The sequence below is a fragment of the Bos taurus genome, chromosome 1, assembly GCF_002263795.3.
Source record: "Bos taurus isolate L1 Dominette 01449 registration number 42190680 breed Hereford chromosome 1, ARS-UCD2.0, whole genome shotgun sequence".
Taxonomy (NCBI): domain Eukaryota; kingdom Metazoa; phylum Chordata; class Mammalia; order Artiodactyla; family Bovidae; genus Bos; species Bos taurus.
This window is the reverse complement of record NC_037328.1, coordinates 112291642-112435820: the sequence shown is the minus strand read 5'-3', so window position 1 is coordinate 112435820 and position 144179 is coordinate 112291642. Positions and strand designations below refer to the sequence as shown.

Below are 144179 nucleotides of genomic sequence, written 5' to 3'. Positions count from 1 at the left end.
AACATCCAGGGTAGAGCAGATGGTAAGTCAATGTTTATTTAATTAGTCACTAGGTAATTAAATATTGGATTGTCTGGTCTCTTTAGATGGCTTTGCATACTCAATCATTCAGTCGTATCTGACTCTTTGAGACTCTAGATTGTAGCCCTCCAGGCTCTTCTGTCCATGGGATTTCCCAGGCAAGAATACTGATAAGACCAGATCAGATCAGTTGCTCAGTCATGTCCGACTCTTTGCAACCCATGAATCCCAGCACGCCAGGCCTCTCCGTCCATCACCAACTCCCGGAGTTCACTGAGACTCACGTCCATCCAGTCAGTGATGCAATCCAGCCATCTCATCCTCTGTCATCCCCTTCTCCTCCTGCCCCCAATCCCTCCCAGCATCAGAGTCTTTTCCAATGAGTCATCTCTTTGCATGAGGTGGCCAAAGTACTGGAGTTTCACCTTTAGCATCATTCCTTCCAAAGAAATCCCAGAAACTCCTTCAGAATGGACTGGTTGGATCTCCTTGCAGTCCAGGGGACTCTCAAGAGTCTTCTCCAACACCACAGTTCAAAAGCATCAATTCTTCGGCACTCAGCCTTCTTCACAGTCCAACTCTCACATCCATACATGACCACAGGAAAAACCATAGCCTTGACTAGACGAACCTTTGTTGGCAAAGTAATGTCTCTGCTTTTGAATATGCTATCTAGGTTGGTCATAACTTTCCTTCCAAGGAGTAAGCATCTTTTAATTTCATGGCTGCAGTCACCATCTGTAGTGATCTTGGAGCCCAGAAAAATAAAGTCTGACACTGTTTCCACTGTTTCCCCATCTATTTCCCATGAAGTGGTGGGACCGGATGCCATGATCTTCTTTTTTCTGAATGTTGAGCTTTAAGCCAACTTTTTCACTCTCCTCTTTCACTTTCATCAAGAGGCTTTTGAGTTCCTCTTCACTTTCTGCCATAAGGGTGGTGTCATCTGCATATCTGAAGTTATGGATATTTTTCCCGGCAATCTTGATTCCAGCTTGTGTTTCTTCCAGTCCCGCATTTCTCATGATGCATAGAAGTTAAATAAACAAGGTGACAATATACAGCCTTGACAAACTCCTTTTCCTATTTGGAACCAGTCTGTTGTTCCATGTCCAGTTCTAACTGTTGCTTCCTGACCTGCATACAAATTTCTCAAGAGGCAGATCAGGTGGTCTGGTATTCCCATCTCTTTCAGAATTTCCCAGTTTATTGTGATCCACCCAGTCAAAGGCTTTGGCATACTCAATAAAGCAGAAATAGATGTTTTTCTGGAACTCTTTTGCTTTTTCCATGATCCAGCGGATATTGGCAATTTGATCTCTGGTTCCTCTACCTTTTCTAAAACCAGCTTGAACATCAGGAAGTTCACGGTTCACACACTGCTGAAGCCTGGCTTGGAGAATTTTGAGCATTACTTTACTAGCCTGTGAGATGAGTGCAATTGTGTGGTAGTTTGAGCATTCTTTGGCGTTGCCTTTCTTTGGGGTTGGAATGAAAACTGACCTTTTCCAGTCCTGTGGCCACTGCTGAGTTTTCCAAATTTGCTGGCATATTGAGTGCAGCACTTTCACAGCATCATCTTTCAGGATTTGGAATAGCTCAACTGGAATTCCATTACCTCCACTAGCTTTGTTCGTAGTGATGCTTTCTAAGGCCCACTTGACTTCACATTCCAGGATGTCTGGCTCTAGGTCAGTGATCACACCATTGTGATTATCTGGGTCGTGAAGATCTTTTTTGTACAGTTCTTCTGTGTATTCTTGCCATCTCTTCTTAATATCTTCTGCTTCTGTTAGGTCCATACCATTTCTGTCCTCTATCGAGCTCATCTTTGCATGAAATGTTCCTTTGGTATCTCTGATTTTCTTGAAGAGATCCCTAGTCTTTCCCATTCTATTGTTTTCCTCTATTTCTTTGCATTGATCACTGAAGAAGGCTTTCTTATCTCTTCTTGCTATTCTTTGGAACTCTGCATTCAGATGTTTATATCTTTCCTTTTCTCCTTTGCTTTTCACTTCTCTTCTTTTCACAGCTATTTGTAAGGCCTCCCCAGACAGCCATTTTGCTTTTTTGCATTTATTTTCTTTGGGAATGGTTTTGATCCCTGTCTCCTGTACAGTGTCATGAACCTCATTCCATAGTTCATCAGGCACTCTATCTATCAGATCTAGGCCCTTAAATCTATTTCTCACTTCCACTGTATAATCATAAGGGATTTGATTTAGGTCATACCTGAATGGTCTATTGGTTTTCCCTACTTTCTTCAATTTTAGTCTGAATTTGGCAATAAGGAGTTCATGGTCTGAGCCACAGTCAGCTCCTGGTCTTGTTTTTTGCTGACTGTATAGAGCTTCTCCGTCTTTGGCTGCAAAGAATATAATCAATCTGATTTCGGTGTTGACCATCTGGTGATGTCCATGTATAGAGTCTTTTCTTGTGTTGTTGGAAGAGGGTGTTTGTTATGACCAGTGCATTTTCTTGGCAAAACTCTATTAGTCTTTGCCCTGCTTCATTCCATCTTCCAAGGCCAAATTTGCCTGTTACTCCAGGTGTCTCTTGACTTCCTACTTTTGCATTCCAGTCCCCTATAATGAAAAGGACATCTTTTTTGGGTGTTAGTTCTAAAAGGTCTTGTAGGTCTTCAGAGAACCATTCAACTTCAGCTTCTTCAGCATTACTGGTTGGGGCATAAACTTGGATTACTGTGATATTGAATGGTTTGCCTTGGAAATGAACAGAGATCATTCTGTAGTTTTTGAGATTGCATCCAAGTACTGCATTTCGGATTCTTCTGTTGACCATGATGGCCACTCCATTTCTTCTGAGGGATTCCTGCCCGCAGTAGTAGATATAATGGTCATCTGAGTTAAATTCACCCATTCCAGTCCATTTCAGTTCGCTGATTCCTAGAATGTCAACATTCAGTCTTGCCGTCTCTTGTTTGACCACTTCCAATTTGCCTTGATTCATGGACCTGACATTCCAGGTTCCTATGCAATATTGCTCTTTACAGCATCAGACCTTGCTTCTATCACCAGTCACATCCACAGCTGGGTATTCTTTTTGCTTTGGCTCCATCCCTTCATTCTTTCTGGAGTTATTTCTCCACTGATCTCCAGTAGCATATTGGGCACCTACTGACCTGGGGAACTTTTAATACTGTTCATGGGGTTCTCAAGACAAGAATACTGAAGTGGTTTGCCATTCCCTTCTCCAGTGGACCACATTCTGTCAAATCTCTCCACCATGACCCCCCCGTCTTGGGTTGCCCCACGGGCATGGCTTAGTTTCATTGAGTTAGACAAGGCTGTGATCCTAGAGTGATTAGACTGACTAGTTTTCTGTGAGTATGGTTTCAATGTGTTTGCCCTCTGATGCCCTCTTGCAACATTTACTGTCTTACTTGGGTTTCTCTTACCTTGGGCGTGGGGTATCTCGGCTGTGCGGGCGCAGGAGGGCCTAGAGGAGCTATCCCACGTTGAAGGTCAGGAAGGGCGGCGGTGAGGAGATACCCCTTGTCCAAGGTAAGGAGCAATGGCTGCACTTTGCTGGAGCAGCCGTGAAGAGATACCCCATGCCCAAGGTAAGAATACTGAAGTGGGTTGCTATTTCCTCTGCCAGGGGATCTTCCTGACCTAGGGATCAAACCCTCATTTCCTGTATTGCAGGTGGATTCTTTACCTGCTGAGCCATCAGGGAAGCCCCCTTAGATGGCTCTGCTGCTGCTGCTGCTGCTAAGTCACTTCAGTCGTGTCCGACTCTGTGCAACCCCATAGATGGCAGCCCATCAAGCTCCCCTGTCCCTGGGATTCTCTAGGCAAGAACACTGGAGTGGGTTGCCATTTCCTTCTCCAATGCATGAAAGGGAAAAGTGAAAGTGAAGTCGCTCAGTCATGTCTGACTCTTTGCAACCCCATGGACTGCAGCCAACCAGGCTCCTCCGTCCATGGGATTTTCCAGGCAAGAGTACTGGAGTGGGGTGCCATTGCCTTCTCCATTAGATGGCTCTACTCTCTGATAAAAACCCTCTGACCTCAAAGGAAATCCACAACAGTTCTTATCCCTGAAAAAAGTTACAGCTCTTTTCATCCTAACTTAAGCCTTTAATATTGGTCTCTACCCAAAGCGTTTCTGTAGAAAACTCTGATTGATCTCCCTGATGTCAAGGTTTAGATCAAGACATGATCTAGCTTTTCTCTGTTCTCATGTTTTCCTTTGTCATCCCTCAGTAATTTGTCTTATCTTTTTTCCCCCCTTTTAGCTCTTATAGGGTTTTTTTTTAATGTATATTAAGCTTAAAAATGTGCATAGTTTAAGAAGTCAAATAGTTTAAAAAAAACCTTTTTATGAGAAACAGCAGTCCTCTAGCTTCCCAACCTATTCCCCACTCTCCAGAAGGAACCATTTCCAAAATGTTTAGCTTTCTAAATAGCACACTTGAACTGTTACTTTTTGATGTTTTATTTCTAACCATTATGTCTTATTCTCCCACTGTAGGAAAAGAAGAGCAACTCTTTCACAACCAACCCACCATTGCACACCTGTACACTTTCTTTTCCTTTCCCCCTGATATTCAGTGTTTATATAAACTCTTTTTCACAGCTAAAGCTCTGATAACATTTCCTTCTTGAATAGTTTTTGTATCCATGGAATTAGTTTATTTTTTAAATTTCTTTTGTTTCCTATATTCCTATCACTAACTACACCAAAACTTTATATCAGTTGTCCAAATTTGCTTCCTATACCTTGCTATAGATATTGTTTCTATTTTATCCATTTGAAGGAATTTCTCATGGGGTTTTCTGATAGGTTGCACTCTTTTCTTGGTGTAAAACTTTTGTTCCAGAATCCCTTCTCTTTTACCATGGGGATTTCCCTTCCTGTCTCTTCTTTCATCCATATCCACTTTGGATGTTCATAAAAATCATCTGAGGGAAATTTACAAGGCCCAGGCCCCATCCAGACCAATTGCTTCAGAACTTTTGGAGATGGCCCCCCGCCCCCGCCAGTAATTCTTAAAGCATCCTGGTTGACTCCAGTGGGCAGCTGTGAACGAGAACCACTATTCTATCTGTATCTTTCTTTGTTTACTTTCTAATTTTGGTGAAGCTCTGAGAAGGAGTATTTAAAAGATAAAATTTTGAGATGTTTCTTATTGGTGATGCTTTCATTCTGCTCTCCATTTGACTTATTTGTCTAATGTAGAATTCATACTCAGAAATAATTTTTTCTCTAAATGTTTGAAGACATTGCTACGCTATCTCTCAATGTTGGTTTTGATAATTCTGAAGGTGTTCTGATTCCTACCATTTTGTATACAACCTGTATTTTTCCCTCTAGATTTCTATAGGATCTTCCCTCTGTCCCCATATTTTTAATTTTTTTAAAATAATTGCCTTGGTGTGGATCTGTCTTCATCTATTTTCTTGCATATTCCTAGAAACTTTTAATCTTGAAATTTGAGTATTATAATTCTGAGAAATTGTCTTAATTTTTTTTTATTAAAGGCTTTATTCTTCTCTGATTTTCCTCTGCTTTTATTCCAGAGTTCAAGGTGTTGGATTTTCTTGACCCATCCTCCACTATTCCTTACTCTTCTTTCCAGTTTTCTGTTTCTAAGTCTTTTTGGTCTATGTAACAGGCTGAATTGCATTCCCCCACATTCATAAGTTAAAGTCCTATCTGCCAGTACCTTAGAGTGTATTTGAAGATAAGGTCTTTACAGAAATAATCAAGTTAAAATGAGGTCATTAGGGTGGGACCTAATCCAATATGACTGGTGCCCTTATAAAAAGAGGAAGATAGAATACACACACACACACACACACACACACGGAGAATGCCATGTGAACATGAAGGTGGCCACTAACAAGTTGAAGAGAGAGGCCTCAGAAGAAACCAAATCTGCTTATACTTTGATCTTCAACTTCTAGCCTTTAGAACTAAGAAAATAAATTTCTGTTGTTTAAGACACTGGCAACCCACCCCAGTACTCTTGCCTGGAAGATCCCATGGACGGAGGAGCCTGGTAGGCTACAGTCCATGGGGTCACTAAGAGTCAGACACAACTGAGCCACTTTACTTTCACTTTAAGACACCCAGTCTGTGATACTTTGTTATGGCAGCCCTAACAAATTTATAGTCTGCCATTCTCTACTTTATAATATTAATTTTATACTTTTCTTATATCTGTTATCACTTTTTTTTGTTTCTGAGTTTTTTTGTTTTTGACAGGAAAGTAGGATTTATTGGTGGACATGAGTAAGGAGAGGACAGAGCCAAGGCTCTCATGAGTGCAGGGCCCACCATTTGTGCAGGGGCCACGATTAAGGATTAATTTGACACCAGAGCCATCTGAGATGAACTGCTTTGCTGCCATCATATTTTCAAATTCATTCACATTAAACTTAGTAAATCCCTACTTCTTGGAGTTGTGGATCTTCTGGTGGCCAGAAGACTTGAACTTGGCCTTGCAGAGGTCCTTGATCACATGCTCCTTGTTCTGCAGCTTGGTACGGATGGACATGATGACTTGGCCAATGTGGACCGTGGCCACTGTACCCTAGGGCTTTCCAAAGACACATACTTGTCTGGAGCCTAGATTTGGGACAGCATGCAATCAGGCATGAATGTCCACTGGAAAGGCTTGTTCCCAAGGTCCCATAAGGAAACTGATACAGGCAATAGGCTGCATACACCACTGAGGAGGCTGCTGTTTGAGGCCATTGCATAATGGGCCCCCCCCAAAGGAAAAGAGCACAGTTGGATTAGTTGGCTGCAAATATTTCTGAGGGTTTTTTTTTTAATGGTCCTTTAATAATAGCATCTTGCTCACATTTCAAGGACATAATATCCTCTCTTATCTCTCTAAGAATATCAATGGTAATTTTCCTTTCTATGTTCTCACATTTATGCATAGTTTTGGTTTCCTCAAGTTGTCTATTTGTGTGTGTGTGTTTTAGCCTTTATCTTTTTTGTTAAGATTCCTCAGGTATCTAATTATCTGCTCATCTTTTAAGAAAAAGGTAAAAAAAAAAAAAAAAAAAAAAGCAGTGAGTGATAGAAAGGTTTGTTGACGGTGGTCTTATACCTTTTGATCTTTAACCCAAGTGTTGAAAACTAATTGACTGCAGACTGAAAAAAATGCAGCTGCATTTTTTTTCTCCAATTACAATTGTGCACCTTTAGCTGGGAACAAAACCTTTACATGCAAATCCCTCCTTTTTGATTTAAGCTACTTGGAAGCTTGAAATTCTTACCTAATATTTTTTCTACTATTCACATTCTTGCTTACTGTTTAACCCAAGCTCAGATGTCTCTTTCTCTGTGATATCTTCTCTGATACCCTCAGGCTGATGTAAACTTTACCTACACTGGATTTCATCACATTTCATTTCTCCATTAAAGCCCTTGCTATGGCTCTCCTTCATGTGATAGATACTTGATGTGTAGTTGGACACTCCATGTGACTGTCCTGTGGAGGCAAGGACTCTCTTTCAGGTGTGTTAGCATTTCATATAGAAACTTTGGTAGAAACTCAGGAAAAAGTTACTTGAAAATCTTTAAGCTCAATGGGGAGGGATGGAAAGGGGGAAAGGAGAATGGGAGAGCATAATTTGATGTTCTTTCTAGATCAGATTTGATATTCATCTCTGAGTATTTGATTATTAAAACCATGAACTACAATTCCCCCCAGCCCCACCCTCAAAGTAAGCAACATGCCATACCAGGCTGAAATGTGGCTTTAATATTCTTCCAGATGCTTGCACAGAGCCAATTCTGTTTCACATGATAGAACATTGCTCAAGCTGTAACAACAGAAAGAGGGAAAAAACACAAACTCCAACATATCTAAATGAAAATGAGAATATTTCTGCCTGTGAAGAGGTAATTTATCCTCATTTGTGATCATGTGCCCTTTCAGAATTCAAATCGGATAAAGCATAAATTTTGACATATCTTCAAAAATGCCTATGTACAATAAATCATAGTTTGTGGCAATATTTCGAAAGCAGTGTTCAGGTATCTGAGGCCTTAGCATTTTGACTGCTATTATTTCACGGTGGCCTCAGTTGTAAAGTGTCCTCAGAGTTCCTAAGGGGTATGAATTTTTGCTGTGCTTTCCATTCATTTCTACTTCAGGCTTTGGGAACACAATCTCCCCTTTCATCCTAGTCGCAACCCATCTGTAACTTAACTTGTCTTTTTCATTTCTTACTCAGCTCCTCACACTGGCCTAATTAGGCATCATTGGCTAACACTTTGTTCCTATTAATCTTTCCCTCCCAGGACAGTTTGAACATTTTAGCTTTTAAATTATTGAGAGAGCCCTGGGAGTTACCAAATACAGACTCATTCATGTGAACAGTAAACAAAATAAGTTTGTATTCACACAAATTTATGACTCTGCAAAGACCTTGAAGCCCTGATGGGTTTTAAGAACCGTATCTCCAAGTACTCTTAAACGGGACATGGTGGTTAAGAGTAGAGTATGGTCCAGACAACCTGAGTTCCCATCAAGCCACCACTCATATTATAAAGACTGCGTGACCTCAGGAACTATTCAGCTCTCTATAAGCCCCAGTCCCCATCTGTGAAATGGGCAAAATAATTGTACCTATTTCAGAAGACATTTGTTGAGATAAAATGAAATAATGTGTTTGGCACACACTCCGTAAGTATCTGTTGCTGCGTTTTTTTTTAAATTAATGAGAACATCTCAGCTAAAATAGTGTCATACAAATAAACTACAAGAACAATTGTCCATAGTTGAGAAACTGGCTAGACCCCTATACCTGCCAAGTCCAAACTGGAATAAATTAGTTGAATGAAGTCAGACATATTCAGAGTTAAATGTTTAGACAAATTTTAATGTAACATTTGGGAACTAGAATGATAAAGGAAAGAGAAGCATATGGCTTCTAATTTTTTTAATATTATAAAGAAAACTTCAGAAAGCAACAGACTTCCAGGTTAAAACTAGTGTTTTAAGAATATTTTGCTCTTATCAGAAACCTAAATTAAAAAAAAAAATTTTATATAGGAGTATAGCTGATTAACAATGTTGTGATAGTTTCAGGAGGACAGCAAAGGGATTTGGTCATACATTACACGTATTCATTCTCCTCCAAATTCCCTCCCATCCAGATTGCCACCTAACACTGAGCAGAGTTCCCAGACAACTGAGTTTTATGGGCCCTACTATTCAGTTCCTTCCTCCTTCCCAACAGTGTATATTGTGGCCCATATGCAGAAACCATAACACTTTCAGGAAGGAGGGTCTATTTGGCAATGACAAAGACCATTGGCAAGCCAAACTGAACAAAAGAATAAACCATTGCCTAAGAGACAATTGGACTTCCTGGTGGCTCAGTGGTAAAGAATCCGCCAGCCAATACAGGAGACATGGATGTGATCCCTGGGTTGGGAAGATCCCCTGGAGAAGGAAATGGTAACCCATTCCAGTATTCTTGCTTGGCAAATCCCATGGACAGAGGAGCCTGGCAGGCTACAGTCCATCGGGTCACAAAAGAGTTGGACACAACTTAGTGACTAAACTACAACAAATAATTAGCTTAACCACTTTTATTTGCCTTTCTGGGTCAGAAAACACAAAGCAATAGTTTTAAGGCAGGAGTTTGTTATAAAATGTATTTTTCTTTGCTTTCCATTTGTTCATTATGTTTGGTCTAAGACCCTGGTAAGTTGACATACACAATATACAATGGTTAATGTTGTTTTCCCTGAGTATTTAGATAAATCGATTGATTTAAAATTAATCTAAATTAGCCTTTCCCTAACTATCAACCACAGAACACTGTTCCTAAAATGCTAATACATATGCTAGGAGAGAAATGCACTAGCACAAAATAAGTTTGAAATAGAGGGTTTCATTACATACATTTATCAGCATGTCAAAAGCACATTAGCATAGAAAAGACTAAGTTGTTCTGTGGTGAAGAAACCTATTTTGTCCTTTAATCTATATTTTTCCAAAATTACTTGAGTTTGGAATCCAGTTTTCCCAGCTCTCTGTTAGCATCATACAGAATACAGTTTGCCAGATTCCAGTTTGGGGACACAGTAAGTACATTTTGGCAGGGTTCATCTTGTAATTAATAGAAAGGCTATCAAACTAAAAATTGTCAGTGTTTCATGTATCAATAATAATAGATACCACTTATGGAACAGTTAGTAAATCTTAGGAAAATGCTTCTTCCCCACTCCTTGAGCAGAATTTCCCCTCAATACCCCTAACTTTCTGTCTCACTCTCTGAACTCTTCTTGGAGGTGGAGAGCTATCGGTGGCTATCATAATAGCCATTGGTCAACATTTCTCAGTTAGACGAAGCTAACATGTCAAAAGTGGGAAGGAACAAAGACACTAAGCCTGTTGTCTTTCCTCTGCATCTGGACCAGGGGCAGTTAGTACCCTGGGTTCTGTCTTCTGTTCAGAGTTAGTACCCCTGCTCCCGTGAAATACAACTTCCCTCAGATAGATTCTTCCAAGGTCAAGAATGGGAAGAAGTTAGCAAGCCCATTTTGTTGGTCCAACCAAGTTGCGTCTAGCAACTTAGTCCTCATCTTTGTTAATGCTGATATCTTAGTTCTTCGTGGACTAACTTTATTATATTTTAACTAGCTCAGAACCTGGGCAGTGAAGAGAGGTGCTGTTTTGAGTCCTGCTCATAACCTCAACAGAAGGTATCATGAATTCTTCATGATATTTTACATACATGATCTCATTTAAGCTTCAACAACCTTTCAAGGTGGATACTTGTGTATCCCCATTTTACAGACTAGGAAATTGAAACAGAGAAGTTAAATAGCTTACCAAAGGTTACATAGTAAGTGACTGGATCTCAACATTTTAATGAATGTAACAGTGCACACTATTTAATTGTACTATTGTAACTATTACTAGTGAATCTCATAAGATGGTATTTATGTTTGGATCCCTTTATTATTTATCTCTCACTCCTTTTCTATGATGGAGGAGGAAATGGGTACCCATTCCAGTAACCTTGCAGGGAAAATGCCATGGATGGAGTAGCCTGGAGGGCTACAGTCCATGGGATCACAAAGAGCTGGACATGACTGAGCAACTGGGTACACCTCTTCTATGATGCAACATGCATATTTTTATGTTTTTTTAAATGCATTTATTTTCAATTCGAAGATAATTGCTTTACAATATTGTGCAACATGCATATTGATCTATGAGAAACATATGGAAGAAACATTAAAAAAAAAAACACATAATCTTCATCAGTGAGTAAGATGCTTGGGGAAGTTGAAAGTGAGAAAGGTTTAAATCTGAAATTTCAAACTTTCAGCCAGCCCACAGACTTATTTTGTTTGACTCTCAAAATGCTAAAGAGTTGAGTTAGTTATTAGGATAAGAACATAAATTTCTGGCTTCTCTGAAACATGTGAACATCTGGGAAGCCATGAACCTGAGTTGATGCATTCTTTGGATGGAGCATGTGCGGCACAGTTCACCTTGGTCCCCACTGTGTCACTTCATTTTAATGCTTTGTCTGCATGTGCTGCTGTAAATGCTTTAGTTTGCCACCCTGGTGTGAGATAGGATGGCTCCACCCTCTCCCCATCCTCCCCTGGGAACATCACAGCCACTGCAAGAATCCTGAGGCTGACTGTCAATGTCTGTGATCAGGGCACTAAGTGGACAGTAGGTGCCTTGATGTGAAACAGTCAAGCTGGAAGCAGCAGATTTTCAGAAGGGAGACCACTTAGTGCAGATGCTTATCTCAGTCCCTCTAGAAAAAATGTGCCAGGTACACCCTAGAAAGACTTCAGAGAGTGAGGAGAGCAGCTGGAATAAGGGGCATGAGTCTACCACACATGCTCGCCAGACAGCATCTGCTTTAGGTGTGGGATATCTGTGCAAATGTTATTAAAGTATCAGTTTCTTTCACCTCTAAAAACATTGTAAAATAATTTGCCTGAGCCCTCTATCATCTAATCTTCAGTACTAACCTTTCTTTCTACACCATTGTCTGTTACGTAACAGTTGCTCGATAAGTCTTTTAAATGAGTAAATGAATAGACAGACTTTGTAAATTCTAAGCAGATAATTGTCCTTCCCTTAAGAAGTATGTGTTTAAATGAGTGAAGAATGCCCATCAAGGCCTCTTTCCACCTTTTTGATGTCTCTCTTCTTGAATCTCACCCTCACGCCATTACCATGAGGACCAAGGCTTTTTCTCGTTAAGGTTAGGTATTAACTCTTCCAAAGGAATCAACATTTAAACAACTTTCTAAAGATGACATGAGAAAGCTGTCCCTTCTAGTAGGGAGTTCAAGAGTCAGAAATCAGGTAAATATTGGGGTTGGACACCTTATTACTCCAAAAACGGGTCTTGAACTTAAGATTAAATGAAATCCAACAAACTAAATTTCAATAAATCATAGGTCATATTCAAAAATGAAAAACCATAGAATCACAAAACATTAGCTGGAACTGGAAGGAAGTGTTGCAAGAAACCATCAAACCCAAAATTCCATCATGGTAATCATGACATTAAAATGCCACCTGCACCAGATTACTATAAATTTCAATTTGCTGAATGGTTGTGCAATGTTAAGTGTTGTATATTTCTTGAAAAAGCTGGTCATCAAAGAGTGATCAACATAGAATTTTAATAGGGGAAATATTTATATTGTGCTTTAATGCATTATAGGCTTCCCTTGTGGCTCAGTGGTAAAGAATCCGCCTGCAATGCAGGAGACCTGGGTTTGATCCCTGGGTTAAGAAGATCCCCTGGAGAAGGGAGAGGCTATCCATGAGATTGCAAAGGGTTGGACACAACTGAGCAACTTTCACTTTCACTTTAGTGCATTATAAATCAGTTGGAGATAAGGGCATGTTCTGTGTGTAATGGCAGATAGACACATTATTAAAATTGTGTTTTGATATTTGGCAAAACTAATACAATTATGTAAGGTTTAAAAATAAAATAAAATTAATTTAAAAAAAAATAAAAGAAAAAAAATAAATAAAAATAAAAAAATAAAAAATAAACACACACACACACACACACACAAATTGTGTTTCCCAATTAAAAGTATTCTCTTCCACTTTACAAGACTTGGCTTACTAATTATTTCATAGGACTGAAAGGTCATATGAAAATCTTTAATTGTCAAGTGATCAGAACTGCCTTACAAACTACCAAATGTACTGAAATAGTCTAAGTAACCCAAGCCAGACAGGCTTGTTAGGAGATTGCTTTTCTTTTAATATGTATTTATTTGACTGCAGTGGGTCTTAGTTGTGGCATGCGGGATCTTTAGTTACAGCATGTGGGATCTAGTTCCCTGACCCAGGATTGGACAAGGTCCCCATACATTGGGAGTGCAGAGTCTCAGCCCCCGGACCAGGGAAGTCCCAGGAGATTTCTTAAAGAATGTGTCATTTGACCATTAGAGCATTCAGTGAAGAGATTTTCTCAGGTTTGTGAAGAGCTTACTTATAACCATTTTTAAAGTTTACAATATAATAGTAACTAATATGAGCATGGGGGTTGAATACTATTCCTGTAAGGGGCACTGAAGGGAATGGCAACCCATTCCAGTATTCTTGCCTGGAGAATCCCATGGACAGAGGAGGCTGGTGGGCTACAGTGCATGGGATCACAAAGAGTCAGACATGACTGAAACGATAGCATGCATGCAGCATGAGGGGCACTACATTTTACAGAGGCACAGACAGCTAGGCAATTCCTGAAAGATAGAAAAGTCCAGGAAATTCAAAGAAATCTTTTGTTTCACCCTCTTTTTTTTTTTTTGAGAGTTTTTTTTTTTAATTATTTTATTTTATTTTTAAACTTTACAATATTGTATTGGTTTTGCCAAACATCGAAATGAATCTGCCACAGGTATACATGTGTTCCCCATTCTGAACCCTCCTCCCTCCTCCCTCCCCATACCATCCCTCTGGGTCATCCCAGTGTACCAGCCCCAAGCATCCAGTATCGTGCATCGAACCTGGACTGGCGACTCGTTCCATATATGATATTATACGTATTTCAATGCCATTCTCCCAAATCATCCCACCTTCTCCCTCTCCCACAGAGTCCAAAAGACTGTTCTATACATCAGTGTCTCTTTTGCTGTCTTGTATACAGGGTTATTATTATCATCTTTCTAAATTCCATATATATGCGTTAGTATACTGTATTGGTGTTTTTCTTTCTGGCTTTCTTCACTCTGTATAATAGGCTCCAGTTTCATCCATCTCATTAGAACTGATTCAAATGTATTCTTTTTAATGGCTGAGTAATACTCCATTGTGTATATGTACCACTGCTTTTTTATCCATTCATCTGCTGATGGACATCTAGGTTGCTTCCATGTCCTGGCTATTATAAACAGTGCTGCGATGAACATTGGGGTACATGTGTCTCTTTCAATTCTGGTTTCCTCAGTGTGTATGCCCAGCAGTGGGATTGCTGGATCATAAGGCAGTTCTATTTCAAGTTTTTTAAGGAATCTCCACACTGTTCTCCATAGTGGCTGTACTAGTTTGCATTCCCACCAACAGTGTTAGAGGGTTCCCTTTTCTCCACACCCTCTCCAGCATTTATTGCTTATAGACTTTTGGATCACAGCCATTCTGACTGGCGTGAAATGGTACCTCATAGTGGTTTTTATTTGCATTTCTCTGATAATGAGTGATGTTGAGCATCTTTTCATGTGTTTGTTAGCCATCTGTATGTCTTCTTTGGAGAAATGTCTATTTAGTTCTTTGGCCCATTTTTTGATTGGGTCATTTATTTTTCTGGAATTGAGCTGTAGGAGTTGCTTGTATATTTTTGAGATTAGTTGTTTGTCAGTTGCTTCATTTGCTATTATTTTCTCCCATTCTGAAGGCTGTCTTTTCACCTTGCTTATAGTTTCCTTTGTTGTGCAGAAGCTTTTAAGTTTAATTAGGTCCCATTTGTTTATTTTTGCTTTTATTTCCAATATTCTGGGAGGTGGGTCATAGAGGATCCTGCTGTGATGTATGTCGGAGAGTGTTTTGCCTATGTTCTCCTCTAGGAGTTTTAAAGTTTCTGGTCTTACATGTAGATCTTTAATCCATTTTGAGTTTATTTTTGTGTATGGTGTTAGAAAGTGTTCTAGTTTCATTCTTTTACAAGTGGTTGACCAGTTTTCCCAGCACCACTTGTTAAAGAGATTGTCTTTTCTCCATTGTATATTCTTGCCTCCTTTGTCAAAGATAAGGTGTCCATATGTGCGTGGATTTATCTCTGGACTTTCTATTTTGTTCCATTGATCTATATTTCTGTCTTTGTGTTTCACCCTCTTTTAATGTGAGCTTTCCTGATGGCACAGTGGTAGAGAATCTACCTGCCAATGCAGGAATGCAGATTTGATACCTGAGTCAGGAAGATCCCCTAGAGAAGGGAAGGGCTACCCACTCCAGTATTCGTGCCTGGGAAATCCTATGGATAGAGGAGCCTAGTGGGCTACAGTCCAAGGGGTCACAGAGAGTCGGACACAACGCAGTGACCGCCAGGTGGTCTGTCCTTCACAGTTAATTGGATGTTATTTGTTAGGTAAGCCAGCCCTCAATGTCTGCTCTTCACCGTTTTTGCTCCTGCCATGAAAGCTGGCAAACTAAATACCTACTTTTCCACCCCCACCCCCTTGCATTTAGGAATGGCTGTGTGACACAGTTAAGCCAACAAGGCAAGAAAGAACTATGTCGGGGTATTTAGGCAAAGTTTTTTTTTTCCTTGTACAAACAGTGGCTGGCATTCATTGCCTCCTTTTTATCCCCCTTGAAGGGGCTTACGTTTATATCTGTTCACGTCTGGGGCTTTGGAAGCAATTTTGAGTCTTTACTGAGTCTCTGAAGCAATGTCAGAGGCCTGCTTCCTCCTGGTTATGGGACTGTGAGGCTTTTTGTTACTTGCAGCCAAAGTACACAGGTGAGGACTAGTAACATCTCTTTGTGGTTTTGAGTCTTTTTGTAATAACATTACACTGAATGAATTTCTCTCTCTCTCAGGAAAGAAAATCTTGCACCACTCATGGTTCATGTCTGGTCCACTCTCACTTTGGAAAAATATAGCTGGAGTTTCCTGTTTACTACACAATTTGCTTGGCAAGTTTTCCTCTTGTGTTTGGTGTTGGACAGTCTGTAGTTTCCTCACTTCAGTTTGAGCAAAATGTTATTTTTATTTAAAACACTAATTATCCATAGGAAATCTGCATATTCTTTCTTTTTCATAGAGGCTTTAAAATTTTATTTTATTTTTTAGATAGGTAATACAGTCATCTGTTCATAAAACAAAATTGTATACAAAGGATTACAATGAAAAGTCTATTCCATCATTAGAACCAGATTTAAAAACTAAAGACTTGGGCTTTCACTGCCATTGGCCCAAGTTGGATCCCTGATTGGGGAAATGAGGTCCCACAAGCTACGCAGCAAGGCCAAAAAAAAAAAAAAACAAATTTAAAAACTATTGTTAGATATCTTTCTTTCAAATAAACTGTTAGTCACATGGTGATTGCAAAACAAACAAATGAAAAACCCACCCATGCCCGAATCCAGTTTGCTCCCACATCCTCAATCATTTTATTAGTTTCTCATTTATTTCAAAGGTTTTTCATTCAAATACAAGGTCATAGGGATGTGTACTTTTTTTCCCCCTCTTTCCTACAGAAAAGTGAGCCTAGACACACTGCTCTGGGCCTTGCCGTCTTTGTGGAACCACATATCTTGGAGGATTTCCACTTCTGTGAATGGCATCGCATGTTTATAGTGGCAAAATATTCCATTGTTTGAATGTACATGAGATGTTTAACTATCCTCCCTTGTTGGATGTTTGACCTGTTTCAGCACACAGTGGTGGAACCAAAAACTTCAAACATATATCATCTTGCAAGGGAAAAAATTTCTATTAAGACAAATACCCAAAGGTGGGCTTGCCAAATCAAAGGGTAAATGCAGTTGTAATTTTGATCGTTAGTGTTGAATTATTCTCCAAGAAGTTGTACCAGTTTACATTCCCACTAGCAACATACGCATGTACCTGAAGGCAAACTTAAGATTTTTATCAATCCGATAGGTGACAAATGGTATCTTAATACAGTTTTAACTTGTATTTCTTTGATTATGAGGGATTTTGAACATCTCTTCATAAGTTTTAGGGACCATTTATATTTCTCTTTCTATATTTTTAAAAAATTAGTTATGACTTGTCATTTAAAGGAGTCCTCTCTATATTTGGGATGTTCTCATTTGTACTATGAGCTGAAGAGCTCTTTCCTTGTTTGTTGTTTTGTGTTTTCATATATTTCTGGTGAATTGTTTTTCCATGAAGAATTTTTGATTTTTACTTTAATCTTTTAGGGAGTCTGAAATTTGAATCATAGAAAAGAGCTTCCCCATTCAAATATTGTAAAGAAATTTATTATTGTGGTTTTTTTTAGTAATAGTATGATTTTGTTGTTTTACATTTAAACTTCTGGTCCATTTGAAATTTATAGCAGTGAACAGTGTGAGGTAGAGATTCAGCTTTTTCCCCTGGTGTTATTTATCCAATTGTATTAATGGTAGTTACTAAAAGTTCATGTTTCTAGTGTCCTTAAATATGAATTTTAAATGTCTGGCTAAATGTAGTAAGGTTTTGTTACTTTCAAAGCTAATATTCATAAAAGTGTCTAGAAAAGTATTCACTGAGGATGGCAGCAAAAAATGTGAATTTGTTCTTGGGAGTCTGTCTTTAGATAAACAGTAAACAGATGAACACAAATGTGGAAAGTTTTATAGGAAAAATGTTAGGTTATGTTAAGAAAGTATCACTGTGGCTTTTTATTGTTTTCCTTTGACAGATGTAAAGCAATGATTACACAGGGGACTTGGAGGAAATAGCTATTTTCATTATAAGTGAATGAATAGCCTAAAACAAAATTCGATACAAAGTGACTCAGTGAGATTTCCAGACCCCACACCCTAATCTACGGAATTAAAATATCTAGACCTGAGACCAGGGGATCTGTTCTTACAAGTTCCCACATAGTCATAATGCAGATGGGCCTGCAAAAGTCGGTGAACTTATATCTAGGGACCTCTGATTTCTGCCAAAGTAAAGGCAGAAGCCAAGTAAGCCAAGTTTAGAACCCCAGAGCTGGAAAGAATGAGATGGCATGACTGAGCCCAGCCCATTGTCTCTATTCTAATTAAAGGATACGAAAGTGCTGGTCCCTTCAAACTCTCAGAAACCCACAAGTGCCATCAAAAGCTCAATTTCAAAGTCTCCACCCCAACAATCAAGAATTCTTGTCTTTCCACAAATGATCTGTATGGCTTTAGTTTGAATCACTTTCTTTTGGATAAACTCTACCCCCAAAAAAGAGAAAGGAACAACTATTCCTTGAGGTCTGAGAGTATGCCAAGCAGTTCACATACCTTAATGTTTTAATTTGGTCTTTCCACAAACCTCGTGAAGTAGATACTATGGTCTCATATTACAGTTAAGAAAGCCAAGGCTAGGAGAGATCATGTAACTAGTCCAAGGGCACTCAGTAAGTGCTAGAATAAGTATTTGGGATTCGATTTGTTATCTTGCCATAGAGAAGAAAATAATTGATCAGCACCTCTCCTTCAAACAATACCTGTGATCATTTGAAGATAAAGTAATAGAGAAAATTTTAGCCTTATGTATTTAATACTTGTAAATACTGTTTTAGACCGTAAAAGCCTGTTTTTAAAAAGCACCCCTCCTACCTTATCCCTCTCCATCTCTTCACCTGCTTGGAGTTTCCTCAACGTACACCTCAGTGCCTGACTGTAGTGCTCTAATCTATGGGTGTATTGCCTCCCTCTGCAGCCAAGATAGAAGTTTCTCCAGGGCATGTGCTTGGTCTGTCCTCTCCACTATATCCCCAGGGCTGGGAACACTGAAAGTGCTCAGTTGATATTTGCTGAAGGAATAACTGAAACCGAATTTTTTTTTTTAATGGTTGCACTGGGTCTTCATTGCAGTGCTTGAGGGCTTTCTCTAGTTTTGAAGAGCAGGGGTTATTCCTCATTGTGGTGTGCAGGCCTTTGATTGTGCTTCTCTTGTTGTGGAGTACATGCTGTAGGTGTGCAGGCTTCAGGAGGTGCAGCATGTGGGCTCAGTAGTTGTGGCTTGAATGCCCTAGAGCCTGCAGGCTTCAGTAGGCACAGGTTTAGTTTCTCAGTGGCATGTGGAATCTTCCAGGACCTGTGTTCCCTACATTGGCAGGTGGATTTCCATCCACTGTGTCACCAGGGAAGTCCTGGGACTGAATTCTTTACTAGTACTGACCTGCTTTCTTTACAACTGCCCAGGTTGGAGCTTTTGTTTTGTTTTCAGATCTTGGGCATATAGCTAGATGTTTGGTTTAGTAGCTGATTTATTAACCTGCTAACTGGAATCTCCTTGCTCTGCTCCACGGGAGGATGAAGATCTGCAGGAAGCAGAGTTTTGAAAATCATTTTCATATTTCAGCCTTCTTCTCTTGATGCATGACACTGATATCCCTCTGCTCTTACTTTTTTTCTGTCTATATTAGTCTCCTTTCTCTCCATTACACACAGTCTAGAACACTGTCATCCACTGCAGACTGTTCTGTCAGGGAGTATAATTTGTGTTTTATAAGGTATCTCATTAAATCATTCCCCAAATCTCAATGAAGTGCCTTATCCCAGTTTTTATATAGGAACACTGAAGTTTGAAGAGATTACTATCACCTGTTCAAGCAGTTGGCACTGGGCTAGGACTCAAACCCAGAATTTATTCAACCTAAACTCCATTTAAATCCCAAGCTTTCCTCACAGCATCTATGTAGGAGAAACCTAATTGGCTATAACATCTCTATAGGTTCTTATGCTACTATTTTCCAGAGACCTGGTACTAAATGACCTCCTTTGTGGAAAAAAGTAGGGGAACGTAACATTACTTTCCTCAATCATGTTCAATATGGTTCATTCTATAACTCACTAAGGTCTGTGGGAATTATAACCTCAGATATTCTGTGGGATGTTTCAGTTAGGAAAAGCCTCCAGCTGCCCATTAACTGGGACTTAAAGTGGCTGAAAGACATATAAAAGTTACTTCATCAAGTGAGAAAAATCTGAAAGTAAGAAATCCAAATGTGGAGTCTCCACCGGGTCTTCTAATTCCCTAAAGTCTTCCCGTTTTCTGCTCTGCCATTTTTAGGGCACAAGTTTCATTCATGAAATTGTCTCAGGGTCCTGGGTGGCTTACAGGAGCTCCACTTGGTGCATTTAAATTCCAGACAGGCGGCAAGGAGAAAAGGTGAGGGGACATGTCTTGTTAAAGAACTTTTCTGAAGATTCGCTCTATCTAATTCCTCTCCTTCTGTACCAAATGTGGCCACAGAAACCTCCATGACTCCTAATCCCTGGCACTCAGTGCTCAGTTTCCCAATAACCATGCAGCATCCTTGAATATGAGGTTCTGTTACTTCTAGGATACATTGAAGAAAGTTCATTGTTGAGTTAGAACAAGATGCAAGTCTCAGCCACCATGTTACCTACCACCAATTCCTTATTCCCAGTCTTAGGCATACTACCTGTTTCACTCATCTTTTCCAGCATAACAAGTAACCCCTAAATTGAATAGCTTAAAACACCACCAGATATTTGCTCATGATTTTCAATCTGGGCAGACCTTAGTGGGAAAATCTCATCTTCCTTCCATGGGGTGTTGACTGGGAACATTCATGCAGTCAATTTCAGCTGGGAGCACTAAAGTCCAAGATGGTCTTCTCTCTTCCTTCAGGGACTCTCTGCATGGCCTCTGATCCAGTGGTCCAGTTTTGCTTCTTCCACGGTAGCTGGAACCAAAGAGGGAGGCTTCCAAGAAGGAGTAATAAGAAGCTGACAGTCCTGAAAGGAGCTGGGTCAGAAACTGACAAGATATGTGTTCCTCCATGTTCTATCCGCCAAGATAATCCATAAGGCCAGCCCAAATTCAAGGGAAGAACCTCTACCTCTTGAAGGAATGTGGCTAGTGTAATCCACCATTCTATGGCCTGCCTTGGATGTTAGACCACTCTTCTTCCTTTAAACATCAGCTTCCTTATACTGCATCCTTTCAGGAAAAACCCATGATAATTCCATAATAGACCTAACTTCTCAAAGCAAAGATTTCTAGGCATGAAACACAAAAAATTGCTAACACAATCCACCTGCCTCCTTCTAGGCAAGGGAACTAATAACATTAGGCTTCTTATGAAAAAGAATCGTTCTTTTCTTTCTTTTTGGAAATGAAAAAATGGCAGCAAAGTGTCAAGAAATTTATTATTTCAATAACTTATTCAGTTTTGGTCACACTCATTTTTAAAAATATAATGAGCTTCTAATTCTCTGTTGTAGTTTGGTATAGATATAAGAAAACAAAGCCTAATGATATTTATAAAGATTTATTTTGACGGCTTCAACCTCAGTTTTATTCAAACGTAGTGATCATACCCCTTCAAAGGAGTAGAAAAATCAGGACAAGAGTTGGCTCTCATATCCTTCTCCTCATTGTTTAAGAAAAAATATGGGGAAGTGTTAGTATAGAAAATCAGTTCAAAGTAGCTCAAGCAAAAAGAGAACCTATTGGTTCCTAAGCCTGGGAAATTACGTGAGTCTGATTTGAAGTGTAGCTGGATAGGTGTTCAAGTATTATCATCACTGCCCTTTTTTTGCCCTGTCCTTGGCTGCAGTTCTCAGTTACTTGGCTGCTTTCCCTCCTGCTGCCAATGAACTTCCTCCATGCAATCATAAAGATAGTAGCCTGCAGCCACATGTAATTTTTGAAAGATTAGCCACTCCCTAGAAAAATAACTTCTCCTCCCAATCTGATAAGAATCCCTGGGAAGGCCTTAATTTTCCTGTTGAGGTCACACGTCCACCTTTGGCTGGATTACTTTTCCAAACGGTGGTGCATTATACAGAGAAATGACCCTGTCCACAAAGATATTCATATTCTAATGTCTTTCACCTGTGAATTCGTTACTTTACATGGCCACAGGGATGTTGCAGAAGTGGGTAATTTAAGGATCTTGTGAGAGGAGCGTAGTCAGGATTATACAGGTGGACCCAATGATGTAATCACAAGGACTCTTAGATGAGGAAAGCAGTAAGAGTCAGAGTCAGAGTGAGTGATGCTGGAAGCGGAGATCGAGTTTTGCTTTGAAAATGGCGGGAGCTGCAGGCCGTGGAATAGAAGTTGTGTATAGAAGCTGAAAAAGCCAAGGAAACAGATTGTCCTCTAGAATATCCAATGGAATCAGACCATCTTGGACTCTCACATCTAAAACTGTAAGAGTACAAGTTTAATTTTTTTTTTTAAACCACTAAGTTTCCGGTAACTTGTTATAGCAGCAGTAGAAACTATTGCAAGTGTATTTCCTGATGTGACTCCATTTGGTTAACAATTTTTGACCTGTGGTCAAGCATGAAGGTGGAAGATGCCAGGGGGTAAGGTGGGTGAGAGTACATGACTGATGGTATAATCAAGACCACATTAAATCAGGGATAATTTACCCCCAGATAAAATTCCTTTGTTACAGACCAAGTGGATAGAAAAGGAGGCTTATATAAATTAAATAGAATTAACAAGCAAACAACAACTCTATAAGCAATAGCTACTGTAATCTAGTACTAGCGAGAAGAATGGAGAAGGCGATGGCACCCCACTCCAGTACTCTTGCCTGGAAAATCCATGGACGGAGGAGCCTGGTAGGCTGCAGTCCATGGGGTCGCTAAAAGTCGGACACGACTGAGCAACTTCACTTTCACTTTTCACTTTCATGCATTAGAGAAGGAAATGGCAACCCACTCCAGTGTTCTTGCCTGGAGTATCCCAGGGACGGCGGAGCCTGGTGGGCTGCCGTCTATGGAGTCACACAGAGTCGGACACGACTGAAGCGACTTAGCAGCAGCAGCGAGAAGAAAAAGTGCTGAGTCAGGCAGCAGGAGAGACCTAAGGGAGGCAAACAGCTATAGGGCTTACAGCTGGGCCTGGGTAATCAAGACTCCACAGAAGTAACAGTCATTGTTTTCCTGCTCTAATACCCTGAAAATCAGAGAATTATAAAGAATAAAACACATGTCTGAAGATCAGTGATAACTAAACTCAAATGTGCCACTAAAAGCTGACATTATAATCTTGGTTTTCAATGGTAAAATGAGAGAGCTGGTGCTTCAGAAACTCTTCCATGTGGAATGCCCAGTATCCTAGAAGAGGAAACCGAACAAGAATGCTGTAGGCCTGGGAACCTCACCAGGGACCCTATGCGAGTAAAAATTTCCCTGAGTGTTGGTTTTATTATTTTAAATCGAGGTTATTTACTTTAATATAAAACTCATTTTTAAAGTTCTGTGAGTGATTTTCTCGTCTTAAATATTTATTGATTGATGCTCCAGGAAGGTTTACCACTTTTAATCTAGCTCCAAATACTCTCTGATTTGAATGATGTATACGGCATGGATAGTCCAACTATGAAACTAGGAACTGGTCCCTCCTAAACACTACTTCTAAGGCCATAACCATAGCTCTGCTGTCTCCACTGTCTGCCCCCTGAGACCTGAGCTAGGAGGATGGCATTGTCAGCAGTACTGAGAATTTAATTGTGATGCTGAAGAAGCTGCTGCCAAGTTCCCTTCAGAAAACACTTCACAGGTACAAAGAGAGATCTGAAGTAGTGGTTTTTTTTTTTTGTTTTTTTTTATTGATGTATAGTTGATTTACAATGTTGTGTTAGTTTCAGAGGTACAGCGAAGTGCTTTAGTTATACTTATATCTATATAATGGAGAAGGCAATGGCACCCCACTCCAGTACTCTTGCCTGGAAATCCCATGGACAGAGGAGCCTGGTGGGCTGCAGTCCATGGGGTCGATAAGAGTTGGACACAACTGAGCGACCTCACTTTCACGCATTGGAGAAGGAAATGGCAACCCACTCCAGTGTTCTTGCCTGGAGAATCCCAGGGACAGGGGAGCCTGGTAGGCTGCCATCTATGGGGTCGCACAGAGTTGGACACTGAAGCGACTTAGCAGCAGCAGCAGTAGCAAATCTATATAAAATACAGATCTTTTCAAATTCTTTTCCATTATAAGTATTAAGATATTGACTTTAGTTCCCTGAGCTATACAATAGGTCCTTGCTGTTTATCTATTTTATATATAGCAGTATGTCTGCTAATCCCAAACTCCTAATTTATCTCATACCTGCCCCTTTAACTTTTGGTAATAGTAAGTTGTTTTTGTTTTTTTTTTTAATGTGTATGAGTCTATTTCTGCTTTGTAAATAAGTTCACTTGAATGATGTTTTTTTAGATTTCACACATAAGTGATATCATATGGTATTTGTCTTTGATTTACTTCACTTAGTATACTAAACTATAGATCTATACATGTTGCTGCAAATAGCTTTATTTCATTCCTTTTTATGGCTGATGAATATTCCATTGTGTGTGTATCTATATATATATGACATTTTTTTGCTTTTGATTTATTTTTAATTGGAGGATAATTGCTTTACAATATTGTGTTGGTTTCTGCCATACAAAAACATGAATCAACCATAGGTATACATATGTCCCTTCTCTCTTGAACCTCCTTCCCCTCCCATTCCACCCCTCTAAGTTGTCACAGAACACCAGATTTGAGCTCCCTGCATCATATAGCAAATTCCCACTGGCTATATAAATGTACATATAGTAATGTATATGTTTCAATGCTAGTCTCTCAGCTACCACATTTTCTTTATAAATTTTTATTTATTTATTGGCCATGCTGGGTCTTCATTGCATGAGGGCTTTTTCTAGTTGCAGTGAGCAGGGGCTGCTCTTCATTGCAGTGAGCTTCTCCTTGTGGCTTCTCTTAGGCTCTAGGCACTTAAGCTTCAGTAGTTGCGGCTCACAGGCTCTAGAGCTCTGCCTCAGTTGTTGTGGAGTGTGAGCTTAGCTGCTTTGCAGCATGTGGGATCTTACCAGACTAGGGATTGAACCTTTGTCCCCTGCATTGGCAGGTGGATTCTTAACCACTGGACTACCTGGGAAGTCCATATCATGTATTCTTTACCCATTCATCTTTCTGTTTACATTTAGGTTGCTTCCTTGTCTTAGCTATTGTAAGTAGTGTTGCTTCCAGATATGTGCCCAGGAGAGAAATTGCTAGATCATGTGGCAACTCTATTTTTAAAGAACCTCCATGCTATTCTCCACAGTGGCTGCACCAATTTACATTCCTGCCAGCAATGTAAGAAGGTTCTCTTTTCTCCAAACCCTCCCCAGCATTGGCTATTTTTTGATGATGGCCATTCTGACTGGTGTGAGGTGATACCCCATTGATTTTCATTTCTCTAACAATTAGTCACTCAGTTGTGTCCAACTCTTTGTGATTTCATGAAGTGTAGCATGCCAGGCTCCTCAGTCCATGGGAGTTCTCCAGGCAAGAATACTGGAGTGGGTTGCCATGCCCTCCTCCAGGGGATTTTCCCAACCCAGGGATTGAACTCATGTCTCCTGAATTGCAGGCAGATTCTTTACCATCTGAGCCACCAGGGAAGCCCAATAAGTAGCAATCAGTTCAGTTCAGTCACTCAGTCATGTCCGACTCTTTGCAACCCCATGAATCACAGCACGCCAGGCCTCCCTGTCCATCACCAACTCCCGGAGTTCACTCAAACTCACATCCATCTAGTCGGTGATGCCATCCAGCCATCTCGGCCTCTGTCGTCCCCTTCTCCTCCTGCCCTTAATCCCTCCCAGCATCAGAGTCTTTTCCAATGAGTCAGCTCTTCGCATGAGGTGGCCAAAGTATTGGAGTTTCAGCTTCAGCATCAGTCCTTCCAATGAACACCCAGGACTGATCTCCTTTAAGATGGACTGGTTGGATCTCCTTGCAGTCCAAGGGACTCTCAAGAGTCTTCTCCAACACCACAGTTCAAAAGCAATAAGTAGCAATATTGAGCATCTTTCTGCATGCCTATTGGCCATCTGTATGTCTTTGGAGAAATGTCTGTTTAGAAATACTGCCCATTTTTTTATTGGGTTGTTTGTTTTTTGATATTGAGCTTTTTGAGCTGCTTTTATAACTTGGAAATTAACCCCTTGTTGGTTGCATCATTTGCAAATATTTTCTCCCATTCCAGAGGTTGTATTTTCATTTTGTTTATGGTATTCTTTGCTGGACAAAAGCTTATAAGTTTAATTAGGTCCCACTTTTTTTTTTTTTCTTTTCCTTTTTCTTTTGCCTTGGGAGACTAACCTAAGAAAACTTTGCTATCATGTATGTCAGAGAACGTTTTGCTGATGTTCTCTTCAAGGAATTTTATGGTTTCATGTCATATTTGAATCTTTAAGCCATTTTGAGTTTGTGTGTGTGTGTTCTAACTTCATTGACTTACCTGTGGCTGTCCAGCTTTCCCAACACTACTTGCTGAAGAGTCTCTTCTCCATTGTATATTCTTGCCTCCTCTGTTGAAGATTAACTGACCACAGATGTGTTGGGTCTATTTCTGGGCTCTCTATTCTGTTCCATTGGTCCATGTGTCTGTTTTTGTATCAGTACCACAGTTTTGCTTACCATATGTTCCATTGTTGTATTGTCTGAAATCCGGGGGTCTATGCCTCTAGCTTTTTTGTTGTTGTTTTTTCCCTCAAGATTGATTTGGCAATTCTGGGTCTTTGTGGCTCCATATAAATTTTAGGATTATTTCTCCTAGTTCTGTGAAAAATGTCATGGGTGATTTGATAGGGATTGCACTAAATCTGTAGATTGCTTTGGGTAGTATGGCTGCTTTAACTATATTAATTTGTCTTATCCAAGAACATGGGATATCCTTCCCTTTTGTTTTGAATCAGTTTCCTATATCAATGTTTTATAGTTCTCAACATATAAGTCATCTCCTTGGTCAGGTTTATCCCTAAGTTTTTTAAAAGGAGATTGTTCTTTTTGCTTTCTCTTTCTGGTATTTCATTGTCAGCATAAAGAAATGCAACTGATTTCTCTATGTTAGTCTGTTTCCTGCTACCTTGCTGAATTTGTTGTTGATAAAAATATTATGTATACCTGTGGCAGATTCATTTTGATATATGGCAAAACCAATACAATATTGTAAAGTTAAATAAAATAAAATTTTTAAAAAAATGTGTTTTAATTGAAGGGTAATTGCTTTACAGAATTGTATTGGTTCCTGCCAATACAATTTCTTGTCAATTTTGTTTATCAGTTCTAGCAGTTTTTGTGTGGAGTCTTTACAGTTTTCTATATATGGTAACATGTCATCTGCATATAATGACAATTCTACCACTTCCCTTGTAACTCAGACACCTTTTATTTCTTTGTCTTCTGATTGCTGTGTCTAGGACTTCCAATACTATGTTGAATAGAAGCAGTGAGAGTGGGCATTCTGATCTTGTTCCAGATTTTAGCAGGAATACGTTTAGCTTTTCACTGAGTACTACGTTGACTGTGGGCTTTTCATAAATTGATTTTATTATGCTGAGACATGTTCCCTGTATACCCACTTTGGCAAGAGTTATCATGAATGGAATGTTGAATTTTATCAAATACTTTTTCTGCCTTTATTGAGATGACTGTGTGTCTTTTGTCTTTCATTTTTTGTGGCGTTTGTCTTTCCTTTTGCTGATGTGGTGTATCACATTAATTTTGCATATGTTGAATCACTTTTTGACCCTGGGATAAATGCCATTATACACCTATGGTGTATAATTCTTTCTATGTGTTGTTGGATTTAGTTTGCTAATATTTTATTGAGAATTCTTGCATCTATATTCATCAACAATATTGGTGAATTACAGTATTACAATTGTAATTACAACATTACAATATTGGCCTGTAATTTCCTTTTCTGTAGTGTCTTTGGTTTTAGTATCAGGATGATGGGCACTTCATAGAATGACTATGGGAGTGTTCCTTCCTCTTCAGTCTTTTGGAAGAGTTTGAGAAGGATTGGTATAAATTCTTCTTTATATGTTTGGTGGAATTCTCCAGTGAAGTCATCCAGTTCTGAACTTTTGTATGTAGGAAGTTTTTTTTTTCTTACTACAGGTTCTATTTCATGTCTAGTGATTGTCTGTTCAGATTATCTATTTCTTCTTCATTCAATTTTGGTGGACTGTATGTTTCTAGAAACCTATTTTTTTTCCTAGCTTGCCCAATTTTTTGACATATAATTGTTCATGCTATTCTCCTTTTTTGTATTTCTGCTGTATCAGTTGTTATTTCTCTTCTTTCATTTCTTATTTTGCTTAATTTGATCCTCTTTTCTTGGTGAGCCTGGCCAGAGATTTGCATTTTTTTTTAATCTATTCAGCCAATCTGTATCTTTTGGTTCCAGCATTTAGTGCATTTTACATTTGAGGTAATTATCAATATGTATTTCTTGTTGCTATTGTGTTAATTATTTTGGACTTTTAAAAAATCTTTTCCCCTTCTGTGTTCTCTTGTGACTTGATCACTACCGATCTTGTGACTTGACTGTCTTTCGTGTTATGTTTGAATTCCTTTTTCTTTGTGTATATATTTACTCTAGATTTTTGATTTGCATGATGCTGATCTTAGTTTCAGATACATTAAAAAAAATCTTGCATTTGTACTCTCCTCCCCTCATGATCACTGTTTTTATATTTTGCATCTGATTGCTTTGTGTATCCTTTAATTGCTTACTATGGATACAGATTTTACTACTTTTCTTTTACCCTCCGTATTAGTTTTGTATATGGATAATTTCCTACCTTTAGTCTCTTTGCCTTTACTGGTGAAATCTTTCATCTTGTAATTTTCTTGTTTCTAGTGGTGGCCTTTTTTTTTGTCTGGAGAAGTCCCTTTAACATTTGTTGTAAAACTAGTTTGGTGGTGCTGTATTCTTTCAGCTTTTGCTTATCTGTAAAACTTTTGATTTCTCCAAAAAATCCAAATGAGGGGCTTGCTGGATAGAGTATTCCCAATTACAGGTTTTTTCCTCTCATTAATTTAAATATATTATGCCACTACCTTCTGGCCTGCAGAGTTTCTGCTGAAAAATCAGCTGATGGCTTTCTAGGAGTTTCGTCGTATGTTATTTGTGGCATTTTCTTTGCTGATTTTAGTATTCTCTCTTTAACTTGAATTTTTGTAATTTTGATTATAATGTGTCTTGATGTGTTCCTCTTTGGGTTCATCCTGTATGGGACTCTGTACTTCCTGGACTTCAGTGACTGTTTCTTTTCTCAGATTAGGGAAGTTTTCAGCTATTATCTCTTCCAATATTTTCTCAGATCCTTTCTCTCTGTATTCTTTCTGGGATCCATAAAATGCAAATATTAGGGTGCTGGATATAGTCCTAGTGGTCTCTTAACAGTTCAGTCCAGTCGTTCAGTCATGTCCCACACTTTACGACCCCAAGGACCACAGCATGCTAGTCTTCCCTGTTCATCACACCCTCTGGAGCTTGCTCAAACTTATGTCCATTGAGTCGGTGATGCCACCGAACCATCTCATCCTCTGTCGTCCCCTTCTTCTCCTGTCCTCAATATTTCCCAGCATTTGGGTCTTTTCCAGTGAGTCACTTCTTCACATCAGGTGGCCAAAGTATTGAACCTTCAGCTTCAGCATCAGTCCTTCCAATGAATATTCAGGACTGATTGCCTTTAGGATTGACTGGTTTGATCTGCTTGCAGTACAAGGGACTCTCAAGAGTCTTCTCCAACACCACAGTTCAAAAGCATCAATTCTTCAGCACTCTGCCTTCTTTATGGTCCAACTCTCACATCCATACATGACTACTGGAAAAACAATAGCTTTGACTATACCTACCTTTGCCGGCAAAGTAATGTCTCTGCTTTTTAATATGCTGTCTAGGTTGGTCATAGCTTTTCTTCCAAGGAGCAAGCGTTTTTTTAATATCATGGCTGCAGTCACCATCTGCAATAATTTTGAAGCTCAAGAAAATAGTCTGTCACTGTTTCCATTTTTTTCCCCATTTATTTGCCATGAAGTGATGGGGCCACATGCCATGATCTTAGTTTTTTGAATGCTGAGTTTTAAACCAGCCTTTTCACTCTCCTTTTTCACTTTCATCAAGAGGCTCTTTAGTTTCTCTTCTCTTTCTGCCATAAAGGTGGTATCATCTGGATATCTGAGGTTATTGATATTTTTCCCAGCAATCTTGATTTCAGCTTGTGCTTCATCCAGTCCAGCATTTTGCATGATATACTCTGCATATAAGTTCAATAAGCAGGATGACAATATACAGCCTTGACATACTCCTTTTCCAATTTGTAACTGGTTCATTGTTCCATGTTTTTCTAACTGTTGCTTCTTGACCTGCATACATATTTTTCAGGAAGCAGGTAAGGTGGTCTTGTATTCCCATCTCTTGAAGAATTTTCCACAGTTTGTTGTGATCCACACAAATGCTTTAGCATAGTCAATGAAGCAGAAGTAGATGTTTTTCTGGAACTCTCTTGCTTTTTCTATGATCCAACAGATGTTGGCAATTTGATCTCTGGTTCCTCTGCCTTTTATAAATCCACCTTTAAGACAGCTATAAGAAGTCTGTTATAGTGTCCCCATTTCTTTTCATTCTATTTTTTTCTGGTCAGTGGCAATGATTTCTGTTTCTCTGCCTTCCAGCTTACTGATCTTCCAGCTCTTCTGTATCATCTAGTCTACTCTTGATTCCTCCTAGTATTTTTATTTCAGTTGTTATATTCTTCATCTCTGTCTGGTTCTTTTTATTTCCTGACTCTGTTAAAAACTTCTAACTTCTTGCTCTGTGCATCCATTCTCCTCTTAAATTCTTCAATCATATTTATAATCATTACTGTGAACTCTTTCTCAGGTAGATTACCTGTCTCCTCTTCACTTAGTTTTTCTTTGGGGATTTTATCTTGTTCCTTCATCTGGAACATATTCCTCTGCTGCCTCATTTTGTTTAAGTTGCTATGTGCATTTTTACATTTGTGATAGGTTAATTGTGTTTCTCCACCTTGGAGATGCGGCCTTCTAGAGAAACATTCTATGTGTCGCAGCAGTGTACTTCTGCTCATCACCCAGGCTATACGCTCTAGGGCTTCCCCCTAAGAGGGTTGCATGGTGGGCAGTCTGGTAGGCTGTTAGTCTGGTAAGTTGCCAGGTCCTACCTTGAGTGGCTGAGGCTGGCTGCTATTTATTAGGACCTGGTCAGTGGCTAGTACTGGCTCACTGGTGGGCAGAGTCAGGATCCTGAAAACACTAGGTCTGTTGCCCACCCATTGGCAGGTGAAACCAACTCCTGGGGTTAGTGCTAGACTACTGGCAGGCAAAGCTGGTTTTCTGGAATCTGGCTACAGGGCTCAGGGATTCCAGAGCTCATTTCAGATCATTCGCTGGCAGGAGCTGGTTTCTGACACAGTTGGGTATGGAGTCCAGGGTGGCCCAAAGGTTGCACTGACCTGATAGTAGGCAGTGCCAGGGCCCAGCTGGTCCCAGGGTAGGATCTGGCTTGCTGTTGGCAGACTCCTTCTATAGGCTGCAAGATCATAGTTTTCTTGCTTCTGATGCCTGCCACCTGTTGGGTGAGCCTGGTCTAGAGACTTGTTTAGGTTTCCTGGCACAAAGTGCCGGTGCCTACCCACTGGTGGCTGGATCTGGGTCTTGGTCCTCTCATGGCCAGGGCCATACCTAGGGGCATGTCAAGGAGTGGCTGTGAGCTCAGGCCATTTTTAGGCAGCCTGTCTGCTGATAGGCAGGGTTGTGTCCCTGCCCAGTTGTTTGACCTGCAGTGTCCCAGTACTGATGCCTATAGGTTGTTGGGTGGGGCCAGGTCTTGGCACTAATGAGCCAAGCAGGCAGCCTCCAGCAGTGTGTTCATGGTGTTGAACATTCCCAAATATATCTGCCACTTGTGTCTATGTCCCTAGCTGAGCTGCAGTTAGCCACCTCCCCATTTTTCCAGGAGTCTCTCCAAAACCAGCAGTTAGGTCTGGCCCAGGCTTTTGTTAAAATACTACTTTTGCCCTGGGTCCCACTGTGCATGAGTATTTTGTATGTTCCCTTTAAGACTGAAGTCTCCATTTCACCAGTCCTGTGGTGGTCTTGCACTTAAGCCCCACTAGCCTTCAAAGGCAAATGCTCTGTAGGTTCATCTTCCAGGTGCCAGACCTCCAGACTTGGGGATCCTGATGTGGGCTCAGAACTCTCACTCTTGTGGGAGAACCTCTGCAATATGGGTCACTCACCCAGTTGGTATAGGATTTGATTATATTCTTGAGTCCACCTCTCCTACCTGTCTTGTTGTGGTTCCTTCTTTTGTCTTTAGTGGCAGAAGATCTTTTCTTTTAGGTTCCAGTCTTTTTCATCATTGGTTGTTCTGAAGATAGTAGTGATTTTGTTGAACTTGAGGTGAGCTCGGAGTTTTTCTACTCTGCCATCTTGGACATTTTCCCCTAAGTTGTAGTAGTTTTAAAAAATGTCTGCAAATTCTTTGACAGTACTCCTTTTAAGAGTTGGATACAGTGTCCTCTTCCTTTAAAACAGGGCAGGGCTTTGTGACTAAGAGAATGCAGCCAAAGTGAAACTATGGGATTTCTGAGGCTAAGTTAGAAAAGGCAATACAGCTTCTACCTTCCCGCTTGGAATTTTGACCTTAACACATTATTGACTAGGGGATTTTTGCAGAAACCAATTCCTGTGGCCAGCAAATTGTTATGTAAGTGAATATTGAAATGTCTCCAGTCAATAATGTTTGGGTAACAAAAGACAGATTAATACATCGCTGGTCAATAATGTATTAATGCTCAGTTGCCATTGTGTGAGGAAGCCCAGGCCAAATGGAGAGGTGGAAGGTAGGCATTCTAGCTAGCAGCCTCTGCTAAGATTCCTGCCATAGTCTCCATCAATTGTCAGACAGGTAAGTGAGGAAGGCTTTGAGCTGACTCCTGTCATGGTCATTGTTAAGGAAGGCTTTGAGATAACTCTAGATTCACTTACTGTCTGACTGCAACAGCAGGGAGACCTTAAACAAGAACAGCCTCAGACCACTCAGTTCAAAGAACAAAGAGAAGTAAATAATAAGGTATTGTTGTTGTTTTACATCACTAAATTTATGCAACAGTAGATAATCAAATCAAGGGTAGAGTCTGTAGGACTGAATCCCTTGAAATGGAAAAGGATAGAATATGTAACTCAGCATAATTTTTATATGTCCAGGGCCCCAGACTCAACTACTTCACCTCTAATTTCATTATTCGTGTTGGATTATAAAGTTGTCTATTTACTACTTCATCTCCCTTTTCTTAAAGATAGTGGGTACTTCATAAATATATGGGGAAAAGAGAGTGAGGGGATGCGGGAGGCTGAAAACTGAACCCAAATGATGAAAGCAACAATTCAAGACCCCTCTGAAATCTCTTGTGGGTTGAATTTGGTGAAGAGCTCCAAGCAGTACAATGCTGCCTTGCTGGTGATGCCACCAATTCCAGAACCTACCAACTGAGTGACCATGGGACTTTATATGCTAGGGTATGTTTCTCACACTGGAGGACATAAAACAACAGAATCAACAAGGTGTATCTTCCAGAAGTACCAATTGTACTCCACACATTCATTTCACAGATACGTATTGAAGAGCTGTTTTATGCTAGGCACAAAGGTAAGCAACCCAAAACAAAATTTGAAAGTGAACACAAATATATTATGGAGAAGAAATGTAAAATTAGCACATTTTTTGCCATTATCATAAAAAAGCATTTATTAAATGTCAAGCATAGATTTTTAAAGAAAAAAAAAACCTTCAAAGAACATTCACCCTTGCAGTGGCATCATCCTTTATCCCCAGAATCTCAGAAGTAGGAATTCAGAGTTTTAGAAACTCCCATGTAAGGCATCAGTGAAAATGTCTATATTGTAATGTTTCCTGTACCACAGGTCAAAAATTGGTAGCTCATAACCCAATTGATAGACATATCTTATTTGAATTACAGAGTGATTAAATTAGTGGCTGATATTTAAAAATCAGTGTGTCATTTACTAAGTTGGATTTCTGGCTTTTCTTGAAAAAAGTGGAACTGTCAACCGTGGGCCCACCTCCTCATGTGTCCTCAATTGGTTATTGCCAAGCTTCAGCTTCTTCCTCTTGTTTAGTTGAGATCGGGTCCCAGTACTCGCCATGGTCCTCACCACTTCCTGTCCATACCACACACCAGGTTCGTGGCCTGCTTCTTTTGTTCATGGTACCTGCCTGGGTCTGGGAAGTGTTTGAATGTACATCTCCAGTTCTCGGTTGAATTGTTTGGGTCATTTTTCAATATTTAATGTTGACCTTTCCAAGTTTCTAAAATTTTCAGGATACTAATCTTTTTTTTTTTATGATTGTGTACTCAGATTATCTTTTTCTTTTAGTTTTATTGAGATAAAATTGATATACAGCACTTTATAAATTTAATGTTTACAGAATTCACTTATATCATGAAATGATTACCACAGTAAGTGTAGTGAACATCCATCATTTCATAAAATGCAAAATAAAAGGAGGAAAAAACTTTCAGGATACTAGTCTTAACAGTCTGATCCAGAAATTGAACTTTATCTGCCAAGTTCCAAATCACAATTATAGAGCTGGAATGGACCCACTTTTCTGATTATGGTCATAGGATTCTGAAGGCTGCCACATAACTGCTGAGATCATAGAGTCCCAAGATAACCTGACTTACTTTCAAGGAAAAAAATCAAACTCAAAACATTCATCTTCCCCAAACACAGAGTCCCAGGCAAATCAGGCAAAGAGGAAATAAGAGGTTAAACTAGGTTATTGTGGATTATACCCTCTTCTTAAGGGACACAGACTCCTTCCTTCAGTGTTGGGTAAAAAGGAGATGGGCTCCCCAAATGTCTTTGCATTCTGTCAAAGACAGATTGGGGTGGCCTCCTCTCTGGGATATGGATAGCTAGGTAACTGAGTCCAATTTCCTGAAGTTGAGTGTGTGTAAGTGACTGTGTCCACCTTGGGGGCAGTGAATGTTCACCATGAGTCATGGTTTTGTTTTCTGTGCTCAGCAGCCTGAGGGCTGGCAGGGACTGAGGTCTGGGATTTTGCAACAGCTGTTTGTGTCACCTGGGAAGGCAATTGAATATGCACTGGGATTTTCTTTTTTTTTCCACTGGGATCATTTTATCATCTTATGAGCACAGACTTTGCCTGCCAAAAGGCCATGATTCTCAGCTAGAAAAAATAACATCCCTATTTGGAACCTGTGTGGTGTCTTAAATGTCGGTATCTAAATTCTTTTCTTATGCCACACAGTTGTAAATTGCTCACAGGCTCTCTAATTCCAATTTAAGATGATTAACTCCTAAAAACAATGGCTATAACATCTTTTCAGAAGCTATCATAAGGCAGAGAGATTCATCAGTGATGTCTCATTCTACTTCTTTAACTTATCTTAAAATGACTTTCTTATGGTTTCAGGAAATAGCCACCCTGTTCTCCATTCATGAATGTAATATACAAAGTTCTCTACTAGACAACTGTTCAGGCTGCATGATATCATCTTGTAGCCCTGGTCTTTCTATATCTCATTTTTAGCCCATCATCTGTGAAAGTCACCCTAATCCCTTGTTCTTGCATTCACCTCACCCTGAACCCTTTCAAGCCCATCCATGGAGAGAGGCATGGTGTTCTTTGGGCTGCAGCCAAAGGAGAAATGGTAATTTATGTGATGACCACAGGCACTGCCTGTCCCCTGCAAACAGCACACAGCAATGGCAGAGGGATGCCACCGGGGAATGCTGGCTCCTCTCTTGCTGGGTGAACCTCTATTAACGTGTTTGGGATAATAAAACCAGCTAGTTTGGTCAGCAGATGTAACATAAAAACTTATCAAGCATACTTCAATAACAAAGATCCATCTAGTCAAAGCTATGGTTTTTCCAGTAGTCATGTATGGATGTGAGAGTTGGACTATAAAGAAAGCTGAGCGCCGAAGAATTGATGCTTTTGAACTGTGGTGTTGGAGAAGACTCTTGAGAGTCCTTTTGGCTGCAAGGAGATCAAACCAATCAATCCTAAAGGAAATCAGTCCTAAATATTCATGGGGAGGACTGATGTTGAAGCTGAAACTCCAATACTTTGGCCACCTGATGGGAAGAACTGACTCATTGAAGAAGACCCTGATGCTGGAAAAGATAGAAAGCAGGAGGAGAAAGGGACAACAGAGGATGGAATGATTATCTGGCATCACCAACTAGATGGACATGAATTTGAGTAAGCTCCTGGAGTTGGTGATGTACAGGGAAGCCTGGCATACTGCAGTCCATGGGGTCACAAAGATTCGGACACAACTGAGCAACTGAATTGATTTGAAGCATACTTCGTGAGCAAACCAAAGATCTGAGCCATAATTAAGTCTTGGAAGACAGTTAAAAGCCTAAAAAGTCATAACAAGTCTATGAATACCACTAATTGGGAACTTTTAAAGCTCTCTTACCTAAATACCTGCAAAATAAGATGCTTATTTTGAAGGCTGCCTGGTGTAACAAAGGGAAGTCTCAAGGCAAAAAGCATTTACATGTAATATTAGAAGAGCGGAAATTTTTGTTTGGGTCAGTTTTTAATTATCTGCCTGCTATTTCCAGATCCAATTATAGTATTGACAGAAGACAATTCTAGATAAAATGTGTTGCCATAAATTTGCATGATTGTCACTTTGACATGCAGTGATTTAATAGTAATTCTTAGTCTCATCAAATCTGGATTTCTTATTACAAAGAACTGACTCCTGCAGTAAATAATTCTTCTACTGTAACATATTTTCCCTTTGATTCTGTGGAGTTATTAAGGCTTTTGGTCTTCAGTGCTGTAAGATGCAAATAATAAGAGAGAGAGAGACAGCATACTTTTTGTTTTCAGTGGGTATCTTGGAGGGGAAAAAAAATGAAGTTTTAGAAAGGATTGATTATCAGCAGAGGATATAAAGGGGATTCAGGAGAGACCTCAGAGAGAGAGCAGGAATAAAGAATGCTCGTGTGTGCCTGCATCTTCAAATTTGGAGGAAGTGGTAGGAGGCAATTCTAGAAAGGAACTGGAAAACCTTTCCTCCTCCTCTTTCCCCACGCAACTACTTCATGATTTTGCCACAAGTTAGCCCTGCCTCTAAGGTCTCTAGTGACTTGTCTACCTTCCATCTTATTATATTTATAAATGCAGATGAAGACCTAAGATAACTGTTCTTGGCACAAACCAAAGAAGAGAAATTGAGAAGAGTAAACAAGGAAGCCAACTCTAAGTGGCTCAATGTTATATAGGGGCAAAGAATAATGGATTGGTTCCCAAAAACTGCCACACCACTCAAATGAGGCCACAAGCTGCCTGTTTCCAGGACATTCTTGGGGGTCAATTACTCCCGGGAAGGAACTCTGTTGCATGCAATCCCTTGAAAAGCCAAGCATGCCTCCCTGATGAAACAATAGGCCAGCACGCCAGCAGATTAAGATATTGTTCTGGGACAATGGGGACTTATGTAGGCTATTCTGAGAAGGCTAAAATGTCCTGATTGCCCCACAGATTGGCCCAGACAATTTTATCAGCCTTGAGGGCATTGCAGAAGAAAAATTTTTATTAACATAATATTCCTTTTTCTTTAACACAAGTGGTAATTCTTTTCTAATTATCATGAGTTGATCCAACAAAGAGCAGAAGAAGAAATATTTGCTTTTGATTATATGCACTGTTGTTTTCTTGGGAAAAAAGATGAGTGGGAGTGAATATTGAAAAGAAGGAACCAGAAGGCATAAATAAGACCATATTCTTGGCTCCCACTTAGAAGGAAGCAGAATATTTGGAGCAATAGCACAGACATCTGCTGAACAGCCATGCTCCTTAGTCTACCACAAATTGGCTCTTTCCAGATTATAAGTATATATGTTTTTCCAAAAGAGGAGCATCAATACTATTGCTTATTCATACTATTTTTTTTTGTTAAGTTTCACCAGACATACAATATTATGAGGAATCTTTTTCAAGTCTTGTCTGTTTTTCCTTCTTAGAAAAAGTTGAGGTGGTTGGTGTGAGATTCTTGTGAAACTTATTTTTGAGGCAATTTCTATAAATAAACTAAGACATTGTTTTGTGGATAATTTCTCTCTCAACTAAGACAGTTTACATCAGTTGACATTGGCAGGAAAATATCCATCTATTTCATCTTGATTGATTATTTCCATCAACTGAAAAAAAAAAAAAACCTTCAAAGATAATTATGTCCCAGGAGATAGTTAAGCAAAAGGGTAAAATATACAAAAGGAATACCATCTTGTGAGCTGCACTGCTAGAATGACAATAAAACCTCACCCTAGAAAGTAATGCTATGGTGTCTAAGCAGGTGCCCTCATGTTGTAATATGAGCCACTGAGTTGTTGGCCCACATTGAGAGGACCACATCCTTTCCCTACATGGATCCAGACACTGTCTTGTCCTTGGGTCCCAAAGGGAATGACCTTGTTAACTCTGTGACCTAGAACCAGATACCCTGGAAAAGCAAATGATTTGGAGAGACTTACCAAGGATTCTAATCTATTTTGGGCAATGCCACTGGGTGTGATGTTGAGTGGTTTAGGAAGCCAAAGCAAATTGACTGCATAATGACAAAGGAAAAGCCCAAGGGATTTCAGGTGTTTGAATTCAGAAGAGAGCTTCTTGGTTTTAACAAACTTACTGCAAATCTTGGAAATATCAGCTAGGGAATACCAGCTAAAATGTATGAATTGTTTTGAGTCAAGTGGAAGAAGAAGTAAACTCAGTAAGCATTTATTATTTTAAAATGCTGATTCACAGTTAAAGGAAGGGTTTAAATAAATTCAGCATATAATATACTTCCACAAAACAGAGACTTAGTTTGAGCTGCAAAAGCCTGAAATGTCATGTAGTTCATTCTTTTAATTTTACTAAGGAAGAAAATATGGTCAAGAGAGGCTAAGTGATTCAGATAAGATTACACAGCCAATTCATGACTCTCAACAGGATGCCAGACCTGAGGAGCCCAACTTTATCGAGACTATTAAAAAAATGTTGTTAGAGATATATACATATGTATATATATATAATCGTTAGAGATTCAAAATGTGCATTATCATATAAAAAGTCCAAGTAATTATATGGTAAAGAAATCTGTTCAGCTTTACTAAACTCAACTTTTCTAAACTCACTTGACCACAAAGCCGTTTTGGACATGCAACAATTATTAAGATCCTATGGAACTAAATAATGAAAATTCTGTGTGAAAACTTCATTTGCATCCATAGTTCTATCGGTTTACTGGCTCATTTTTTTCACCTACTTAATTCAAGCTAGAAATCTGGGCAACACATAAGAATAGATTCCTAAATAAAACCCCACACAATTTTTCACTCAGGTCATTAAAGTAACATTGAAATTCCAAGGTTACGCCTATGCAGATCTGCTGCATGGCTAGAACCAATGGTGGCTTCTGTATTTTTTTTAAACACTTGCCAACTAACGCAGCATTGGTTCATTTTTTCAAAGGCAGATAGCCATAGCATCACACATGTACCAACTGATTTGAAGAGAATGGTCTTCAAAACTTATAGGTATTTTGTGTTATAAAGCAAAGTAGTTCAAACAACAGAGCCATGTCTGCAGACCTCTGATGTATTGTTGAGAGTATATTTAGTTTGAGCTATATCCTTATCTCTGAACTAAACAAAAAGGAGCTTAATGCCTTATACTAGAGATTTATAAAAGCTTCATTCTATTTTAAAATCTACTCATCAATTCCTGTGGCCTTGTCATTTCATCTCTGTGAAGTGAGAATATAAGGCTGTCAGATGGTATAGAAATTCTTATATTCTTAAGTGGTTGTGTGACTTTCTGGCTCAAGGAAAATAGACGTTGAGTGGTAATATTCACTGCTGCCAAATGCTGCAGAACTCTGTTAGGTACAGTAACACTGCTCATTTCATCCTTCATGGCAGAATGATTTCTAGTAGAATCATGCATAACCAGCCAGTGTTAATGTCAACTGAGTTCCCTTGAGATGAGCATACTTCACACACACATACACACAAACACACACACCAAACTCACAAATGCCTGGAAAGTACTGACATCCCCTTGGGCTTAAATGTACCCAGCACTAATACTTGACTTAGGAGTTTTAGGATTTTTTGTTTAATTTTATTTTTAAACTTTAAAATATTGTATTGGTTTTGCCAAATATCAAAATGAATCCGCCACAGGTATACATGTGTTCCCCATCCTGAACCATCCTCCCTCCTCCCTCCCCATACCATCCCTCTGGGTCGTCCCAGTGCACCAGCCCCAAGCATCCAGTATCGTGCATTGAACCTGGACTGGAGACTCGTTCCGTATATGATATTATATGTATTTCAATGCCATTCTTTTAGGAGTTTTAAATGCCAATCTAGTCAATATTCTTCCCAGGTGTCACCTGTAAGCAGGCTCTATTCATGTCGATTCCCTGTAGACTGCTCCTCTTGAAATAAATGCTAAATTAAATTGAAAAGTACCAAAATGCTCATATGATTATCATAGTCTAATACTGCTAAACTGAAACTTATGCAATTCAATTTAAGAGGAAATTACATTTATACCTCCAATCAATGAACCAATGTTATGACACATTTGGTACCTAGCACTTCTTTTGACTTTGCCCATCCCTACCCTTGAATGGATATTTTTAGACCGAGGTGGAAAGGATTATTTGTTGTAATCTTGCCCTTAATACTGCCTTGAGTATGTTTCTATACACATAATTGGCTCTATGAGAATTGGAGGGTAATAAAATTGTTAAGGAGGACTAAAACTTCTATAGTTGCATAGGAAATATAAGTTTCAAAACATTTCTAGAACTTGAAGTAATTTGAAGAGAGGTTTATTTGAAGAGTGTTTTTTCCTCTATTTGTCTCATAGAATAGTTAAAATCAACTCTGATTTCTTTGTAGGTCTGGTAAGTTGAGTAACTTAGCTGCCCTATATTTTAGTTCTTCCAAGACTGCTTGCAAGCCAAAAAGTAAAAAAAAAAAAAAAAAAAAAAAACAGCAAGATGATACATGACACTAAGACCAGGTCAAGTCAGGCTCTTCTGTACTAACTCATGCTTTTTGATACTAATGGATTACAATAAATCACAGTAGAACCAGAGTTTAGCTATCTGAGTAAACCATGAATACAAGCTTTGTGATATTTTCATTCCCGTTTCTTCTAGAAGTAGTTAATAAAAGTACCAATTTCTATTGAGACCAAGAAGATACTTCATTTGATGTTGCCATTTTAAGATGGTATCCTTACATTTTTAATAGCCAATACCCAGTATTCTTCCTTCAATTCAGTTCAGTCACTCAGTCGTGTCTTTGCGACCCCATGAATTGCAGCACGCCAGACCTCCCTGTCCATCACCAAATATTCTTCCTACTGGTATCCATTTTAAAATTGTGTGTCTATCGTAAAAAAATCTTTCCAAGAAGGCAGTATTCCTTTTTCAGTTCAGTTGCTTGGTCATGTCCGACTCTTTGCGACCCCATGGACTGCAGCACACCAGGCTTCCCTGTTCATCACCAACTCCCTGAGTGTACTCAAACTCATGTCCATCAAGTCGGTGATGCCAGCCAACCATCCCATCCTCTGTCATCTCCTTCTCCTCCTGCCTTCAATATTTCCCAGCATCAGGGTTTTTTTCCAGTGAGTCAGTTCTTTGCATCAGGTGGTCAAAGTATTGGAGTTTCAGCTTCAGCATCAGTCCTTCCAATGAATATTCAGAACTGATTTCCTTTAGGATTGACTGATTTGATCTCCCTGCACTCCAAGAGACTCTCGAGAGTCTTCTCCAATACCACAGTTCAAAAGCATCATTTCTTTGGCACTCAGCTTTCTTTACAGTCCAACTCTCACATCCATACATGACTACTGGAAAAACGATAGCTTTGACTAGACAGACCTTTGTTGGCAAGTAATGTCTCAGCTTTTTAATATGCTGTCTAGTTTGGACATAGCTTGTCTTCCAAGGAGCAAGTGTCTTCTAATTTCATGGCTGCAGTCACCATTTGCAGTGATTTTGGAGCCCAAGAAAATAGAGTCTCTTACTGTTTCCATTGTTTTCCCATCTTATTTGCCATGAAGTGATGGGACCAGACACCATGATTTTAGTTTCTGAATATTGAGTTTTAAGCCAACTTTTTCACTCTCCCCTTTCACTTTCATCAGGAGACTCATTAGTTCTTCTTTGTTTTCTGCCATAGGGTGGTGTCATCTGCATATCTGAGGTTATTGATATTTCTCTCGGCAATCTTGATCCCAGCTTGTGCTTCATCCAGCCTGGCATGTCACCTTATGTACTCTGCATATAAGTTAAATAAGCAGGATGATAATATACAGCCTTGACATACTCCTTTCCCAATTTGGAACTGGTCTTTTGTTCCATGTCCAGTTCTAACTGTTGCTTCTTGATCCACATATAGATTTATCAGGAGGCAGGTAACTGATATTCCCATCTCTTGAAGAATTTTCCAGTTTGTTGTGGTCCACATAGTCAAAAGCTTTGGTGTAGTCAGTAAGGCAGAAGTAGATGTTTTTCTGGAACTCTCTTGCTTTATCAATGATCCAGAGGATGTTGGCAATTTGATCTCTGGTTCCTTTGCCTTTTCTAAATCCAGCTTGAACATCTGGAAGTTCACAATTCATGTACTGTTGAAGCCTGGCTTGGAGGATTTTGAGCATTACTTTGTTAGCGTGTGCTACTGCTGCTGCTAAGTTGCTTCAGTCATGTCTGATGCTGTGCGACCCCATAGACAGCAGCCCATCAGGTTCTACTGTCCCTGGGATTCTCCAGGCAAGAACACTGGAGCAGGTTGCCATTTCCTTCTCCAATGCATGAAAGTGAAAGGTGAAAGTGAAGTACTCTTGCCTGGAAAATCCCATGTTAGCGTGTGAGATGAGTGCAATTATGCAGTAGGTTGAACATTCTTTGGCATTGCCTTTCTTTGGGATTGGAATGAAAACTGACCTTTTCCAGTCCTGTGGCCACTGCTGAGTTTTCCAAATTTACTGGTATATTGAATAAAGCACTTTCACAGTATCATCTTTTAGGATTTGAAATAGATCAACTGGAATTCCATCACCTCCACTAGCTTTGGTCTTAGTGATGCTTCCTAAGGCCCATGTGACTTCACATTCCAGGATGTATGGCTCTAGATGAGTGATCACACCATCATGATTATCTGGGTCATGAAGATCTTTTGTATAGTTATTCTGTGTATTCTTGCCACCTCTTCTTAATATCTTTTGCTTCTGTTAGGTCCATACAACTTCTTTTCTTTATTGAGCCCATCTTTACCTGAAATGTTCCCTTGGTATCTCTAATTTTCTTGAAGAGATCTCTAGTCTTTCATTCTATTGTTTTCTTTTATTATTTTCTTTATTATTAGTTGCACTGATCACTGAGGAAGGCTTTCTTATCTCTCCTTGCTATTCCTTGGAACTCTGCATTCAAATGGGTATATCTTTCCTTTTCTCCTTTGCATTTAGCTTCTTTTATTTTATCAGCTATCTGTAGGGCCTCCTCAGACAACCATTTTGCCTTGTTGCATTTTTTTTTCCTTGGGGATGGTCTTGATCACTGTCTCCTGTACAGTGTCAGGAACCTCTGTCCATAGTTCTTCAGGCACTCTATCAGATCTGATCTAATGCTTTAAATCTATTTGTCACTTCCACTGTATAAGTGTAAGGGATTTAATTTATGATAAATAAATGCATTTATTGATGGCTGAGTAGAAGAACATGCACTGATCTTCTCCTGCAAGAACTCCAAGATTAAAGCTTGATGCTGAACAAGCATCAGCAAGAGAATGTTGGACCCCACCAAATAAATATACCCCATATCAAAGGGCAAAGGAGAAGCCCCAGCAAGATAGTAGGAGTGGTGAAATCACATTTAGAATCAAACCCATACCCACCTGAGACACTCAGAGGGTTCAAACAAAACCTTCTGCACACCTGGGAAACTCTCCAGAGACTGAGCCAGACCAGCCTTTGAGGGTTTGAGTGTTGCCTGTGGAGGTACAGGTCAGAAGTGGCCTGCTGCAGGAGAAGGGGCTCTGAGTGCAAGAGACCTGGGTATGGCATAAGCCCTCGTGGAGGAGGTCACCATTAACCCTACCATAGAGCTGCCAGAACTTACATAGGACTGTAAAACACACTCTTGGAAGGCACAAATAAAACCTTGTGCACACCAGGACCCAGGAGAAAGGAGCAGTGACCACATAAGAGACTGACCCAGACTTGCCCGTGAGTGTCCATGAGTCTCCTGCAGAAATGTGGGTTGGCAGTGGCTTGCTGCAGGGTCAGGTCCACTCAGTGCAACAGTTCATGCATGGGACCTTTTGAAAGAGGCCGCCATTATCTTCATTACCTCCATCATAGTTTCGTCTCAGGTCAAATAACAGGGAACACAGCCCCACCAATCAACATAAAGTTGGATTAAAGATTTACTGAGCATGCCCCCCGACCCCCAATTTCCCCTTCAGTCAGTTTCTCCCATCAGGAAGCTTCCATAAGCCTCTTATCCTTATCCATCAGAGGGCAAACAGAATGAAAATCACAGTCACAGAAAACTAACCGATCTGATCACGTGGACCACAGCCTTATCTAGCTCAATGAAACTATGAGCCATGCCCTGTAGGGCCACCCAAGATAGATGGCTCATGGTGGAGAATTTTGACAAAATGTGGTCCACTGGAGAAGGGAATGGCAAACCACTTCAGTATTCTTGCCTTGAGAACCCCATGAACAATATGAAAAGGCAAAAAAAAAAAAAAGGACATTGAAAGATGAACTCCTCAGGTTGGTAGGTGCCCAATATGCTACTGGAGAGATTAGTGGAGCAATAACTCCAGAAAGAATGAAGAGATGGAGCCAAAGCAAAAACAACACCCAGTGGTGGATGTGACTGGTGTTCAAAGTAAAGTCTGATGCTGTAAAGAAAAATATTACATAGGAACCTGGAATGTTATGTCCATGAATCAACATAAATTGGAAGTGGTCAAATAGGAGATGGCAAGAGTGAACATGGACATTTTAGGAATCAGTGAACTAAAATGGACCAGAATGGGTGAATTTAACTCAGATGACCATTATATCTACTACTGTGAGCAAGAATCCCTTAGAAGAAATGGAGTAGCCTTCATAATCAACACACGAGTCTGAAATGCAGTATTTGGATACAATCTCAAAATGACAGAATGAACTCTGTTCATTTCCAAGGCAAACCTTTCAGTATCACAGTAATCCAAGTCTATGTCCCAAAAAGTGATGCTGAAAAAGCTGAAGTTGAACAGTTCTATAAAGACCTACAAGACCTTCTACAACTAACACCCAAGAAAGATGTCCTTTTCATTATAGGGGACTGGAATGCAAAAGTAGGAAGTCAAGAAATACGTGGAGTAACAGGCCAATTTGTCCTTGGAGTACAGAACAAAGCAGGTCAAAGGCTAACAAAGTTTAGCCAAGAAAACGCACTGGTCATAGCAAACACCCTCTTCCAACAACATGAGAGAAGACTCTACACATGGACATCACCAAATGGTCAACACCGAAATCAGATTGATTATATTCTTTGCAGCCAAAGATGGAGAAGCTCTATACAGTCAGCAAAAACAAGACAGGGAGCTGAGTGTGGCTCAGATCATGAATTCCTTATTGTCAAATTCAGACTTATATTGATCACTTAGGAAGACTATTATCTCTTCTAATATTTTCTCAGGACTTTTCTCTCTCTCTCCTCCTTTTGGGACTCCTTAAATGCAAATATTAAGGTGCTTGATGTTGTCCCAGAGATCTCTTAAATTGTTCTTATTTCTTTTCACTCAATTTTTTTTTTCTGTTCAATGGCAGTGATTTACACTACTGTTTTCCAACTGACCCATTTTTTCTTCTATATCATTTAATGTATTCTAGATTCCTTCTAGTGTATTTTTTCATTTATGTATTTTTCTTCTCTGGTGCTTCTTATATTTTCTTACTCTTTGTTAAGAAACTAATTTCTCTCGATGCATCTATCCTCCTTCTAAATTCTTTGATCATCTTTACAGTCATTACTCTGAATTCTTTCTCAGGTAGGTTGCCTATCTCAAGGTCACTTAGTTCTTCATGTGTGTGTGTATGTGTGTGTGTGTGTGTGTGTTAATATTTATTTATTTGGTTGCACTGGCTCTTAGTTGCAGGCTGCAGAATCTTTGATCTTCATTTCAGCATGCAGACTCTTTAGTTGCAGCGTGTAAACTCTTAGTTGTGGCGTCTGGGATCTAGTCCCCTGATCAGGGATTGAACCCAGGCCCCCTGCATTGGGAGTACAATCTTAGCCACTGAACCACCAGGGAAGTCCCTTCTTCTGGGGTTTTATCTTGTTCCTTCATCTGGAACATATTCCTCTGCTGCCTCATTTTGTTTAAGTTGCTATGTGCATTTTTATGTATTTTGTAGGTTAGTTATATTTCTTGATTTTAGAGAAGTAGCCTTCTGTAGGAAATGTCCTTTGCATCCAAGCAGTGTTCTACCTTCTCATCACCCAAGCTATATGCTCTAGGTTTTCCCCCTAAAAGGGCTGCGTGTGTCCTCCTGTTATCATAGACTGACTAGATAAGCTGTCTGGTAGGCTTGGTTGGCTCCTAATTTGGTTGGTTGTCAGACCCTGCCTTGTGTAGATGCTGCTGACTGCTCTTTAGCAGGACTTGGTCATGAGATGGATATTTGTAGAGCCCTAGGGTTCCCTGGGGAGAAGGCAATGGCACCCCACTTCAGTACTCTTGCCTGGAAAATCCCATGGATGGAGGAGCCTGGTAGGTTGCAGTCCATGGAGTTGCTAGGAGTCGGACATAACTGAGTGACTTCACTTTCACGCACTGGGGAAGGAAATGGCAACCCACTCCAGTGTTCTTGCCTGGAGAATCCCAGGGATTCGGGAGCCTGGTGGGCTGCCGTCTATGGGGTCGCACAGAGTCGGACACGACTGAAGCGACTTAGCAGCAGCAGCAGGGTTCCCTGGAGTTAGTACTGGCTCACTGATGGGTGGAGTCAAGGCCCACCAACTGTCAGGTAAACAGGTAAAGACAGATCCTGGGGTGAGTGCCTGACTGTTTGCAGGCAGAGCTTGTTTCTAGTCTGATTGCAGGGCCCAGGGATCCCAGGGCTTGTTTTAGATCATTGATGGAGAGGGGCCAGTTCTTGATACAGTGAGTTTGTGGTTAATATGTCCCAAAGTTTGCACTGTCTTGCTAATGGGAAGGGCCAGGACCCAGTTTGTCCCAGGGTATGGTCTGACTTATTGTTGGCAGTCTCATTCTGTGGGCTGCAGGATCATAGTTTTCTTGCTTCTGGTGTCAATGCGCTGGTAGGTAAGGCTGGTCTAGAGGCCTGTGCAGGCCTTCTGGCTAGAAGGGCTGGTGCCTGCCTACCGATGGGTAGAGCCAAGTCTCGACCCCTCTGGTGGGGAGGACCATGTCTAGGCAGCTTTGGGCTCAAGAAGTCTTTAGGGAGACTGTCTGCTGATGGATGGAATTGTATCCCCACTCAGTTGTTCAGTCTGAGGAATGGGTGTGTCCAATCTTGGCTCTAATAACCCAACACAGCAGCTGCCAGGAATGTTCATGGAACTGAATGTTCACTAACATATCTACCACCAGTGTCTATGTTCCCAGTGTGAGCCTCAGCCACTCCAGTGTCTCCAGCAGACTCTCTAGGACCAGCAGGTAGGTTTGGCCCAGGCTTTTATCAAATTACTGCTCTTGCCCAGGGTCCTGGTGTACATGAGGTTTTATGTGCACCCTTTAAAGATGAAGTCTCTATTCCTCCCAGCCCTGAGGGCTCCTGTAATTAAGCCTATTGACCTTTAACGTGAAATGCTCTGGGTGCTCATCCTCCCTGTGCCATACCCCTGGGCTGGGCAGCCTGGTGTGGAGTCAGAACTGCCACTCCTGTGGGACAACCTCTGCTATAATTATTCTCCAGTTTGTGGGTTGCCCACCTGGAGGTTATAAGGTTTGATTATGTCCCATCTCTGCCCCTCGTACCCATCTTGCTGTGGTTCCTTCTCCCAATCTTTTTCACAGAAGGTTTTCTGCACATAGTTGTAATTTTTGGTATGCTTGTGAGAGGAAGTGAGCTCAGGTTCTTAATACTCTGCCTTCTTGGTTGCTGCTCCCCTATGCCCAACCTTTCCAGTTTTTACTCTTAAAGTCTTTCTTCATTCCTGTCTTTGTGGAGGTCTCTCCTCAAGTGCTTTGCCTGAGTAAACTTTTCACTAGTTTCTGGTTTTCCTAAGTGGACTTTTCTTTCTTTTGTGCTTCATCTAGTTTTACTTGCTCTTTGGGTCCCACATTTAGAAGCTTTGTACCAGCTCTTCAGAGTTGAGTTCTTTGTTCAAAGATCTGTATTTCTTTAAGTTTGTATCTATATGAGATGAATGTTCACTCAACTTATTGTGTTAATTATTTCATGATGTAAGTCAAATCATTACACTGTACACCTAAAACATGTGTCATATGTCAATTATTTCTCAGTAAATTTGGAAGAAAAAAGAGACCCTTTCTCTAAATGATATTTAAAACTACAGTGTAGTTTCCAGAAGTCCAACAAAACAAACTCATTTTAGCTTAAAGAATATTTTTCAGATTTTGAGCTGAAGGAGATGAGGGGAATATATGCTAACAAGAAAGTCAATATTGTCTCTTGAAAAATGTGGGGGAGGAATCCAGAAATGTAATTTTCTTTTCTAAACATTCACTAGATGAAAGAAAATTAGTAACACTTGGTTTACTTATATTAACTTTTTATCCAAAAACCCAAGAGTCCTGTATAGTGGTGATCTTAGATCAAAGAAGTATATCTTACATTAGTTTCTCTGCCTCCCCATACTGTGATTTCTTTTCAAGTTGCAGCTGTCTTGTATTTGCTCTTGCATATATTTCTTAATGCTAAGTGAAATCAGATGTGGAAATAAGATCACGTCATTGCAAAAAAGATCTCAAAGTTGCACAAGTCTTTAAAATTTATAGACCCTACTTTGGTTTCCCAAAGTCTAACACAAAGCAAAGAAATTTACTGTACTATACATTTTTATTTCATTTACTCTGATATATATATGTGTGTGTGTGTATTATATATTAATATAAGTAATTCCAACAGCAATCAGAATTAAAATCACTATTTACAAATTCTTCAGAGTAGAGTTTAAATAGATTTTTTTGTTATATTGACTTCAGTGTAAACCAAAGGTTGTACAAAGATGTGTTCTAAAGGCAATATTCTTTTAAATATATATTTTAGTGAACTTGAGCAGGAAGGAGCAAAGCCTCCATTTGTTAACAAAGTTGTTAGTATTTTCTACTTTCTTACATTGGTTTTCCATCTCTCTTACCTCTGCTATCTTGCTGTCCCCAAAGGCATATGAGTCGGGGACACATGAATTATTGATGTGTGTATTATAATAACATAGAATTCACCATGACTAAATTAGTGCCAGATTCAGAAAGAGAGCAAAAACATTTGTGTAATCTTTAATTTAAAAAGAAATTTGTGGATTTCAAAGAAATAGCCTGTGTTAGTATTTTTGATGTATGTCCAAGCTGAGGTGATATTTTTAGGAATATTGGAGAGATGGCTTGGAGACGGTGGTTCTCAGACTTGAGCAACTGTACATTAGATTCACCTGGAAATCTTGTCAAAACACTGATTGCTGGGCCTACCCTCAAAGTTTCTGATTCAGTAGCCCTGGAGTCCGACCAAGTATTTTCCTTTCTAACAGGTTTCCAAATGATGATGATACTACTTGTTAAGGGACCAAATTTTGAAAACTACTAGAATAAGAAATACCCAGAGACTTGGTATAGTTTTATCGTTTTTGTTTTTTTGGGTTCTTTTGTAGAATTGTATCTGAATTTTTTTTTAACTGGAAGATAATTGCTTTACAATTCTGTAAACCAATACAACAACATGAGTCAGTCATATTTATATTTATATGTATCCCCTCCCCTTTGAGCCTCCCTCCACCTTATTCCACCACTTTAGGTTGTCACAGAGTGCCAGCTTGGGCCCTCTGTGTTATACAGCAGCTCCCCGCTAGTTACCTATCTTACACATGATAGTATATATACATGTCAATGCTACTCTCTGAATTTATCCTACCCTCTCCTTCCCCTACTGTGTCCATGAGCTTGTTCTCTACATCTGCATCTCTATTCCTATCCTTCAAATACCCTCATCAGTACCATTTTTCTAGATTCCATGTAAATGCATTAATATATTTGTTTTTCTCTTTCTGACTTACTTCACTCTATGACAGGCTCTAGGTTCATCCACCTCAGTTGAACTGATTCAAATCCATTCCTTTTTATATCTGAGTAATATTCCATTGTATATATGTTCCACAACTTCTTTATCATTCAACTGTCAATGGACATCTAGGTGGCTTCCATGTCCTAACTATTGTAAATAGTGCTGCAGTGAACATTAGGGTACATGATTCTTTCTGAATTGTGGTTTTCTCAGGGTATATGCCCCCCAGTGGGATTGCTGGGTCATATGGTAGTTTTACTCTTCATTTGTTAAGGAACGTGTGTGTGTGTGTGTGTGTGTGTGTGTGTGTGTATGCATGCTCAGTCATGTCCAACTCTTTGTGACTCTATAGACTGTAGCCCACCAGGCTCCTCTGTCCATGGAATTTTCCAGGCAAGAGTACTGGAGCCAGTTGCTGTTTCCTTTTCCAGGGGATCTTCCCCACCCAGAGATCAAACCCACATCTCTTGCATCTCCTGCATTGACAGATGGATTCTTTCCATACTCTTTCCATAGTGGCTTTATCAGTTTACATACCCACCAACAGTGCAGTAGGGTTCTCTATAACCCACATCCTCTCCAGGATTTATTGTTTGCAGTTTTCTATTGATAGCCATTCTGATTGGTATGAGGTGATATCTCACTGTATTCTTGAGTTGCATTTCTCTAATAATGAGCAGTGTTGAGCATCTTTTTATGTGTTTATTGACCATCTCTAAATCTTCTTTGGAGAAATGTCTGTTTAGGTCTTCTGCCCATTTTTTGATTGGATTGTTTTTCTGATATAGAGCTGTATGAGCTGCTTACACATTTTGGAGATTAATCCTTTGTCAGTTGCTTCACTTGCAATTATTTTCTCCCATTCTGATGGTTGTCTTTTAATCTTGTTTATTGTTTCCTTTGCTGTACAAAACCCTTTAAGTTTAATTAAATCCCACTTTTTTATGTTTCTTTTATTTCCATTACTTTAGGAGGTAAATCAGGCTTCCCTGGTAGTTCAGTTGGTAAAGAATCCACCTGCAATACAGGAGACCTGGGTTCAATCCCTGGGTCGGGAAGATCCTCTGGAGAAGGGAAAAGCTACCCACTCCAGTATTCTGGCCTGGAGAATTCCAAGGGGGTCACAAAGAGTCAGACACGACTGAGCGACTTTCATTTTAGGAGGTAGGCCAAAGAAGATCTTGCTGTGATTTATGTCAGAGTGTACTGCCTATGTTTTCCTCTGAGAGCTTTATAGTTTCTAGCCTTACATTTAAGTTTCTAATCCATTTTGAGTTTAGTTTTGTATATGGCATTCATAAATGTTCTAATTTCATTCTTTTACATGTAGCTGTCCAGTTTTCCCAGCACCACTCATTGAAGAGACTATCTTATAAGGTGTCCATAGATACATGAGTTTGTCTCTGGGCTTTCTATCTTGTTTCATTGGTCTGTATTTCTGTTTTTGTGCCACTATAATACTGTCTTGATGACTGTAGCTTTGAAGTCAGGAAGGTTGATTCCTCCAGCTCTGTTTATCTTTCTCAAGATTGCTTTGGCTCTTCAGGGTCTTTTGTGTTTCCATACAAATTGTGAAATTTGTTGTTGTAGTCCTGTGAAAAATACCATTGGTAGTTTGATAGGGATTGCATTGAATCTGTACATTGCTTTGGGTAGTTTAGTCATTTTTACAATATTGATTCTTCCAATCCAAGAACATGGAACCTCTCTCCATGTGTTGTCTTTGATTTCTTTCATCAGTGTCTTATAGTTCCTTGCATACAGATCTTTTGTCTCTTTAGGTAGGTTTATTCCTAGGTATTTTAATCTTTTTGTTGCAATGGTAAATGGGATTGTTTCCTTAATTTCTCTGATTTTTTCATTGTTAATGTGTAAGAATGCAAGGGATTTCTGTGTATTAATTTATATCCTGTGATTTTAAAATATTCATTGATTAGTTCTAGTAATTTTCTGATGGCATCTTTAGGATTTTCTATGTACAGTATTGTGTCATCTGCTAACAGTGAGTGTCTTACTTCTTCTTTTCCAATCTGGATTCCCTTTATTTATTTTTTTCTTCTCTGATTCCATGGCTCGGACTTCTAAAACTATATTGAATAGCAGTGGCAAGAGTGGGCACCCTTGTTTTGCTCCTGATCTTAGAGGAATTCTTTCAGTTTTTCACCACTGAGAATAATGTTTCATCTCGGTTTGTCATATATAGTCTTTATTATGTTCAGGTAGGTTCCTTCTATGCCTATTTCCTGGAGAGTTTTATCATGAATGAATGTTGAATTTTGTTGGAAGCTTTCTCTGTATCTATTGAGATGATCATATGCTTATCTTTCAGTTTGTTAATATGATGTATCACATTGACTTGTGTATATTGAAGAATCCTTGCAGCCCTTAGATAAACCCCATTTGATGATGATGTATGATCCTTTTAATGTTTGTTAGATTCTCTTTGCTAGAGTTTTGTTGAGGATTTTTGTATTTACGTTCATCAGTGATATTGGCCTGTAATTTTCTTTATTTGTAACATTTTTGTCTGGTTTTGGTATCAGGGTGATGGTGGCCTTGTAAAATGAGTTTGGGAGTTTTTCTTCCTCTGCAATTTTCTGGAAGACTTTGAGCAGGATAGGTGTTAACTCTTTTCTAAACATTTGGTAGAATTCGCCCATGAAGCCTTCTGGCTCTGGGCTTTGGTTTGTTGGAAAATATTTGATCGGTTTTGATTTCAGTGCTTGTGATTGGTTTGTTCATATTTTCTATTTCTTCCTGGTTCAGTCTTGGAAGGTTATACTTTTATAAAAATTTGTCCATTTTTTCTAGGTTGTCCACTTTATTAGCATATAGTTAGTTGCTCATAGTAGCCTCTTATGATCCTTTGTATTTCTGCATTGTCTGTTGTAACTTCTTTTTCATTTCTAATTATTGATATAGTTTTAAAAGGAAGGAAATTTCTTTGTCAGATTTCTCTTTCAGGACACACACACAGCCACACAGACTTAATTTTCTTTACTAAATGATGCAAATTCCACTAGATAGAGCCTAGTGGGAATAACAAGGATAGTAATGAGTTACTGTAAAGCAGTAAATAAGATTTAGAGGGGATGTATAGTTCAGAGATGGGTTAAAAAGGTGGTTTTATAACACAGAGTACACTGACTTGCAGGCTTCCTGGGTGGCTCAGAGGTAAAGAATCGGCCTGTCGATTCAGGAGACACAGGAGATGTGTGTTTGATCCCTGGGTCGAGAAGATCCCCTGGAGAAGAAAATGGAAACCCACTCCAATAGTCTTGCTAAGAGAATCCTATGGACAGAGGAGCCTGGCAGGCTGTAGTCTATGAAGTTGCAAAGAGATAGACAAGACTGAACATACATGCACACTGACTTGACATAAACCAATCCCTACCTGGACAACAACAAACAATAAAACTTTGGATACTTATTTGCAAAGATGATTCATACTACCCAGATCTCTGGTCTGGTTATAAAACACATCTTTATCAGCTTGCTTGGGAAAAAAACATATCTGTTTCACTCTTCTATCATACTATGCACCAGACATGAAAAAGAAACAATAAGTTGAGTGGTTTTGTCAGATATCAGTCCAATTAATTACAATATGATTGACAATTACTGAGCCTTTAGGTTCCCATCATTCTTCAAGTTCTTCTACAAGCGATCACTAGTTCATATACCATCTATCCCAAGGGCATGCATGCATGCCTGCTATGTTGCTTCAGTTGTTCCAACTCTTTGCGACCCTATGGACTGTAGCCTGCCAGACTCCTCTGTGCATGGGATGGATTCTCCAGGCAAGCATACTGGAGTGGGTTGCCATGCCCTTCTCCAGGGGATCTTCCTGACCCAGGGACCAAACCTGTATCTCTTACACCACTAGCATGGGCTCGCGTGTTCTTTACCACTAGTGCCACCTGGAAAGCCCCTGGGGCAGAGGAATTCTAACCATTTTTTCCAAAGCTGGGTATTGAGTCAGGTTACTCTTTCCTAGACTAAGATGATTAATCTGAAGGCACTAATGTTTTCACTCCCTGGGCTATGACCTTTCCCTAAAAGATAAAATTCCAGTGATAACTGTTAAGCAAAATTATCTCAGGCAGTGAGTTTCAAATGCTTCTCAGTAGCTAAATTTCTTACTTTGACATCAATGAAAACTCAGATATGGTTTGAAAATGTAACATGGAGCTTTGCCCTCCACTTGACCTTGGATTTGCTTTTTCTCCAGGTGATGCATCACAAAACCTTGCTGTCTGCTTTGACTCTATTCTGTTCCTATGACCTGACATGTTTATACACCATGCCCCTTTTCTTCTCAAAAGTTTTCTTGTCACTAACTGGCCATAAAATTACAAAGATTGATGAGTTGTTGCTGTTGCTGCTGTTATTGTTGTAAAACCTCTTTGGATTCCTGGATTACAGTCACCACTAAAATGTCCACTGCTTTATTTTTTCACTTTTCTCTTAAGTGAATTTTATATAGATATAGTTTTTATAAAGTCTTCTAAAGGATTATTTTTGCATCATATATAAGTCCCAAGACTGTGAAGCAAAGTCCCTAAACTTCAAAGTTTTTAAATCATCACTTTCTGGAGACATTTACCAGGCAGCCCCCAGGGAGACTTTCAGAGCTCCCACATCACTGTCACTTGAAGCTGTTTTCAGTGGATACACAGTGAAGAATGGAAGGAAAGTGAATACCTCTGTCATAGAAAAAGAAGAAAAAGAAAAGGGGGAGGGAAAGAGGAGGAAAGAAAGTACACTATTGAGCATCTCACACCAAGCAAAGCTATTCAGAGTGTTTTAAATACATGAAGATATGGTCTGCATGTACGCTAAGTCTCTTCAGTCACATCAGACTCTTTGCAACTCCACGGGATCCCACCAGCCTCCTCTCTTCATGGGATTCTCCAGGCAAGAATACTGGAGTGGGTTGCTATGCCCTCCTCCAGTGGATCTTCCTGACCCGGGAATTAAACCCACATCTCTTACGTCTCCTACATTGGCATGTGGGTTCTTTACCACTCACGCCAGCTGGGAAACCCAAACATACAGTCTAATGGGATACAAAAGTAAAAGCAATAGATATGTGCAGCAGCATAAATAAGGTCTAAGTCATTTGCTGTAAGAGTACAATGCTGACTACAGCTCTACTAGGCTTAAATACACAGACTTCAAGATGAAATTGACTATAGCAGAAATAATATACAACATAACCAGTCATCTCCAGGCTCAAAAGATTTCCTGGGTTCAAGTTCTAATACCCAAGGAGATTTCTTGGGTTCAAGTTCAACTTCTTGATACAAGTTCTGATACAGTCTAACTGCATGACTAGAGCTCGTTACTTAACCTCTCTGAATCTCTCTTCATCTTTAAATGGACATAATAATCACCCTAATTGAGAAGGCTGTCCTAAGGAGTAAGTGAGCTAACATGTGCAAAATGCTTAGAACAGTACCTGGCATGTGATTCAGAGCCCTTGGTCAAGAATTTAAGTTATGCTGAGCTGGTAACCAGCTATGAGACTTTGGACAAGTCCACCTTCATAAGTCTCATAACACACACCTAGATACACCTATCTTTCATGAGAATCAAACAAAATAATGTATAAGACAGTATTTTTACAATTATAATATACAAGCTATTTTATAGTTGCATCAAAATGATTTTGGATTGATACCCACTGAATTGCTAATAGTGGTTGGCTACCTCTGAGGAAGGGAGTAGAATTGGAGACAGGTGAAGGGAATCTAAGCTTTTTACTTTCTTCTGTATTGCTTGAAATGTTTGAGGAAAGAGGTCACTTTTTACATATGTATCTTTTAGTGATAGTCTTCTTCATATGTTATTGTTAGTGAGAACTAGGTAAGCATTGAAAACCCTTGACATATAGGTATTTTAGTTTTACTTCTAAGCATGAGTATCTCCATACAGTGATTTACAATGTGAAAACCCTCAACTTACTCTCTGTATCTGCAGATATGGAGAAGGGTTTAAAGTTCTATGTCCCTTTGCTTCTTGAAGGAGACTCATGTTGAGACAAAATTGAAAAGCTGGAAGAAAGTAGTTGAATAAAATATAGGTTCTGGGAAAGGGGGTGAGGTATGTTAGGGCCAACAGTTGTTCTTTTCTGGAACAGAATGTACAAAATGGGCTTAGAGCAGGCAGCCCAGATATAGCTGATCAAGAACCTTTAAGTTCTGTGATACAAGATGCCCTTATACCAAGGGACTTAGAAATCTAAGAACTTGACTACATTGCATAGAATGAGACCAAAATAATAGAAAACAGAAAGGAAGTTAGAGAAAGGGGATAAGGGTGATCTTGCTATAGAATTTAACTGTGGAGTTCAAGAAGCATGAAAATAGTGTTGCCCAGAATAAACAAATGTAGGTTGATGATTTCCTTCTTCTGAAATTTGGTGCATCTCACAGTATAGTTGGAAAAAAACTGTAATTTGGTGATCATACAGCATAGTTGAAAAGCAATTTTGAATCAAAGGACATAGGTTCAAGTTCTGGTTATATCAATATTAACTATATAATCATGAACAAGTCTCAATATCTCTGCACTCCTGTTTCCACAGCATGGAGATGATGACATCTACTTCAGGGAGTTGCTGGGTGCAATAAATAAGAATGTGTGTAAGAAATAATAAGGAAAATTGTGATATTAATAATAACTAAAATAATCCTTTGTACTAATTGGACATTTAGTAAGTACTAGAGGCTCTGGTGGCTCAGTCCTTAAAGAATCCACCTGCAATGTGAGAGACCTGGGTTCGATCCCTGGTTGGGAAGATACCCTGAAAGAGGGCATAGCAACCCACTCTAGTGTTCTTGCCTGAGAATCCCCATGGACAGAGGAGCCTGGTGGGCTGCAATCCATGGGGTCATAAAGAGTTGGCCACGACTGAGTTGGACATGACATGACTAATCACTAGATGCTCTGCTAAGAGCTTCATATACTTGTATCTCATGAGGCTGTTGGATTAAAGGTAATGTTTAGACATTCATTCATTTATTCATTCCATTCCTTTGACATATATCTACTGGACATTTTCTAGTTATACCCAATGAATCCTACATTGTCACATATCCTATATTTAAAAAGTTTAGTACCTAGTGAAAGGTTGCTGCTACAAGTAGTGTGCCAGGATTAGTGACTTCCAGAGGACTTCGATCTGGGGCCAGAGACCAGGCTTGACCACTTGCAACATTTTGTGTAACAGAATTTTATTAAAGTATAAGAAAGATAGAGAAAGCCTCTGACATCAGAAGGGGGCAGAAAGAATTTTGCTATTTTTTAGCAAGGTGTTTTATGTCTGTTCATGAGCTGCTAAACAGATAAGAGAGACACCTCAAGGCTGAGGGAGTTTCACCAGGCTCCTCTCCACAATATGCATTTTTGAGATAGAAAGGCATGAGGTATGTCATCTCCAGCCATAAAACAATTGACAAGAATACTGGTTTGTTGAGTCATTATCATCCCAAGGCTTGAGAAAAGAAAAAAAGTTAGTTTTAGGTGGAACCACTTTGGAGAAAGGTGGTTTCCAAAACAAATACATAGTTTGATTAACACAGCTTAAGAAAAATATTTCCATAGGAAAAACGAATTGGTTAGTTCAAGGCAGAGCCAGGTGTTGTCAACACAGAATTAAAAGAAGTCTCTCTTAATTTTGTATAAAGAAGGGAAGAAAAACATCTGCCACTTGCAGTTTATTTCCTCCTGCAGCTTGGGGACCTCTGGCCTTCCTACCTGTTACCCTCTCACTAGTAAGGGTTCCATTCCCACTATTTGATTAAGGATGCAAAAGGAAAAAGTTCTGACTTAGAAAGAACAAAGAAGCTTAGGGGTGGGTGGATGGGTGTGTGTGTGTGTGTATTTGAAGGTGTGGGCGGTCAGAGAAAACTCTTACCAAGATGGTAATGTCTAAAAATACTGAATTTTAAGTAATGTGTGTGTGTGTATTTGAAGGTGTGGGTGGTCAGAAAAAACTCTTACCAAGATGGTAATGTCTAAAAATACTGAATTTTAAATAATGTGTTTCAAACTGTGGGTCAAGCCACTGATTTTGAAATCATTTTGGTGAGTTGAAAATAGTATTTTTTTAAATTGGAGGATAATTGCTTTACAGTGCTGTGTTGGTTTCTGCCATACAACATGAATCAGCCAGAAGTATGCATGTGTTCCCTCCGTCTTTACCTCCCTTCCACAGCACGTCCTCATCCCACCACTCTAGGTTGTCACAGAGCACTAGGTTGAGTTCCTATTTATACAGCAGCTTCCCACTAGCTATCTGCTTACATGTGGTAATATATGTGGCATAGGCAGCACTGTTGGAGAACTCCACAAACAGCAACTTACCCATACACCACAACTATGAGAGCTGGGATGGGAGAGATGGGGAGAAGTGGGAAGCCATCCATAGTGCCTGGGAAAAACAGGAGAAGTGGTGACTAGAGGGAGCAGACATTTATGTACCCTCCTGGGTTCCTCATCAGGAGAGAGGCAACAACCAGGGAAGTTTGAACTCCCAGTACTAAAGGCGATCCCATTACTTTACATAGGCTACTGAAACCAGAAGTGAAGTGTTGGTTACATATTACCTGAGTATAGGAAAAGTGAGTGGATATTAAATAAAAAGACAAGAGCAGAAAGGGGAAAAAGAAATTAGATGAATCTGGTTGCTTGCTTAAAAAGGTGCTTACAGTCTGACTCCAGAGCAATCTGTCCATTGATTGTCAACAGGTTCAAAATCAAGTTTCTACCTTTAGAAAGATAAATGAGGAATACTCTCAATGTCTACAATATGCTGATGAGCTTAGCATGTTTGTTAGACTAAAGAACTGTATTTTCTAAATCAAAATGCACCCTATCCTGAGTATACCTTCACAAGGTGTAGCTGAGAGAAAATGTGGCTTTGAGCACATAAATATGCAAACCACTGAGAAGCCTATTTCCATTTACTTTTCACTTCTGGACCAATTGTACAGGATGAGTAACTTACAAAAACTCAAATGATTTCTCCATGACGCTGTTTCATTCAACATCAAGATTCCAATCAATGTCCTATTTCTTTTAATATTCATAGGCATAGACCCCTAAAATTTAGAACTTTGACAGATATATATTTGTGTTGTTTGGAATTTTGAATTTATAAGAGCATATATGCCCGGCCCAAGAAAATGACTGAAAATAAACTTAAATCTAGAATAATAACCAAAGTGTTAAACTCTGGACTATTTCTGACCTTCTGAAAAAATCCACAACTCTGGGCCCACTCCAGATTCACGATGATTTATAAGAAATTGCATACCCATCTCACTCATCACAAACCAAGAAATCACTTTCAAATAAGAGTGGAACGAAAGTAAAATATTCATCCCTCTCAATCTCTGGGAAATGACCAACTCAAAATAGTATTCTTCAGCTTTTGGTGTCCTTTCTTTTCCCATAAAGGAATATTAAGCTAGTGCATATTTTAAGCGGAATTCCTCTGTTTGTCAAAAAAGAAAAGAAAGGAAAAATGAGAGATCATGTCTGAGAAATAATAGTAGCAAAAATAAAGGATAGCAAATAAAACACTAAAAGTAGGAGATAAATGAATTTTCTCTTTTCATTTTCTGAGGAAATTAATTACAAGATTTACAGGTGGATATTAGAGCAATCCCTGCATATCTGCAAGGGATTGATTCCAGGACCCCTGCAGATACCTAAGTTCACAGATGTTCAAGTCCCCTGTACAAAATGGCATCGTATTTGCATATAACTTATGCACACCCTCCTGTGTACTCTACTTTTTATGTATCTAATTTTATTTAATTTTTATTTTATATTGGGGTATAGACGATTTAAAATGTATTAGTTTTAGGTGTATAGCACAGAGGTTCAGTTATATGTATATCCATTGATTTTCAGATTCTTTTCCCATATAGGTTATTGCAGAATATTGAGTAAAGTTCCCTGTGCTATACAGTAGATCCTTGTTGGTTATCTATTTTATAGTAGTGTATATATTAATCCAAAACTCTTAATTTATTCACCCCCATACCTTCCCCTTTGGTAACCATAAGTTTGTTTTTGAAGTTTGTGAGTCTATTTCTGCTTTGTAAATAAGTTCATTTACCCTCTTTTTAAATTCCAATATAAGCTATGCTAAGTCACTTCAGTCGTGTCTGACTGTGCAACCCCATAGATGGCAGCCCAACAGGCTCCCCCATCCCAGGGATTCTCCGGGCAAGAATACTGGAGTGGGTTGCCATTTCCTTCTCCAATGCACGAAAGTGAAAAGTGAAAGTGAAGTCCCTGAGTCACGTCCGACTCCTAGAGACCCCATGGACTGCAGCCTACCAGGCTCCTCCATCCGTGGGATTTTCCAGGCAAGAGTACTGGAGTGGGTTGCCATTGCCTTCTCCGAATATAAGCTATATCATATGTCTTTCTCTGTCTGATTTCACTTAGTATGATCATCTCTAGATCCACACATGTTGGTGCAAATGTCATTATTTCCTCCTCCTTTATGGCTGAGTAGTATTCCACTGTATATATGTACACACCTTCTTTATACATTCATCTGTCTTTGGACATTTCATTTGCTTCCGTGTCTTGGCTATTGTAAATAGTGCTACAGTGAGCACTGGGGTACAGGTATCTTTTAGAATTATGGTTTTCTCCAGATAATTGCCCAGGAATGGTATTGCTAAATCATATGGCAATTCTATTTTTGGTTCTTTAAGGAACCTCTACTGTTTTTCATAGTGGGGTTACCAATTTATATTCCCACCAATGGTGTAGGAGGGTTCCCTTTTCTCCACACTCTCTCCAGCAGTTATTGTTTGTAAATGTTTTGATAATGGTCATTCTGACCAGTGTGAAGTGATAGTAATATCTCATTGTGGTTTTGATTTGCATTTCTCTATTATTAGTGATGTTGAGCATCTTTTCATGTGCCTCTTGGCCATCTGTATGTCTTCTTTGGAGAAATGTCTATTTAGATCTTCTGCCTATTTTTTTAAACTTTTTATTTTGTATTGGGGAGAAGACTCTTGAGAGTCCCTTGGACTGCAAGGAGATCCAACCAGTCCATCCTAAAGGAAATCAGTTCTGAATGTTCATTGGAAGGACTGATGCTGAAGCTGAAACCCCAATACTTTGGCCACCTGATGCAAAGAACAGACTCATTGGAAAAGCCCCCAGTGCTGGGAAAGATTGAAGGTGAGAGGAGAAGGGGACAAGAGAGGGTAAGATGGTTGGGTGGCATCACTGATGTGATGGATATTAGTTTGAGTAGGCTCTAGGAGTTGGTGATGGACAGGGAACCCTGGTGTGCTGCAGTCCATGGGGTTGCAAAGAGTCAAATAAGACTGAGGAACTGAACTGAACTGACTGACAGCCAATAAACAATGTTGTGATAGTTTCAGGTGGACAACGAAGGGACTCAGCCATACATATACACGCATCCATTCTCCCCCCAAACTCCCCTCCCATCCAGGCTGCCACATAACACCGAGCAGAGTTCCATGTGGTATACAGTAGGTCCTTGTTGGTCATTCATTTTAAGTATAGCTGTGTGTACATGTCCATCCCAAACTCCCTAACGGTTCCTTCTCCCCATCCTTCCTCCAGCAACCATAAGCTCATTCTTGAAGTTTGTGAGTCTGTTTCTGTTTTGTAAATAAATTCATTTGTATCATTTCTTTTTAGATTCCACATATAAGGGATGTCATATGATATTTTCCATTCTCTGACTTATGTCACTCAGTGTGATACTCTCTAGGTCCATCCATGCTTCTGTCCATTTTTAATTGGGTTTTATTTTTTATATTGAGCTATCTAAGCTATTTGTATATTTTGGAGATTAATACTTTGTCAACCTCTTCATTTGTAAATATTTTCTCCCATTTTTCATTTGGTCCATTGTTTCCTTTGCTGTGCAAAAGCTTTTAAGTTTAATTAGATCCCATTTGTTTTTGTTCTTATTTTCATTACTCCTGGAGGTAGATACAAAAAGATATCACTGTGATTTAGGTCAGAGTGTTCTGTCTATATTATCCTCTCAGAGTCTTATAGTATCCAGTCTTACATTTAAATGTTTAATCCACTTTAAATAATTTCTAGACTACTTATAATACCTAACACAAAATAAATCCAATGCAAATAGTTGTAAATACAATGTAAATCTATGTAAGTTGTTACTGGCATATAGCAAATTCAATTTGAGGAACTTTCTGGAATTGTTTTTTCAAATGCTTTGTTTTGCAGTTGGTTGTATCCACAATGCAGAACTTGTGGGCACAGAAGGCCGACTGCTACAGGTCTTGTGCACAGGGACCTCGCCTGTAGCCTTCTGTTCTCTAGGGAATCGCCTCAGCTCTACCAGGTTTGGTTGCTCAGGATGAGTTTCCTTAGATATTTCAGAACTCATTGGAATTTCTTTCTTTTCCAGACATAGTGAGTAATAAAAAGCTTTAAGATGTTCTTATGTTTTATGTCCTAATACAGGGTATAGAGAAATTAACATTTTTAGCTCTGACATCAATACATACCTTGAGAGGGAGGGGCACAGAGTGAGGGCTGTGATGATATAAGGTGGGAAGTTATGCAACCAAAATGATACACAGTTAACTCAGAGTCGTCTTCTCAAATAATTACATCTGCACTTATGTAAGCTGAAGATTTTGTAAACTTAAAGCATTTAAGATTCTATGCCTTGTGAAATCTGTATGCTGCCACCTACCTAATCCTACTGTTCACAGATCACTAATCACTTCTTTGAGAATTCCAATCCAGCTTACACTGCTCCAAAGACATCTAGAAAGTTCAAAGTTAGAACATTAACATTGTGCATTCAAGAATATTGTAAGGGAAAAATAATTACCCATTTATTAGTTGCATGACACATTTATTAGTTGTGTATTTTGATACTTTGTGCTATGACTTGGAGAAATGAGAAATGTATTCATTCATAAAGGGCTCAAATTTAACAAAAAATTCACATGTATGAAAATATGAGTGAACAAATAATATGTCATTAATACTTTATGTAATTAAAAAGTATGATGTAATATAAGCTCATACAAAGTGCTGATTTTCTGTTGTAGCAATAAACAGGAATATGATTGAGGTTTACCAATATAAGCTGTCATTGATCAGGGTCTTATGTACCAGAGAAGTAATGCCTACATAGACTCACACATATATATGATAGGTATGTTTCTAAACTTCTGTGATGACAAAAATCACCTGGGGAATTTATTTCTTAATAGGCCTTCTCTTGACTTACTGAAATGAACTCTCCAGAGCAGAAGTTTGAGAATCTGTCTTTTTAATAAATGATTCAATTGTTTAAGTTCAGGCAGGCTTAGCAAACATTGCAGTCTTCACAACAATTCCATGAAAACATTCTTCTTCTCCTTTTATAGTTGAGAAAACTAAGGTTAGAAAGATTAATTAACTCCTCAAAGGACTCCTAAACTAGAATACAACAATCTGACTTTCAAAACTTTTGTTCTTTTCACTGCACTAAAATTTCTTTGTTCTCTGAGCAAATGATCCAGTTGGATATGAAAACATAGCATTAAAATAATTATAGAAAAATTCATTTCTACTACTGCTTGAAAACAACATTACAATCTGTTTTAAAGTGTTAAAGAATATTGAGCTCTTAAAGTAAGAAAGTCTTTGTTCAAGGTGGAAAGTTAAGATGTGTGGGAATGCTGAAGCTTTTGTGTTTCAGGGAAAAGTTGGACACACATTTGAACAAGAAACGAGATATCCTGTAGCTTCAAAAAACTAAGGAAAAGGCCCAGCATGTAGGGAGGAAAAATACTCCAGACTAAAGAAAAGAAAGTTGTTCTGACAAAGTACATAGGTTACCTCAATCTTGTTTTCTAACTTTCTAATCTAATGTCAGAACTCTGTGGTATAGAGGTATATAAATGCCAGAAACCTGACAGGTCATGCAGGAATGGTATCAGCAGAAAGAAGTAGAGAAAAACGCAGTCTCTAGGAAGAAAGCTAAAATATGAGACGATGTCCTTAACCCAGGTGAAAGCAGAGCCCAGTTGTAAAGGAGCCTAAAGCCTTCAGAAGGTTGGTGACAGCCCACAGGCTGCTTCACCTAGCAAGTCTTTTAATGGATTTCAGGAAATCCATTGAAATGGCATCTACAGTTTTGTTTGAATGTATGTGTTCTGAGAAAGCTATGGCTTTCATGGGTTTCTCATTAAAGTCTATCATACAGAAAGAGGTCAAGGGAATAGAACAGCCATATTTTTAATTAATTCAAACAATGTGAAGAAGGGGGCAAATGGTAGATGGTTTTGAAACCCCTACAAACCTCTGTCAGGGAAGTCTAGAGGATTCAGGTCAGCAGTGTCCTGGTGAATGTTTAAAAACTGGCTGTCCAGTGGGGAAAAGCCCTGATTTATAGTACTTGTTGATTTCTGTGGCCAATTTAAAGCTGCCAATGAGATGGAGACTAACTTAGAAAATTCCTGAAAATTTAACAATCGGCTTTCACAAGACTACAGGAGCCAGATCCAGTGGTCCTCTGATTCAGGATGAGTTCAATCTTCTCAAGTCATGAGAAAACTAAAATTAGGTCAAGTGGTTCATGAGCATAGTTGAGCCTAATTTTATATACATTTTCTGTTAGCATTTTTAAAATACTGCTTTAAACAGATTTTTTAAAAAGCTTTTTTGAAATGTTTAATCAAGTCTATAAGATAAAAATTACTGAACAAAGCCAAAGCTTTCCCTAATTTTTTTGGTAAGAGATTTTCCTTTTCTATAGAAAAATTAGTTGACTAGAAGCAGAGAAGGCAATGGCACCCAACTCCAGTGCTCTTGCCTGGAGGACCCCATGGACGGAGGAGCCTGGTAGGCTGCAGTCCATGGGGTCCCGAAGAGTCGGACACGACTGAGCGACTTCACTTTCGCTTTTCACTTCCATGCATTGGAGAAGGAGATGGCAACCCACTCCGGTGTTCTTGCCTGGAGAATCCCAGGGACGGGGGAGCCTGGTGGGCTGCCGTCTATGGGGTCGCACAGAGTCGGACACGACTGAAGCGACTTAGCAGTAGCAGCAGCAGAAAAGGATGCTGTAGTTAATGAGGAAGAAACGGGCAGTGATCCCATTCGTGAGGGCTCCACATTCATGCTCTAATCACCTCCCAAACTTCACCCTCACTGCCAAATATCATCAACTTTAGGGGTTAGGCTTTCAACTTAAGAATCTTGAGGGGACACAAACAGTCAAACCATAGCACTTCTACAGCAGTGGTTTTCAAACTATGGATTTTGGACCAGGACCATCAGCATTACCTGAAAACTTGTTAGAAATGAAGTTATGAAGTTCTCATCCATTTGTGGCTCCTCTGTTCCGGTATTTTTAATACATGCAGGTATGTGTGCATGTTGGTATAGCCCCTCCTTTCTTACACAAAAGAGAACATAGATTGTTCTGTACCTGTTTGGGGTTTTTGTTTTTTCCAGAGATGACATCATATCACTGTATAGAGACCCCCTTCATTCATTCCTTTTCCTACTGGAGTGGGTTGCCATTCTCCTCTCTAAGGGATCTTGCTGACCCAGGGATTGAACCCAGGACTCCCACATTGCAGGCAGATTCTTTACAATCTGAGCCACCAGAGCAGAGAAGCCCTTTACAGATGCTTAAGTGCCACAGTATGTGGATTGACTACAATTTATTCAGTTGGTCTTCTATTAATAGATATTTGGCTTTTTCCAGGGTTTTGCTCTAATAGATTATGCTATAATGAATAGACTTGTGCATATATGGTTTTGTATTTTTACCAGTGTATCTGAGGAAACATCAGTATTCCTAGAAGAGGAATAGCTGGGTCAAAAGTTAAATGCATATGGTAATTCTGGTACTGTGATTGCTAAATACTCCCAAAAGTATTGTATCATTTTGGATTTCTAAAAACAGTATAGAAGAGTACTTATTTCCCCACAGCCTTACCAGTATATACTGTCAAATATCTTCATATTTCCCATCTGACAGGTGAATAATGCCTCTTCCGTTCAGAGTTAATTACAGTTCTCTTATTATGTAATAAGAGTTTTAAGGGACAAGTTTACATTTACATTTTGTTTTCTATGAACTATGTCTCTTATTTCTGGCTCACTTTTTTATGTTTAATTTACCAAATGTTTTCCTATTGGTTATGCATTTTAAGTCATAGTTAGGAACATTTTTCTTACTCTCAAGTGATAAAGAAATTCATCTATATTTTCCTATAGTTATTTGTACCCAGAATTTTAAAATATGTTTCTGATGAGATTCTTAGGTTCAAAGCAACAGTTTACAAATGCAAGTTTATAAACTGATGTCAACCATTGCAGTCATTTACATGAGAAACATTTAATAATCTGTCATTTCATGCTTTTCTTAATTCTTCTAAATGATGTCAGTCTGAAGTCTTCTGGCCTGCATGATAAAATGTTCTATTAGTAAAACAAGTAACATTATTCCTGGAGTAATGTATACTCTTAATGAATAAACATTCAATTATTGAAAACTTTACCTTTCTAAGAGAAGACAACATAAACCATTACGATGCATCCCACAATCCAGCCAATTAAGAGAAGAATAGGGACCACATAGCGAGATAATGTAGCCTCTGCTGAAAAACAAGAGAAATCAGATTAGAATGGTCATGTTGGTATTAAATCTTCTGAATCAAGAGGATAAGAGGAAATTTGATATAATATCAAGGGAAAAAAAATACACTCTCTAATGATACCCATACATGATTATTATTTTCTTTTCTACAAAGGGTGCTTGTGACTCAGCTGGGTATTTGAAAGAGAAGGGTGTGTGTGAAAGCCACCTGGTGGCTCAGCTGGTAAAGAATCTGCCTGCAACGCAGGAGAGTCGGGTTCAACCCCTGGGTTGGGAAGATCCCCTAGGGAAGGGAAAGGCCACCCACTCCAGTGTTCTGGCCTGGAGAATCCCATGGACAGAGGACTGTGTTCAAACCATATGCCTTCCTTTTACAGTTAGGTGACCTTGGGCAATCCTGAGCTTGAACTTCCCGGTTTGTAAAATACAGAGAGTGAAACTCATGATATCCACCTCCAGGAATTGTTCTAAGAATCAAATGACATTGAGTAAGTGCCAAGACTTTGTAAACTCTAACCACCATGTGTGTGTTTGCTGTATACAGAACACATTCCTGCATTTGTTCAACAACACAGAGACCAGCTGTTTACATAGAAACACTGGAAAGTGAGGTAATTACTACTAAATAATCATAAAGTAGGGAAGGTGTTGAAAACTGTTCTTAGATTTGATAGCTGACTTTATCATAGGAAAAGAAAGCATTACACTTTACGTAATCATGTAATCATTCCTGAACAGAGCAAAGAGATTCTATTTTGTCAACTGGTTCAGTATAGCAACCAACACTGATCCAACACACACATAGAAGACAAAAGTATAATAACTCCTCTTTATTATATTTTTATATTTATATGTATATTATATATTTATAAGTTTCCTACTTATACCCTTACCTGTAAAAAGGCAACTTATAAAACTATTTTTTCACTGCATCTCAATCTTATTTCAGACACCTCACAAAATAGTTCAAAACACAGAAAGACATCATTATAGAATAATGCCCTGTGTTAAAGGCTCAGATATATTCTTAACTGAAAGCACAATTAGATTTTATGCAATTAGCTAACAAAGAAAATGCATATTCTTAGCAACTGCATTCCTATTACAATTTCTATCACTCTAAAAATAAAGTTTTTTTAATGCTGTTAAAATCATCAAGAAATGAGACACTTCTAAAATTTGGAGACATAATAGCAAATCTCCTGAAATTAATATGAATTTTAATAGCTTGCTGCCGCTGCTGCTAAGTCGCTTCAGTCATGTCCAACTCTGTGTGACCCCATAGACGGCAGTCCACCAGGCTCCCCCGTCCCTGGGATTCTCCAGGCAAGAACACTGGAGTGGGTTTCCAAAATTGTTGGAGTGTCTCAACTCTCACAAGTTCAACAGCTTTACTTAACTTCTCCATCACACTGTGACCTTGAACAAAGCATTAATCACAACAACGTGAAAATTTTTTTCTCTTTACCTGCCATGTGGCATTGCCTTAAGGATAAAGGGAACATTACGATATGCTCTTTACTCTCATTTGGATAAAAGTCTTTTTATGAATTAAGGTACCATTACACTGGAGGTCACAATAATTTTTTTGAACTGTTTCTATATTGATTTAGTATTTTTCCTGATTTCCAGGAACTTAGAATTAATACCAATATTTTAACTGAGCATTTGTATTTTATACAAGCATATTTTATTTTATTTTTTTTTTCTCTAATTTTACAAGCATATTTTAATACAATTCTAAAATGTACATAATACTACTACTTTTAGCACTTTATAGTATCTCATTATTTATTATTCCGTGAAAAAAAAACATTGATTGTGCTTTTAAATACTCAAAGCATACCTGCATTTGTCTTCTGTTAACACTAGTACTTTAAGTTTTATTATAATCTGTAGCATTGGTTTGAAATAGGAATATATAGGAACATAACATTTGCATATATCACTTACATCAATAGTACAAATAAGCACAAAATCTCTTTTTAAACATGAAGAATAATTTCAAAATACTTCTCTCTGATCCTGAGCATGCCCAAGCAGGTAGACTTATACATATTAAGAACACTGTGCTCTTGGATAAGACTATCCAGGTTTAAAAGCCGGTGCCCCCACGCTCTTGCATATGATTACAAGCAAGTTACTAAATTTTGTTATGCCTCAGTTTCCTTATCTGTAAAATGGAAATGGTGATATCTCATGAGATTGTTGTCAGCATTAAAAGCATTAATTTCCATAGACATTTAAAGCTTTCTTGGACGCAGTATATATATTTAGCCCATCTTATCAATTATTTTTCTTAGATATAAAAAACATTTAAAAACCAGAAGAAAAGAAATTCAGATGTGAAGCATCTTAGAAATGACTAAGCCTATTTTATTTATTTTTGACAGTCAAAAAACACAGAAAGGTAGAAGGATTTCCCCAAATTCACATGGCCATTGAGTAGCACATCCAACACAAAATTAAAATATCCTTAATTCTAGCCCAGTGCACCACCGTACTTCAAATTCAAATCCAGTACAACGCTGGAGAATAACCTGCTTCTAACTCAATTTTCAAAACAAGCATGAGCAAATTAAACTCTTTTGTTTCTTTGAACCTTTCAAAGTTACTCACTTAATGTATAGATGCGGTCCATAAATTGCATATCTAATGCATTTTTGCAGTCACACTAACATAATGTGATTAATGCTCCTTTAGAAGAGATACCTTGCTCTTCAGAATAACAGGGAAACAGAAAATAAACCTGGGAGCCTGGAATGTTTTTTGCTAAGAGAGTTGGGTGCCTTAAATCTTACCTTTTTCAGCCATTCTTCCTGTTGTTGGGTGGGCTGGTCAGGGCCACTCTTACCTCTTTGTTATTGTTATCCAGTGTCTCTTTGAACTTTAAATAGATACGTGAAGAGTGTGGCAGCTGCCTGACTCCTGGCTGCCAACTGTCTGGGTGATGTAAGGCACTGAAAAGCAGAACTCCTCTGTCTTTTTCTTTATCCTATTATGAAGGAAACAAGGGACTATAGGATCTAAAGTTAAGCTGAATAATTCTAACTCAGAGATATGCAGATTTTTTTACTCACTCAATGCCTCAGACAACATGAAGGAACTCTTCAGGGAAGTGGGTGTACAGAGGAAAGATGACATTTCAATTAGACAAGTCCTATTAAAGAAGAAGGGTGGTATGATGGAGAGAAAGGACTTTGAAGTTGGAGAGACCTAGATTCAAATTCCAATTGCTATTTCTGTAATAAATGAAAGTAGCTTAATTGAGCATCAGCTTCTTTAGTTTTAAAATGAAGATACTAATACCTACCCAAGGAAGTGTCAAAAAGATGAAAAAGCTATATGAAATTTAGACAATTCTTTATTACATTACAGAATGCAAAAGATAAAATAAATGGTGCCCCTTCTATGAACCAATCTAAAAACAGAAAATTGTAAATATAAATGTCCTAGAAACGAAAACAATAAAAAATTGTGGTATTGCCTAGACTTTTCAGAGAGCAGTTATAATCTTGTTTTTATTAGCAATGTATAAAAATGGGACATTCCATTTTTCAAGTCCAACCTCGTTTATGTAACATGACCTAGACTATGCCCTAGATTCTCATTGGAGTAACTTTTAGGTCTGGATGGAAAAGTTTTGCAAAATGACCTTTAACTGACTTTGAAAAAATCCAGCACAAGACTGAGTGTCCTCCTCTAAAGACAGACTTACCTGATCTGATCCACCTTCAGAGTTCCAAGAGTAATGTTTCTTGCAAACGACCACATCTTATCACTCATCAAAATCCACCAATGGTTCTCCATCTCCTAGAGAATAAAAAGCAGGTTTCTTGTTAAGATCCCTAAAAAATCTCACCCCTCTAATTTCCCATTTTCAATGATGCTTCAGCCACACTGAACTTGCTATTGTATGAATCCAGGATGCTACCACCCACACAGGCAAGGATAACCTATGAATTTCTACCTACAGATTAGAGTGTGCAGCCAAAAAATCTGATAAGGTTACTGCATGTTTAATATCACTTAAGCCAAGCTGTCATCTCTCTCCAATTTAATATTGAAAGAATGACTGGCTTTACCAGATAAGAAGAGAGGTTATGTAACAAAATGCCTGGTAAAGTCAGGAGGTGTTTTCCCAATATTAAATAGCTATATATTGAACAAAACTTAATTGAGGGCAAGATAGATAGAAAAAGAAGAAAAGCATAATGTTCAATCTCATTAAAAGCTGAACACTTTAAACAAATAGGCTCAAATGAACACTTATAAAAAAAAAAAAAAGATTCAAAAGAAACAGTAAAGTACCATCCAGAGAACAAACAAAGATACATATGTATTAGGGTAAAATAATCTGCCTGAAATGGATAAAAATAGAATGTATGAAAGTGTATACATTAAAAATAGTTATTTCCATGTCACATGTCTTAAACTCTTTTCTAATGTGGTATATTAACATTATTACACAAATTTTGATTCTGAGGGTGGATTACTTTACAACTCATTATTTTTCTTAATTTTCTATGAGTGAGGGAGTGATAGTCACTCAGTTGTGTCTGACTCATCATAACCCCATAGTCTGTAAGCTGCTGGTCTCCTTTGTCCATGGAATTTTCCAAGCAAGAATACTGGAGTGGGTTGCCATTTCCCAGGGGATCTTCCTGACTCAGGGATTGAACAAGGGTCTCCTACATTGCAGGCAGATTCTTTACCATCTGAGCCACCAGGGAAGCCTACTATTAAGAAACATTTCTAAGTATAAAGACAGGTCAACTTATAAAGTATCAGCAGATACATGGTTGACTTCATCTTATAATCTATAGACTACATATTAGACCCAGGGATTGAATCCAGGTCTCCTGTGTTGCAGGTGGATTCTTTACCATCTGACCCACCAGGGAAGCTAGTTTTCTATAGAGAGAGGGAAAAAAAGAAAAACTAATTCAATGAACATGAATTGCCCAGATCTCAGAGAAAGTTTCAATCTAAAATCTCATTTCCTTGTTATCAGTTTTTAAAAAAGTTTTATAATATTTATTCAGGAAAAAATGTCTTATTCATTATTAGACTAGTTTTGCTTTAAACTCATAAACCCAAGGGCCTGTATTTGACCATTTTCTCATCATCTTCTTAGGGCATATCACTTAGGTATATAGGTACATTTTCTATTTTTAATTTGCAAGTTTTCTTGAATATTTAGATCTCAGTTCCTTTATTATTAAGGTGACATTGTTGGAGAAGGAAATGGCAACCCACTCCAGTACCCTTGCCTGGAAAATCCGATGGACGGAGAAGCCTGGTAGGCTATGGCCCTGCAAAGAGTCGGACACGACTGAGCGACTTCACTTCCTTTATTATCAAGGTGACATTAGTTTCTTCTAGGGTATTTAAGCTAAAAAATTTTCAAATACTTGTCTCCTTATTCAAAAGAAGTCAGAATTCTTCACTTTTCAAACATTTTTTTATATCCAGAATTATAGATATAATATAAATATTAGATATTATATGTCAATATTACAGATCTGAATATGGACAAATTCCTATAAACACACAAACTTCCAAAAGTGACTCAAAAAGAATAGCATATTTGAATAGACTTATAAAAAGTAAAGAAGTTGAAGTCATAATAAAATATCCCACAAACCAAAGTCCTAGAATAGATGGCTTCACTGGTGAATACTACCAAACTTGCAGAGTTAATACTAACGCTTAAAAACTCTTTGCAAGCATAGAAAAGGAAAGAAGACTTCCCAACTCACCCCATGCTGCCAGTGTCACCCTAAAACCAAAACCAAAGATCTTATAAGAACACTACAGACCCAATCTTGCTGATGAAAGTAGATGCAAAACTTCTCAGCAATAAACCAACAAGCCATATCCAGTAGCATAAAAATTATACACCATGATCAAGTAGGATTTATTTCAGGAGTATATAGTCAATACAACTTTCAAATACAAGTTAATATTATATACTACATTAATAGAATAACAAAAACCACATGATCATCTCAGTAGATGCAGAAAAAACATTTGATAAAAATCAAATACTACTTCAAGATAAAAACACTCAATCAATGAATTAGGAATAAATTCTCAACTTCATGAAGGGAATCTATCAATATAAAAATCCCATTGCTGGGAGTGGGATGAACTGGGAGACAGCGATTGATGTATATACAGTACTATGTATAAAATAGATAACTAATGAGAACTTACTGTATAGCACAGGGAACTCTACTCAATGCTATGTGCTGACCTAAATGGAAAGGAAATCCAAAAAAGAGCTATATGTATACATATAGTTGATTCATTTTGTTGTATAGCAGAAACTAACACAACATTTCAAAGTAATTATACTTCAATAAAAACATAAAGTATATCTTAAATGCTCAAAATTCTCCAAGCCAGGCTTCAGCAATATGTGAACCGTGAAATTCCAGATGTTCAAGCTGGTTTTAGATAAGGCAGAGGAACCAGAGATCAAATTGCCAACATCCGCTGGGTCATGGAAAAAGCAAGAGAGTTCCAGAAAAACATCTATTTCTGCTTTATTGGCTATGCCAAAGCCTTTGACTGTGTGGATCACAATAAACTGTGGAAAATTCTGAAAGAGATGGGAATACCAGACCACCTGACCTGCCTTTTGAGAAACCTATATGCAGGTCATATAGGTCATATAGAAGCAAGAGTTAGAACTGGACATGGAACAACAGACTGGTTCCAAATAGGAAAAGGAGTATGTCAAGACTGTATATTGTCACCCTGCTTATTTAACTTCTATGCAGAGTACATCATGAGAAACGCTGGGCTGGAAGAAGCACAAGCTGGAATCAAGATTGGCGGGAGCAATATCAATAACCTCAGATATGCAGATGACACCACCCTTATGGCAGAAAGTGAAGAGGAACTAAAAAGCCTCTTGATGAAAGTGAAAGTGGAGAGTGAAAAAGTTGGCTTAAAGCTCAACATTTGGGAAACTAAGATCATGGCATCTGGTCCCATCACTTCATGGGAAATAGATGGGGAAACAGTGGAAACAGTGTCAGACTTTATTTTTGGGGGCTCCAAAATCACTGCAGATGGTGACTGCAGCCATGAAATTAAAAGACACTTACTCCTTGGAAGGAAAGTTATGACCAACCTAGATAGCATATTCAAAAGCAGAGACATTACTTTGTCAACAAAGGTCCGTCTAGTCAAGGCTATGGTTTTTCCAGTAGTCATGTATGGATGTGAGAATTGGACTATGAAGAAAGCGGAGCGCTGAAGAATTGATGCTTTTGAAGTGTGGTGTTGGAGAAGACTCTTGAGAGTCCCTTGGACTGCAAGGAGATCAGCCCTGGGATTTCTTTGGAAGGAATGATGCTAAAGCTGAAACTCCAGTACTTTGGCCACCTCATGCGAAGAGTTGACTCATTGGAAAAGACTCTGATGCTGGGAGGGATTGGGGGCAGGAGGAGAAGGGGACGACAGAGGATGAGATGGCTGGATGGCATCACTGACTCTATGGATGTGAGTCTGAGTGAACTCTGGGAGTTGGTGATGGACAGGGAGGCCTGGCGTGCTGCGATTCATGGGGTCACAAAGACTCAGACACGACTGAGCTACTGAACTGAACTGAATTGTGAAAGACTAGATGCTCCCCCCTACCCAACATCATACATTTAACCAAAGATATACAAGGTCTGTAACTGAAGACAAATAAAACATTGCCGAGGAAAATCAAAGAAGATCTAAATAAGTGGATCAAGAGGGAAGAAAGAAAAAAAGTGAAGTCGCTCAGTTGTGTCCAACTCTGCAACCCCATGGACTGTAGCCTACCAGGCTCCTCTATCCATGGAATTTTCCAGGCAAGAGTACTGGAATGGGTTGCCACTTAAGGGACATATGTATACCCATGGCTGATCTGTGTTGATGTATGACAAAAGCAACACAGTGTTGCAATTATCTTTTTCAATTTAAAAGGAGAAAAAATAAGTGGAAGGACATTCCATTATGTTTTTTAATCTATCCTATAGATTAAAACACTTGATAATGTTAAGGATGGCAATACTACCAGAAGCAATCTACAGATTCGATGTCTTTCTGGGCTTCTCTGGTGGCTCAGTCAATAAAGAATCTGCCTGCAATGTGAGAGGACCTGGGTTGGGAAGATCCCCTGGAGGAGGGCATGGCAACCCACTCCAGTATTATTACCTAGAGAATCCCCATGGACAGAGGAGCCTGGCAGGGCTGCAGTCCATGGGGTCACAAAGAGTCAGACACGACCAGCTGACTAAGCACATATAATGTATTTCTATCAAAATACCAATGACTTGTTGCTTTTTTGGTTGTTTTTTGTTTTGCAGAAATGGAAAACCTCACCTCAAAATTCATTCAGAATTGCAAGGGACCTTGAGTAATCAAAACAATCTTGAAGAGGAAAACAATGTTGGAGAACTCACATTTAACTGATCTCAAAACTTACTAGAAAGTTACAATCATCAAGAATGTGTGGTACAGGTATAAGGACAGACATGTAGGTCAATGGAATAGAATTAAGAGTTCACCCAAATACTTACAGTTAGTTGATTTTCAGCAGGCTGCCAAGACAAAATATTAGGGAAAGAATAGTCTTTTCAACACAGGGTGCTGGGACAACTAGTTTTAAATATGCAAAAGTATGATGCTAGACTCCCTACCTCATAACATATTCAAAAATTAACTCAAAATGCACCAAAGACCGAAACGTTAGATCTAAAACTATAAAATCAGAAGAAAACAGGGATGAAACGGGCAACTATTTCTTGGATATAACACCTAAGTAGAAGCAATCAAAGGAAAAATAGATAAGTTGACCTTCATCCATATTTAAAACTTTTGTACATCAAAGAACACCATCAAGAAAGTAATAAAGCCATCTTTGGAATGGAAAAATATTGCAAATCATACATCTGATAATGCTTTAGTGTCTATAATACATTTTTTAAAAACCTCTTAAATAATTAAGAAAAAACAATTTTTAAATGAGCAAAGAATTTAAATAGACATTTATCCAAAGAAGATATACAAGTGGCCAATAAACACATGAAAATATACCTAAAACACTAGTCATTAGGGAAATACAAATCAAGGCCATAATGAGCTACCACTTCACCTCCACCGAGATGAGTATAATAAAAAAAGACAATAACAAGTACTGGCAAAAATGTGGAGAAACCAGAACATGGAGATGCTGGTGGGAATGTAAAATGGTACAGTCACCTTGAAAAACAATTTTGCATTTCCTCATGTGAGGTACGGAATTAACCTTAAGACCCAGATATTTCATCCTTACATGTATACCACAGAGAATTAAAAACAGGTGTTAGACAAATACTGTACACAAATGTTTATAACCGCATTATCAAATAGTCAAAAAGTAGAAATAAACTGATAAATAAGCCAAATATGTTATAGCCATACAATGTGATGCTGTGCAGCAGTAAAAAGGAGTGAAGTTCTGCTATATGCCGAAACCCATCTGAACCTTGAAAATATTATCTTAAATGAAAGAAGCCATATTCTATGATTTCATTTTATGAAAATCCAGAACAGGCAAATCTATGGGGGCAGAAAGTGGATCAGTGGTTACTTGGCAATGAGGGAGGTGAAAATGGGGAGTGATTGCTAAGAGCTATGATGTTTCTTTGAGGAGTGATGACAATATTCTGGAATTAGGCAGTGGCGATTGTTGTACAGCCTTATGGATATTCTAAAATCACCAAATTGCATGCTTTCAAAAGAGTGAATTTTATGGTATGTGAATCCTATCTTAATTTTTTTAAGTTCAAATTGGTTCTTGAAACAAGAAAGATTTAGAGAAAAACCCCCAGACCTGCAAGGTGGAAATGGGAAAGGGAGATAGAACAGGATTGGCAGAAATGCCAGGCAAAATGATAACAAAGTTGAATTTTTGCTTTTTAAAATTTATTTATTTTTTAATTGAAGGATAGTTGCTTTACAGAATTTTGTTGTTTTTCTGTCAAACCTCAACATGAATCATCCATAGGTATACATAAATCCCCTTCCTTTTGAACCTCCCTCCCATCTCCCTCCCTATCTCATCCCTCTGGGTTGATACAGAGCCCCTGTTTGAGTTTCCTGAGATGTACAGCAAATTCCTGTTGGCTGTCTATTTTACATATGGTAATGTAAGTTTCCATGTTACTCTTTCCATACATCTCACTCTCTTCTCCCCTCTCCTCATGTCCATAAATCTACTCTCCCTGTCTGTTTCTCCATTGCTGCTCTGTAAATAAATTCTTTAGTACTATTTTTCTAGATTCCATATATATGTGTGTTCATTTCAGTTCATTTCAGTTGCTCAGTCATGTCCGACTCTGTGACCCCATAAACTGCAGCATGCCAGGCCTCCCTGTCCATCACCAACTCCTGGAGTCCACACAAACCCATGTCTGTTGAGTTGGTGATGCCATCCAACCATCTCATCCTCTATTGTCCCCTTCTCCTTTGCCCTCAATCTTTCCCAGCATCAGGGTCTTTTCAAATGAGTCAGCTCTTCGCATCAGGTGGCCAAAGGATTGGAGTTTCAGCTTCAACATCAGTCCTTCCAATGAACACCCAGGGCTGATCTCCTTTAGGATGGACTGGTTGGATCTCCTTGCAGTCCAAGGGACTCTCAAGAGTCTTCTCAAACACCATAGTTCAAAAGCATTAATTCTTCAGCTCTCAGCTTTCTTTATAGTCCAACTCTCACATCCATACATGACCACTGGAAAAACCATAGTCTTGACTAGACGGACCTTTGTTGGCAAAGTAATGTCTCTGCTTTTGAATATGCTATCTAGGTTGGTCATAACTTTCCTTCCAAGGAGTAAGTGTCTTTTAATTTCATGGCTGCAATCTCCATCTGCAGCGATTTTGGAGCCAAAAAAATAAAGTCAGCCGCTGTTTTCACTGTTTCCCCATTTATTTGCCATGAAGTGATGGGACCAGATGCCATGATCTTAGTTTTCTGCATGTTGAGCTTTAAGCCAACTTTTTCACTCTCCTCTTTCACTTTCATCAAGAGGCTCTTGATGTGTTAGAATACAATATTCATCTTTCTCTTTCTGACTTACTTCAGTCTGTATGACAGGCTCTAGGTTCATCCACTTCATTAGAACTGACTCAAATGCATTCCTTTTTATGGCTGAGTAACATTCCATTGTGTATGTGTACCATAACTTCTTTATCCATTTAACTTTCGATGGACATCTAGGTTGCTTCCATGTTCTAGCTAATGTAAATAGTGCTGCAGTGAACAATGGGATACATGTGTCTTTTTCAATTTTTATTTCCTCAGGGTATATGACTAGGAGTGGGATTGCTGGGTCCCCCAGGTGGTTTTATTCCTAGTTTTTTAAGGAATCTCCATAGCATCTTCTGTAGTGGCTGTATCAATTTACATTCCCACCAACAGTGCAAGATTGTTCTCTTTCTCCACACCCTCTCCAGTGCTTATTCATTGTAGACTTTTTGATGATGATCATTCTGACCAGTGTGAGGTGATATCATTGCAGTTTTGATTGGCATTTCTCTAATAATGAGTGATGTTGAGCCTCTTTTCATGTGTTTGTTAGCCATCTGTATGTATGTCTGTTTAGGTCTTTTCCCCACCTTTTGATTGGGTTGTTTGTTTTTTTGGTATTGAGTTGTATGGGCCGCTTGTATATTTTGGAAATTAATCCTTTGTCAGTTATTTCATTTGCAATTATTTTCTCCCATTCTGAGGGTTGTCTTTTCACCATGCTTATAGTTTCCTTTGCTGTGCAAAAGTTTTTAAGTTTAATCATGTCCCATGTGTTTACTTTTGGTTCTATTTCCATTACTCTAGGAGGTGAGTCATAAAGGATCTTACTTTGATTTATGTCATTGAGTGTTCTGCCTATGTTTTCCTCTAAGAGATGTATAATTTCTGGTCTCACATTTAGGTCTTTAATCTATTTTAAGTTTATCTTTGTGTATGGTATTACGAAGTGTTCTAATTTCATTCTTTTACATGTAATTGTCCAGTTTTCCCACAGAATGATTTATTGAAGAGGCTGTCTTTGCCCCATTGTATATTCTTGCCTCCTTTGTCAAAAAAAAAGGTACCCATAGGTGCATGGGTTTATTTCTGGGCTTTCTATCTTGTTCCATTGGTCTGTATTTCTGTTTTTGTGCCAGTACTATACTGTCTTCATGACTGTAGTGTTGTAGTATAATCTGAAGTCAGGAAGGTTGATTCCTCCAGCTCTATTCTTCTTTCTCAAGACTGTTTTGGCTATTTATGGTCTTCTGTGTTTCCATATGAATTGTGAAAATTTTTGTTCTAGTTCTGTGGAAAATGCCATTGGTAATTTGATAGGGATTGCATTGAATCTGTAGATTGCATTTGACAGTATAGTCATTTTCATAATATTGATTCTTCCTACCCAGGAACATGGAATATCTCTCCATCTGTTTATGTCATCTTTGATTTCTTTCATCAGTGTCTTATAATTTTCTGTGTAAGTTCTTTTGTCTCCTTCAGTTCAGTTCAGTCACTCAGTCATGTCCGACTCTTTGCAACCCCATGAACTGCAGCACGCCAGGCCTCCCTGTCCATCACCAACTCCTGGAATTAAGTTTATTCCAAGATATTTAATTTTTTTGTTGCAATGGTGAATGGGATTAATTCTTAATTTCTTTTTCTGATTTTTCACTGTTAGTATTTAGAAATGCAAGTAATTTCTGTGTATTGATTTTGTATCCTGCAACTTTGCTAAATTCTCTGATTAGCTCCAGTAATTTTCTGATACCATCTTTAGGGTATTCTATGTACAGTATCATGTCATCTGCAGACAGAGAAAGCTTTACTTTTTCTTTTCCAATCTGGATTCTTTTTATTTCTTTTTCTTTTCTGATTGCTGTAGCTAGGACTTTCAAAACTGTGTTGAACAATAGTGGTGAAATTGGACACCCTTGTCTTGTTCCTGATCTTAGAGGGAATGCTTTCAGTTTTTTCCCACTGAGAATAATGCTTGCTGTAGGCTTATCACATATGGCCTTTAATATGTTGAGGTAGGTTCCTTCTATGCCCATTCTTTTTGAAGACTTTTAATCATAAATTTGATATAGGTCATACCTGAATGGTCTAGTGGTTTTCCCTACTTTCTTCAATTTAAGTCTGAATTTGGCAATAAGGAGTTCATGATCTGAGACACAGTCAGCTCCCAGTCTTGTTTTTGCTGATTGTATAGAGCTCCTCCATCTTTGGCTGCAAAGAATATAATCAATCTGATTTTGATGTTGACCATCTGGTGATGTCCATGTGTAGAGTCTTCTCTTGTGTTGTTGGAAGAGGGTGTTTGCTATGACCAGTGTGTTTTTTTGGCTAAACTTTGTTAGCCTTTGACCTGCTTCATTCTGTACTCCAAGCCCAAATTTGCCTGTTACTCCAGGTATTTCTTGACTTCCTACTTTCGCATTCCAGTCCCCTATAATGAAAAGGACATTTTTGAGGGGTGTTAGTTCTAGAAGGTCTTGTAGGTCTTCATAGAACTGTTCAAGTTCAGATTCTTCAGCATTACTGGTTGGGGCATAGACTTGGATTACTGTGATACTGAATGGTTTGCCTTGGAAATGAACAGAGATCATTCTGTCATTTTGAGATTGCATCCAAGTAATGCATTTTGGAATCTTTTGTTGACTATGATGGCTACTCCATTTCTTCTAAGGGATTCTTGCTCACAGTAGTAGATATAATGGTCATCTGAGTTAAATTCACCCATTCCAGTCCATTTCAGTTCTCTGATTCCTAAAATGTCGATGTTCACTCTTGCCATCTCCTGTTTGACCATTTCCAATTTGCCTTGATTCATGGACCTAACATTCCAGATTCCTATGCAATATTTTTCTTTACAGCATCGGACTTTACTTTGAACACCAGTCACATCCACCACTGGGTGTTGTTTTTGCTTTGGCTGCATCTCTCCATTCTTTCTGGAGTTATTTCTCCACTGATGTCCAGTAGCATATTGGGCACCTACTGATCTAGGGAGTTCATCTTTCAGTGTCCTATCTTTTTGCCTTTTCATACTGTTCATGGGGTTTTCAAGGCAAGAATACTGAAGTGGTTTGCCATACCCTTCTCCAGTGGACCATGTTTTGACAGAACTCTCCACCATGACCCGTCCGTCTTGGGTGGCCCTACACAGCATGACTCATAGTTTCATTGAGTTAGACAAGGCTATGGTTCATGTAATCAGATTGGCTAGTTTTCTGTGACTGTGGTTTTCAGCCTATCTGCCTTCTGATGGAGAAGGATAAGAGGCTTATGGAAGCTACCCGATGGGAGAGACTGACTGAGGAGGAAACTGGGTCACAGAAGAAATATACAAAAAAGATCTTCACAACCCAGATAATCACGATGGTGTGATCACTCACCTAGAGCCAGAAATCCTGGAATGTGAAGTCAAGTGGGTCTTAGCATCACTACCAACAAAGCTAGTGGAGGTAATGGAATTCCACTTGAGCTATTTCAAGTCCTAAAAGATGATGCTGTGAAAGTACTGCACTCAGTATGCCAGCAAATTTGGAAAACTCAACAGTGGCCACAGGACTAGAAAAGCTCAGTTTTCATTCCATTCCCAAAGAAAGTCAATGCCAAAAAAGGCTCAAACTACTGCACAATTGCACTCATCTCACACGCTAGCAAAGTAATGCTCAAAATTCTTCAAGCCAGGCTTCAACAGTATGTGAACCATGAACTTCCAGATGTTCAAGCTGGATTTAGAAAAGGCAGAGGAGCCAGAGATCAAATTGCCAACATCTGTTGGGTCATTGAAAAAGCAAGAGAGTTCCAGAGAGACATCTACTTTTGCTTTATTGACTATGCCAAAGCCTTTGACTGTGTGGATCACAATAAACTGTGGAAAATTCTGAAAGAGATGGAAATACCAGACCACCTGACCTGCCTCCTGAGAAATCTGTATGCAGATCAAGAGACACCAGTTAGAACTGGACATGGAACAACAGACTGGTTCCAAATAAGAAAAGGAGTACATCAAGGCTGTATATTGTCACCCTGCTTATTTAACTTATATGCAGAATACATCATGTGAAATGCTGGGCTGGATGAAACACAAGCTGGAATCAAGATTGGCAGGAGAAATATCAATAACCTCAGATATGAAGATGATACCACCCTTATGGCAGAAAGCAAAGAACGAAAGAGCCCCTTGATGAAAGTGAAAGAGGAGAGTGGAAAAGTGGGCTTAAAACTCAACATTCAGAAAACTAAGATCATGGCATCTGGTCCCATCACTTCGTGGGAAATAGATGGGAAAACAGTGGAAACAGTGGCAGACTATTTTGAGGGGCTCCAAAATCACTGAAGATGGTGATTGCAGCCATGAATTTAAAAGATTCTTGCTCCTTGGGAGGAAAGTTATGACCAACCTAGACAGCATATTAAAAAACAGAGACATTACTTTGCCAACAAAGGTCCATCTAGTCAAGGCTATGGTTTTTCCACTGGTTATGTATGGATGTGAGAGTTGGACTGTGAAGAAGGCTGAGCGCCGAAGAATTGATGCTTTTTAACTGTGGTGTTGGAGAAGACTCTTGAGAGTCCCTTGGACTGCAAGGAGATCCAACCAGTCCATCCTAAAGGAAATCAGTCCTGAATATTCATTGGAAGGGCTGAAGCTGAAACTCCAATACTTTGGCCATCTGATGCAAGGAACTGATTCACTGGAAAACACCCTGATGTTGGGAGAGATTGAAGGTGGGAGGAAAAGGGGACGACAGAGAATGAGTTGGTTGGATGGCATCACTGACCAATGGTTTTGAGGTAATGATTTTGATGTAATGGTTACTCAATGATTTGAGTAAACTCAGGGAGTTGGTGATGGACATGGAGGCCTGGTCTGCTGCAGTCCGTGGGGTTGCAAAGAGTCAGACATGACTGAGCAACTGAACTGAATCATAAATGGGTGGTGAATTTTGTCAAAGACTTTTTGTCCATCTATTGAGATTATCATATGATCTTTATCTTTCAATTTGTTACTATGGTGTGTCTCATTGGTTGATTTGCATATATTGAAGAATCGTCAAATCCCTGAAATAAACCCAACTTGATCATGGTGTATGGGCTTTTTGATGTGTTGCTGAATTCTGTTTGCTATAATTTTGTTGAAGTTTTTTGCATCTATATTCATCAGTGATATTGGCCTGTAGTTTTCCTTTTTTGTGTTGACTTTGTCTGGTTTTGGTATCAGGGTGACAGTGGCCTCATAGAATGAGTTTGGAAGTGTTCCCTCCTCTGCAATTTTTGGAAAGAGTTTTAGGATAGGCATTAGTTCTTCTCTAAATGTTTGATAGAATTCTCCTGTGAAACCATCTGGTCCTGGGCTTTTGATTTTTGTACGATTTTTGATCACAGTTTCAATTCAGTGCTTGTAATTGGGTTGTTCATAATTTATATTTCTTCCTGGTTCAGTCTTGGAAGATTGAACTTCTCTAAGAATCTGTCCATTTCTTCCAGATTATCCATTTTATTGCCATATAGTTGTTCATAATACTCTTTTATAATCCTTTGTATTTCTGCATTGTCTGTTGCAACCTCTCCTTTTTCATTTCTAATTTTGTTGATTTGATTCTATTTTTCTTGATGAGTCTGGCTAAAGGTTTGTCAATTTTATCTTCTCAAAGAGCCAGCTTTTTAATCTTTACTACTGTTTATTTCATTTCTTTTTCATTTATTTCTGTTCTGATCTTTAGGATTTATTTCCTTTTACTAATTTAGGGGGTTTTTGTCCTTTTTTTCCAGTTGTTTTAGGTTTAAAGTTAGGTTGTCTATTTGATGTTTCTCTTGTTTCTTGAGGTAGGATTGCATTGCTATAAACTTCCCTCTTAGAACTGCTTTTGCTGCATCCTACAGGGTTTGAGTTGTCATGTTTTCATTGTCATTTGTTTCTAGAAATTTTTTTATTTCTCTTTTGATTTCTTCAGTAACCTGTTAGTTATTTGGAAATGTAATGTTTAATCTCCACGTGTTTGTGTTTTTTATAGTTTTTTTTTTTTTTTTTCTTGTAATTGATATCTACCTCATAGCATTGTGGTCAGAGAAGATGCTTGATACAATTTTAATTTTCTTAAATTTACTGAGGATTGATTTGTGACCCAAGATGTGGTCTATCCTGGAGAATGTTCCATGTGCACTTGAGAAAAAGGTGTATTCTTCTGCATTTGGATGGAGTGTCCTGAAGATATCAACGAGATCCATCTCATCTAATGTATCGTTTAAGACTTCTCTTTTCTTATTAATTTTCTGTTTTGAGGATCTGTCCATTGGTGTGACTGAGGTGTTAACGTCTCCTACTATTATTGTGTTACTGTCAATTTCTCCTTTTTTGTCTGTTAGTGTTTGTCTTATGTGTTGAGGTGCTCCTATGTTGGGTGCATAAATATTTATAATTGTTATGTCTTCCTCTTGAATTGATCCCTTGATCATTGTGTAGTGTCTTGTAATCTTCTTTAAGGTCCGTTTTGTCTGATATGAGGATTGCTACTCCAGCTTTCTTTTGCTTTCCATTTGCATGGAATATATTTTTCCATTCTCTCACTTTCAGTTTATATGTGTCTTTAGGTCTGAAATGGGTTTATTGTAGACAGCATATATATGGGTCTTGTTTTTGTATCCATTCAGCCAGTCTGTGTCTTTTGGTTGGAGTATTTAATCTGGTTAACTGAAAGTAATTATTGATATATATGTTCCTATTGCCATCTTCTTAATTGTTTGGTGTTGATTTTGTAGATCTTTTTATTCTCTTGTATTTACTGACTACATAAGTCCCTTTAACGTTTGTTGTAAAGCTGGTTTGATGGTACTGAATTTTCTTAACTTTTGCTTGTCTGAAATGCTTTTGATTTCTCTATCAATTTTGAATGAGATCCTTGCCAGGTACAATAATCTTGGTTGTAGATTTTTCCCTGTCAGTATTTTAAATATGTCCTGTCATTCCCTTCTGGCTTGCAGAGTTTCTGCTGAAAGAAACAACTCTGCTGTTAAATGTATGGGGTTTCCCTTGTATGTTACTTGTTGCTTTTCCCTTGCTGCTTTTAACCTTCTTTCTTTGTGTTTAGTCTTTATTAGTTTGATTAGCATGTGTCTTGGCATGTTTCTCCTTGGGTTTATCCTGCATGGGACTCTTTGCACCTCCTGGACTTGATTGACTATTTCCTTTTCCATGTTGGGGAAATTTTCAACCATAATCTCTTCAAAACTTTTCTCATACTGTTTCTTTTTCTCTTCTTCTTCTGGGACCTCAATAACTCGAATGTTGGTGCATTTGACATTGTCTCAAGGCAATGGCACCCCACTCCAGTACTCTTGCCTGGAAAATCCCATGGACGGAGGAGCCTGGTAGGCTGCAGTCCAAGGGGTCGCTAAGAGTCGGACACGACTGAGCGACTTCACTTTCACTTTTCACTTTCCTGCATTGGAGAAGGAAATGGCAACCCACTCCAGTGTTCTTGCCTGGAGAATCCCAGGGACAGGGGAGCCTGGTGGGCTGCCGTCTATGAGGTCACACACAGCTGGACACGACTGAAGTGACTTAGCAGCAGCAGAGGTCTCTGAGGCTATCCTCAGTTCTTTTAATTCTTTTTACTTTATTCTGCTCTTCAGAAGTTATTTCCACCATTTTATCTTCCAGCTCACTGATTCATTCTTCTGCTTCAGATATTCTGCTATTGATTCCTTCTAGAGTATTTTTAATTTCAGTAATTGTGTTGTTTGTCTCTGTATGCTTATTCTTTATTCTAGATCTTTGTTGATTAATTCTTGCATTTTCTCCGTTCTGTTTTCAAGGTTTTTGATCATCTTTCCCATCATTATTCTCAATTCTTTTTCAGGTAGTTTGCCTATTTACTCTTCATTTATTTGGACGTCTGTGTTTCTAGTTTGTTCCTTCATTTGTGTAGTATTTCTCTGCCTTTTCATTATTTTTTTTTTAACTTATTGTGTTTGAGGTCTCCTTTTCCCAGGCTTCAAGGTTGAATTATTTCTTCCTTTTGGTTTGTGCCCTCCTAAAGTTGGTTCAGTGGTTTCTGTAAATTTCATATAGGGTGAGATTTGTGCTGAGTTTTGTTTTTCCTCTGATGGGCAAGGCTGAATGTGTGGTAATCCTGTCTGCTGATGATTTGGTTTGTATTTTTGTTTTGTTTGTTGTTTAGATGAGGCATCCTCCACAGGGTGTTAGTGGTGATATGTGATGCCGGGTCTTGTGTTTCAAGTGGTTTCCTTTGTATGAGTTCTCACTATTTGATACTCCCAAGGGTTAGTTCTCTGGTATTCTAGGGTCTTGGTGTCAGTGCTCCCACACCAAAGGCTCAAGGCTTGATCTCTGGTCAGGAACAAAGATTCCACAAGTGGTTTGTTATGGCATTAAGTGAGATTAAAACAAATACCCAGAAACGAGAAAGTAAAGATGAACCCCAGACAAATAGCAGTTACAAAATCAGGCAAGTAATAATGAAAATAATGGAATATACACATATATATATACATCCATAAGCAAAATCAAAACAGTCCAACAAAAATAAAGTACAGTAGATTGACCTGGCAAACAAAGGAAATCAAAAATTATGTCTACCAGTTAAGAACAAAAACTAACTAAAGCACAAACTGGAAAACAAAACTAGAGCAAGGTGCCAATTGGGGACTAAAACAATGAAAACAAAACTAACGAATATGTTGAGAGGAAAGGAAAGAAAGAATAGATATGCAAAGTTAAATAGAGGTAGATAAAGAAGTTTATATACATTAAAGTTTAACTGCAAGGGGAAAAGAACAGTAGGTAAAGCAAACAAAGGAATAAATGTAGAAAAAATGATAGCTTTTAAAAAATTAAAGAGAAAAGAAAAAAAAAACGGAAGAAGAAAGAAAAGAAAAGGAAAACCCCACAGAACTGCAAATGCCCAGTGTAGAGGCAGAGGTTTATAACAACAATAAAAAATGTGACTGAGGGGGAAAAAAGCTCAAAAGCTTAATTAGATTTCATAGTGCCAATAAAATCAACAATTACACCAGAGGTTGGGAAAAGGGAAAAAAAGTAAAAAAAAAAAAAAAATCCAAAAGACTCTACAGAAGTAGTCAAAACATAAAAATAATGAATGTTTTTCTTGAATCACTGCTGTCAGAGTCCTTTCCCTCTCGGAGTCACAGTCCACCTCACCTCCCTAGGATGCCCTCCAACACTGTGCTGGTCTCTGGACCTGCTGTGGGGGCAGCTCAGATTCTAATCTGGTCCTACTCCTTGTGTGTTCTAGCCTCCAATGTCAACCACTATCAAAACTAATGTGTTTTCTTTTGTGGGAGCTCTCAATGATCTTATATATACTCCATAGACACAGAGTGGATTTAATCTGCAGCTTGCACAGCTGGTGGGAATGTTTGGGTGTTCTTCCCTAGCCACACTGCCCCTGGGTTTCAATTGTGGTTTTATTTCCACCTCTGCATGTGGGTCATCCACTGGGGTTTGCTCCTGAGGCTGCCCTGGCAGACTTGGGTTTGTCCCTGTGAGGGCCAGGTGTGGAGGTGGTGCAGCTGCTTGGGTTGCAGGGGTTCTGGCAGCACCAGGTACTCAGGGGGGTTGGCAGCTAGGGCAGCAGGAAACATAGTGCTCTAGAAGGGTATGGCAACCAGTATTGGCCAATACGCTCCAGTATTCTTGCCTAGAGAACCCCCCTGATAGAGAAGCCTGGCAGACCACAGTCTACAGGATCAGAAAGAGTTGAACATGACCAAAGCGATCCTGCATAAATAGATGCAAGACATTTTTTGCCTGTGGCAGCTCTGCCCCAGTGAGGGCTAAGCCTGAAGGTAACACAGCTGCTTGGCTTGCGGGGACCCTGGCAGTGCAAAGTGTGCAGGGACATAGACTGCCTCCACCACAGGAGTTATGGCCCTATCAGTCTTTTTTCAAGCCTCTTGTAGCTGGCAATCAGAAGGCCTCTTTGGCCAGTATTTCTCCATAGCTCTGGCTGTTCAGGCACTTAGACAGCTCCCTTGTCTGGGGTCCTTCTCTGTTCCACATCAGACACATAGAGGAGCCCCCCTGGGTGGGGTCCTACTCTGTAGACTGGCATGTTGGGCACTTAAAGGGGGACCCTGGGTGGGGTCCTACTCTGTAGTTCAGTGTGTCAGGCATTTGATAGGCCAGCCTCTCTATTGTTCAGCTGCTGATGCTGGCCTATGCGGGAAGAGGCTATGATGATGGCTCCACCCCGTACATGTGACTCAGCAGTATCACCTTGCTTCCATGGCTGCTTGGCTTTCCTCCACAGGCATTTCCCCACCATGATCTCCTCCCTCACATCCCCTTGATTGTATCTGCACAGTCAACAGCAGCCCTAGCCCTGGGATTGCTCCACAATCCCTAAACTCCAGCTCCCAGCCACTGCACCTTCTAGGGACCTGCATCCCTGTCTGGGGTATGTATGGCTGCGGCAAGGACTGTCTGATTCTCATTCCATTTAGGCTCCCACAGATCAGCTGTTTCACTCTCGGCCTTAAATGTTTCTCCTTTGACTCAGATAATTGCCCCGATGTGGGGATCAGACTCCTGCTTCAGTTCCCCCACCCACCAAAGGTAGGTCCAGTTCTACTGACACTCCTGTTTTTCCCCCTAATTCCTTCATCCTACTGAGTTTTGCGTGGTCTTATATTTTCTTTTCCGCTGGTCAGGTACTCCTATCTACTCTCAGCTGGTGTTCTGCATGCACTTCTGTGTGTGAAGGTGTATTCCTGATGTATCCATGGAGAAAGATGTACTCCATGTCCACCTACACCTCCACCATCTTGTTCTTTCGAAATTTTTGTTTTTAAAAAAGATGTTTGTGGAGTACCTACTGTGGGCCAGACCCTATTCTAGGCACTTGCAAAACTTCAGTGAAGAAGATCCCTGCCCTCCCAGAGTTATGATTTAGAAAGGTAATAATAAATGCTATGGAAAAAGAAAAAGTAGGGCTGACTAAGGTTAATAATTAGGTTGATCTTAGGGCTGGCTTTTCCTGGCAGGACTGAAGAAAAACAAGGGCTTGATGTGGCTCCAGCAAGATGAACAAGGAAGTGAGCTATAAGGGAAGAGGTGAGAGGTGAATAGGGAGGGCTTTATCAGCCATTGTTAAGATGTCAGATTTTTTTCTCTCTGAGTGAAACACAGAACCAAAGGAAAGTTTTAAAGAGAGAACTAACATAATCTGACAACATTTTTAAAGTATCATTCTGGTTGTTGTGATTGAGAGCAAAGATAGAAGCAGAGATACTTATATTGTAAAAATCCAAACAAGGGTCAGGAGATGATGGAGACCCAGACCAGGGTGGTACTTGATTAATTCTCAAGAAGGGGAACTGTCAATGAGACCAAAGTAAGGTGGTCATTGTGGTGGGTCTGACTAACTTTCCTCTATTATTAGCTGACTGAGTTGCTATGTGGAAAGGTTTATATATTTAAACTCCAATTAAACAGTTTAGCAAACTGCAGCAGAATGTATTAAGATTTATCCAATCTGAGATAACCAAAATGTGAAATGTATCAAGACTAACAAGAGTCAACAAAGGATTACAGACTACCTGATCTCCTTCTCTGGGATCCCTTCTTCATGTTACCAAAAGGGAAGGGTAGTTCAGAGCAGAAAGTGGCACTATGATGATGGAGAAGCAGGAACTTGGGTCAATTCAAGTGCAGGGGTCCCCAACCTCTGGGCCATGAACCAGTACCTCCTGTTGGATCAGCAGTGGCATTAGATTAGGAAAAAGTGCACAATAAATATAATGTGCTTGAATTATCCTGAAACCATCCCTCCCACCCCAGACCGTGGAAAAAAATGTCTTCCACCAAACTAGTCCCTGGTGTCAAAAAGGTTGGCAACTGCTGAAGTAGAAGGCTCGTATCTGTTGACCCTCAGGCCCCAGCAGAAAAGGGGTTGCAGGAGTCTATTTTTTGGCTTCTATTCATTCTTCCATGCAAATTTTCATTTGGCTTCAGCCTGCATCTCTCCATTGAAACAATTTATTTTGAAGACCACTAAGATCATGCGACTTCCGTGTTGCTAAAGTCAATGGAAATTTTTTAGTCCTGATTTCCCTTACCTGATGACCTCTTGGTACCACTTGACACCACCAATTACTTTATCCTCCTTGAAATCCTCTCTTCTCTTGGCTTCTTGGCATCAGACTCTTCTGACTTTTCCCATTTTTGACAGTTCATTCTTAGCCTTGTAGGTTTATCCTCATCTACCTACACAATAAATAATGGCTTCTTGATTAAAATATCAGAATTGAGCTCTCATGATATGGGAAATGAATTGGAGAGAGCTGGTAAGTGAGGTTTGTCATGTGTATTTACAGAGCCTGAGACTTCCTCCCAGGGCGAGCTTACCAGGCATGCAACCTGTATAGTCACTTAGGACTCCAAGCTGAGAAGGACCTCATATTTGTTTTAATACTCTCTGCTCTCAGTGCCTTGTAATTCTTAATAATTTTATCTTTGAACTTAAGTTTTGTCGGCAGTGATGGAATGGTGGAGCATCCACACAAGCAGAGGTGGTAAGGGAGGCAGCACATCTGAACTGCAGTGGTCCTCCAGCAGTCAGTGGCTGTGCAAGCTCAGGCTCCCGGCACTGCAGACTGCGTCCACAGAGCAGTCAGTCCTGAGTGCACAGCAGGGCCTGGAATGGTCCAGAGATACAGAGTGTAAGGATGGGGAAGGTAAGGACCAGGACCTGGGCACAGAATGCCAGTAGGGATGGCAGCAGGCATGCCTGGATGAATTGCTGGTGGATAAGTGGACAGTTTCAGCAGTAAACTGTGAAATCTGTTTTCAAAACTGCTACAACCTTGCAAGACAAACTATTCACAGGTTTTGAAATAGAAATTAAATGTAAAGATTGCCATGTTCGATGGAAAATAACAATATTTTCACAGGAAACTTTGGATGAATCAAATATTAAGAAGAGGATAAAAATTTTTCTTATAAATGAAGATAAGACAATAGGATGCAGAACAGAAATTTTGAAATATATACAAATTGTAAAGCTACTTTTGATTTCTTGCACAACTTCCATAAATTACCAAAAATGTCAGAAGAAATACTGAAATGCCATTGTATAAATATACATTTAAAATTAAATTCAGACTTACACAGAATTGATTTGTATGGAGAGTTAAATCTTTATTCTTTCTCTAGAAAATCAGCTCCAGATGTGCTAAAATTTATGTTTTGATGGGTTTTTATATAAATTTATTGGAAATGTGTCCTAATACTGTCACCACCTATCAAATACTCTTCATATTCTCCAGTAACAGTTACATTGGCAGAAAGATATTTTTAAAAATTATCAAAAATTATTTGCAATCTTGCATTTGTCAAGAGTGACTAACATTGCTGTCAATTTTATAGTAAATGAAATTGCTTAAAATATAAATTCTGATGATCTAATGTATAATTTGCAGAAAAGCGAGCCAAAATAATCTTATGGTCAATAAAGATATGAAATTATTAAAGTGTTATTATATATTATATTACATAAAATTATGGCACCTGAAATATTTTTTGCAGTTTGTAAGTTTATGCTAATGCTCATGTGTCACAACTATACCTTTACACTTAATGTCATCAAATATTTCTAAAGGAAAACATTTCATAGCACATTTAATGCCACTCTTTAATTTTTTGAACAGCATTTCTGAATTTTCATCTTGCACTGGGCCCTCCAGATCTTGTCGTCAGCCCTGATTCTTCCCCTAAGGAAAAGAGACAACGGGGTAGCAAGAAGGCAGGGCCTTCCACATCTGTTTCTTTCTTGTTTCCTGTAACCATAGTGTTCTCCGTGCTTACAAAGCTTAGATAACTCCCATCTGCTGCGATCACACATATAGGAAGAAACAAGCTAATGTACAGAAAAGTGAAGTGACTTTTCTGTTTTTCCTAACTTAGGGTCAGCCTCCTGACTCCCAACCTCTAACCTTCATGCTATTTTCCTGGCATTCATGACTCATCCTGGTGACATGACGTGTTCAGTGATTACATGAGAGCCCCTTTTCTGAGAACCCAGTTTGGAAACCCCCTATTATTAGCCTACTTCAAATGTAAAACAAGAAAGAAGGTTGGCAGGAGAATGCCCAAATATCAGCATCTATTTATCTATTTCTTATTCCAAGAGACATTCCCTAAACTTCAAGTCACTACCTTGCAAAGCAGTTTATAGAATATGCTCCCTGCCTAAACCTTTCTGTTTCTCAAATGTTTTACTATAGATACAGAAGTAAAAATTTAGGTGCCATTTAAGTGCCATTTTTTAAATTGGAGTATGGTTATTACTTAAAATAATAGCTTCAGGTATATTACAGTGGTTCAATATTTTTATAGATTATACTCCATAAATAGTTATTATAACACATTGGCTATATTCCCTGGGCCATACATTGCTTCCTTGTAATCAAGGGGTTACTATCCAAAATAGATAATGAACGCATACAACTCAATATCAAAACAAAAAAAGACTGATTTAAAAATGGGCTGAAGTATCAGGTATTTTTCCAAAAAAGACATATAGAGGACCAACAGGCACGTGAAAAGATGCTCAATGTCATTCTCACGGCCATGTTCATGTTCCTGAGGTCTGTGGTCTCAGCAGTCTCCACTAATGTAGAAATAAAAGGTGCTATTACTTCAGATTGATGTTTATTGATTGATTCAGATGGTTTTGCCATCCAGAGAACCCTTGTGCTTCAGAGATGCCTTGGCTATGAGAGATAATTATCTGCACAGACCTGATAGATTCCAACATTCTTTATGAATAAAAAACAAGTTAACATTACTGAATCATTACAAAGAGTTGACTACCAAGGCTGGTTCATACAGTGACAGGGGTTCAAATCTTTGCTCCTCTAACTAATATTGCAGGACCTGGGGGCAGGCTACTGTCAGAAAAATTCTCCAAACTCGGAAAGAAAGCAAAGAAGTGGAGGCAGATTCTTTCAGTATCACGGGGGACAAAGGATCACCCAAGGAGTGTCAAGACCTGTACTTAGTTCATCTCATTTTTACTATTGATTAAAGTTTCCATACATAAAAAATTTACTTGCGAACTTGTAGTTTTTTTGTCCAGTAGAGATACAAATAATTTCCATGTAGTAAAATAGATAACCCTCTAAATCAAGGGCCAGCTGAACATTTATTAGTTCTATATCTAACTCTAGGGGCTTTCCTGGTGGCTCAGATGGTAAAGAATCTGCCTGCAATGCAAGAGACCTGGGTTCAATCCCTGGGTCAGGAAGATCCCCTGGAGAAGGAAATGGCAACTCACTCCAGCATTTTGCCTGGAGAATTCCATGGACAGAGGAGCCTGGTGGGCTACAGTCCATGGGGTCACAAAGAGTCAAACATGGCTGGGCGATTAATAGATCTCATATGTTTAACTCTGCAATCTCACCCTAACAATTCTTTAAGTTACCAACAAATACACTAGCTTCTTACAAGCTCTTTGAATTCATCACATCTTTTCCTCTCCTTAACTAATAAATTCAATAAAATATTTTATACCTTGCCCTTTTTATATTAGTGCTTCCCTGGTGGCTCAGATGATAAGGAATCTGCCTCTACTGTGGGAGACCCAGGTTTGACCCCTGGGTCGTGAAGATCCCCTGAAGAAGGGCATGCAGTCCACTCTAATATTCTTATCTGGACAATCCCGTGGACAGAGGAGCCTGGCAGGCTACAGTCCATGGGGTCGCAAAGAGTCAGACATAACTGAACAACTAACCCTTTCCCTTTCCTTTCCTTTTTATATTTGCCCATGAGTTCTGATTTTATCTTTTTGAGAATTACACTTTAGCACGATTAACTCTCTTGGCCTCAGTTTTCTTATCTGTAAAATGAAGATAAGACCTACAAGAATTGAGTGGTAGGTCAAGCCAGACACTTAGCACGGCACCTGTTGACAAGGAAATGCACATGAGGCCTGGAGCTTGGGAGCTTGAAATCTGAGTTTCTAACGAGGGTATTAAGGCAGCTGGAATCAGGGCTGTGGTCCAGGCCCTCACTGGTTGACTTCTGCTCCTTTCCTGAAACACATATTACAAACTTGCCTGAAATGACTCTTCTGCTTCCATAATCACATTCCTTAAAATCTTATTTGCTGACTCTCTGCTAATTATATACCTCACACCTCATGGAAATAATGCCCACTGGGAACTCTGTGTAAGAGCTGGGTGACCTTCATCACTGAAAGCTTTCCAGTGCTGTTTCCAATAGGGCTCAGGCAGGCAAAAGGTTTAAAAAGCCCACAGTGTTGTCAATGAAGTACATTTAAACCAGAAGACAAGAAAGGATTTTCTCAGAAACTTTGCACTAGCATTTCCATATTTCAAATGCAAAGTTTTCAAGAGACAAAAGCGTGACATGAGATATAATATTTTCAATGAAGAAATACTGAGAAGATATATCAGTTTAAATCATATGCTGTACAATGTTTTAACACTTTTCCCTCCCTGAGAGCTCTCAAAACTATACTACATGCTGTGCTTAGTCGCTCAGTCATATCTGACTCTATGAGACCCCATAAACTGCGGCCCGCCAGGATCCTCTGTCCATGGGATTCTCCAGGCAAGAATACTGGAGTGGGTTGCTACGCCCTTCTCCAGGGGATCTTCCCAACCCAGGGATCAAACCCATGTCTCCTGCATTGCAGGTGGATTCTTTACCATCTGAGCCACCAGGGAAGCCCTGGAAGCTCAAAACTATAAGGTCCTCATATATTCAAATTTCAGAAAATATATTTCCCTTTTTCCACCAAAATGTATACACCCTTTCCCACTTCCACACTGCAACTAAAAGAGCCCCATTTTACCCATCAGAGTCTAAGCACGTCTTTAAGGTTGAGGATACCTGGCTGTTTCCACCTGGCAGCAAAGTGACAACTGCCAGGAGCTGGGCTGAGTTCCCTGGAACCCCACTGTTTCCAAACTCTACACAGAACAGCAGAACAATGCTCCTTCCAAAACACCCACTCCATGCAGTCTTTGAGAAATATAAATATAGGGTTGAGTAGCATAAAACCTCATAAGACAAATAGTTAAATAATAGCACTTTATGAACTACCCAAAACTCCTGAATAAACTGATATAACTTCTTTTAAGGTAAAAAAGAGCAACTTAACAAAAAACTGAAAGGAGTGAATAGTCATCATGCTTGAACAGCAGAACCGTTCTGGGCCTGAACAACATACACTCTGATACAGTGACGCATTTTTCTCCTAGACCTTTAAATACGTGTAGCCCCTGGGGATCAGATCGCCCCTTGCTAACCCACATGGCTGCTGGCTGGAAAGCCTCTGCCCAGCAGAGAACTCTCACAGGTAGTGGAGCCAACTTTCTGGGCAGCCTTACAGGTCAGGACACCAGGACACCCTAGACAGCCTGGGAAATTCACCCCAGGAGCAACTCTGCTCCCCACAACCAACCCTTCCCACTGGCATTCTGGTTCTTGAAACTATTACGGAGACAGAAGTCTTTCATTCTGTAATGAAAGTTGTGCTCTAAACATCCTACAGTTTCTTTAGTTTATTCTAAATTTCTCTGTATACTATACATGATGAAAATTTTAAGCTCACGTCAATGTTGAGATAATTTTACTAATTACAAAATTTTCATTTTTGCAATCTGCTAGTCAATCATCAATCCATCTTATTTTCTGATTTGTTTCCAAATAAATTGCAGATATCAATCAGTGCACTTTGCTCCAAATGCTTTAACAACAAGGTACTACTGTATAGCACAGGCAACTATATTCAGTATCTTGTAATAAACTATAATGGGGAAGAATCTGAAAAATTACATATATATGTGTGTGTGTGTGTGTGTTTCTGAATCACTTTGCTGTACATCAGAAACTAACACACCATTGTAAATCTACACTTCAATAAAAAATATTAAACATAAACCAAATATTTTAGTAAGCATGCCTTTGGACTAAAGTCTAATACATTTTCATGGATTTTTTTCTTTCAAAATAAACTTTACATACAATGTGCAAGAAATGTACAGGTCTTAACCATACATTCATTGAGTTTTGACAACTACATACACCTTTGTAACCCAAACTTCCGTCAAGATCTAAAACTGAATCTATTGACTTGCTAGCTTTTACTAATGATCTGCCTCTTCATGCCCTAATAACAATCTGGTTTAAATACCCCAGCTTTACAACCAAAAAGGAATTAATCTCCAAAATATACAAACAGCCTATGTGGCTCAATATCAGAAAAACAAACAACCTTATCAGAAACTGGGTAGAATATCTAAATAGACCTTTCTCCAAAAAAGACATACAGATGGATAAAAAACATATGAAAGGATGCTCAACATCACTAATTGTTAGAGAAATGCAAAGCAAAACTACCATGAGGTATCACCTCACACCATTCAGAATGTCCATCATTAAAAATTCTACAGTCTACAAGCAATAAGTGCTGGAAAAGGTATGGAGAATACATTGCTGGTGGGGATGTAACTTGGTATAGTTACTATGGAGAACAATATGGAGGTTCCTTAAAAAAGTAAAAATAGAACTCCCATATCATACAACCCTGCAAGCCCACTCCTGGACGCCAACCTGGAGAAAACCGTAACATGAAAAGATACATGCACCCCAATGTTCAGTACACCACTATTTATAGTAGCCAGGCACAAAAGCAACCTAAATGTCCATTGACAGAGGAATTGAGAGAGAAGATGAGGTACATATATTCAGTGGAAAATTACTCATCCATTAAAAACAACGAGACAATGCCATTTGCAGCAACATGAGCGGACCTACAGATTCACGCTAAGTAAGCCAGAGAGACAAGTATATGATATCACTTATATGTGGAATCCAAAATATGGCACAAGTGAACATATTTACAAACCAGAAACAAGCTCATAAACTTCAAAAACAAACTTATCATTACCAAAGGGGAACAGAGAGGAAGGAGGAGTACATTAGGAGTTTGGGATTAACATATACATACTACTATACATAAAATAGATAATCAACAAGGACCTACTGAATAGCACAGAGAACTCTATTCAATATTCTGAAAACAACCTATATGGGAAAACAATCTGAAAAAGGATGAATATATGTGTATGTATAACTGAACCACTTTGCTGTACATCTAAAACTAAAACAACATTGTAAATCTATACCCCAATATAAAATAAAAATTAAAAACATAAAAATTCTAGCTTTAAATGTTTTAAAATCTGCATCTCTTATTCCTCTTCATTACTCTTATTTTCAGAATTATTTTGATTATTATGGCATGTTTAATTTTCCTCTTAAATATTCAAATCCCTTAGTTCAAAAACAGGAAAGGAAAGAAAAGGAAAAACTTGTTATTATTTTTAATTGACTTACATTAAGTAGAGTGATTAATTTGGAGATACAAGAAACATTGTAATTTTCAGTCTTCCCTTTGAAGAATCAGTTCAGCTCAGTCATTCAGTCGTGTCTGATTCTTTACGACCCCATGGACTGCAGCACACCAGGCTTCCTTGTCCATCACCATCTCCTGGAGCTTGCTCAAACTCATGTCCATCAAGTCGGTGATGCCATCCAACCAACTCATCCTCTGTCATCCTCTACTCCATCTGCCTTCAATCTTTCCCAACATAAGGGTCTTTTCCAATGAGTCAGTTCTTCACATCCTGTGGTCAAAGTATTGGAGCTTCAGCTTTAGCATCAGTCCTTCCCATGAATATTCAGGACTGATTTCTTTTAGGGTTGATGTGTTTTATTTCCTTGCTGTCCAAGGGACTCTCAAGAGCCTTCTCCAACACCACAGTTCAAAAGCATCAATTCTTCAGCACTCAGCACTCTTTATCATCTAACTCTCACATCCATACATGACTATTGGAAAAACCATACAGACCTTTGTCAGTAATGTCTCTGCTTTTTAATATTCCTTCCAAGAATAGCAGGTACTTTTCCATTTATTCAAGCCTTCTTTTGTGTATTAGAATTTTCTTCATAAAATTCTTACACATTTCTTAAGATTATTCCTTTTTAAAATACTTATTCATTGTTATTATTAATATATTTTTCCCACCATACTTTTAACATGAATTTTGTATACAAACAACTTACCAATTTTCTTTATGGTCAATAGGAATTTTTTAATTGATTCTCTTAGGTTTTAATATATAAATTGTTGCTTATAAACATTAATTTACCTCTTTCTTTTAAATTTCTGTCTCCTTTTTTTCTTACCTTTATAATTGCATCTAAATGCTAGTGATCTCATAAGGAATCACTAGTGCTTTAAACAAATTTCATCAATCTCTTGTATTGTAAATGAACTCTGAATAAATGGCCTTCTTCTGAGCATGGTTTTAGCAATTTACCTATTTCTAAAAATTATTCCATTTCACTGCAGTTTTGAGTTGAACAAGAATCAATTATTTCCATTTCCTCTGTATCGTCATTTATCCATTCTTTTTTGGGGGGTGGGGGGAGAAGAAAATTTTTAATAATGAAAATACGAACTATCATTTATTGAAACTTTATCTCATTTCAAGATACTCTGATAAATCCATTATAAGGATTAATTTCCTTGTTTTCACCATGACTCTATGAAGCCATTATTATAAACATCCCCGTTTTTGCAGGTGGGGAAAATTGAGACTATGAAGATTTAAAAAATAGTCTGTACAACTTAACATTTACCCATCCTTATTTCTTATTTTGTGCTTTTCTCCTTTTAACTAGCTTTTCAAAGAGCCAGTTCTTGAATTAATTTTTCAGGCTTAGGGTTTTTCTGTTTTGCGTTTCATTAATTTTTGCTTTTAACTTGTGAATTCTTTCATTCAATTTTTCTTTAGGTTTATTGTCTTGTCTTTGACTAATTTTTTAAATTGATGCTTAATTCATTTAGTCTCCTTCATCTATAAAAACACCGAAGGTTGTGTTTTTCCTCTAAGCATGGTTTTAGCTGTATCCCATGGGTCCTCACATTTAATGTTTTAATTAATGATATTTTCTAGATATTCTGACATTTTATTTTGGTTTTTCTTTTTGACCAAGAATTGAGAGAATTTTTAAATTTCCAGGTGGCATTTTGCTTTTAAAATGAATCTGTGACATTTTTGTAGGACAAAGACTTTAATGTCAGGTACTATGTACTTATGCATCTATTTAAGTTTTGTCTCCCATAAGGATTTTTTTTCTACAAAATACTCCTACTTAATGTATGCATATGTATATGTGCATACATAAATATAGGCTTCCCTGGTGGCTCAGATGGTAAAGAATCTCCCTGCAATGTGGGATACCTGGGTTTGATCCCTGGGTTGGGAAGATCCCCTGGAGAATAGAATGGTCACTCAGTAATTTTGCCTGGAGAATTCCATGGACAGAGGAGCCTGGTGGGCTACAGTTCATGGGATTGCAAAGAGTTGGACATGACTGAGTGACTAACATTTTCACTTTCATACTTTATTTTAACTAATAGATGTTAAATACTATGTGCTAGCATTTTATCTGTGACCTAAATTCAATGATTAGTTTTTTTCCTTAACTGTCCTCCTATATTTGGAGGAGGAAATGACTAGCCACTCCAGTATTCTTGCCTGGAGAATCCCATGGACAGAGCAGCCTTGTGGGCTACAGTCCATGGGATTGCAGAGTCAAACACAACTGAACGACTAACACACACACATATCCTCCTTTATTATAGAAGATTAAGTCTCAGAGGGATGAAGCAACTTGTCAGACACCACACAGTGAGCCTCTGAATCAAAACAGTAGAACGTGGATGCCTGCCACATATGTCTGATTTCAAAGATGACACAATTCTACCTCCTAGACTATATCACTGGAACCACGTGAGAAAGCAAAGTACAAACTGCAGACCATCTATAGAAAATATATACCGAACACACCACCACCACATGTGATCCTTTAGCATGTTAGGAATGCCTGTTGAGGAACGTAGATGTGTTATTTCACACTTCTGGAAAGCTTAAGGCTTTAGTAGGTTTCAGATGTGGAGAGTGCTCCAGGAGAATCATTCTGCTTTCGGAGTTCTTTCAGATTTTAAGGCATTCCTTTCAATGTTTTACTCTCACCATCAGGAAATTCCTCTTCATACCAACCTAATTACTTCATGCTGAGGCTTAGCCCTTTCTTTGGGATTCTTGAGAGATGGAGAACAGCTGGTCCCTATTCTCTGCAATAATACCCTTCATAAACTTGAAGCCTTCCCTAGGAATTGTCTCTGAGATAAAAACTCCTAATCTCTAAATCTGATCTTTTTCTTTCAAAAATGTTTTCTAAAAGTGTGGTTATTTTTATGCCAGGAGAGAAAGATGCTGTTTATGAGGCCTACATAAAGTTGTTATGTTCACCTTTAAGGGGCTATTGCATAGAGAAGGTGGCTGTAATATGACTACTTTATGATATTTATGAGTCTAGTCTGTTCATGCCTCTTGAGGCCTTTTAACCTAGGTCAGAAGATTCCAGACACTAGCCATCCATCTCTCACACTCAAGGTGCTGAGGAAAATCAAAACTGCACATGTCTAAGAAAAGCATAAGAACAGCAAATGAATTTGAGAGTTTTGCAGTGCTTTGTGGAGTGCATTTATTCTTATTTTTAAAAGTCAGAAAAATTTGAGAGTAGAAAAATAAAATGAACACCCAAGTTCTATAATAACAGTAGAAACACACTTTTTAAGTAAAGGAAAAAAAGATAGTCCATCAAAGTTGCTTCCTGTTTTGAAACAATAGAATGATTTCTGAGACATTGGCATCTCTAGAAATAGTCTGTTAATGATGGAAATCTAGTCACATGTTACCGACAACAAAAAGATGAAGAGATTTATTGGGACTGAGTCACTATACAAAAAAGAAATTATAATTACAAATGTGATTTTTTTAAAGATAAAATCATCAGTTCTTATAGTATACTGCTTGAAAGAATAAATTAATTCTATAAGGTATCACAAATAAATATTAATAAGAGATAACAATTATCAAGAACTTTACTAGGTGCCAGACACTGTTTTGGGCACATGACAGGCATTAACATTTAATTCTCACAGTTCAGTTCAGTTCAGTCACTCAGTTGTGTCTGACTCTTTGTGACCCCATGAATCACAGCACACCAGGCTTCCCTGTCCATCACCAACTCTTGGAGTTTACCCAAACTCACGTCCATTGAATCTAGATGCCATCCAACCATCTCATCCTCTGTCGTCCCCTTCTCCTCCTGCCTTCAATCTTCTTTCCCAGCATCAGGGTCTTTTCAAATGAGTCAGCTCTTTGCATCAAGTGGCCAAAATATTGGAGTTTCAGCTTCAACATCAGTCCTTCCAATGAACACGCAGGACTGATTTCCTTTAGGATCATAATTCTCACAATACTCTATCAAATAGAGTTTCTTGATCCAATTTTTACACATAAGAAAACTGAAGCAAAGAATTTAAATTATTATATGGTGGAAGTCACACAGTGGTACATGGCAGATTTTTAATCCCAACACTGGTGGTCTGACCAAAGGGTCTTTAATCACACTGTCTACTAATATCAGAAGACTTAACCAAAGACTGATCTATTGAATCCACTAATTCAACAAAACCATTTCCAAGCATTCAGAGAAATGAATTTCAAATGCAATATTTTCTGTGCTCTGATCACAGGTTTGATTGAGGAAGACCATACTTGTAGTTGGGTTCTAAAAGAGGACCTCCATCAGATCTGTGCTGCTGGTTCAGATGGAGATATTCTTTTAACCCTCTCCACTAGAGTGCACTTGGATAACACACTTCAACCCCAGTATTTCTACTTTGAATTTAGTCACTCCAGTGTCCCTCTTTTTTTACACAATTCTTCTAAGTATTACTTGAGGCTGCATCTGTTTCCATCTCTAAATGACAAATGCCTAAAAGAGCAAGGACTCTGCCCTCTTTATCCTTGTTTTATCAGACATTCAACTATCTGTAATGTTTCTCCACAAAAGCAGGAGCCAATGGAGGGTGTTCCCAGGCAAGTGTTCAACTTCAATGAGAGCAAAGTGCCTTAAACATCAGGGGGGTCTGTGTATAAGATCAGGTGCTCAGTACTGAGACCTGAGGATGCCTCTGCTGAGCCACACAAATAGTCCAAACACTACACTGCCTAGTCTAGAGATTGAGATGGGAAAGAGGAAATAAACTCAGCAAGGGAGAAACTAGGCATAGGAAAAATGAATTAAGACTAAGGAAAGTAAAAGTAAAATGTGCTTTTGTATATCAGCAGACAAGCATCTATCTCATTCAGTCTGTACAGTGAACAGTTCAATGAAAATCAAGGACAGGTCTAGAAGAAAGACAAGATGGTGAAGTAGAAGGACCTGAGCTCACCTCTTGTCATAAAAACATCAAAATCACAACGAACTGCCAAATAATAACTGACAAAAAAGACTCAACCCTACTCAACCCAAAAAAAGATATTCTATATCCAAAGCAAGAGGCCATGAGACATGATAGCAGGGGCACTTTCTCAATATAATCAAATCCCATACTGGGTGAGCAACACCCCAAATGGAAAATAATCATAGCAGAGAGGTTTTCCCATGGGAGTGAGACTTCTGAGCCCCACATCAGGCTACCCAGCCTGGGGGTCTGGCATTAGGGGGAGGAGCCCCCAGAGCACTTAGAGTGAAGGCCAACAGGGCTTGTGTGCAGGAACTCTACAGAGCTGGTGAAAACAGAAACTCTGCCTCTGAGGGTGTAGACAAAGTTTCACATGCTTTGGGACCCAGAGAAAACCACAAGAGTTGGGGCCAGACCTATCTGTGGATCTTGGAGGGACTCCTGGGGAGGCAGTGGATGGCTGTGGCATACTGTGGGGCAAGAACACTGGTGGCGGAGGTCCAAGGGACTATTCATTGACATGAGCCATCCTGGAGGGCTCCATTTAGCCAGTGAGACCCGGCCCCACCCAACAGCCTCTAGACTCCAGAGCTGGATGCCTCAGGCCAAACATCCAATAGAGTGGGGACACAGCCCTACCCATCAGCAGTTGTTCAGTCCAACTCTAAGTTGTGCCCAACTCTTTGCAACCCCATGGACTGCAGTCAGACTTCCTTGTCCTTCATTCTCTCCCTGAGTTTGCTCAAATTCATGTCCACTGAGTCAGTAATGCTATCTCACCCTCCATAATTCCCTTCTCCTTTTGTCTTCAGTCTTTCCCAGCATCAGGGTCTTTTTCAATGAGTCCGTTTTTCACATCAGGTGGCCAAAGTATTGGAGCTTCAGCATCAGTCCCTCTGATGAATATTCAGGATTGATTTCCTTTAGGATCGACTGATTTTATCTCCTTGAAGTCCAAGGGACTGTCAAGAGTCTTCTCTAGCACCAGAATTCAAAAGCATCAATTCTTCAGTGCTCAGCCTACTTTATGGTCCAACTCTCACATGCATACATGACTACTGGCAAACCATAGCTTTGACTAGGTGGACCTTTGTCAGCAAAGTAATGTCTCTGCTTTTTAACATGCTGTCTAGGTTTGTCATAACTTTTCTTCCAAGAAGCAGATCAGATCAGATCAGGTCAGTCACTCAGTCATGTCCAACTCTTTGCAACCCCATGAATCACAGCATACCAGGCCTCCCTGTCCATCACCAACTCCCAGAGTTCACTCAGACTCACGTCCATTGAGTCAGTGATGCCATCCAGCCATCTCATCCTCTGTCATCCCCTTCTCCTCTTGCCCCCGATCCCTCCCAGCATCAGAGTCTTTTCCAATGAGTCAACTCTTCACATGAGGTGGCGAAAGTACTGGAGTTTCAGCTTTAGCATCATTCCTTCCAAAGAAATCCTAGGACTGATCTCCTTTAGAATGGACTGGTTAGATCTCTTTGCAGTCCAAGGGACTCTCAAGAGTCTTCTCTAACACCACACTTCAAAAGCATCAATTCTTCGGCACTCAGCCTTCTTCACAGTCCAACTCTCACATCCATAAATGACCACAGGAAAAACCATAGCCTTGACTAGATGAACCTTTGTTGGCAAAGTAATGTCTCTGCTTTTGAATATGCTATCTAGGTTGGTCATAACTTTCCTTTCAAGGAGTAAGAATCTTTTAATTTCATGGCTGCAATCACCATCTGCAGTGATTTTGGAGCCCCCAGAAATAAAGTCTGACACTGTTTCCACTGTTTCCCCTTCTATTTCCCATGAAGTGATGGGACCAGATGCCATGATCTTCATTTTCTGAATGTTGAGCTTTAAGCCAACTTTTTCACTCTCCACTTTTACCTTCATCAAGAGGCTTTTGAGTTCCTCTTCACTTTCTGCCATAAGGGTGGTGTCATCTGCATATCTGAGGTTATTGAGATTTCTCCCAGCAATCTTGATTCCAGCTTGTGTTTCTTCCAGTCCAGCGTTTCTCATGATGTACTCTGCATAGAAGTTAAATAAACAGGGTGACAATATACAGCCTTGACGTACTGCTCTTCCTATTTGGAACCAGTCTATTGTTCCATGTCCAGTTCTAACTGTTGCTTCCTGACCTGCATACAAATTTCTCAAGAGGCAGATCAGGTGGTCTGGTATTCCCATCTCTTTCAGAATTTTCCACAGTTTATTGGGATCCACACAGTCAAAGGCTTTGGCATAGTCAGTAAAGCAGAAATAGATGTTTTTCTGGACCTTTCTTGCTTTTTTGATGATCCAGCGGATGTTGGCAATTTGATCTCTGGTTCCTCTGCCTTTTCTAAAACCAGCTTGAACATCAGGAAGTTCACGGTTCACATATTGCTGAAGCCTGGCTTGGAGAATTTTAAGCATTACTTTACTAGCATGTGAGATGAGTGCAATTGTGCAGTAGTTTGAGCATTCCAAGGAGCAAGCGTCTTTTAATTTCAGGGCTGCAGTCACTATCTGCAAAGATTTGGAGCCTAAGAAAATAAAGTCTGTCACTGTTTTCATTGTTTCCCCATCTATTTGCCATGAAGTGATGAGACCAGATGCCATGATCTTAGTATTTTGAATGTTGAGTTTTAAGCCAGCTTTTTCACTCCCCTCTTTCACTCTCATCAAGAGGTTCTTCCATCAGCAGATAGGTTACCTATATTCATCCTGAGCCAACAGCCACCTATAAGCACACTCCTTGACATGGGCCTACCCACCAGAAGAACAAGAACCAGGTCCACCCACCAGTTGGCAAGCACCAGTCTCTCCCACTACGAAGCCTGCACAGGCCTTTTAGACTAGCTTCACTTACCAGGGCACAGACACCAGAAGCAAGAGGAACTACAACCTTGCAGCCTGAGGAACAGAGACCACAAACACAGAAAATTTTCTCACAGAATGAGACAGCAGAGATATATGTCCCAAACAAAAGAACAATATATAACTCCAGAAGAATAAGTGAAGTAGAGGTAGGTAATCTAGCTGAAAAAGAATTTAGAGTAGTAATAGTAATGATGATCCAGATCTCAGAAAAAGAACAGAGGCAAAGACTGACAGAATACAAGAAGCTTTAATAAAGATCTAGAATCTTTAAAGAACAGAAATGAACAATATAATAACTGAAGTGAAAAATACATTATAAGGAATCAAGAGTAGAATAAATGAGGCAGAAGAATGAATAAGTGAGCTGGAGGACAGATTGGTAGAAATTACTGCTGCACAACAGGGGAATGAAAGAAGAATGAAAAGAAATGAGGACAGTGTAATGGACATCTGGTACAATATAAAACATACCAACATTCACATTACAGGGTCCCAGAAGGTGATGAGACAAAGGGTCTGAGAAAATATTTGAAGAGATAATAGCTGAAAACTTCCCTAACATGGGGAATGAAACACTCAAGTCCAAGGAGCACAGAGAGTCTCATACAGTATAAACCCAAGGAGGAACACACTGAGATATTAATCAAGTTAAGAAATTAAAAACAAAGAGAAATATTAAAAGCAACAAGGGGAAAGAAACAAATAACAAAATAACATACAAGGGAATTCGTATAAGGTTATTAGCTGATTTTTCAACAGAATCTCTGCAGACCAGAAGGAAGAGGCATGATACATTTAAAGTGATTGAAAGAACCTACAACCAAGAGTACACTACCCAGCAAAGCTCTCATTTATATTCAGTGGAGAAATCAAAAGCTTTACAGACAAGCAAATATTAAGAGAATTTAACACCACCAAATGAGCTTTACAACAAATGCTAAAGGAACTTCGCTAGGTGGAAAAGAAAAGGCTACAACCAGAAACAAGAAAATTATTAGTGGGAAAGCTCACAATTACATCAATTGTACATGCATGTCAGACAAAATAGACTTTAAAATAAAGACTGTAATAAGAGACAAAGACACTACCTAATGATCAAGGAATCAATCCAACGAATAGGACAATTGTAAATATATATGCACCCAAGATAGGAGCACTTCAATATATAAGGCAAATGCTTACAGCCATAAAAAGAGAAATCGACAGTAACAAAATAATAGTGGAGGACATTACCACTCCACTTACATCAATGGGCAGATCATCCAGACAGAAAGTCAATAAGGAAACAAAGGTCTTAAATGACATATTAGACTAGATGGACTTAATATTCATTCCATCCAAAAGCAGCAGAATATACATTCTTCTCAAGTGTACTTGGAACATTCTCCAGGACAGATTACATGTTGGGCCACAAAGCAAGCCTTGGTAAATTTAAGAAGATTAAAATTATATCAGGTATCTTCTCTAACCATAACACTATGAGATTAGGAATCAATTACATGAAGAAAAAAAAACCTGTAAAACACACAAACATGTGGAGGTTATATAATATGCTACAAACACCAATAGTTCACTTAAGATATGAAAGAGGAAATAAAAAAATACCTAAAGACAAATGAAAATGAAAACATGCTGCTCAAAAACCTATGAAATGCAGCAAACACAGTTCTAAGAAGGAAGTTTATAGTGATACACACTTACCTCAGGAAATAGGAAAAATCTCAAATAAACAACCTAATCTTACACTGACAGATATTAAAGAAAGAAGAACAAAACCCAGAGTTAGTAGAAGGAAAAAAACCGTAAAGATCAGAGCAAAATAAACGAATTAGAGACAAAACAAAAGAAAAAGAAAAGGTTAATGAAACTAAAAACTGGGTCTTTAAAAAGATAAAATTTAGAAAATTTTAGCTAAACTCAGCAAGAAAAAAAGGGAGAGGGCCCAAATCTATAAAAAGGAGAAGTTACAAGGGAAGTTGCCATAGAAGTTACCATAGAAATACAAAGAATCATAAGAATCATTCTTTATGATTTAAAGAATCTCAAGCAACTATATGCCAATAAAATGGACAACCTAAAAGAAATTGGAAAATTTTGAAAAAGGTACAATCTTTCAAAAATGAACCAGGAAGAAATAGAAAATATAACAGACCAATCACAAGTCTGAAATTGAAACTGATTTTAAAAACTTCAGCAAACAAAAGTGGAGGACAAGATGGCTTCACAGGAGAATTCTATCAAACATTTAGAGAAGAATTAACACCTATCGTTCTAAAAGTATTCCAAAATACTTCAGAGGAAGGAACACTTCCAAATTCATTCTATGAGGCTGCCATCTCCCTGATACCAAAACCAGACACACAAAAAATAGAATATTAGAGGCCAATATCACTGATGCAAATAGATGCAAAAATCTTCAACAAAACACTAGCAAACCAAATCCAGTTCAGTTCAGTTGCTCAGTCCTGTCCAACTCTTTGCAACCCCATGGACTGCATCATGACAGGCTTCCCTGTCCATCACCAACTCCTGGAGTTTATTCAAACTCATGTCCATTGAGTCTGTAATGCTATCCAACCATCTCATCCTCTGTCATCCCCATCTCCCACATTCAATCATTCCCAGCATCAGGGTCTTTTCAAATGAGTCAGTTCTTCACATCAGGTGGCCAAAGTATTGGAGTTTGAGCTTCAGCATCAGTCAAGTATACATTAAAAGAGTCATAAACCATGATGAAGTGGGATTTACCCTAAGGATGCAGGATTTTTCAATATCTGCAAATCAATCAGTGTGATACACATTAACAAACTGAAGAATAAAAACCATATTGAATAGATGCAAAAAAAAAAAAAACTTTTGATAAAATTCAACATACATCCATTTATGGTTTAAAAAAAAAACAAAACTCTTCAAAAAGTGGGCATAGAGAGAAACTACTTTAACACAATAATTAAGTCCATGTATGACAAACACACAGCTAACATCATACTCAATGGTGAAAAGCTGAAAGCACTTCCTCTAAGATCAGGAACAAAACAAGCATGTCCATTCTTGACACTTTTATTCAGCATAGTTTTGGAAACCCTGGCCACAGCAATCAGAAAAGAATAAGAAGAGAAATACAAATTGGAAATTGGCATCTATTTGCAGATGTCACGGTACCATACATAGAAAATCCTAAAGATGCTGACCGAAAACTTCTAAAGCTTGTTAATGAATATGGTAAGGTTTCAGGATACAAAATTAATACATAGAAAACTCTTGCATTTCTATACACTAACAACACAACATCAGAAAGAAATTAAAGAAACAATCCCATTTACTATTGTATCAAAAAGAAGAAAATACCTAGGAATTAACACAGCTGAGGGGGCAAAAGACCTGTACTCTGAAAACTATAAGATGCCAATGAAAATCACAGAAGGCAAACAGAATTCCATGGTCTTGGAGGGAAGAATCAATATTGCCAAAATGATTATACTACCTAAGACAATCTATAGATTCAATGCAATCCTTATTAAATTGCCAATGACATTTTTCACAGAACTAGAATTAAAAAATTTTAATTTGTATGGAAACACAGAAGACCTCAAATAGCCAAAGCAATCCTGAGAAAGAAAAGTGGAGCTGGAGGAATCAGGTTCTCTAAGCTCAGACTATACTACAAAGCTACAGTAATCAAAACAGTAACAGTACTGGCACAAAAGCATTAATCTAGATCAATGGATTAGGATAAAAATCCTGGAAATAAATGCATGCACCTATGCTCAATTAACCTATGACAAATGGGACAAGAATATACAATGGAGAAAAGACAATCTCTTCAATAAGCAATGCTGGGAAAACTGGACAGCTACATGTAAAAGAATGAAACTAGAAAATTCTCTAATACCATACACAAAAATAAACCCAAAATGGATTAAGGACCTAAATAAATGTAAAATTGGATACTATAAAGCTCTTAGAGGACAACATGGGCAGAACATTATTTGCCATATTTGGATCCACCTCCTAGAGTAATGAAAATAAGCAAATGGGACTTAAGCTTAAAAAGTTTTTACAAAGCAAAGGAAACCATAAACAAAGTGATAAAACAACCTATAACCTTGTATATCCAATAACCTTGTATAATCTATAACATTGTATATCCAACTATACTCCAATAAAAATTTTTTTAAAAAGACAACTCACAGAATGGGAGAAAATATTTGCTAATGAAGCAATAGACAAGGGATTAATCTCCAAAATATACAAACTAGCATGCAGCTAAACATCAAAATAACTTAATCAAAATTAGCAGAATATCTAAATAGATATTCTCCAAAGAAGATATACAGATGGCCAAAAAGCACATGAAAATATGCTGTATATGAAAATTGCTAATCTTTAGAGAAATGCAAATCAAAACTACAGTGAGGTATCACTTCACACTCATAATGCCCATCATCAAAAAGTCTATGAACAATAAATTCTGGAGAGGGTGTGGAGAAAAAAGAACTCTTTTGCACTGTTGGTGAGAATGTAAATTGATACAACCACTATGGAGAACAGGGCTTTCCAGGTGATGCAGTGGTAAAGAATATGCCTGCCAATGCAGGAGACACAAGAAATGTGGGTTCAATGCCTGGCTCAGGAAGATCCCCCGGAGTAGGAAATGGCAACCAATTCCAGTATTCTTGCCTGGAAAATTCCATGGACAGAGGAGCCTGGTGGGCTATAGACCATGATGTCTCAAAGAGTCAGACACAACTGAGCATCTTTACACACACCCACATACACACTATGGAGAACAATATGGAGGAGCAACTTTATACACACACACTATGAAGAACAATAGTTCTAAAAATAGAATGACCCAGCAGTCCCACTCCTGTGCATTTATCTGAAGAAAACTGTAATTCAAAAAGATACATGCACCTCAATGTACTTTGCAGCGCTATTTACAAAAGCCAAGACATGGAAGTAACCTGAATGTCCACTGACAGAGGAATAGATAGAGAAGATGAAATATATATATACAATGGAATATTACTCAACCAATAAAAAGAATGAAATAATGCCATCTGCAGCAAATAGATGGACCTAGAGATTATTATACTGAGTGAAGTAAATCAGACAAAGAAAGACAAATATTGTATGCTACTACTCATACATGGAATCTTTAAAAATGATACAAATGAACTTATTTAAAAAACAGAAACAGACTCACAGATTTCAAAAAACAAACTTATTGTTACCAAAATGGAAAGACAGAGAAGGGGTAAATTAGGAGTTGAGATCAGCATATACACAGTACAATATATAAAACAGATGATCAACAAGGACCTACTATATAGCACAGGAAACTCTACTCAATAATTTTTAATAATTTATATGGGAATAGAATGAAAAAACTGGACATCTGTATATATAGAACTGAATCACTGCTGTACACCTGAAACTAACAACACTGTAAATCAACTGTAATCTAATATAAAAGAAGAATGAAACTAAAAAAAATTAAAATGAATGTCACCAATTTGAGTCTGGCTTTGTGGCCATCTTTGTTATATAGGGATATTTATTTGATTAATTTGATATTTATTTTCATTTCATAAAAATGAATGGAAAATGGAAGATTGAAATGTACCTTTTAAAAACAAAAAGCACAGGTCTTACAAAATTGTGACACAGATGAAAGTCCTTCTCTATGCTTTCAGTGATAATGCTTGAACTTCAAGCTACAGTTCAATGGATTTATGGTGATCAAATGTGGGTTCAGTGGTGAAGGAAAAACGCAGAGTTTGAAAACATGGAAAAATTACTGCAACAACAGCCTCGTAATGTGCTGCTGCTGCTGCTGCTGCTAAGTCGCTTCAGTCATGTCCGACTCTGTGTGACCCCAGAGATGGCAGCCCACCAGGCTCCCCCATCCCTGGGATTCCCCAGGAAAGAACACTGGAGTGGGTTGCCATTTCCTTCTCCAATGCAGGAAAGTGAAAAGTGAAAGGGAAGTCGCAGTCGTGTCCGACTCTTTGTGACCCCATGGACCGCAGCCTACCAGGCTCCTCTGCCCATGGGATTTTCCAGGCAAGAGTACTGGAGTGGGGTGCCATTGCCTTCTCCGTGTAATGTGCTACTGAACGCAATGGTAGGTTAAAAAGGTTTATCTCCCTTTTATTTGTCTTCTATAACAAAACTCTTTATAACATAAATATATTGCTCATCTTTCAGACTCTGAATTCAAATTTTTCAGAAACTCATTATATAAAAAAGTAGAGAACTCTTTTATAAACCTGACTATATTAGAAACCTGACTATATTAGACCAGTAGTTCTCAAATAGGGGTGATTTTACCCTTAAGGGGATGTTTGGAATACTGGAGACATTTCTGATTGTCACTGATGGAGGAGGACAGGTGCTGTGAGCATCTAATGAATAGAAACCAGAGATGCTATAATGCATAGCCCCTACAGCAAAGATTTACCTAGTCCAATAAGTTAATAGTGCAAAGTAGAGAAAACTTGGCATAGGGCAAGAAATGAGCTGTTAAAAAATTAAAAAATAAAACTGCCTACAAAAACAAAACAAAAAATCCCTCTGTCCGTGCAACTTGCCACAGCAAAGGTTTATAATTCAGTGTGGATCACTGGTGGGGGTCTCTGCTTACAGGCATTATCTCTGTAACTATAGTCACTTACCCCTAAGGCTTAGAAATCTTCTACATCTTTTGGGAGGCAAAAACAGAAAAAGACCCTTTACAGAAATACACAGGAGACCTTTTGGGTTCTCCCTAAAGAGAGCACAACTTAGCGAATAAACCAACCACCCAACCAGAGGTAAATGTAGGTCAGTCTCCCCACATTCCATCTGCTAAAACTCCATCTCATGTATGTACTAATGCCAAAGGAGCCCAGGAAATGTAACCTAGCTATGTGTTCAAAAAGTGGAATTAAGTTTGATGAGTACCTACCCATCTCTGCCATTATGTCTGGTTTTCTTTGTGACTAACAAGATATTTTGCTCATAGGTACTTTTATTAACAATAAATTAATAACAGTTTATACAAAGAAACTTGTATCAATACAAAGCAATATTTCCTTTTAAAAATTATAGCTAGAAGAATCTGAAACTAACATTTAATTCAAGGGCATCTACAAATTTTATTTTTAACAATGCATGTCACACTATATAGCAAGATTTGATTGTTGACTTACCAGATTCTTAAGCACTGTTTCTAAAACAAAAGTGTATATATTACTCAATATTTATTTCATATATTAGACTTTTCATACTCTTATATTAGCTAACGTCATATGTTTCTTTCCTAATTCATTTTTAAGATTTCCTTTTTGTGAATTTTTTAATTGCTTGAATTTTAAATAAAACGCATGCAACATTTAGGCAAATAACATTATTCTTTTAAGATTAATGTAAAATCAAGATTGGTTTTTTCTATCTACCATTCTAACAAGAAAGAGAGACAAAATAGTGACAATGATCGACAGCATAATATTTTAATTCGACCTTTTGACATTTTTAAAGAGATATTTTTAAAGCAGTTACTTCCATAGGCTTCCTTTAAAAAAGGAAAAGAAAAGGCTTACTTTAAAATTATGAGTCTCACACCATATCCCAAATGTCAGCAATCTGGAATTTTCCAAGCTCAATTCCCAGTTGAATGTTTATTTCTATTAGGGAAAAAAAATAAATTTGAGCACCATCAGCAGATAAATTAAATTACTAGGCAATCATCTTTTCAACTGCCAATACTGACACTGTTCTGAAATTAACTATTGGATTTAATTTGCTGTAAATAACATATTGTTCAGAAATAACCAGTTTCAACAACTTCCATATGATATTTTTCTCTTCATTCCTTTCTGAATGCCAAAGTTCCTCTCACTAATGGATTGCTTATGATATGCTAAGGAGTCCATCACCAGGGTAAAGGTAGAGATAGAATGTAGTCATGATGAAATTGCTGTATTCCATCACAGAGGTGATAAAAATGCAGGGTGCCTCACAGATATTTCTGACACGTTTGCTTACAGGGATGGATGTATTTATGATTTGGAAATCTCTGGCTATAAAAATGCATTCCAGTTTATTCTATGCTATCAAGTAGCCTTTTGTTAAAGTAGTTTTATGAGTAAGTAACTACTGGGAAATCTGCCTTTAGAACATTAGTAATGCAATAAATTCCATTCAGTCCATCTAGGCTATTTTGGGGAGAACTATGTCTAAATGAGCCAACTGCATTTCACCAAAGCTATTATATTCTATTCAGAGGCTTATATGTGATCTTCGTGGTCCTTGTCTTTTTGAGATTAGTAAAAGCAGGAATAGTCATGATGGAAGTTTCTTTTCTTTAGAGAATTTCAATCAGAAAATAACTAAAAATCAATGAACAAGAATGGGTTCAACCAAGTTAAACCATGTAGTAACTAACTGAAATGATCTTTTTTAGCAACTGAATCATACTGTAACTACTGAAAATAGCACGTGAAATCCATGAAGATATTTTTCTATCTTGAACCCCTTGAATTGAAGTTTATAACTGATTGTTTCAAATTTGTATGAGCACTATGAAATAATAGTTCTTTGGCTGTATCATATGTGTTTGTTTCCAAATTAGACTGAAATATATTGATATAAATGATTGCATATTCACAAAAGGCAGTTCAGTTTTGGAGTCAGATGTCCTGGGTTTCAGTGATGGCTCTGCCATTTATTAGCTATGTGGCCTTGGACAACTTACAGAGCTATCCTTATATTTCTATTTTGTGAGGATCAATTAAGCATTTGTTCCTATTACTATTATTTTCCTTCTGTATGTTCTGGCTCACAGAGGCCTGCAGAATAATGGTATCTCAGGCGGCACTCAGTTATATTTATTGAATAAATCAGCCACAGTAGATTTTATATGGTTATAGAGGCATGTAGTAGCCTAGTACCAGAGAAGGCAATGGCACCCCACTCCAGTACTTTTGCCTGGAAAATCCCATGGACAGAGGAGCTGGGTAGGCTGCAGTCCATGGGGTCGCTAAGAGTCAGACATGACTGAGAGACTTCACTTTCACTTTTCAGTTTCATACATTGGAGAAGTGTTCTTGCCTGGAGAATCCCAGGGACAGGGGAGCCTGGTGGGCTGCCGTCTATGGGGTCGCACAGTCAGACACAACTGAAGCGACTTAACAGCAGCAGCAGCAGTAGCCTAGTACAGGTGAGAAGAGGAGGGGAGGCAGGGATTGTGAGTCTGAAAGAACTGAAAATCCACTTTATCAGAAATATATCCTTTGCTGAGTAATTAAGTCTTTGTTTTTCTCCTCTGTAAAATGGTGCCAAGAAAATGATCTGAAAAGATCATTGGAACTGGAAACAGTATATGATGAGCATTGGCAAAATACCTGGCACTAAGTAAATGATAGCTATTACTAGTACCATGATCTGTTTCTATTCTCAGAACACCTTTGACACCAAACATGTGATAGTTTTTCCCACACCAACAAATTCTCCAACACTGTGTCTTACAATTCAGGTCTGACACTCACTACCTAGAGTTAGTATAGACCCCACAGGCTGAGAGCTTGGTCCCACAGGACTAATTCCGCTTCAGGTCCCACAGGACTAATTCAATCGCAAGCCTTGACTTCCTGTCCTCCTGATTAACTGGAGGGTTAAATAAATTGAGGGTTCCCAGGACCTTCAGGTTTGCTCATTTTTTCAGATTCCAGGAAAGCTGTTTACTTACTATGACTGGTTTATCATAAGTCTTATAATCGAGGAGCAGCCAAGTGGAAAAGGTGCAAAGGCGTAGCACAGCAGGCAGAATGGAGTTTCCAGTCCCTCCCTTGGGTGCCCAATCCTCTCAGCACAGGATGTTTTCACTAGCCTGGAAGTTCTTTGAACTCCATTTTTCAGGATTTTTGTAACGTTTTCATTAGTTCATTACACAGGCATGACTGGTTAAAGCATTGGTCATTAATGATCAACTCAATGTTCAGCCCCTCTCCCCTCCCTGGTGACCTGGGGGTGGAGCTGAAAGTTCCCACCCTCTAATCACATGGTTGGTTTCTCTAGCAACAAGGAACCATCCTCCAAGAATCACTTCAGTATCATAAACTCAGGTATAGCTGAAAGAGTCTAGTTATGAATAAAAAAGGTATTCCCCTCTCCACAGTCACTCAGGAAATTCTAAGAGCTTTAGGAGCTCTATGCCAGGAATTGGATAAAAACCACATACATGTTTCTTACTGTCACAGTGTCACTATAAAGCATGCACGATGGTGCTAAGAAAATGATAACAGTGATGTACAGACACAATTTCACCACATTTTATAAACGTTTACACTGTGCATGGCACTTTGGTGGTGATGTGGATGGAGAGAGAGAAAGGACAGGCCTTCTGTTTCCCAAACAGAAACAACACCCAGTTGTGGATGTATCTGGTAGTGAAAGTAAAGTCTGATGCTGTAAAGAACAATGATGCATAGGAACCTGGAATGTTAGGTCCGTGAATCAAGGCAAATTGGAAGTGGTCAAACAGGAAATGCAAGAGTGAACATCGACATTTTAGGAAGCAGTGAACTAAAATGGACTGGAATGGGTGAATTTAATACAAATGACCATTATATCCACTACTGTGGGCAAGAATCCCTTAGAAGAAATGGAGTAACCATCATAGTTAATAGAAGAATCTGAAATACAGTACTTGGGTGCAATCTCAAAAGCGACAGAATGGTCTCTTTTCACTTCCAAGGCAAACCATTCAATATCACAGTAATACAAGTCTATGCCCCAACCAGTAATGCCGAAGAAGCTGAAGCTGAACAGTTCTGTGAAGACCTACAAGACCTTCTAAAACTAACACCAAAAATACATGTCCTTTTCATCATAGGGGACTGGAATGCAAAGCAGGAAGTCAAGAGATACCTGGAGTAATGGGCAAGTTTGGCCTTGAAGTACAAAATGAAGCAGAGCAAAGGCTAACAGAGTTTTGCCAAGAGAACACACTGATCATAGCAAACACCCCCTTCCAACAACACAAGAGACAACTCTACACATGGACATCGCCAGATGGTCAATACCAAAATCAGATTGATTATATTCTTTGTAGCCAAAGATGGAGAAGCTCTATACAATCAGCAAAAACAAGGAGCTGACTGTGGCTCAGATCATGAACACCTTATTGCAAAATTCAGACTTAAACTGAAGTAGAGAAAACCACTAGGCCATTTAGGTAAGACTGAAATCAAGTCCCTTACAATTATACAGTGCAAGTGACAAATAGATTAGATCTGATAGAGTGCCTGAAGGACTATGGATGCAGGTTTTAACACTGTACAAGAGGTGGTGATCAAAACTATCCCCAAGAAAAAAGAAATGCAAAAAGGCAAAATGATTGTCTGAGGAGGCCTTACAAATAGCTGAGAAAAGAAGTTAAAGACAAAGGAGAACAGGAAAGATATACCTATCTGAATGCAGAGTTCCAAAGAATTGCAAGGAGAGATAAGAAAGCCTTCCTCAGTGATCAGTGCAAAGAAAGAGAGGAAAACAATAGAATGAGAAAGACTCGAGATCTCAAGAAAATCAGAGATACCAAGGGAACATTTCTTTCAAAGATGGGAACATTTCTTGCAAAGATGGGCACAATAACGAACAAGAACAGTATCAACCTAACAGAAACAGAAGATATGAAGAAGAGGTGACAAGAATACATAGAACTATACAAAAGAGATCATTATGACCCAGATAACCATGATGGTGTGATCACTCACTTAGAGCCAGATATCTTGGAGTGCAAAGTCAAGTGGACCTAGAGAAGCATCCACAAACAAAGCTAGTGGAGATGATAGAATTCCAGCTATGCTATGTGCTTAGTCACTTAGTCATGTGACTATTCTTTGAAACCCCATGGACTGTAGCCCGCTAAGCTCCTCTCTCTGTGGAGATTCTCCAGGCAAGAATACTAGAGTTGGTTGCCATGCCCTCCTCCAGGATATCTTTTCAATCCAGGGATCGAACCCAGGTCTCCCACATTGCAGACAATTCTTTACCATCTAAGCCACCAGGGAAGCCCAAGAATACTTGAGTGGGTAGCCTATCCCTTCTTCAAGGGATCCTCCTGACCCAAGAATTGAACCGGGGTATCGTGCATTACAGGCAGATTCTTTACCTACCAGGGAGCTACCAGGGAAACCCAGAATTCCAGCTGAGCTATTTCAAATCCTAAAAAAATGATGCTGTTAAAGTGCTGTATTTACTATGCCAGCAAATTTGGAAAACTCAGCAGTGGCCACAGGACTGGAAAAGGTCAGTTTTCATTCCAATCCCAAAGAAAGGCAATGCCAAAGAATGTTCAAACTACCACACAATTGCACTCATCTCATGCGCTATCAAAGTAACGCTCAAAATTCTCCAAGCCAGGCTTCGACAGTACGTGAACCATGAAATTCCAGATGTTCCAACTGGATTTAGAAAAAGGCAGAGGAACCAAAGATTAGATTGCCAACATCCGTTGGATCATAGAAAAAGCAAGGGAGTTCCAGAAAAACATCTACTTCTGCTTCATACTACACTAAAGCCTTTGAACTGTGTGGATCACCACAAACCGTGGAAAATTCTTAGAGATGGGAATACCAGACCACCTTACCTGCCTCCTGTGAAACCTATATGCAGGTCAAGAAACAACAGTTAGAACCAGACATGGAACAACAAATTCATTCAAATTGGGAAAGGAGTAAGCCAAGCCTATATATTGTCACCCTGCTTATTTAACTTATATACAGAGTACATGCGAAATGCCAGGCTGAATGAAGCACAAGCTGGAATCAAGATTGCTGGGAGAAATATCAATAACCTCAGATATGCAGATGACACCATCCTTATGGTAGAAAGTGAAGAGGAACTAAAGAGATTGTTGATGAAGGTGAAAGAAGAGAGTAAAAATGCTGGCTTAAAGCTCAACATTCAAAAGACAAAGATCATTAACATCCAGTCCCATCACTTCATGGCAAATGGAAGGGGAAACAATGGAAACAGTGACAGATTTTATTTTCTTGGGCTCCAAAATCACTGCAGATGGTGACTACAGCCATGAAATTAAAAGATGCTTGCTCCTTGGAAGGAAAACTATGACAAACCTAGACAGTGTACTAAAAAGCAGAGACCTCAGTGGCATTCAAAAAAATGTAAATCTGGAACCCAGAAGATGGGTCTAGGTAATGTGGTGTAAATAAAATAGAAATGCACTTTTTTAGTACCAACTGCTGAGAACCCACCTACACTCCCCCAATACAGGAGATGGTATCAAACAGTCAGCTCCCAGGGGTGGCTTCTCCAGCCTAACAGAGCCCTGCTTTCACATGGACAGCTGAGGCCAGAGGGCATCACCCTTCCATGAGGAGCAAGGGTGGTGTCCGAAAGCCCAGTGCACTCACACTGTCATAAATACGTCATCTCCTTGCATCCTCTGAATTGTTTGTTTGTCGGCTAGGTAATGAAAAACAACTATGTTGCTAAAGATAGGTGTTTTCAAAAAAGAAAAGGAAGAGGACTTCCCTGGTGGACCAGTGGTTAAGAATCCACCTGCCAATGCAGGGGACACAGGCTCGATCCCTGGTCTGGGAAGATTCCTCATGCCACGGGGCAACTAAGCCCCTTCGCTGCCTGAATACCCTAGAGCCTTTGCTCTGCAACAAGAGAAACCTGAGCACTGCAACTAGAGAGCAGCACCCCCATCTCTGCCACTAGAGAAAAGCCCTGTGCAGCAACAAAGACCCAGCACAGCCAAAAATAAACAAAATAAATTTTAAAAAAATAAAGAAAAGGAAGAAAAGAAAGTCGTGCTGCTTAATAAATAATTCTCATTGATCCTCAAATATGGGATCTATTAGGTTGGAGAACCCAGCCCTGGCAGCTGACTTTTGTTGTCTGGCCCATCTTACCAGAAAAGAAATTGAAAGAGGTACAAATTATTTGCATTATTTTAGTGACTTTCAAAGCATTGGAGGAAAAAAAAAAATTAAAGCTTCCAAATTCAGTTTACAAAGCTAGAAAAGCTTGAAAAAAATATAATCAAAAACAAAACTATAGGTCAGCATTGCTGAAACTGACCCAGAAATGCCTCTTATACATATGAATGAATGGTGTACACACAATAAAGATTTTATGATCAAACAACTTAGAAAAGTGCTGCATATGTCATCGCTTTCTTGAAGACTCATAAAACATTTTCATATAAAAGACTCTAAGAAGTTCTACAGTAAAGACACCAATGTAACCAAGAATTTCCCAAATTTATTTAAATGATTGCAAGCACTCACTCTCTCTTTTGGGGGCCCCAAACCTTTCCTAAAGCAAAAACCTTACCTAGGGATGACCAAGTCAATTTAGAAACATCAGATTTCATCAAGAGAATAGACACAGACCACAACTCCTACTTCAAATGTTAATAATGACTTGATAACACTTTGTAAGCCTGACAGGTACTACACAATTCTCCATTTATACATTATATTAGTGCTTAGATCTTTCAAAGGACATTTTAGTCCCTTAAATGTCAGCATTAGTGCAATTTGTTTCTATGTTTGTTTTTTCTTCATTGGCTTTGAGAGACAGAAGTAAAATTTGGGAGATCCAGAATTAGCCCCAGAGAAAAGGTTTGACCAATCAGAAATCATTTTTGAAATGTCTACTCAGAATCTTCTTTACCTTGACACTCAAGTAGAAAGACAAGGATGGAAGAGAATGAGCTTCCAGACAGATTGTGTAACTTTTTTTTTTTTTTAACAAGACTATTCTCTAAACTCTATAAATAGCATGTGTCTCACTGGCTCTGTTTCACCATGTCCATAGCCATGATGCCTCTCTGCTGCTAGTTTCATGTTGGCAGAGGGCAGGCACTAGCTGGAAATAGCCTTCACAGTAGATGCTAATGATTCAGTGTGTCCTTGCCCCAGCTTGAACAACTCCATGATCCTCTCAATATCAATCCACTCAGACAGCTGGCATCTGATAAAGGAGAGCATCCAGTATGCACACTGCATTGGGCTATGAACACGCTGGGCTTGGAATAAGCCAGAGTTTAAAATGTCAAGTATTACATTCCACGCACAAAAATTTGGAGAGCTTCAGCCTAAAATAAATTTTCAAATGTACCTTGATTTCAGTACTGAAGAGTCATAATTTTGTTTCATAAAAGATATTACAAAATTATTAATTCTGCTATTTACCAGAGAAATAAAACTTCTGTATGTCATGTTTATTAATGTACATCAATCAGTATGACTCAGGGAACTCAAACTAGGGCTCTGTAACAATCTGGAAGGGGGGGATGGGGAGGGAGGTGGGATGGAGATTCAGGAGGGAAGGGATATAGATAAACCTATGGCTGATTCATATTGATGTTTGATAGAAACCAACACAATACTATAAAGCAATTATCCTTCAATTAAAAATAACTAAATTAAATTTTTTAAAAGGAGAAAGAAAGAGATTAATCTCCAAAATAAACAAACAGCTCATAAAGCTCAATTAAAAAAAAACTACATCAATCAAAATTTCTAGGCATCACTTGCATATAAAATCTACTTTGTTTTGTTTGCTAATTTCTAAAACTAGCAAGAGATACTACTACTAAAAACCCAACATTTTGTCTAAGAGGCACAAATCAAGAATCTCAGTTGATTATCTCTTTTGGCTTTGTTAAAAGGTGGAAAAAAGTTTCTAGATCAATTCTGACTCCCCCCAAATAAATTCCTAAATATTTCCAAAAATTGTCTTTTCACACAAAACACAAGGTATAGGCATATGGACTGGTATAATTAGCATGAGTTAGGCTATCTCTTTAAAATTTTCATTGTTTTTCATGGTTGTGATTTGAGTCAAAACCATGAAAAAACTATTAGTCTAAGAAAAAAAAACAGTTATGTGTGTGGTTCAGCTATATTTTTTTTCTTATGACACTAATATCAAGCATTTTAATTTTTTCTTCTAATGAAGATGAAAAAGACTAGTGGATAAATCATATAGCAACACTACAAAAAGAAGCAGGGATTATCACACTGAGCAGTATCTTGCAATTTTTGAAGACTGCTTCAATATTCCCTCAAGAGAGGAAATAAGGTTTTAAGGATGCTTGCAATAAGCAAAAGGAGTAATTTTTACTCCAGAATCATAAAATCACATTTTTTCCCCAAAAAGCTACTAGCCAATGCAGGAGGCTCAGGTTCGATCCCTGGGTCAGGAATATCCCCTGGAGAAGGGAATGGCAACCCACTCCAGTATTCTTGCCTGGGAAATCCCATGGTCAGAGGAGCCTGGTGGACTACAGTCCATGGGGTCACAAAAGAGTTGGACATAACCTAGCGACTAAACAACAACTAGACACTGGATTGAAAACCACAAACACTGAATTTAATGTGTTAAAATTCCAGACAGTGAATATTAACATTTCCAGAAGAGTTCACTTTATTAAGATTCAGTGTGGACATGGAAAATTCATGCCATGAAATGGTAAAAGGTCCGCGTCTTTGATCAGTTCCAGGAAAACAGATGCTGAGGCTAGAATTAGCATGCAGAAGGCTTATTGGGGGGCAGAACACCAGGAGGTAGAAAGGAATGTGACTGGGTAGAGGGGAAAGTTGAATTGTGATGCAGCTGTGATCAAAGCCCCAGTCTGCTCCAGTGAATCCCATAGGAAACTGAGAGCTGGGATGATCCTTCAGAGCTGTGCAAACTTGAGGCGAGGGAGCCAAGCCGTCATATCTTCACGTTGACTGGTTTTTGGACACAGAACCCAGGGAGGAGATGGCACCGGGGACAAGCTCACACCCTCTGGCCAAGAGTGATGCCTAGGGAAGGACTCAGCTGTGAACTAGCAGCATGCTTGGGCAGCTGGTGAAACAAGGGGTACCCAGGCTTTGCAGGGAGCATCCACTACTGGTCTCGAGAGTGGGGACTGTTACTAATCTGTGATATTGAGCTGCAAGAATTCCTGACATTAGTGAAATGCAATGAGAAACTCATTTCATGCTTGTCTACTCAGGTAAAATCCAAAGAAGAGAACTCAGCAGAACCAAAATAAATAAATGCTAGAGTGTAAGTTTGGGAGGACCAGCAATAGATGTAATTCTGAGACAATTGATACCTGCTGAAGTCTGCTGTTAAGTGTTTATTTAGATTTTCTCCCTCACACATATGCACATACCAAACACAGCATGATCCTTTAGTTAAGAAAATTTAGTCTAGCCATAACTCCTGGTCAGAGAAATGTGACACAACTTTATTGAACAGATATCCACAGGCTATTATTTAACTCGGGCCAAAATGAAAATCACACACTTATAGGTAATACGAATGCACAGGGACCTTGGTTTAGCAATAGCATTTTATTTTCCCCAGTGACAGGGTTTTGGACGCTGAGAAAGTCCTATTTCCAAACACCTAACCCAAATAAAAAGTAAAATGTAACTCTCTATTTCCTATTTCTCAGTCATCACTGCATCTCAAATCTAAAATGGCTCACACCAATCTCCCCACAAAATTCACTCAGATTTTTTTCAAATTAACAAGCTATAAAACAGACAAGATAGTTACATGATGCTCTCAGTTGCATTCACTAAAATCAACTTGAAAAACATGAAACCATTAATTTTTTTTAAGTCACAGGAACAAAATACTAGAAATCCAATCAGTTTTCAGTAGCACAATTTTGGAGTGGAGATGTTGATGAAATATATATTGTGCATTTTTTTCTCAACCAGAAACCTACTCTTTTTTCAAGACTAAGACACCTAGTTTCAGAATCATACATATATGATCAGTTCAGTAGCTCAGTCATGTCCGATTCTTTGTGACCCCATGAATTGCAGCACGCCAGGCCTCCCTGTCCATCACCAACTCCCAGAGTTCACTCAAACTCATGTCCATTGAGTCAGTGATGCCATCCAGCCATCTCATCCTCTGCGGTCTCCTTCTCCTCCTGCCCCAATCCCTCCCAGCATCACAGTCTTTTCCAATGAGTCAACTCTTTGCATGAGGTGGCCAAAGTACTGGAGTTTCAGCTTTAGCATCATTCCTTCCAAAGAACACCCAGGGCTGATCTCCTTCAGAATGGACTGGTTGGATCTCCTTGCAGTCCAAGGGACTCTCAAGAGTCTTCTCCAACACCACATATATATAAACACACACACACACATATACATATGTTGGTACATAAAATACATCGAACTATTACACGTGAAGCATACAGATTCAGAGTAAGAAAGGATCTTAGATCATCTAGTAAAATCTAGCCATTTTACAGATAAGGAAAGTGAGGCCGTAAATGAGAAACCACTCATCAAAGAACACAGAGCTAATCAGAGCCACTGCCACCTAAGAATCCAACTCTCAAAGCAGTGTTCTTTCTGCAACAATAGCTCTATTAACATTTCAGGAAGTTTCAATGTGTTCTTGTTTTCTGTGTCACTGCAATTAACATTTAATCCAGCAGGAGACTGTGGCTCCTAATGTGGTGGCTAATGTTTAAGCTACTTCAGTATTTTGTGAACACTACAGGAAACTGTAGCTAGATTTTGTATCTCAGATAAACATGGTTATGTGTTTTGTATGGCTCTTAAAGCTAGGTAATGTGGTTACTAAGTCACAAAATTTTAAATGCATCTAATGTTAGTTCTTTACCTAGGCTCCAGGCCCATGGAAGAGAATTGAGTCCATGAGACCCATATGTATTGATGGAATCAGCAGCTCTAATAACCGCCAGCGATGTTCTGTCTGGCAAGAGGCTTCCAGCTTGAGAGGATGCATGGCTTAAAGCCAGCACCAGTCTTACAGCATGAAAAATTAAAACCAGAATATAGCTTCAAAATCTGTAAGGCATTTTGAATGTCTGGCTAAGTCTGCTCTGTAATTTTCATTCTAGCTTTCCCACTTTATTCAGAATGGGATTTTGTGTTAAGACTTTTAAAGAAAATACAGATGAAAAAAATCCATAACCGTATATCTTCCCAACCTCTAAAAGTTCTTTTACTACTTTTTGCTTTTGCTATTATGGGTCTTACAAGGAAACATATATATATATATATATTCTCATATTTCCCATAATTTCATCCTCATTTCCAGACACGATACACTTTTGCTGAGCAAATTTTATATATTATGTATGGCATTTTGGCTTCTTCCATGCTTATGGAGCCCAGGTTAAAAGTTCAACTGCAACAAGAGTCAATGACCTTGACTCTGACCTGTGTCCTTAGACAGTATTCCAGAACCTAACTACCCTCCAGTGAAAGATGTTAGGAAAACCCCATAAAGGAGGGAATGGCCTCCTGGCTCTACTGGAAATTATCTTCAATGGCGCATTGTCCAATGGCACAATGTCCACAGGCCAGTAGCACTATTTCCATATACACAAAGCAGAGGCACTGATAAAAAAAAAAAAAAAAAAGAACTACAGGCCTTTCCCTGGACCCTGGGGACAGACACATTAGTGAGAAAGTTGGATACGATCCCTGGATTCCAAATTCTGCTTTTTTGAGGAAGCTTATTGGAAAATTTTGACTAACTCCGATTTCCTCTCTTCTTTGAGCTCCTATAGCACTTAAGAGTCTGTAACCAGGTGTTAGAGTATGTTCCACTGGTATCTCTTGTTGTATTTTCATCCATTCTGCAACACAAGAGGGTCTCGTTACCCCAACTAGATTACAAACTCCTTGAAATCAAGAACCATCACTCTTTATTCTCTGTCCCACATAGCAGTTAACATGAGTTATTAGTCTATTAGGGGCTTCCCTGGTGGCTCAGACGGTAAAGAATCTCCTTGTAATGCAGGAGACCCAGGTTCAATACCTGGGTCAGAAAGATACCTTAGAGAAGGAAATGGCGACGCACTCCAGTATTCTTGCCTGGAGAATTCCAGGGACAGAGGAATTCCTGGCTGGCTACAGTCCATGGGGTCACAAAGAGCTGGACACGACTGAGTGACTGATATGTCACACACTTCATCAATCTACTGATACCAACTGATCATTCCTTTTTTATTGCTCTTAAGCAGCTAAAAAAAATTACAGTTGAGAGGGAAGATGGTGATTTCAGATAAAATTTTGACTGAGAATTTATTTCCTTGAAAATTCTCTCTCAAAACATTGACAATAACCTTTAATCCACACAAAATGCAAAGCCTAAACATAAACCAGTAAGTAATATATTCATACATGAATGTTAATACACAGTCTCTATATAATATCAAGTGAAAATCAAACTATTATCACTATATGTATAGAAAAATAAGGACAGATAATACATTAGACTATAGGAAAGTGTGGGTTTTTTTTTTTTTTTTTCCCCTCAATAACGTTCAGCTGGGCTTCCCTGGTGGCTCAATGGTAAAGAATCTGCCCAGCAACGCAGACACATTTTGATCCCTGATCCAGGAAGATCTGACATGCTGCAGAGCAACTAAGCCCATGCTGCACAACTACTAAGCCTGTGCTCCCAGGCTCCCAGGCCACAACTACCGAAGCCCTAGGGCCCGTGCTCTGCAACAAAGGAAGGCACCACAATGAGAACCCCACGCATTGCAACTCAGAGAGTAGCTCCCTGCGACCAGGGAAAGGCCCGTGCAGCAATGAAGACCCAGCACAGCCAAAAATAAATGAATTTTTAAAAAAATTAAAAAGAATATTCAGCTCCCAGAAAGTCCATCTGGCTAAACCTGTTATTAATTGTGTTTAGTTCTAGATGTGAACATTATAGGTAAATGTTCTTTGTATTTTGAGGTATTTCTGTTACCTTTTCTATTTTTCTACCTTGAGCATTTACGTTTAAATTAGAAAAACAATTGAAAACGTTCTGTGGTTTATTCACCATACTGGGAAAGATTTTTTTTTTAATCTATGAAAAGATGGCTCTGCCACAGGGAATCTGGCTTCTAGTGTCCCAAAGTCTGGGTCGGATTTCCTGCATTAGATTCAGGTCAATGTGTCTTGAGAAGGCAGCTCTTTAGTATCTAACTCCCTCTAGTGAGCAAACTGCAAAGTCTCAGCTCACTCTTGAAACTGCACTTGGAAACAGAGGACCCACACATGAGATGCCAGCCTTCTTTCTAGCAGTTTTTAATTGCAGAATATTCCAAGCGCATTCCTAAATGAGTTGTTTTTATTTTCCTAGGCCAACATGTCCAATATCTCCTTTGTTAACGGGTCCAGTCCTTAGCTTCAATTCAATGGTATCACAATGTTAAAGACACCAGGGTTAGCTGGATGGTCCCCTGTCAGGGGACATTTAACTTTAAGGGATCCAATATGTTTTCTTTCTTTGCGTGCTGTTTCTCAAGGATTCTCTGTTCCTTATCAGTTCCTGGAAAACAGGAACGAGCAGAGCTGCACGCAGTTGTCAGGACTGAGATCATGGGAAAGGGCACCTGCTTGGATTCCCTTGTGACTCCCTTCAGTGACCTTGTACTTAAAGGACTATCCATTTTGTTGCAACTGGTGAAATTTAATTCTAATGACTAAGTAATCATTTTATTGAAGACATAGAAGCATGTGTTTCTGCAAATAAAGTACCCTTGTTTCACCCGAGACTTGGGTCCCCTGCATCCTTCTTTTTGAAAGGTTGTTGTTGAATCACGCAAAGACACCGGGATTCTTGGCCCCCAGAGGAGAAGAATTCGATCCGGGGCCAGAGACGAGGCTTGATCACGCAGAGCTTTTGTGTAATCAAGTTTTATTAAAGTATACAGGAGATAGAGAAAGCTTCTGACATCAGCATCAGAAGAGGGCAGAAGAATACCCCCCTGCTAGTCTTCAGCTGGATGTTATATAGTCACTAGCAGTCTGTTAATGAAAGAAAGGAATGTCTTAAAATTCAGAATGGCACCAGGCCCCTCACCCATAAGATGCATTTTGGGATAATCTTGGCACCAAATGGTTTATCCTGGGCCATAAAATGATTAACTTGAATCTTGAAGAAGGGCAGACCACCATACAAATAGTTTCATTTACATAGATTAGGGGAACAATATCCATACTGGTTTGTCAAGTAGGTTCTGGGCCAAGAGGCGGAACCAACTTGGAGACAGAGTTTGGGGTAAAGGCATAGTACATTAGCATAGCTTAAGACGGACATTTCCATAAGAAAAAGGCATTGGTTATCTCTAGGCTCGAGAATAGCTAACTTCAGGCGAAACCAGGTGTCATTATGGCAACACAGTATTTTAAGAGAAACCTCCCTTTAAATTTGTATAGAGAAGGAAAAAGTATTGCTAGTGTGTTTCCTCCTGCCGCTTAAGAGAGATAAAAATGTCTGACACTTGCAGGCTATTTCCTCCTTTTGGAGACCCCTGGCCTTCCTGCCTGTTACCCTCTCATTTTCATCGACCCCAGTCCCCAGGTCCTGGTCTACAAAGACTGTGACAGTCCCCCACCTTTCTCACTTCAGTGCAGCCTACCTCTGTTACCTAGTACACGTGCTACAGGGAGAATGTGCGCAGAACTGACATGAAGAACCAGATGTGTGACCTAGTACAGATGGGCTGAAGGGTTAAATGCCACACAATGAAGCTGGGGGCTGATACAGAACATGACTTTTAATGTTCAGTTCAGTTCAGTTCAGTCGCTCAGTCATGTCCGACTCTTTGCGATCCCATGAATCACAGCATGCCAGGCCTCCCTGTCCATCACCAACTCCCGGAGTTCACCTAAACCCACGTCCTTTGAGTCGGTGATGCCATCCAGCCATCTCATCCTCTGTCGTTCCCTTTTCCTCCTGCCCCCAATCCCTCCCAGCATCAGAGTCTTTTCCAATGAGTCAACTCTTTGTATGAGGTGGCCAAAGTACTGGAGTTGCAGCTTTAGCATCATTCCTTTCAAAGAACACCCAGGACTGATCTCCTTTAGAATGGACTGGCTTTTATTCAGCAATTTTATCAACATCAGTCATTTACAGAATTTCAGTTTATCCTTTGGTTGAACTACTGTGGTTTTAGCTTATTGTGAAAATTCTAATTTGATGCTTTAAATGAATAAATGAACATCTAATGTATGTACTCATTTGTAATTATATCTTACTCACTTACTAGATTTATCATCCATTGCTTCCCTGAGGTCGACTCACTCCTGATGGAGATACTGTTGGCACATCTTTGCCCCAGGAAAGTCCCAGCAGCAAGTCCACACAGTCTTTTATTTCCCTTTAGACTGGGAGGAGGGCTCTTCAGGGCATATGAACCTCAGGCTGAAAACCATCTCACATCTACTACATCTGTTGGTTCAACAAACACTACTATGATCCCTTTAGAAGTTAAGTTATTATGATGTATAGAATGTAAAGATGAACTAACCTTCTGTTGAAAATGGAAAAATTCCCCCAGGCCAACTGCTCATCTAGAAAAGACACTCACATCTGTATGTAAGTAACTGTAAAGTGAGGCAGATGTCACAAGAGGCTCCTGTGAAAGTTGCAAATGAAGGGGGTTGTGAGGAGGCAGTGGTGCCATTGTCACAGATGACTTCAGGGAGAAGGTGGCCAGGGTCTTAAACAGCAACTCAGCTCAAAATCTTTCCTCTGCTCATTCTTACTCCATTCTCCTCTGCACCAGCCTCTCCTCTTCCAACAGATACCTTGTGTGTGTGAATGTGTGTGTGTGCGCCTATCACCCTTCAGAACTAAGTCATAGCTAGGGGTTGATCAGAAGTCAAGAGGGAGGTAGACATAGGGGAAAAAACAAACAAACAAAAAAAGCACAAAGGACAGGACATTGAAGAGAAAGACAAAATGCTCCAGAGAGACAGGCAAAGGGCTCAAGGCAGGGGCAGCAAATACCTGCTGCAGGTTCCCCTTTCAAGGTGTAACTTGGGGCGGGCCCAGGAGCAAGGGTATCGTGCAGGTAAAACACATCTACACCAAGACACGTCCGTGCTTAGGGCTCCGAGTAAGCATGGACCTTCTATTGGCCACGTGACAGCTATAGTGCAGAGAAGAAGAGTTTCTTTCGTGATGACCAGCCCAGGGAGGAAGCAACACTCCCAGCAAATTCGAAGCTTTGAGCTCAGGCTCACTTGGTTTGAATCATCACATTTCATGTATGTTGAGAAAGCAGGAAAAGACTCATCCTTCTTAAAATAGGGAATAGAATGAACTTTTGTTTTTTCAACATTCCTAATAGTCTCCTGTTGTAAGCATGAGATTGGGTGGAACAGACCTGGGGCCACAGTCCTCCAAGGACACAGCCCCACCTTTGTTGTTTAGTCGCTAAGTCATGTCCAACTCTTTGCGACCCCATGGACTGTAGCCCACAAGGCTTCTGTGTCCTTGAAATTCTCCAGGCAAGAATACTGGAGTGGGTTGCCATTTCCTCCTCCAGGGGCTCTTCCCAACCCAGAGACTGAAACTGTGTCTTTTATTTGGCAGGCAGATTCTTTACCACTGAGCCACCAGGGAATCCCCACATTACAACTTGACATCATCAACAACAGAAACCCAAAAGGACCCAAACCATGCTGAGAACAAGCCAGCAGGCCTCTTCTGTTCTCTTACTGACACCACTCCCTCCTGCATGGTCCCCTGCCTGTAACCTGTCCATGCCCACCTCACCCTCCAAGCTTTCAAACTCTGCCCTCCAGAAAGACTGGGACTATCCAAGGGTAATTTAATCTAAATTCCTCCCTTCCTTACTGTAGAGTGGAAATAATAAAGATTATAGAAATGAGAGGATCTCATGAGATGATATTTATAAATGATTTTATGTATGTAAATTATTATAGGTGAGGCCATCTGCACATGTTTAATTTTGTCTAGCATACAACAGTTCTTTAGCCCCCTTGCTGCTGTCACTTTGGATTTGCTGTGTCTCCCCTGATTGGTGTGGCTCCCCTGATAGCTCAGTTGGTAAAGAATCCATCTGCAATGCAGGAGACACTGGTTCAATTCCTGGGTGGGGAAGATCCACTGGAGAAGGGATAGGCTACCCGCTCTAGTATTCTTGGGCTTCCCTTGTGGCTTAGCTGGTAAAGAATCCACCCGCAATGCAGAAGACCTGGATTTGATCCCTGGGTTGGGAAGATCCCCTGGAGAAGGGAAAGGCTACCCATTCCAGTATTCTGATCTGGAGAATTCCATGGACTGTATAGTCCATGGGGTCACAAAGAGTTGGACACAGCTGGGCAACTTTCACTTTCACTTTTCAGATGGTTCCAAATACTTTGTCATAAAGATGGGATGTAATAGTCTTTGAGCATATCTGGTCTCCTTGGATCTCCACCATCACATATGGCCTTTTATAGGTGTGCAAGTGTACACAAGGCCTCTCATAGGTGTGCAAGTGCAAACACACACACATGCTCTCAGTCCTGCAACACTGAGCCTGCTTCCCTCCAAACTCTGCTCTCCATCAGAAACTGCAGAAGGGAGTGTTTCTCTTTGCGTTTAAGGATCAGAATCATTCACTAAAGAAGCTTTCATTTTACATGCATAAGTGAAGGCCAGAAAGGCCACACAGCTAAGCTTGAACCAGTTCAGAGAGGTCCAGACCCAGCTGGAATCCAGGCCTCCTCTTCCCCTGCCACCCCACACCCACACTGCCTCATGCTGGCTTCTGGGTTTTAGTCTGGGGTCTAATTACCTGGAGGAGGGTATGGCAACCCACTCCAATATTCTTGTCTGGAGAATCCAATGGACAGAGAAGCCTGGTGGGCTACAGTCCATAGGATTGCAAAGAGTCAGACATGACTGAGACAACGTAGCATACACACACGCTAAGGTGAACCCAAATGCCAGCATCATTGGCCATATAAGCTATTTTAAGGGAGAAGCTTTGGGTAAATTATGCTTGTTTGGGTTTAATGCACAGTGATTCCAACAGATGGCAATGAAGAACTTTATTCCCACAAATGGATGAGGAATGCAGTTTATGCTCTTCAGTGATTTACAAAATTTTTTTTAAACAACTCAATTTTTAATATATTAATAGACTCATTCAACCATCACCAACATAAAGTTTTAGAATATTTCCATCATACCCAAGATTTCTCTGTGTCCATCTAAGGTGAATCCCTGTGCCCACCCCCAGCCCTAGGCAACCACTGATCTTCCATGTCTCTACAGATTTGCTTATTTCTGGAAATTCATACAAATTGAATCATACAATATGAATCTTTTGTGTCTGGTTTCTGTAATGTAAACAAAACATATTTGAGGATCATCTCTGTTGTAGCATGGTTCAGTATTTTGTTCCTGCTCATTACTGAGCAGCTTTCTACTATATGGGTGAGTCATATTGTGCTGATGGACACTTGGATTACAACAGGTTTTGTTCTGATCTAACCAATGTTTAGATCTAAGAAGAAAACTGTTTTCTTCTGAATGACATTTATTTTTCCCTCTTTGTCTGAATAAAAAGAAATCTGAAATCTAACTTTATCCATTCATTCATCTGACCCCAAATATATTACACTATGGCTCCTAACCAGGTACAGCGGAGGCTCTGTGGAAGGATACTGAGATAAACATGTGTGATGTACCATCAGATCAAAACAAATAGGTCTGGTCCATCCACACTGGGACATTCACAGACAGTCCAACAACCGGAAGTTAAAGAGAATAAATTTTAAGGAGACCTGCTTATTTCTGGGCTTCAAAATCACTGTGGATGGTGACTGCAGCTGTGAAATTAAAAGACACCTGCTCCTTGGGAAAAAAGCTATGACAAACCTAGACAGCATATTAAAAACTGAGACATCACTTTGCTGACAAAGGTCCAACTAGCCAAAGCTATGGTTTTTCCAGTAGTCATGTATGGATGTGAGAGTTGGACCATAAAGAAAGCTGAGCACTGAAAAATTGATGCTTTTGAATTGTGCTGGAGAAGACTTTTGAGAGTCCCTTGGACAGCAAGGAGATCAAACCAGTCAATCCTAAAGGAAATCAGTCCTGAATACCCATTGGAAGGACTGATGCTGAAGCTGAAGCTCTAATAGTTTGGCCATCTGATGCGAAGAGCCGACTCATTGTAAAAGATCTTTTTGCTGGGAAAGATTGAGGGCAGGAGAAGGGGGCAACAGAGAATAAGATGGTTGAATGGCATCATTGACTCAAAGGACATGAATTTGAGCAAATATGAGAGATAATGAAGGACATGGAAGCCTGGCATGCTGCAGTCCATGGGGCCACACAGAATTGGACATGACTTAGTGACTGAATGATACCTTACTTCTGACTCTAAATGTGAAGACTTAATAAAATCATGAAGGTGGTTGAAGCAGAGCAGTGGTTCCCAGATCTGGCTGATGTTTTTTCAAGACCTTCTTCCAGATATTCTGATTTACAAAGCAGATAGGCATGAAAAGTTATGTGTTTTTAAGCTCCCCAGGTGAATCTGATAAACCTGATGTCAGGAATGGGTTTGTCTTGTCACTGGACAACCTTTGATGTCCCTTGCAAGATAAAGCACCCTCATCACCGTGGGAGACAGCCAAGGGCAACAGAACCAGCTCCTGTTGGGCCCTTTATCAGCTGAAGCCAGAGCTGGGAGCCCTGTGAGTTTTGAAAGCAGTCTATTTGGAAATAGAGGTGGGCCTTCTATTCTGCTTATGGGCCTCAAAACATGTTTTCTATACACATATGTATCCAAACACTGGTAATATATATATATATATATATATATATATAATCAACCAAAGGCAATTATCAACATGAAGGTTAGAAAATGCTATTATGCCATTTCCAAAAAAGAGCCATTATTTCAGTCTTTTAGAAAACACCATATGTGGTGAATACACTCTTGAGGAAACATATCAACATTTATAGTTATAGAACAGAAAGCAACGGGATGCATAATATTGCTAATCTGCTTTACTAGAAAGTAATTAGAACACGGAGCATTGGCTTATATTCCCTTTTCAGGGAATCATTTTAACTGAGAGCCAAATAGCTCTGTGACTTAGATAAAAAGTTATTAAAACTGTCAAGGCCCATACACACTTAAGGATAAAAGTAAACTGTAGCTGATGCCTTCTTTCCATTGGACATGTGCTTGTCAATTCAAAATTATTAAGTTCCAAATGAGTCATTTGGTTAGTTTTGATGGAAATGTCTGAGATGCTTTTTGGATGTTATTTCTGAAATAGAAATGATGATGTATTTCTACTGATTATTGGCAGATTTATGTTTACGTATGAACCCCTAAAGAATTCTCTCCAGGAATATGCCATCTTAGTAGACATCTTAGGATAAAGGTCTTCAGCACCAATGTTCTCCTTTGGGTTCCTGCATCATCACTGTCAAAGCCATTCTTTGGACATTTTCTGTATATTCCTGATTTATTACAATGTAGGTGTTTTTGTTTTTTGTTAAGCACTTCCTGGTAGACCATTGTTTTCAAGCTATGTCCTCTCTCCAGGTTAGAAAGAAGGGACTGTTAGACTGTCCATGTCGACATTGGTGCGCCATTAGCTGAAGTGTCACCCTGGCTCTCCTCCTTGGGGGGACAGGGTTTTGGTGTGATCAGAGGAGTCCACTGGGTCTGTAAACCCACCAAGTGAGTGTCTACCTTGTTCATGAATTTATGGTTGGGATCAGCATGCTTAGTCAGTGGCTGTAATGCCCGCATTGGATCCTCAGTCTGTGAAATAAGGGATCTCATGGTGGGGAAGGTCAAATTGAAACTTCTGGAACAGTCAACCCCCCAATTTAAAAAACTATCATATCTCAGGGGGTGGGGGAATGGTAGGAATCAGTGCCACCTTTAAGGATCTAAAGGACGCAGGGGTGGTGGTCCCATTAGATCTCATTTGATTCTCTAGCTTGACCCATGAGGGTAGGGAAACAGATGGGTGCTAAAGAGAACCCTCCTACAATGTTGGTAGAAATGTAAATTTGTGCAGCTACTATGGAAAACGGTATGGGGGTTCCTTAAAATGCTAAAAATAGAGTTGCCATATGATCCATTGATCCCACTCCTGGACATATATCCAGGAAACAAACAAACTATTCAAAAAGATACCTGCACCTCAATGCTCACAGCAGCACTATTTCCAGCCAAGACATGGAAACAACCTAATGTCCATCAAGAGGTGAATGGACAGAGAAGGTGTGGGGTATGCATTTATACAGTGGAATAACACTCAGCCATAAAAAGAATGAAGTAATGCTATTTGCAGTAACTTGGATGGATTTAAGAATCATCATACTAACTAAAGTCAGAAAGATAAATATGATGTAATATCACTTACATGTGTAATCTAAAAATATGATACAAATGAACCTATTTACAAGGTAGCAACAGACTCACAGACATAGAAAACAAATTTATGGTTACCACCAGGGGCGGTAAAGGATACATTAGGAGCTTGGGATGAACAGATACACACTACCATATATAAAGTAGATCAATAACAAGGACCTACTGTATGGCAGGGGGAACTACATTCAACATCTTGTAATAACCTATAGTGTAAAAGAATCTGAAAATAAATATGTATAACTGAATCACTCTGCTGTATATCTGAAACTAATACTACACTGTAAATCAACTATTCTTCAATAAAAAGTTGGTTTGAAAAAAAAGAAACAGCAGAGGGGTTTTAGAGTAGACCTTTAAAGATCCAACCAGGTAACTGCCCCAGTTGCAGTCACTAAATGGTATTTTTCTAGAGCAGATGAAAACAGCCTCAGGTAATCACATGGTATGTGACTACTCATTTGGCATATGTGGTAATTTTTTTTCTATTCTAATCATAAACAAGCATGAGAAACAATTTGCATTCACATGAACGGGTCGCACTGTACATTTACAATTTGCCCAAGAGCTATATATATCTGGACTATCTAGATCTCCCACAAAGAATCACATTCATTCACTACACACATAACAGCTAGGCTGGATAAATGAGAAAGCAACCCACTCCAGTCCTCTTGCCTGGAAAATCCCATGGGCGGAGGAGCCTGGTAGGCTGCAGTCCATGGGGTCAGGAAGAGTCGAACACAACTGAGCAACTTCCCTTTCCCTTTTCCCTTTCATGCACTGGAGAAGGCCATGGCAACCCAATCCAGTGTTCTTGCCTGGAGAATCCCAGGGACGGGGGAGCCTGGTGGGCTGCCGTCTATGGGGTCACACAGAGTCAGACACGACTGAAGCAACTTAGCAGTAGCAGCATACTCAAGGCCTTGGTAAGACCCATGCGCCCCAGAAGGTGGTAGACAAGCCTTACAAAGATTCAAGGGGCTACATCAGGAAACATTTTGGTGTCCGGTGGTGTTAGGCATGCCAATAAATCCTCTCCAAAGTAAAAGAATGATTGCAACTTACCTTCTACCCTGAAATAGGAAGTGCAGTGCATTCAGGCTCTGATGGCAGCATATTCCATACTTGGGAACACTGCTCCAGTCTCTGTACCAGGTGACATGACGTACTGCCAGCCTTGAGTGGGGCTACAGGAAGGATAGAGTTCCTCCACAGGTCCAAACTGGTGGTACACCCCTGCCTCCTGAGTCTTACGAACCAGCAGAACCTACAGTGGTAAAGACATCATGGTAGGAGGAGATGCTGTGTGGAGTGTACAGAAGCCTCAGTGGAGGATCACAACACAAGTCCATGCAGCAAGGCCATGCCATGGCAGGGAAGTGAGAGAGTCATTTCCTAGGCAGGTTGATAGGGAGTCTAGGGGTCCCCAAGGAGAGAGGAGTCTGGAATTCTCAAGGAGGAAGAAAAGACAAACTTTTTTTCTTTCTCCACATTCCTTAGGATTATATAACAATAATGTATCCTGCCTAAGGACAGTCTCTGAATCAAACCTTCTGGCTAATTCTGTTATCTTAAAATGTAAATTATGGGAGGTCTTTACAACCTCCAGACATTCTTTGGAGTATATAACTTCATTGTTAACACTAGCAAGCGGGTACTCTTTCTGCCCCCTTCTGATGCCTATGTCAGAAGCTTTCTCTATCTCCTTTATACTTTAATAAAACTTTATTACACAAAAGCTCTGAGCGATCAAGCCTCGTCTCTGGCCCCGGATTGAATTCTTCTCCTCCGGGGACCAAGAATCCCAGTGTATTCGCGTGATTCAACAACAACCTTTCATCTTGGGGGCTCATCCGGGATCCTTCAGGACAAGGTAAGGATGCTTGGAGCTTTAGTTCTTTGTTCTCTTAGTGAACACGTTTTCTGCTGTGCTTTACTAACTCTGCTGTGTGCTTGTGTGAATGAATGGCATGCCCTGCGTGAAGCAAGTAAGGAGCCCTGCTCTGCGGTTCCACGGTGATCTCATAGGGCTTATGGCAGAAACCTGTCGGGGCATTATACCAACCTGCCAATGCCAAGAGGCACCCAATGTCTCCTTCAGGAACTGACCAGAAATGGGCAAAGCGTGTGGACCGAACTCTCCTTTCTCGGTCAAACTTTTCGGTCTCTTTGACCATTTCATAACTCCTTGGGAATTAGAAGTACTAACCTAATCTATCAGATCATAGACTTTCAAGGGACTTGTGATCTATACTGTTATTGTGTACTGTGGCTTAGGTCCCAAACTTGGATTGGTAGCCAATAAAGCGCCTAGCTTCGCTAGGAATTGAAAGTTCGGAAGCTAGATGGAGCTCTAGCTCCCAGAACATCTCTGAGGTTAAAAGGTTACTCAGATTGGGATTGCAATGGGTTTTTTTCTTTGGTAACGCTGGCTCTTAGTAGATCAGAAGAGACTGTTATCCTGGTGTGGTGATGCTTGGAAAGAACATCTCAGTTTTATGTTCGCGTCGGTCTTATTGTGGTCAGGAAATACTCAGGGTCGTGCACAGGCACTCAGGTGACGAATGTTTCCCACAGTGGTCTTAGCTTGGGAGGCATTCTGGAAGGTTACTCTAATTCACCCCAGGTGACATCAGAGGCAAGCAAGGTTAAGGGTGAAGAGCTGGACGTCAAGTAGGGATGCTATCAAGTCTACTCCTGGTACATCCCCACCCCATCTCGGTGGCAGAACAGGGAGGGACGAGTACGGCACCTGCGTCGGTAAGGGACACACTAAGTCTGACCAGGAAGGAAAAGCTTTTGGTGTAACGTCTGTCTACACCCCCATCTAGAGCAGGGAGGGACGCCTCCAGTAGAAAAATGGCCTTGGTCACTTTTTTTCTCTCTTACAGATGGGAGCTAACAATTTCAGCCTCACTCCTTTGAACTGTATCCTGAAAAACTGGGATAGATTTGATCCCTAGGGCTTAAAGAAGACACACCTGGTCTTCCTATGTGATACTGCATGGCCACGGTATCCATTGGAGGATGCCGAACGGTGGCCAGTTGGAGGGTCTCTTAAGTATAATACTGTTCTACAATTAGACCGGTTCTGTAAGGAACAAGGGAAATGGGTAGAAGTAGCATATGTGTTGCCCTTTTTCTCTCTGCGAAATATGCCAGACTTATGTCCTAAGGGTATAGATTTGGGCGTGAAACCTTCAGCTCCCTCCTGTCCTCTTACTTTGCCCCCGTACTGGGGACTCCAAACTGGGATTCAAACTGCCCACATGGAGGTCCAAACAACTCCTGTCTCAGTACGACCTCAGACTACTCTGATTTCGGTAGAAACTCAGACCATCGAAGTAAGAGATGAGATGGAGGAGAGGAGACAAAGAGAAGAGGAAAAACAGGTTTCTCCAATCTATCCCTGGGATCATATGTGCAGAGCAGCCAAAGAGACTGAGGAACAGCCACACAAGCTGTTGCCTCTTTATGAAACACCCACCGGGAGAAATAATCAGTCTGTGAGAGTTAATAAGCCTTTCTCTTATCAAGAAATACAAAGAATCAAGGAGGATCTGGGAGACTATTTAGAGGACCCAGAAAAATATATTAGAGCTTGTAAAGGTGTTACTCTGCTTTATGACCTCACTTGGAAGGATGTGATATATATCTTGGGACAAACGCTGACTCCCGAGTCAAAGACTCGAGTTTTGGGAAAAGCAGTTGCTTATGGAGATGAATGGCTTGGTAATGAATCAGTAGGGAAGAGGGAGAACGAGATAGCGGCCCTCCCCACTGGGAATCAGGCGGTCCCAACTATAGAACCAGACTGGGACTACAACACAGCTAAAGGAAGATGGGATCAGAGTCATTTTGTTAGATGTATTCTTGAAGGACTTAGGCAGGCGCGTTCTAAGCCTTTAAACTATGGCAAATTGGCAGACATAGAACAGGAGGAGAAGGAAGCTCCTGGTAAATTCCTAGATAGACTGAGAGAAGGCCTTCGCAGATTCACTGAGATTGATCCCGAAAGTGAAGAGGGAAAAGTGACCTTAAAGGATAGATTTCTCACTCAGTCGGCTCCAGATATCCACCGTAAGCTATTAAAACAGGCGTATGGACCACATCAGTCTTTAGATACTCTGTTACAACTGGCTCTGACAGTCTATTATGGTAGGGAATATGAGGAAAAGAAAGAAAGGCAAAAAAAAGACAAAGGAAAAGGCGGAAGCCTTCGCCATGGCTATGAAAAATGTTCTTAAACAGCCTGAGAAAAATGCCCAGAGGGGCCCAGGTGAAAAGGGATGGGCTTGCTATTACTGTGGAAAGGAGGGGCAACTCAAGCGGGATTGCCCTAAGGCATCTAAGCCGCCCCCGGCTCCATGTCCGGTCTGCAAAGGACCACACTGGAAGAGAGACTGCCCCCAGAGGTGTAGGTCTCTGGGGTCAGACTCTCAAGACAATCAGGACTGAAGGTGCCCGGGGGTCCCTACACAAGCTCTGTCCTAATTACACCTGAGGAACCCTGGGTATTAATAATTGTGCGGGGCCAATCCGTCGATTTCCTTTTAGATACTGGGGCAACTTATTCTGTGCTTACTGAAGCCCCTGGCCCACTTTCTTCCCGATCTGCTTCCATAATGGGACTGTCTGGACGAGCCAAAAGGTATTATTTCACTTATTCTTTATCTTGCAACTGGGATTCTGTGCTGTTTTCACACGAGTTTCTGAGTTCACCCCTTTTGGGAAGGGATATACTGAGCAAGGTCCATGCCTCTGTTTTCATGAATATGGAGCCCTTCCTTTCTCTCCCTTTAGTTGAACAAAATGTAAATCCTGGAGTATGGGCTGATGGAAAATCTGTGGGTCGAGCACAAAATGCTATTCCTGTGGTTGTTAAGCTCAAAGACCCACATGTATATCCACATAAGAAGCAGTATCCACTGAAACCTGAAGTTAAGGAAGGGTTAAAACCCATCATCGAAAATTTAAAGGAGCAGGGACTATTAATTCCCTGTAACAGTCCTTGCAACACTCCTATTTTGGGTATAAAGAAATCGAATGGTAAATGGAGACTAGTTCAAGATTTATGAATAATAAATGAGGCTGTAGTTCCGTTACACCCCCGTGGTGCCTAATCCTTATAGTCTATTGTCTGAAATTCCTGAACAGGCCAAATATTTCTCAGTAATTGATTTAAAGGATGTCTTCTATTCAGTGCCTTTGGCAGAAGAAAGTCAATTTCTATTTGACTTTGAAGACCCTACACAGCCAGCTTCTCAGTTAACCTGGACAGTTTTGCCCCAGGGATTTTGTGACAGTCCTCACTTATTCGGACAAAGTTTGTCACGGGATCTACAAAACTTTAATAGCTCTGAAGCAGTGGTGTTACAATATGTAGATGATATTTGGTTCTGTGCTGAGACAGAGGAAGTTTGTTCGCAAGCCTCAGAAGATTTCTTAAACTTTCTGGCAGACTGTGGTTACAAGGCATCAAGAGAAAAGGCTCAGCTTTGTCAACAATCGGTTAGATATCTGGGCCTAATCATATCAGAAGGGACTAGGGCCATAGGCCCTGGGAGAATTAAACCTATACTAAATCACCCCCTACCTATGACTTTAAGACAATTGAGAGGATTTTGGGGAATCACAGGTTACTGTCGCATTTGGATTCCGGGTTACAGGGAACTTGCCCAGCCTTTATATAAACTTATAGCTGAAACTCAGCAGGCCCAAACCGACAAACTGGTTTGGTCTCCAGAAACTCAAAAGGCTTTTAAGGTTCTTCAGACTGCTCTCCTGCAAGCTCCAGCTCTGAGCTTGCCCACAGGGTCAGAATTTAATTTGTTTGTCACTGAAAGAAAAGGTGTGGCATTGGGAGTTTTGACACAACCCCGAGGGCCTCATCAGCAACCTATTGCTTATCTAAGCAGAGAATTAGATGTAGTTTCACGTGGGTGGCCCCACTGCCTAAGAGTAATTGGGGCAGCAGCTTTATTAGCACCTGAAGCTTTAAAAATAATTAATGGATGAAACCTTACTGTACTGACTTCTCATGATGTGAATGGAATCTCTAAGGTTAATATTTGGATGACAGACAGTAGGCTTCTTAAGTATCAGTCATTGTTGTTAGAAGGACCAGTAACTAAGCTTAAAGTTTGTGGAAATTTAAATCCTGCCATTTTCCTTCCTGAGAAGGAAGATGAAACACCTGATCACGATTGTTCTCAATTCCTAACTTTAAACTATGCAGCTCGGGAGGATCTAAAGGATAAACTCCTGGGTCTGTGGAGCACTCCCCTCTTCATCAGTGGAAGGCTTCCCATGGTGGACATCCCCACTTCAAGGAAAAGACTTTCTCCATGTCTGTGAATACCCTCGACAACAATCACATGCAATCCCTCTTCTTCATCTGATGACATTTACCAACCCTAAAATGGACTGGTGCAACACTTTGTACTTTAACTATGGACATAATGTGACTTTTAATTTTGATTCTGATTGTTTTGTTCTTGCTGTTTGCTCCCTGCATCTGTAACTGTATAACTGGATTTGTTTCTAACTGCATGAAAGCTTTTAAGTTACAAATGGTTGCTCAAACTCCTGCTACTGCTGTAGCTTCCTCCAGCTACTATTTGGGGCCCCTGGATCAGATATCCTCAATATGAGGATTAGGAGAATATGTTGCCTCACCAATTTAGGGACAACGCCCCTTGTCAGCTCGGAAGCAGTTATGGAACGAGAACGACGCCCCTTTTCCCTAGGCAACATAATTCTCCTAAAAGAAAAGGGGGGAATGAGAGAGTCATTTCCTAGGCAGGTTGATAGGGAGTCTAGGGGTCCCCAAGGAGAGAGGGGTCTGGAATTCTCAAGGAGGAAGAAAGGACAATCTTTTTTTCTTTCTCCACATTCCTTAGGATTATTTAACAATAATGTATCCTGCCTAAGGACAGTCTCTGAATCAAACCTTCTGGCTAATTCTGTTATCTTAAAATGTAAATTATGGGAGGTCTTTACAACCTCCAGACATTCTTTGGAGTATATAACTTCATTGTTAACACTAGCAAGCAGGTACTCTTTCTGCCCCCTTCTGATGCCTATGTCAGACGCTTTATCTATCTCCTTTATACTTTAATAAAACTTTATTACACAAAAGCTCTGAGCGATCAAGCCTCGTCTCTGGCCCCGGATTGAATTCTTCTCCTCCGGGGACCAAGAATCCTGGTGTATTCGTGTGATTCAACAACAACCTTTCAGAAGATCTAGACACCTTTTTAAAGACAGCTCCTCATTGACTCCTGAGCTCTGGGAGAGACAGAGTGCTTGGCCACAGGCAGCCATGCAGACCAACTGCTCAGCACGAGCTTGGGCTAGTCAGACCCACTGAGTAGGCCCAGCAGCTATTCACCACAAAATGGAAAGAGTCAAAAGCCAGCCAGAGAAGAGGACATAAGCAAGCTGTGTGGGCAAGCAGCTCAGACCCCTCATCAACCACTTTGCCGTTCACTCAGCTCAAGCCCATGGCCATTTGGGAAGTCGAGTCTGATCAGCTGACCACCATGCTTTAAGCATGGGTTGGCTCAGGGGGTGATACAAACTAGAAATGGATGGCAGCTGTGTCAGCCTCTCTTGAAAGTAGAGTTTCAGGGCCTCTGACTGCTTACAATAGGACCAGAAAATGGTCCAGCCCATGAAAGTTAAACACCAGCAGCATCTGATCCATGCTGAAAGGATTTATTTTTCAATGATGGATACCCAGGAGATGATCATTGTCACAGGGGTTCATTATCCAGCAGATGCAACTTTCTTATATTAACTGACAACCTGAAGGCCAGGCAGCTGGGCTACCCTCAAGCTAATTGTAAATGATATAATTCAGTGGCCCAGATCTCCTCAGTTTCTAATATCATCTTCTTTACCTACAGAGGGGATAAGGTTTTGATACTGGGTCACCTCATATCACAATACAAAACAGGTTTTGCCAGAAGCCTATAGCAGTCTAGGGTACAGGCAGGTCCTCAGCAATTTGCAGGAACAAATGCAAAGCTTCTGCCCATTTTAACTACATCAAGTGGCAAAACCTGGCTGCCACTTAAAATAACATACTTAAAGGGAAGACTGGTTCTTTGAAAAGAGGTAAACAAATGACTATCCCTTGGAAAACTTGTTCAAAAAAGGCATTACATTTTACATACAGGAAGACAAATACACAGTCATTTTAATCACACTACACCCAGGAATCTGGTCCAGCACCTACTTTTATAGGCAACTTAACTAGCTTTCTCTGATTATCACCTTTGCTGCTACAGTTTTGGAATGACCACTTCCCAAGCACAATCACATTCACATGTAACACGCTGCCCTGTGACTGCTCCTTGCTACACGACAGTGCTTTTTGCCAAGTCTGGCACATGGTGCCTCCTCTGGCTGCGTCGTCTTATCTAAACCTGGCAGGGATTGTACAGAACATTTCTGTTACCTGTCCAGGAGTCAGTGCCCACCATGGGCCATTCTGCTTCCTTAATCCTGTCTTCTCTCAGCATATGGAAAGAATAGAAGAGCTTTTCCCAACCAACCCTGAGCAAAATTGTCAGCTAGTTTGAGAGAAACATAGAGCTGAAAGGAAACCTGGAATTCATCTAGACTAATCCTCACATTTTGCAAATTGAAAGTTCATTTCCTAAACAGTGGATGAGATGTCTACAAGTCCACGCAGCTTGACAGCAGTGTGTGCGATATGACAGTGCTCCCTGCCAGAGAGAAGGCATCAGCTGAAGTGCCTTAGAAACCCGCCCCCAGTAACTGCCTCCCACACAACCCCAGACCTTTTCTCTGGTGACCGACCCTCTGCTCCACCTTTGGCATCTCTCTAGTTAGTTCCAGCTGTTCCTCTTGTGTATGGTGTCAGCTGGGGTTCAGTCAAGAGGATAGTTAGGCCAGGTATTTAAAACAGAGGGGATTTCCACTACTGGGCAGGAGCAGAAGACAGACGTGTGTACACAGAGCGGGAAGGGGAGTGAGTGAGTGAAAGCCACTCAGTCATGTCAGATTCTTTACAACCCCATGGACTATAGCCCGCCACACTCCTCTGCCCATGGAATTCTCCAGGCAAGAATACTGGAGTGGGTAGCTGTTCCCTTCTCCAGGGGATCTTCCCAACCCAGGGATCAAATCTGAGTCTCCTGTATTGCAGGTAGATTCTTTACCATCTGAGCCACCAGGGAAGCCCTCAGGGGAAGATAAAGGTGGGATGAACTGAGAGAGTAGCACAGACATATATATATACTGCTGCTGCTAAGTTACTTCAGTCGTGTCCGACTCTGTGCGACCCCATAGATGGCAGCCCATCAGGCTCCGCCATCCCTGGGATTCTCCAGGCAAGAACACTGGAGTGGGTTGCCATTTCCTTCTCCAGTGCATGAAAGTGAAAAGTGAAAGTGAAGTTGCTCAGTCATGTCCGACTCTAGCGACCCCATGGAGTGCAGCCTACCAGGCTTCTCCGTCCATGGGATTTTCCAGGCAAGAGTACTGGAATGGGTTGCCATTGCCTTCTCCAATATATATACCACCATGTGTAAAATAGATAGCTCCTGGGAAGCTGCTGTATAACACAGGAAG

General features: G+C 39.5%; 1 protein-coding gene, 2 long non-coding RNA genes and 1 other non-coding gene across 4 annotated transcripts; 1 reads left to right on the top strand and 3 right to left on the bottom strand.

Moving 5' to 3' along the window:
- Positions 1 to 6665: 6665 nt before the first annotated feature.
- LOC112448311 (small nucleolar RNA SNORA70) lies at positions 6666 to 6802 on the bottom strand. The gene has a single exon (XR_003036678.1). It is a non-coding gene; the product is annotated as a small nucleolar RNA SNORA70 (small nucleolar RNA).
- A 59957-nt stretch (positions 6803 to 66759) lies between these two features.
- STRIT1 (small transmembrane regulator of ion transport 1) lies at positions 66760 to 69908 on the bottom strand. Its single transcript, XM_024995873.2, has 3 exons — positions 69841 to 69908; positions 66942 to 67040; positions 66760 to 66844 (listed from the first exon to the last, which is right to left on the bottom strand). Exons 1-2 carry the CDS (start codon positions 69851 to 69853, stop codon positions 66946 to 66948), a joined length of 108 nt encoding a protein of 35 aa, XP_024851641.1. The 5' UTR covers positions 69854 to 69908; the 3' UTR covers positions 66760 to 66844; positions 66942 to 66945.
- Positions 69909 to 70118: 210 nt separating this feature from the next.
- On the bottom strand, positions 70119 to 128603 carry LOC100847501 (uncharacterized). Its single transcript, XR_003035903.2, has 4 exons — positions 128415 to 128603; positions 112939 to 113022; positions 70758 to 70852; positions 70119 to 70199 (listed from the first exon to the last, which is right to left on the bottom strand). It is a non-coding gene; the product is annotated as an uncharacterized lncRNA (long non-coding RNA).
- A 68-nt stretch (positions 128604 to 128671) lies between these two features.
- LOC112447740 (uncharacterized) lies at positions 128672 to 130046 on the top strand. Its single transcript, XR_003035904.2, has 2 exons — positions 128672 to 128746; positions 129749 to 130046. It is a non-coding gene; the product is annotated as an uncharacterized lncRNA (long non-coding RNA).
- Positions 130047 to 144179: the final 14133 nt, after the last annotated feature.